The sequence below is a fragment of the Nyctereutes procyonoides genome, unplaced genomic scaffold (assembly GCF_905146905.1).
Source record: "Nyctereutes procyonoides isolate TBG_1078 unplaced genomic scaffold, NYPRO_anot_genome, whole genome shotgun sequence".
NCBI classification, from domain to species: Eukaryota; Metazoa; Chordata; class Mammalia; order Carnivora; family Canidae; genus Nyctereutes; species Nyctereutes procyonoides.
In genome coordinates this window covers 4908959-5025135 of record NW_026575051.1, presented here as the reverse complement: position 1 = coordinate 5025135, position 116177 = coordinate 4908959, and the positions used below count along the sequence as shown (strand labels likewise).

At 39.6% G+C, this 116177-nt stretch overlaps 1 protein-coding gene and 2 pseudogenes across 1 annotated transcript; 1 reads left to right on the top strand and 2 right to left on the bottom strand.

Annotated features, from left to right (window-relative positions):
* Positions 1-7627: 7627 nt before the first annotated feature.
* Positions 7628-21724, bottom strand: LOC129512523 (peptidyl-prolyl cis-trans isomerase A-like; annotated as a pseudogene).
* On the top strand, positions 21093-108354 carry SRPK1 (SRSF protein kinase 1). Its single transcript, XM_055329815.1, is given in 18 exon segments — positions 21093-21249; positions 21252-21553; positions 21555-21642; positions 21645-21768; positions 70213-70331; positions 72578-72686; positions 73977-74064; positions 75549-75636; positions 81009-81115; positions 81954-82119; positions 84071-84096; positions 84522-84735; positions 85110-85529; positions 85913-86013; positions 94885-94992; positions 99595-99664; positions 103463-103555; positions 105023-108354. Coding segments are annotated over 18 exon segments (2484 nt in total). The 5' UTR covers positions 21093-21173; the 3' UTR covers positions 105208-108354.
* On the bottom strand, positions 44791-44924 carry LOC129513217 (U2 spliceosomal RNA; annotated as a pseudogene).
* Positions 108355-116177: the final 7823 nt, after the last annotated feature.

Here is a 116177-nt window from a genome sequence, read left to right as displayed (position 1 = left end):
TGCTGAACCACCTAGGTGTCCCATGTTCAGTTTTTTTTAATTTAATACTTTCTAATAGCTAGTATTTCTCACTGTGTGTGTTTTTAATTTGCCTTTCTCTAATGACCAATAATGTTGAAAATTCTTTCATATGCTTATTTTATATTCATGTATCTTTTAGTTTTATTGATTTGCTCTCTATGGTTTTTCTGTTTTTTATTTCATTGATTTCTACTCCTATCTTTTTTTTTTTTTTTTGCTTTGCTTATTGTGGGTTTCATTTGCCCTTTTTTAAAAAAGATTTTATTTATTTGTTCATGAGAAACACACACACACAGAGAGAGAGAGAGAGAGAGAGGCAGGCAGAGACACAGGCAGAGGGAGAAGCAGGTTCCCTGCAGGGATGCTGACGTGGGACTCCATCCAGGTTCTCCAGGATCACACCCTGGGCTGACAGCAGCGCTGAGCCATCCGGGCTGCCCTCATTTGCCCTTTTTTATTAGATTCTTAATGTGGAAGCAGAGGTTATTGACCTGAGATCTTTCTTCTCTTTAATACTGGTGTTATAATGCTATAAATTTTTATCTACTGCTTTAGCAACATTCCACAAATTTTAATATGTTGTTTTTTTATTCAATTCAAAATACTTTATGATTTCACTCTTGATTTCTCCTTTGATCCCCGGATTATTTAGAAGTGTGTTAGTTTCCAGATATCTTAACCTTTGTTATGTGTTCTTGATGAATGGACCCATTCATTCCTTATTCAACATCACTCTTTGTGCCTGGTGATATTTTTGCTCTGAGTTTTACTTTGTCTAATATTATTATTGCCATTATAGCTTTCTTTAGAATAGTGTTACCATGGTAAATCTTTTCTCTGTGCTTTCATTTTTAACATACTTGTATCTTTAAATTTAAAGTGGGTTTCTTGTAGGTGGTATGTAATTTGGTCTTTTTTTTTTTCTTTCTGAAAATCTCATCTGTATTTGGGATTTAGACTATTTGCATTTTTTTAGATTATTTATTTATTTATTTATTTATTTATTTATTTATTTATTCATGAGAAACACAGAAAGAGAGAGGCAGAGACACAGGCAGAGGGAGAAGCAGGCTCCATGCCCGAAATGGACTCGATCCCCAGTCTCCAGGATCAGGCCCTGGGCTGAAGGTGGCACTAAACCGCTGAGCCACTGGGGCTGCCCCACTATTTGCATTTAATGTGAATATTGATATAATTAGGTTTGAGCCTATCATCAAGCTATTTGTTTTTATTTGTATAATTTGTTCTTTGTTCCACTTTTCCCTTTTTCTGCTTTCTTCTGGATTAGGTGAATATTTTCAGTGATTCACTTTTATCCTTTTTGTTGGGTTGTTAGCTACAACTCTTTGTTGGGTTGATTTAGAAGTTGCTGTAGGGTTTATAGTATACATATTTAACTTATCATAGTCTACCTTCAAGTAATATTGTGTGACTTCATCCATAAGAACCTTACAACCGTATACTTCCACGTCTTCCCTTCCAGCCTTCATACTATTGTTGTCATACATTTTACTCCCATGTATGTTAGAAGCCCCCAAACATATTGCTATTATTTTTACTTTAAATAATTACTTATCTTTAAGAAGATTTAAATAAGAAGAAAAATTTTTTGCTATTTACCCATATTACATTTCTATTGCTTTTCATTCCTAGGTGTAGATTCATATTTCCACCTGGAATTGTTCTCCTTTTGCCTGAAGGATTTCCTTGAACATTTCTTGAAGTGTCGGTCTTTCAGATTTTTTTTTTCAGATTTTTTTATATCTGAAAAAGTCTATATTTCATCTTTGTTTTTCAAGATTTTTATAAGATTTTATTTATTTGAGAAAGAGAGAGAATGAGCAAGAGAGAGAGAGGGAGCAAGGGGAGGGACAGAGGGAGAGGGAGAAGCAGACTCTCCACTAAGCAAGGAGCCTGATTGGGGCTCCATCCCAGGACCCCGTCTTGGGGCTCCATCCCAGGACCCCAGCATCATGACCTGAGCTGAAGGCAGATGCTTAACTGACTGAGCACCCTCATCTTTGTTTTTTGTTTTGCTTTTTGAAGATTTTATTTATTCATGAGAGACACAGAGAGAGAGGCAGAGACATAGGCAGAGAGAGAAGCAGGCTTCTGCCAGGGAGCCCAACACAGGACTCAGTCCTGGGACTCTGGGATCACGCCCCTAGCTGAAGCCAGATGCTTAACCACTGAGCCACCCAGGTGTCCCCTCATCTTTGTTTTTGAAAGATATTTTCACTAAGTAGAATCTAGGCTTAACAGTTTAAGTATTCTAAAGAGTCTATTCCACTCTCTTCTGGCTTGCATCGTTTTTCTAAAGAGAAATCCTCTATCATCTTTTTCCTGTTCCCCTATATGTAATGTGTCTTTTATCTCCCATTTCTTTTAAGATTTGTTCGTTCATTTGTTTGTTTTTAAGAAGTACCAGAACTGGGCAGCCCAGGTGGCTCCGCGGTTTAGCACCGTCTTCAGCCCAGGGCCTGATCCTGGAGACCCTGGATTGAGTCCCGTGTCGGGCTTCCTGCATGGAGCCTGCTTCTCCCTCTGCCTGTGTCTCTGCCTCTCATTCGCTCTCTCTGAATAAATAAATAAATAAATCTTAAAAAAAAAAAAAAAAGAATTTGTTCCTTATTGCTGGTTTTAAGCAATTTGTTATAATGTGCTTTGGAATAGTTCTCTTTTTCTAAATTTTATTTTTAAGTAAGTCTTCATGTTACTTCTGCTTGTGGTTCATTGAGCTTCAGGAATCCTTTGGGTTCTAGTTTTCATCAAATTTATAAAAATTTTGGCCATTCTTCTTCAAATATTTACTATCTCTTTACCTTCCTCTTCAGGAACTCCTCTAACATATGTTATTAGTCCACTTGAAGTCATCCTGTAGCAAACTGATACACTGGGGTTTTGGTTTTCCCCTTTTCTATTTATTTTCTTTTAAAGATTTTATTTATTCACTAGAGACACACACAGAGAGAGGCAGAGACACAGGCAGAGAGAGAAGCAGGCTCCATGCAGGGAACCCATCATGCGACTCGACTCCAGGTCTCCAGGATCACACCCTGGGCTGAAGGCAGTGCTAAACCGCTGAGCCACCGGGGCTGCCCTCTATTTATTTTCTTTATGCTTTCCCTCTGTGTTTCATTTTTTTTTTCCTGTGTTTCATTTTGGATGGCTTCTGTAGTTATATCTTCAGATTCATAGATTTTTTTTCTTCTGTAATGTCTACTCAGCTGGTAATCCCATACAGTAGATTTTTCCATCTCAGACATTGTTGTTTTCATTTCTAGAAGTTCAGTGTTGGTCTTTTTATATCTTCTACATCTCAACATATTATTATTTCTTCTAGTGTCTTAAACATACAGAATATAAAAAAACATACAGAATATAGTAATAGTTTTTGTGTTCTTTTCTATTTTTTTTTTTTGTGTGTGTGTGTGTGTGTGTTCTTTTCTATTGATTCTATCAAGGTACTTTTTAGGTCAGTTTCAACTGGCTGATTTTCCTTCTCATTAAGGGTCATATTTTTCTGACTCTTTGTATATACATTAAATTTTATTAGATAGTAGACCAATTATGTTAGATATTGTAAATTTTATCTTTTGGGGCCTGAAATATAATTATATTCCTATAAATATTCTTGACCTTTGTTCTGGGATGTGGTTAAACGACTTGGAAACATTTTGATCACTTTAAGTATGACTTATTTATGCTTTATTAGGTGAGACCAGAGCAGCATTTAGTCTAGGGCTAATTTCCCCCCCAAACAGAGAAAAAGTCTTTCTAAATATACCCAATGCTCTGAATATTAGATTTAACATAGTCAAAGGAGCCTTATGCTTTAATTTGTGTTATTTTATAAATTTGCAGATGGAGACTTTTTTGAGCTCATGATACAGATTTGTTAGTAAAGTTTTTCATTATAAGAATAATACTTGCTGGGGATCCCTGAATGGCTCAGCGGTTTAGCACCTGCCTTCAGCCCAGGGCCTGATCCTGGAGTCCTGGGATCGAGTCCCGCGTCGGGCTTCCTGCATGGGGCCTGCTTCTCCCTCTGCCTGTGTCTCTGCCTCTCTCTCTGTGTCTCTCATGAATTAAAAAAAAAAAAAAAGAATAATACTTGCTTTTATTTTTTTTAATTATCTGAATTTTTTTTAATTTTTTATTTATTTATGATAGTCACACACAGAGAGAAAGAGAGGCAGAGACATAGGCAGAGGGAGAAGCAGGCTCCATGCACTGGGAGCCTGACGTGGGATTGGATCCAGGGTCTCCAGGATCGCACCCTGGGCCAAAGGCAGGCGCTAAACCGCTGCACCACCCAGGGATCCCTAACACTTGCTTTTAAATGAAGATTGAGGGGCAGCCCCGGTGGCTCAGCTACCGCCGCCTTCAGTCCAGGGCGGGATCCTGCAGACCTGGGATCGAATCCCACCTCAGGCTCCCTACATGGAGCCTGCTTCTCCCTCTGCCTGTGTCTCTGTCTCTCTGTCTCTCTGTCTCTCTCTCTGTGTCTCTTATGAATAAAAAAATAAAATAAAGTAAAAAGATTTTTAAAAAATAAATAAATCTTTAAAAAAAATGAAGATTGACTGGGTACCTCAGAGGTTGAGCCTCTGCCTTTGACTCAGGTCATGATCCTGAAGTCCTGGGATCAAGTCCTACATCAGACTCCCCATGTGAGCCTGCCTCTCCCTCTGCCTACGTCTCTGCCTCGCTCTGTGTTTCTCATGAATAAATAAACAAAATCTTAAAAAATAATAAATAAATGAAGATTGACAAAATAGGGGCACTCGGGTGACTCAGTCTGCCTTCAGCTCAGGTCATTAATCCAGAGTCCTGGAATCAAGTCCTGCATCAAGCTTGCTGCTCAGTGAGGAGTCTGCTTCTCCCTCTCTTTTTACCCCTCCAAGCAGCTTGTGAGCACTTTTTCTCAAATAAATAAATAAAATCTTTTTTTAAAAAAAGAAAGAAAACCTTTATTTATTTAATTTTAGAAAAAAAAATTATTTATATATTCATGAGAGACACAGAGAGAGAAAGACACAGACACAAACAGAGGGAGAAGCAGGCTCCATGCAGGGAGCCTGACATAGGACTCCATCCTGGGTCTCCAGGATCATGCCCTGGGCTGAAGGTGGCGCTAAACCGCTGAGCCACCCAGGCTGCCCTAGAAAACCTTCTTTTAAAAAAAAAATCTACAGGGGATCCCTAGGTGGCTCAGCAATTGAGCATCTGTCTTCAGCTCAGGGCAAGATCCTGGAGTCCGGGGATCAAGTCCTACATCAGACTCCCCATGTGAGCCTGCTTCTCCCTCTGCCTGTGTCTCTGCCTCTCTGTGTGTGTCTCTCAAGAATAAATAAATAAAATCTTTAAAAATTAAATTAAATTTTAAAAATCTACAAAATGTAGAAACACAGGAAAAAAAATCCCTTGTACTTCCACTCTGTTAACATTCCAAAAGGCTTCCTTTGCTTTACTAGAAAGCATGGGCTTTCCCCTAGTAATGCAAGGATTCTCCCCTCCACAGTTACAGAACTTTTTGAAACTTCAACAAATTAGGGAGAGTATTTTGATTAAATCTAGAAGAAAATAACCCATGCTAATATGCATTTCTTGACCTCAGGTTGATTGATAAAGAACCTGGGAAGTACTGCTGGCTGCCCACATCTGGCCCCAGCCCTCCAGGGACCTCCCAGGCCTACAAGTTTGTTTCTAGAGTTCTTTCTTCAGATTTAATAAACTCAAGGAACTACCAGGCAGTAGACAGAAGCTGTGACCATTCTCTGACACTCTTTTTTAGGAAGTCTTGGGTCATGGCTGCTCCTCCAGGTTCAGGGCAAGTTGTCCTGGGCCAACCTGTGATGTGAGCAATTTGTCTCCAGATTTTTTTCACTTAGGGAACATTTGTGTGCTTGCCAATTGCTGAGCCTTATCTTGTCTGGGCTTTTAAAAAAACGCCTCTCTGCTCTGGAGGAAATTATAGGCAGGAGGAGGAGACAGCATATAACCCAAGGACTGTAATGCTAAATACACCAAACCCCTGTTGGAAAATGCTGCAGGGCTTTGAGGGCAAAGCATGAGGCAGGATTCTGCATTGCCCTCTGCTGGGAGCAACAGGAAAGAATTTTAGTTTTGGTTGGTTGGATGGTTTCTGTTTTTTACAAGAAGACCACCAAACATACTTTATTAGCAAAAAAAAAAAAAAAAAAAAAAAAAAAAAAAAAAAAAATCCAGCTGTTATGAGTCCCATTAAGTAGGAACATACATTAGCAATCAATGGGTTAGTGTTATATACAAATATATATTTTCTCTTTTGTAGCTTTGGCACTAGCCATAGGGATATAAAAGAACATTTTGTAGCAGCAGGTTAGAAAACTGAGGGGCACTCACCAGTAGTTTTGAGCACATTAACAAAAACACACAAGAATGGATTTGACCACTTTAGTGAAAAATGTCTAGCACAGAACTGTAAATTCAGCTTAATACCAAGAAGCAAATACTAGAATTTGATATTTCTTCCAAAATAGCTCACTCAAGAAGTATTGCACACTATTCTAAGTGACAAAAGGGTGCTGCGTAAACTCATTTACACAGACAATGGCTGTACAGTACCTTTTTAAAAAGATTTTATTTATTTATTCATGAGAGAGACAGAGAGAGAGGCAGAGACACAGGCAGAGGGAGAAGCAGGCTCCCCATGGGGAGCCCGATGTGGAACTCAATCCCAGGATCATGACTTGAGCCAAAGGCAGACGCTCAACCAATGAGCCACCCAGGCATCCCCATACAGTACCTTTTAAATCTGTAATTTAGGTTCCAGATTTTCTATTAAAAATTAACTGCACTGAAATATTATAAATTGTACTTAAGTAACTGGGCTATGAGAGTTTATAGCGAAGAGAAATACTGGTATCCAAACTATTAATTATAGTTTAACAATAAACTCAACATCAGCAGCCACTGCACTTATTATTATCTGACTTGTTCAGGCATCCTCTAGTCTCACTTCTTTCATGGTCCACAAACTCATCATAGGAATAGGAGCTCAGTATGGGAATCAATGATTAGACTACATTTGTCAACTTATAAGTCATGTACGGGGGTGCCTGGGTGGTGCAGTCAGTTGAATGTCTTACTCTTGATTTATGGCTCAGGTCATGATCTCAAAGTCCTGAGATGGAGCCCTGAGGAGCCCTGAGGAGCTCCATGCTCAATGCAGCGTCTGCTTGTCCCTTTCCCTCTGCCCCCTGCCGCCCTGCTCCTTTGTCTCTCTCTCTCTCATAAATAAATAAAATCTTAAAATCAAAAGTCACACACAGGATTACATTGCAGCAGCTATCCCAAATGTCTGGGATTTTTGTGTGTTTTGTGATTGTCGTTTAGTTTAGTTTTTTTTTTTTTTTGTCATTTAGTTTTTATTTCACAATCATAAACTTAACTCTGCAATCCAGCTAGACTTGGAGGGGAGTAAGGAAAATATGGAATCCATAAAACTGCATTGAAAGCACAAAGATTATAGGATATTTCAAGTAGATGAGAGTGAAAGGGTGCTCTCTTAAGCCACAGAAGGAATGGTCTGGCAGCTTAGATAAAGCACAAGTCAAATTTATTAGATTTGTCCACAGTCAGCAATGGTGATCTTCTTGCTGGTCTTGCCATTCCTGGACCCAAAGTGCTCCCTGACTTCGATGATATTCCTGCCCTCTTTTGTCTTGCCAAAGATCACATGCTAGCCATCCAACCCAGTTGGTATTGGTAGTGCAGATGAAAAACTGGAAAGCCTTTGTGCTGGGTCCAGCATTTGGCATGGACAAGATGCCAGGACCTGTGTGCTTCAGGATGAAATTCTCATCATCAAATTTCTCCCTATAGATGGACTTGCTGCCAGTGCCATTATGGTGTGTGATATCACCACTCTGGCATAGAAATCCTAGAATAATCCTGTGAAAGCAGGAAACTATAATGAAACTCTTTCTCCCCAGTGCTCAGGGCATGAAAGTTCTCTGCTGTTTTTGGAACTTTGTCTGCAAACAGCTCAAAGGAGACAGGACCCAAGGGCTCACCCTCACCAGCAATGTCAAAGAACACCATGGATTCTTGGGGTTGATCAAGGTTGATTGGTGTGGATGGCTCCAAGGCAGCAGTGTCTACAAGGCTCCAAATGTCTGTTTTAAATTAAAGCACACATTAAACTATTAATACCTAACCTATAAATACAATTTTATTACCAACTTTATAAATCTGAAGTTTAGAACTATTATTTTTAAGACCTGGCTTATAAACAGTATCTTTTGCAGAAGAGACAAAGAAACTGAATATAAACTATATCAACATGTAAGTGAATTCTACTATGCCCTTGTGGCCAGAAAATTGCATTTTTTTCTAAAAGGAAGATAGTTATTATTTTTTGGACTTCCTAAGATTAATTTACAGAACTACAAGCATTTCTGCTTTGAGAAATTTATAGAAAAATTCTTTTTTTTGGGATCCCTGGGTGGCGCAGCGGTTGGTGCCTGCCTTTGGCCCAGGGCGCGATCCTGGAGACCCGGGATCGAATCCCACGTCGAGCTCCCGGCGCATGGAGCCTGCTTCTCCCTCTGCCTATGTCTCTGCCTCTCTCTCTCTCTCTCTCTCTGTGACTATCATAAATAAATAAAAATTTAAAAAATATATTTAAAAAAAGAATTTTTTTTTTTTTATTCATGATAGTCACACACACACAGAGAGAGAGAGAGAGGCAGAGACATAGGCAGAGGCAGAAGCAGGCTCCATGCACCGGGAGCCCGATGTGGGATTCGATCCTGGGTCTCCAGGATCATGCCCTGGGCCAAAGGCAGGCGCTAAACCGCTGCGCCACCCAGGGATCCCTATAGAAAAATTCTTTAAAAAAAAACCCTAAACATTAGACATACTGGTGAAATACTCATCTAATATTAATAATTCACTCTTCAGTAAGAAGTAGAATTCCTCATAGCAAATGCCCCAGAGTTGCCTCACTCAATTACCACAGACATTAAAAACCAAACTGTTAGCTAAATCAGCAAAATATTTTTGTAACCTTACTGACAGCCTGTACCTGTAGCTTTATCCTCTGCTGTCTCAATAGGCACCACATTTATCTAAGTAACAACAGATCACATCTGACAGATACTAACACTAAGCTTGTATACTGTCCTGAAAAAGCCTAAAGGTGACATGTGTGCTTGCTGTAGGTATACTGTCCGATGCACATAAAAGCAGATCTAGTTAATGCCCTTTGAGAGCAGGAGAGTTCTCTCTTAACTCTTTGTTAAGTGGCACACTCAACTTTTTGTTTATAATGATATTTAAAAAGAAAAAAGATTTATTTATTTATTTGAGAGACAGTATAAGCAGGGGTGGGGCCAAGGGAGAGGGAGAGAGACTCCCCAGCAGACTCTGTGCTCAGTGCAGAGCCTGATACAGGGTTCAATCCCAGGGCCCTGACTGAGATCGGGATGTGAGCTGAAACCAAGAGTCTGACACCCGGCCGACTGGGTACCCCAGGTACCCTTATAATTACCCTCTTTTTTTTTTTTTTAAGATTTTTAATTTATTTATTCATAGAGACACAGAGAGAGAGAGAGAGAAAGGCAGAGACACAGGCAGAGGGAGAAGCAGGCTCCATGCAGGGAGCCTGATGTGGGACTCGATCCCGGGTCTCCAGCATCACACCCCGGGCTGCGGGTGGCGCTAAACCTCTGTGCCACCGGGGCTGCCCTAATTACACTCTTTTTAAAAATTCTGCACCATTGATGGTAAAGGAAGCCCATCAATTCCATTATATGCAGTGCATCTGCAGATTATTGAATGGCGGATATATTGCAGACTAAAAGGGAAAGTCGTCTAGTGATATAGTAAGCAATGGTTCAAAATATATGCAAGAACTGGAATCTTTTTAATGTTCCAAAAGCCCTGTTACAGCAGAGGAGTGAAATACACACAGGTCATGGACATCAGAACTAAAGTTTGTGGTTCTACTGTTCAATTTGGGCACGAAAGGATCTGCAGTGGCAAAGGAAGCTCACAGAGAAGAGATAGTCCTCTTGGGCAGAGTCCCTGAGCAAAAATGTGCCTGCAGCTCTCCCTTCAAGAAAGGCTTCTGTTTTCTTGATTACCTGGAATCAGAAGCAAATCAGACATGAGGCAGTGTATGTAATCAGTCTGTGGATAGACTTCCCAAGCTCCCAGTCAGTCCGCTATCGTGGGCATAGTTGTCTCCAGATACCTGATGTTGCTTCTGCCTACGTGACTGCAAACACAGGGTGGTTGTGTCCTCTTCTGAGTCACAATTAGTTTATGAAATGGCAAAATTATCCCTGCTTATTTCAGGCAATCCATGAGCTAACTCTGGTCCTAGTTAATACAAGTTAACCTGTGCAGTGGCTTCAATGTATGTACATTGCAATGCATGTGCAATGGGAGGGGTGTCAACCCCATCTCCAATACTAGGTCATCTTCTCCCTCTAAGCTTATCTTCTTTATCTTCTGCAGAAGCCAAATATGGATCAAGTGTATCAAAAAATGTTGAATGTGGTTTCGCAGGGCCTTTATACTATGTAATCAAATGCCATTTTGGAACTAAATCTGAGCCAGCAGGAAAAGGGCGTTTTGCAAGGATTAATTCAGACAGGTGTATTTTTCTTTCATTAAAAAAAAGGGGGGGGGAGAAAAGGGCTTTAACTGCTTGTAAATTCTCATGGAAAAACACAAGCTCCTGCAACCTTTGTCCCAGACACTGACTTCCCTTCAGGGGTTCAAACAAAGGGACATAATGAAATACTGATGTCTGAATTAGAAAGTAAATAACTTTAATGACCAGGTAACACATCTCTTTGCAATTCAGATTGTTTCCCATTATTTGATTTTGACAAAATTGAATAAACACCTCCAGGAATTGTCAGGTGATGAGTGATTAAAACAAGCTTTGGTGATGATTACTGTAGGGTTTTGGCAAATTATTTGGAAGGAGTTCCAAAAGAACACCAAGAACTATATTACTGTAGCAAAACCCTTTTGGTTCCCATCCACCTGTTTTATATGGGCCAGTTTTCTTGGCCATTACTAAAAAGAAAGAAAGAAAAAGAAGAAAGAAAGAAAGAAAGAAAGAAAGAAAGAAAGAAAGAAAGAAAGAAAGAAAGAAAGGAAGGAAGGAAGGAAGGAAGGAAGAAAGAAAGAAAGAAAGAAAGAAAGAAAGAAAGAAAGAAAGAAAGAAAGAAAGAAAGAAATGGAATGGAATGATGCAGGACTCTTCGAGAAAAATCACCTACCATTCTAATGAGATGCATTTGCAATAAAATTCCATGTATCAAAAAATGATGCTATACATTATTTTGATTAATCCTGCAATAAGAATATTTGTAACAATAGGTAAGAAAGTGTTTGTTTGTTTGTTTTTTGGTAAGAAAGTTTTTAAAAGATTTTAAAAGATTATTTGTTTATTTATTTATTTTTAAAGATTTTATTTATTTATTCATGAGAGACACAGAGAGAGAGGCAGGCAGAGTCATAGGCAGAGGGAGAAGCAGGCTCCATGCAGGGAGCCCGATGTGGGACTAGATCCTGGGTCTCCAGGATCACACCCTGGGCCGAAGGCTGATGCTCAACTGCTGAGCCACCCAGGCGTCCCTAAAAGATTTTTTTTTTTTTAATTTACTGCCTTTTTTTTTTAATAAATTTTTATTTATTTATGATAGTCACACACAGAGAGAGAGAGAGAGAGGCAGAGACACAGGCAGAGGGAGAAGCAGGCTCCATGCACCGGGAGCCCGATGTGGGATTCGATCCCGGGACTCCAGGATCGCGCCCTGGGTCAAAGGCAGGCGCCAAACCGCTGCGCCACCCAGGGATCCCCCTAAAAGATTTTTTAAAGGAAAGTTTTTAAAAGATTATGATCTCAGGATGTTTAGTTCCAAAATGTTTTTAAAAATTAAATTTCTCTCTCTTTTTTTTAAAGGTTTTATTTATTTACGAGAGAGAGAGAGAGAGAGAGAGAGAGAGAAGCAGAGACACAGAGGGAGAAGCAGGCTCCATGCAAGGAGCCCGATGTGGGACTCGATCCAGGGACTCCAGGATCACGCCCCAGGCCAAAGGCAGGTACTAAACCTCTGAGCCACCCAGGGATCCCAAAAATTAAATTTCAATGTAAATGCACATTTATGTGGTAGAGAAGTATGACAGGATGATCAATAAAGACTTTTTTTTTTCATCATAAGTCAACTGGACTTTATTTCCAACTCCAATACTTTGCAGTTATTTTCTTGCCCAGGTGAGATTTTATTCCTGTCTCATACCTTCTTTTTTAATTTAAATTCATTTCATTAACATATAATGTATTATTGGTTTAAGAAGGTCAGTGATTGGGATCCTTGGGTGGCGCAGCGGTTTGGCGCCTGCCTTTGGCCCAGGGCGCGATCCTGGAGACCCGGGATCGAATCCCACGTCGGGCTCCCGGTGCATGGAGCCTGCTTCTCCCTCTGCCTGTCTCTGCCTCTTTCTCTCTCTCTCTCTCTGTGACTATCATAAATAAATAAATAAATAAAAATTAAAAAAAAAAAAGGAAGGTCAGTGATTCATTAGTTGCATACAATACCCATTGCTCATTACATCACAGGCCCTCCTTAAAGCCTGTCACCAAGTTATCCCATCTCCCCACCCCTTTCCCCTCCAGCAAGACTCAGTTAAGAGTCTCCTATAGGGGGGTGCCTGGGTGACTCAGTGGCTGAGCATCTACCTTGTAGATGGTAGTGATCTGGGGTCAGGTGATTGAGTCCCACATTGGACTCCCGCAGGGAGCCTGCTTCTCCCTGTGTCTAGGTCTCTGCCTCTCTCTCTCTCTCTCTCTCTCTCTCATGAATAAATAAAATCTTTAAAAAAAAAAAAGTGTCTTATGGTTTGTCTCCCTCTCTCATTTGCTCTGGTTTTATTTTTCCCTCCCTTCTCCCATGATCCTCTGTTTTGTTTCTTAAATTCTACGAGTGAGATCTTATAATAGTTGTCTTTTTCTAATTGATTTATTTCACTTAGGATAATATCCTCTAATTCCATCCAAGTCATTGCAAATGGCAAGATCTCATTCTTTCTGATGGCTGAGTAGTATTCCAGTGTGTGTGCGTGTGTCTATGTATGTTTGTGTGTGTGTAGACATATATATCTTTATCTATTGATCTGTTGATGGCCATCTGGGGTCTCCATATAGCTATTGTGGATATTACTGCTATAAACATTGGGGTGCAGGTACCCCTTTGGATCACTACATTTGTATCTTTGGGGTAAATACCTAGTAGTGGAATTGCTGTATCGTAGGGGTGCTCTATTCTCAACTTTCAATAAAGACTTTAAAGTATAAAATTATATGACTTTAGGATAAGCTTCTGTGACAGTAAAATGGAATAGAATTACAAGTTCAAGGAGAAAAAAAGTAATGTAAAATTTCTTGTAGTTAAAGTAATTTTACTTTTTTGCTTATATTAATGGATAGATGCAGGTATCAAATTGGCATTCAAAGCTGATGTAACACTTGTATTTCGAAGTGTCAACTTCCTTTCCAATTTGTATGCTTTTATTTAATTTTCTTGCCTAGTGATCCTGGCTGGAACCTCCAGTACAACACTGAAATAGAAGTGGTGTGAGTGGACATCCTTGTCTTATACCTGATCTTAGGGTGAAGACATTTAATCTCTTACCATTAGATATGATGTTAGCTGTGGGGTTTTCACAGATGCTCTTTATCAGATTGAGGAGGCACCCTTCTGTTTCCAGTTTGTTGAATGTTTTGCATGGTGGTAGTTTAAAAGTTATTTCAGTGAGTAAGGGTGCAAAATGTTTGGAAGTTCAATTTGAAGCTCCTTTGATGCTCTAGCCCTGCTATATCCACAGCAACAAGAATAGTCCTGTGCATAGAAGAGGCCCAGCAAACAATTGAAGAGCAAACTTCCCTATCGCTCCCCTGGCATTTTATTCTCCAGTGATTCTATGGTGTCTCTGCTCCCCCTCGCCCCACCCTCCAATACCATGCTGTCTTATCTGGCTGGAGTTTTCTTTCTCCTCTTTCTATTCCCAGCTGACATCTATTCATGCTCTCCACTGCCGTCCAGGTGTCATCTCATTCAAGAGATGCCTCTCTCCTCATCCTTCCTAGGACCCTGAGCTGAGTGGGCCTCTTTTTTGTGCTCCCATGGTACATTAAGCACTGTGTGAATTATTTATTTATATGTCCATCCCCCACTAAACTAGGTGATATGGTGTGTAGCCAAGAGTGTGGATTCCAGAACCCAACGGCCTATATTCAAAACCCTGCCTCTTCCTTGCTTGCGTGAACTTGGTTGTGCCTCAGTCTCCTCATCTGCCAGAGAGGATGATAATAACACCTATTTTTGGTAGAGTTGTTTTGACAGCCGAGGGACAAATAGTAATTATTATATGAGTTAGCTATTAAGTCCTAGAGGGCAAGGTGTTGGCTTTTTTCCTTCTCTGCTTCTCACGGCCCTGGCCTGCAGTGGATGCTCAATGAATGTTCATCACGAGGGTGATGCAGTGAGAAGTATCTGAAAGAAAGAAAAGCAAAATGGATTCAACATTGCATCGCAGGTAGAAATCAGAATTCAAGTGCATAAGTCATATTTCTATGTTTTTCCTATACTGCCTTTGCTCTGAACCTGAGATTGCCAAGCTGGAGAAATTAAATCGCTCTCATTACGTACTTCCTCTCCCTGGGGTCCCCTTAGAGAGTCTGGGAGGTTTATGCCTTGCTCAGAAAATAGGGAAAATACTTTTGATCTTCAGTCCGTTGTTTTTATTGTGCAAGTCTGCACGGCTCCATGAACATATTTAGTATAGTGGAGCATCTTTGCCTGGCCTGGCAGCCTCAGAGGGGCACTCTACCTCATGTTGTTTGCAATCTTCCTTAAAATATTTTGACATTCACCATTGGAATCAAGGAAAGAGAAGCATAGTCTAGGTGAGGATGTATTTCCGGTACTTACAGAAACTTAGAATTCAATGTATCCCTGTTTTGGCAACTCACCTAGAAGGGATGTGTTGTATAACTTTTTTAATCCATTCCCCTAGGGATGGACTCTTTCTTTCTTTCTTTTTTTAATTGGCATTTTTATTTATTTTTTTTTTAATTGGCATTTTTAAAGAAATGAATCCACCTTTTCAAAATAAAATACTTGGGCGTATGAAAACTTTTGACAAAGACCGGATAACATTTGTAGATGCTAGTTACTTATAGTTACACCCAGGTGCGGTTTATAGTCTAATCTGCAATTCCCAGGCCAGGAGTAGTTTGCGAACATTCTAATCAGAAGGTGGCTTCAACAAAGGGGTTCAGAGTCATCGATTACATAAATTCTGCCAACAGCAGCTTTAAAAAAAAGTAACATCCATTACGCAAATTAATAGGCAACTCATCTCACAAGTGGAAACCTGCTTCTAAAAAAAAAAAAAAAAAAAAAAGGAAACCTGCTTCTGCTGACACCTCTGGTGTTGATCAGGATTGGAATAGCATAATGAATTATACAAAAGACCCTCTCTCTGGTTCCCTGATGCCTACTCTGCAGGTGACAGAGTCCTGCCTCTGTGATAATTACCCCATGGGGAGTGGGGGGAGCAGTAAAGCTTTCACACAGTGGCCAGAGCATCCAAAAGGACAGAGACCTCAAAGAATGTACATAGTCACAGGATCTGTTTTTGTGCCTGCTTGCAAACAAATGTTTGACAAATGTGTGTGTGTGGCAGATTTTAGTCTGCAACTTTTCATATGCGGGAGTGAGGATGTGAGGCAGACAATTCCTCATCCCTTCAAACTTCGCTGGAAGGTATTGTTAGTAACAAAAAAGAATGCAGAGTTGGATGTGATCAGCTCAGGCCAGCTTGCAACACCTGGCTCTCTCCCCAGAGCACCTCCAGGAAGCAGAGCAAGGGCTCTACCTGCCTCTGGAACCACCGATCTCTGTAACCTCCTCATTGCTAGATCATCTCCTCTCTCCTCCAACTTTGCTGCTGTGGACAGAGCATCCAAGAGAACAGAGCACTGAGACTGCAAAGAACTCATTTAGTTCCCCACTCCACCAAATCAAAGTTTTTATTCTTTTATCTCTCCTACCTCGTCTCCCCGACCCTTTGCTCCAGCACAGTTTCCTTGTGAAGCTTAAGCTTTTATGGGGGAAAAAAAAAAAAAAAAAAAAAAGCCAGAAAGGGGATTATCTCCAAGCAGCTTTGGTTCTCAAGCCTTTTCAGGGACCAGGGAGCCCAAAAGGCTGGCTTACTTTGCTTGGAAAGTGCTAGCCACTTTGGGTGTATCATGTAGACTGCCCAGACAGGCTGTGCTGGATATTCTCTGTTTGCCCCTCCAGATGAACCCTCCACCCTTCTCCACCCTCCCTGTGCCCTGGGAGGCTGGCTTGCCCGGACTGCATCACCCAGGCACCCTTGCCTTCTAACTTCCAGGTGGGTTCAGTCAATGGGAGGCACTAGTCTGAGAAGATAAGAGGAGAAAGAAATTGGGCATTTCATTTCCTGCTAGGCAGTGGTTATGTCCTTTTATCTTTTATTTATTCATGAGAGACACAGAGAGAGAGGCAGACATAGGCAGAGGGAGAAGCAGGTTCCCCACGGGGAGCCTGATGTGGGACTCGATCCCAGGTCCCCAGGATCAGGCCCTGGGCTGAAGGCTGGGCTAAATCGCTGAGCCACCCGGGGGCTGCCCCGCCTCACTACAATTCTGATATGAGTTGAATTGTGTCCCCTCCCCAACAACAACAGAAAAGATATGTTGGAGTCTTAACCCCTCCCCTCAGTACCTCAGAAATTGACCTTATTCTGAGATAGGGCCTTTACAGAAGTAACCAAGTTAAAGGAGATCCTTAGAATGAGTCCTAATCCAGTATGACCGATGATCTTATGAAAGGAGAAATTTGGACACAGTTTGAGACATACATAAAAGAAACTAAAAAGAGACACAGAGTCCTCTAGAAGCCAAGGAAAGAGGACAGATCCATCCCTCGTGGTCCCCAAAAGGACCCAGTCCTACTGACACCTGGATTTCTAGCCTCCAGAACTGTGAGACCATAAATTTTTGTTGTTTAAGCCACCTAATTTGTGGTACTTTGTTTTGGCAACCCTAAGTTGACCAACATAGGTATTATTGGGTTCTGGTTAACACCTCCACCCCTTGTCCCTTCAAGCCTAGGAATGTCAGTCCCTGGATGCCTCATCATCCCTTCTTCATTTCTCTTAACCTTACCCACATCTCAATCCTTTTTTTTTTTTTCACATCTCAATCCTTTCATTCAATTCTCTTCGTTTGTTGAACATGCCATGTGTTTCCTGAAACTCAAGCCTAGAATATAATTGTTTTCCCAATATAGTTCACAAAACTGTGTAAGATTCTGTTGGGGTTCTCCAATTATGCAGACATCTACTAGGAATCTGCAAAATAAAGCATCTGATACAGTTCCACTTTCTTCTGTTGTCTGTTTCATCTCACAAATACTTTGGTTTTAATTCAGATCAAAACTTTGGACAAAGAATACAAATTTGTGGTAACCAAAGCAGGGAATGTTGGGTTTAATGAAATATATGTCCTAAACCTTAGGTGATCACATTTCAAAAACTTCAAAGACGCATTAGGGAAGATCCAAGGGAGTCTTCATAAATAAGCTCGTGGGGAATGGGATCTTTTCAGAAATTAAATTCTGGCACTGCTTCATTCTCCAAATAATTCTACTTTTGAAAGAACTTGAGCAGGGGCACCTGGGTGGCTCAGTCAGTTAAATGTCTGCCTTCGGCTCAGGTCATGATCTCAGGGTCCTGGGATCTAGCCCTGCATCAGGGTCCAGGCTCAGTGGGGAGAGTGGGGAGCCTATTTCTCCCCCTGCTGCTTATGCATTCTTTCTCTCTGCCCAATAAATAAATAGAATCTTTAAAAATAAATAAATAAATAAATAAATAAATAAATAACTAAATAAATAAACTTGAGAAAAACAGTTGTGCAAGAGGGATATGCATGTAAGAAGGGCCACCACTTGAGGAGGAAGGGTGAAGTCCAGAGTGGCACAAGCCCAGTGAAACTGGGGATGAGAGGGTGGGGAGTGATTTTTAAAGTTACATTTAAAGCAAGAAGCACAAAAAAAGGCACAGGCTTTTTTTTTTTTTTTTCAAGTTTCTATTTAAATTCCAGTTAATTAACATACAGTGTAACATCAGTTTCCTGCGTAGAATTCGGTGATCCAGGGATCCCTGGGTGGTGCAGTGGTTTGGCGCCTGCCTTTGGCCCAGAGCGCGATCCTGGGGACCCGGGATCGAATCCCACGTCGGGCTCCCGGTGCATGGAACCTGTTTCACCCTCTGCCTATGTCTCTGCCTCTCTCTCTCACTGTGTGCCTATCATAAATAAATAAAAATTAAAAAAAAATTCGGTGATCCATCACTTGCATGCAACACCCAGTGCTGGGTGCAACACCATCACAAATGCCCTCCTTTTTTAAAAATTTTAAAATTTTTTTTATTTTTATTTTTTTACAAATGCCCTCCTTAATACCCATTTCCCATTAACACCCCCCCCACCTCCCCTTCAGTGACCTTGTTTGTTCTCTAGTTAAGAGTCTGTTTCCGGGTTTGCCTACCCCCCACCCCATGGACATCTGTTTTGTTTCTTAAAGGCATAGGCTTTAGAAAGGGGGGGTACAAACTAGCTCATATGAACAACTACACAGAGTTTAGAAAAAGTGTGGAGAATGAAGTACGCTGAAAGAATGGGGAAAAAAACAAATGAAAAAAGGGCGAAATGGTCAATTCAGGGAACTTAATCCAGTGAACATGACACCGACTTTGGAAAAATTCTCAAATGGGTTGTTAAATAGTAAGCTCTTACAGAAAGAAGCAATGATTACTCCGAGCCAGAATAGGTATGATGAATTCATGCCAAGTTAAACGAATTTCCCTTCCGATGAATCTGCAGTAACCTACTTGGGTACTAGCACAGCTTCATGTTGTCCCTCTCATTGTTTTCTCGCTCTCGTCCAGAACTTTCTCATAAACTGCACATCACTTATTCTTTGATTAGACAGATATTTAAGCCCCTTAAGAGCTGGATACTATGCGAGGCACTGAGGATCAAGGAAAATCCAGGAAAGGAATCAAGGAAAATTCAAAACAGTGTCCCTACCCTCTTAGGTACTTTACTTTCTGGTGGAGAATACTTTGCCAATCTGGGACTTTTTCTCAGCCACCGCAGCTTTCCTGTCTTTTCTAAATCACACGAGGTTTTCCCAAGCTAGTGGAATCCTCAGGTTCCAGGGGTTCACTGTCTGCCCCAGCTCTCCTTTTGTTCTCAAGTAGGGTGGAGAGGAAACTGGGATGCAGTTTTCCTTGGCCAACAGGTGCTGTCCTCTTTGGCAATATGTCCAGAAATGTTATCATTCAGGTTCCATGCAACAGATATTAATTATCTAAATTTTGAATTTGGCAAACCTGCATTTCTGGCCTCACATGCCACTTGATCCACTTCAGTCGTTACCAGCCCCCGCCCCCGCCTTAGGTTTCTAAACCTGTGCCTTTTTGCTCAATTGATTTTCTCATTCAGAAATGCCTAACATCTCCTTCTCCATCTATGGAAACCCTTACACATTTCCCAAGACCCACTTCAAAAGCTGCCTCCTCCGTGGTTGGATTTAATTATTTACTTTGCTCAATAAAATCCCGCCCAAGTCCCCATGCTTCACTTGCGCAGTACTATTATACTTTCATCTTCCCTTCTTAGTCAATTAATTACTTGTCCGTCTTCCCCATAGAGTCTAACTTCTTTCAGGGCAAAGGTCTTCAGAGCTGCCACCCTGTCCAGCTTTAGTGCTTTACAACAGGGGTTGGCCTAAGCCAAGAGGGATTGAAATAGTTGAAAAGGACCAACAGAAGAATAGTATTTCATGACACGTGAAAATTACACGAAATGCAAATGTCAGGGACCATAAATAAAGCTTTATTGGAACACAGCCCCTATTTTCTATTTTCCTTTTGAGCTCCAGGGGCAGAACTGAGTAGCTGAGAAAGAGATCCTATGGCCCACAAGCCATAATGTACTATATGGCCCTTTACAGAAAAACTTTGCTAACCTTGTTTTATGATACGGGTTTGATGATTGAATCTTTGCATCGGGACATCAAGATTGAGTACACATCCCCTTCAATTTTTAGTTTCTTTGTATGGTGGAGGCAATATTTTGCTTTTAGGTTGTCATAAATATCAAATGAGGTAATGCGCTTACAAAAGTATAAAGACATCCTAGGAGATAACTATATTTCTCACATACTGAAAAGATTAAGTGTTAAAATGAGAAAACGCTGTTTTTATTCTCCCCCTTCCTTCCCTTACAGCCTTCGTATAAACTCGAAATTTCAAAAGAAAAACACACTTTTAAAGTTTCCACTTTTAGAGTGAGGAGGGAGGGTCACAGGCTCCCTCTTTCCAGTCTTCTGCGTTGCTCCAACTTTTCCTTCTTCCTCATTTACAATCCCCCCACCTTCTTTCTTTTCTCTTTTCTTTCTTTCTTTCTTTCTTTCTTTCTTTCTTTCTTTCTTTTTCTTTCTTTCTTTCTTCTTTCTTTCTTTCTCTTTCTTTCTTTCTTTCCTTTCTTCTTTTCTTTCTTTCTTTCTCTCTCTCTTTCTGTCTAGTGTCTCAACAGACCCTCGCGAGAGCTCAGCGAAGAAACTGGGGCAGGCCTGACCAAATCCATTTTACAGACCAGGAAACTGAGGCGGACTCCGGGGTGGCTGCGGAGCACTGACTCAGCACACAGGGAACCCTCAAAGCCACGCGGTCCTCCTCTCCTCAGCGGCAGCCGCCCCGCCGGCGGAACGAACCTGACCCCGCCAGGCTTCCAAGCCGGTTCTCCGCACCTGTGCGGCATTCACAGCGGCGTTCTTCCCTCCTCCCCGCCCCCGGTCCCTTACAGCCCCCCCTCTCCTGGCGAGCAGGTGGTAGGCTCCGCGCTCACCGCGCAGGCGCGCGCCGTCGTGGGGCCGGGGCGGGGCGGGGCCTGGAGGGCGGGGTGTGCGCCGGCTGGGTTTCGGGCCGCGGCGGGAGCGGGAGTCACCGCCACTCGAGTGCGCAGGCGCCTGGCGGTTACCGGTCTCGCCATGGAGCGGAAAGGTGAGCGGTGGAGCGGCCTCTGCCATGAGGGGCGACGGCCGGCGGGGCGAGGTCCGGGTCAGCGCTGGAGCCCCTCCTAACCGCCGCGGTCCAGTCCCCGGGCGTGCGGCGCCCCCCCGCTGAGGTGGCGCCGCCCCTCACCCCCCGCCTCTGGGCTGCGGGTCCGCGCCCCTCAGCCCCGGCGTCCTCCCGCGCCGGCAGCCCTCGCCCCTTGTTCCCCGCCAGGCCGGCCTGCGTCCTGGGGCCGCTGCGGGGCCTGACGCTCGGCGACCCGGGCAGACCCTGGCCCGCCGGCCCCCTGACCCGGCCCGGGCCCCCGCCGGCGCCCCCAGCCTGGGCGCTGCTGTGCACCCGGGGGGGGGGGGGCCGCCCGCCGCCCGGCCGAAGCCGCGGCGCTCGCCCCGGAGCCGCCCTTCAGGCAGGCCCCGCACCCGGGCCTCGCGCCCCTGCTGGGTCTCCCCCTCACCTTGGTCGCCTCCTTTCCTCCACGGTCGCCCTTCATCCATCCCTCTCTCCTGCAGTGCTTGCGCTCCAGGCCCGAAAGAAAAGGACCAAGGCCAAGAAGGACAAAGCCCAAAGGAAGTGAGTCTCGTACCTTCTTTGGATTTCCTCCCGCACCTCCTGCCCTCTGGTTTCACCTCTTGGACGTGCGCCGGGTTGGGGCGCCCCGCGGCCGCATGGCCTCCGAGTGGCCCCGGAGGGTCGCGCCTCGTGAACCGTGTGGAACGGAGCTGGTGTTGCTGAGGGCCGGGCCTGGGTCTCAGCGGCGCCGGGCCTGCTGGACAGGGCTGTCGGAGGAGGACCGGAGTCCGTCCGGTGCCTTAGCTCCCCAGCTCCCCCCGAGTTTGGGCCTGCCGGCGGGGCTGGTCGATCCTGATCAGTGTGTGGACTGTGGTCTCTTCCCTACCTGCTTCCCGGTGTCCTAACTGGACCCCTAAGTCAGCACGGTAGGCCGTTGGGAAGTTCTTTAGTGGATTCTCAGCATTGGGGTCTGCCCGCCGCACGCCGTCTTTTGTAGACGAGGGCATGGAGCTCTCCCCCTGGGTTAGTGGACTTCCTGAGCCTGCCCGGCGCATCGCCTCCCTGCGGCGTGCGGGCGGACCACTGAGCACACAGCCGGCGTCTGGTGCTGCTGCTCTTCTCTCCAAACCCTAAGTCCTCGCGCTCGGTGCGGATCCCTGCTGGAGTGGGCCTCACAGTAGTGACGGGAGAGTCCTTTAGCCACACCGCTGGTGAATCTGGTTTGGGGTGTTCAGTGCCTCAAGTCCGGTTTTATCAGCAGGATGCGTAACCGTGGTTTAGCGCTACTGTGGGAAACACTAAAGTTGGTCACATCTGAGAAACGCCCGGTAGAGGGCTCCTGCCAGCGAGGCTTAGTCTAAAGAACTTTAGCTCAAACTAGCGCTTGCTTGCCGAGTGTCCTGAAAGTTGTCTTTTAGACAATTTGGATTGAAGGGGGGAAATGCTTTATTTTCTTGACCCTTTACCATTTACTTGTTGAATACAACTTCATTCTTGAGCTGGTAAAAGGAGCAGTTTCTGAGGTTTTCCTAGGTTACCTTTCTGAATATTACCACATGCGGGGTGGGGTGTGTGTGTAAGTGTGGGTCTTGGTGGCTACCTAATGTTTGAGATGAGCACGTAATGACTTTTATCAATGTAGCTAATGTGGTAGGTGACCTCACCGCTTGCTCCATTTCTGTCAACTGTCTTACGAAATTTTTTATTTTGTAAGGTGCTTGGTAGGTAACCTATGCATTTAAATGTGAGTTTATCTACATGTGTTTGTGTGTGTTTGCCTCTTGATTATCCACATATGGATTATTCCAAAACTAGTTTTTAATCCCAGATTGGTTTAATGGAAATAGCTGAGGAGCTAACCTGGTTCTTGTCTCCAGTGGGAATGTAAATGTTACATTTTTTTTGTATGTGCCTTAGTTTTGTTATTCCCTCTGGAGCTGATATGAATGTTATAAAACGTTTTATTTTCTGAGGTAGGGAGATGGTAATTTTATTATTTTCTGTATTGTTTAGGAATGATGTGTCCTGGTCACTCCACATGGAAATTAATTTTCTATTAACCTGAATAACCTGTCATTTGGGAGGAAAATATATCTAGGTGATATTCATTCATTCATTCAACGTGGGGCTTGAACTTACCACCCTGAGATGAAGAGTCGCATGCTTTACCAACTGAGCCAGCCAAGCACCCTGATAATATTATTTTTAGCACCAGATATTCATTACTTTTGGATTATCTATTTAGACGTATGCTTTATTTCTAAAGCCAAATATATGTGTTTTGGATTATCTGTTCCTCCTTCCTTCACTGCTGGATAATTTGTGTTCATTATTTACATTCACAAAAGCAAGTGAATAGCACAGATAATCTAGCAGTTTTACTGTATATTTCATCTTGTACAGGTTCTATGTATATGAAACTTTATGTAAATGAATCACCCTTGTTTACTTGTAGTTTCAGAGGTGCTTTATTTTTGTCTTCAGTTAATAGTTTTTCTTGACAATTTTACCTTTCTTATTTTTTAAGTAGCTGAAATGTCTAATTAACTTGGTTAGAATACTGTCAGAAGTTCAAGCCCCACCTAACTCAAGTAACTTTTTTTTTTTTAATTTATTTATGATAGTCAGAGAGAGAGAGAGAGAGAGAGGCAGGCAGAGACACAGGCAGAGGGAGAAGCAGGCCCCATGCACCGGGAGCCCGATGTGGGATTCGATCCTGGGTCTCCAGGATCACGCCCTGGGCCAAAGGCAGGCGCTAAACCGCTGCGCCACCCAGGGATCCCTCTAACTCAAGTAACTTGACTTTGCTCCCTGACTTCTGACTGCATTCCGGATTTCCAGTCATTTTGCAAAGGCAAACTAAGATTAGTATCTAATCTAGTTGGTTACTAGATTAGTCAGGGAGAAGGTCTGAGGAAGAAGTATGCCATAAATTTGGTCTTCATAGTGAGTCAGATCTGGTTTGAATTATGTTTTTGCCACTTTTAGCAATCTGACCTTGGAAAATTTAGTTAAGGAAATGGTCTTCTATGTTGTTATGACTGGCAGTTTAGTCATGGCAAAAACTGATTAAAAAGTTACAGAAGTTAAGCGTTTATTTATTTGTGTTTTTTTAATATTTTATTTATTCATTCATGAGAGATACAGAGAGAGGGAGAGGCAGAGACACACAGGCAGAGGGAGAAGCAGGCTCCATGGAGGAAGCCCGACTTGGGACTCCATCCCGCGTCTCCAGGATCCCGCCCTGGGCTGAAGGTGGCGCTAAACCGCTGAGCCCCCCGGGCTGCCCAAGTTAAGCATTTAAATGAAGAATTTTAGAAAACTTAGGAGTACAACTGTAACCACATCTTAGTAATTTAGTCAGTCATGTTGTGGTACCAGTGGAAAGGATTTCAGTCTACTAATTTCGTAGATCTTAAAACTAGAACCTACATACATGAAATAATATGTCCATGGAGCTGGAGCTGTTTGTAGTTGGATCAGAACTGGGATCCAGGGCTTCTACCTTCCAGGTCAGTGCTCTCTAGTATTTATTTCCTTTGGGTTCTTTCACTGTGCTGAAAGATTGGACTTTGGGGATTTCTAGTCTATTTTGAAGAATTTTGTCTCCATTTTACTTTTTCAGACACTGTACTCTTCTTTACCAACATATATCTGGGTCTGATATATCTATCCTAAAAGCCTCCAAGTGACATTGCTGTCTCCAAGTGACAGTTCCTTTTGATACGTCTGGGAGGACAAACAAGGTAGAAACTGAGCAAACTGGGTCTTCTTAATAAAGTACCTCAGGATGCCTGGGGTAAAGTTTTAAGTACCCTTTCATGGCCTACTGGCTAAAAGGGCACAATTCTCTGTTGTCTTTTGGTCATTTGGTTTTCAGTATATATACACTAATAGGTGTGTGCTTTTATCTGCCATAAGCTTTTATAATTTAACACATTTTATGTTTGCTTTTGGCATTTCTATGGAACATAATTCCAGAATGGATTTCTTTTTTTTTTTTTTTTAAGGTTTTTTATTTATTTATTTACGATAGTCACAGAGAGAGAGAGAGAGGCAGAGACACAGGCAGAGGGAGAAGCAGGCTCCATGCACCGGGAGCCCGATGTGGGATTCGATCCCGGGTCTCCAGGATCCCGCCCTGGGCCAAAGGCAGGCGCCAAACCGCTGCGCCACCCAGGGATCCCTAGAATGGATTTCTTATCTAATAATTGTATTACTTAGCTTAGGACGTTTGGACAGTAATTTTTAATTTCTTTGCAGTTAAAGAACTTCATGGGTTTAGTATAAATTTGGTAGTAAAATTATTTGAGCTGGAGAAGTGATTTTGCTCATATTTGATCTATGGAGTCAAAGGAGAGATGGCTTTATTTCCTAATTTTCCAAAAAAATGAAAAAAATATTTTAAACTAATTGTTACATTGAAAATTAAGAAGAAAAGATGGGGACACCTGGGTGGCTCAAGTGGTTGGGCGTCGTCTGCCTTTGGCTCCGGGCTTGATCCCGGGATCTGGGATCCAGTCTTGCATCGGGCTCTCTACAGGGAGCCTGCTTCTCTCTCTGCCTGTATCTCTGCCTTTCTCTCTCTCTCTCTGTCTTTCATGAATAAATAAATCTTAAAAAAAAAAAAAAGAAAAGAAAAGATGGTTGAAAATGTCTAACATTTTTATCCAGTTAGTAGAGTACATAAACTTGAAACATTTTTTTTTTAATTAAATGGTTTTGGATGCTTTTTACACTTAACAAAGTACCTTGGATCAGTTCTTTATAGTATAGCCTTACTATTCTTTTTTAAAGTGTGCCTCTTTCATGAGGCTTAGAAATGATTGTGTATGGGGCACCTGGGTGGCTCAGCTGGTTAAGCAAGCCTCCGATTCTTGATCTCAGCTCAGGGCTTACAGGTCTTGATTCCTTTTATTTTTTTAAGATTTTATTTGTTTATTCATGAGAGACACACAGAGAGAAGCAGAGACACAGGCAGAGAGAGAAGCAGGCTCCATCTAGGGAGCCTGATGTTCGACTCAATCCTGGGATTCCGGGATCACGCCCTGAGCCTAAGGCAGGCACTAAACTGCTGAGCTACCCAGGGATCCCCACAGGTCTTGATTTCAAAGTCGTGAGTTCAAGCCCTGCGTTGGGTTCCAGGCTGGGCATGGAGCCTGCTTAAAAAAAATTTTAAAAAGAAGAATAAATGATTCTGTGTCATGATACAGTGAGTAGCTTCATGTAGTATTCCATCATTCTGTTAATTGGATATATCATTATTTATATTAGCGCCTATTAATAAACAGTTTTTTAAAGATTTGTTATTTATTCATGAGAGACACAGAGAGAGAGGGAGAGGCAGTGTCAGTGACACAGTGGCTATGTCAGGGAGAAGCAGGCTCCACGAAGGGACCCCGATGTGGGACTCGATCCCAGGACTCCAGGATCATGCCCTGGGCTGAAGGCAGGCACTAAACGGCTGAGCCACCCAGGGATCCCAAACATATATTATTCATATATTCAAGACAAAAGTGGAATCATTGGGTATACTTTTTTCCCCAGCTACCATGGCATTAAATATTCCACATCCTTTTCAGTGTTCTAGTATACGTTGTTTCTAGTTCTTCACAATTCACAGTGAAGATAAATAAGCTTTTGGATAGCCATTGCTCATGTCAGTGATTATTTACTTAGGATAAATTCTTAGAAATGATATTACTGGTATATACATTTTAAAGGTTTTTAAATTTGGAGCGCCTGGGTGGCTTAGTTAAGTATCTGCCTTCGGCTCAGGACCAAACCCCGAGTCGGGGTGTCTTCGAGGTGTCTGTTTCTTCCTCTCTCTCTAACTCTCCCTATTTTTCGTGCTCTTTCTCACAAATGAATAAATAATAAAGGTTTTTAAATTTATGTCATCAACAAAGTTTTCTCCAGAGACATTAACTACTTAGGAATTAACTAGTTGAATTTTCCTAGTCATTAAATAATTTTTGAACATCTCCCATATCCCATGCAGTTTTCCATCCCTGTAATATGTCAGTGAAGGAAGAGCATCTTTGTCCTTGGAAACTTTATTTTCATGGAGGTGGGGGCAGAGAATAAATAATGTACATAACAAGTAAATTACGTGGCATGTAAGGCAATAAGTTGGAAAAATAGAGGAAGATAAGGCAAATTGAGAAGTGGAGAGGAGGTTGCAGTTTAAAATAGGGTAATTGAAGCCATACAGAGAAGATAACACCACGTAGGGAATGAAGGAAGACTGTTCCAAGCAAAGGGTTGGAAGTGGGAATATTCTTGCACATCCTGCTTGGCCAGTAGAACTGGGCAGTGTTACTTAAAACGTTTCCCAAATTTGGTAATTGATAAGGTATCTTGTTATAATTTCTGTTACAATAAGGTGGGCCATTTCTGTGATGTATTTATTGGCCTGCTCCTATCTTTTACCCATTTTTATATTGGATTGTTGATCATTTTCTTGATCTTAAGAGCTGTTTGTTAAGAATATACCTTTTGTCATGTGGCAGATTTATATTTCTCAGAATGTTGATAGCCTTTCTGATTTCATTTATAGTGTGTTTTTTACATACATTGATTTTTTTTTAAATGTGGCAAATCTGTCTTTTTTTTTTTTTAATTTTATGTATTTATTCATTCATGAGAGACACACAGAGAGGCAGAGACATGGGCAGAGGGAGAAGCAGGCTGCATGCAGGGAGCCCGACTTGAGACTCTATCCCAGGCCGCCAGGATCGCGCCCTGGGCTGAAGGCGGTGCTAAACCTCTGAGCCACCTGGGTTGCCCCAAATCTGTTTTTTCCTTTGCTTTTCATCTGAAAATTTCAGTGTCAATTATCATTAAATAAAGTTTTATATTTGTGATTCTATTGAAATATGTGGTTGCAAAATTGGATTTCTAGAATTGCAGTTGTCAGAAATCGTTTCTTGTTCTCTTTTCTTCCTTAGTAAGTTTATATAATGTTGGTAAATTTTGTTTACATTAGTCTTTCTGGTATAATGGAGAGTCCATTAATAGCAGAGGCTTGCCAAAATACTATGTTTCTTTAGAATATTTGAAACTGGCAATTTATGGAAGTGTCGAAGTGGTGGGTACTTAGAAACTCCTTTATTAAAAATGAAGAAAAGACAGGCTAGTCAACTGGACTCCGTTTTTACTATCTTTTTTTTGACATGGTGAGATAACTGTGGCAATGTTTTTTTCTCCTCCATCTTAGGGAGACTTCTTGCTCTATGTTCATCTGATCTTCTCTATCACTAATGGGAGATTAAGGACTCCTATATTGGCTAAAGTATTATTTTAATGTTTCTCTGACTGTAACTGAATTAATTCCAAACAAGTAAAAAAATTCGGATAGCCAAGAGGTTATTTTTGAACTCTTCATTTCCAATACAATGCAAATAATGATTTAGCTAAGGTGAGAAGATAACTAGATGTATTTGTAATCTTGGAGGGCTTTTTTTTCCCCATTGAATTTGAGATGCAGTTTTTTATTTATTTACTTATTTTTATTTTTTTAAGATTTTATTTATTTATTCATGAGAGACACAGAGAGAGAGGCAGAGACACAGGCAGAGGGAGAAGCAGGCTTCATGCAGGGAGCCTGATGTGGGACTCCATCCCGGATCTCCAGGATCACACCCCAGGCTGAAGATGGCGCTAAACCGCTGAGCCACCAGGGCTGCCCTATTTTTTTTTTTTTTTTTAAAGATTTTATTTATCCATTCATGAGAGACACAGAGAAAAAGAGAGAGAGAGAGACAGAGACACAGGCAGAGGGAGAAGCAGGCTCCATGCAGGGAGCCTGATGCGGGACCTGATCGCGGGTCTCCAGGATCACACCCTGGGCCAAAGGCAGCGCTGATCCACTGAGCCACCTGGGCTGCCCAGTTTTATTTTTTTAAAAAAAGATTTTATTTATTTATTCATGATAGTCACACAGAGAGAGACAGAGAGTCAGAGACACAGGCAGAGGGAGAAGCAGGCTCCATGCTGGGAGCCCGACGTGGGATTCCATCCCGGGTCTCCAGGATCGCGCCCTGGGTCAAAGGCAGGCGCCAAACCGCTGCGCCACCCAGGGATCCCGCCCAGTTTTAAATTACACCATTTTATATACCACGTAGGAATAAAACTACCACTTAAACTGATCATTCACTGTAAGATGCATCTTGATTTCAGACATATGGGTATGGTTGGGAGACCTATTTGTGTTTGAATTTGTGAAATGCAATACTTCCAATGAAGGGCTTGGCAGCATTTTGTCTTTTTAAAAGCTTTATTGTGGAAATTTTTAAATGTATGCAAACAAGAAAATGGCAAAAAAAAAAAAAACCCTTGTGTAACCATCTCAACTTTAACAGTTACCAACAATGGCTACTGTTTGATCCTTATTCCTTTCTACTCCCCCTCTTTATTTTATTTTATTTTATTATTTTATTTTTTAGTTAATTAATTAATGATTATTTATTTATTCATGAGAGACACAGAGAGAGAGAGGCACAGACACAGGCAGAGGGAGAAGCAGGCTCCATGCAGGGAGCCCGACATGGAACTTGATCCCGGGTCTCCAGGATCAGGCCTTGGGCTGAAGGCAGCTCTAAACCGCTGAGCCACCCAGGCTGCCCCCCTATTTTTTAATTTAATTTAATTTAATTTTATTTTATTTTATTTATTTTATTTTATTATTTCATTTTATTTTTTATTTTATTTTTTATTATTGTATTTTATTTATTTTTTTCCTCTATTTTAAAGCAAACCCCAGACATCATATCATTATGTAAGATACAGACTCTTAATTTTATTCTTTTTTTTTTTTTTTTTTTATTTGACAGAGAAAGAGCACAAGCAAGAGGAGTGGCAGGGAGAGGGAGAAGCAGGCTCTCAGCTGAGCAGAGAGCCTGATGGGGGCTCAATCTCAGGACCCTGGGATCGTGACCTGAGCCCACGGCAGTTGCTTAACTGACTGAGGCACCTAGGAACCCCAACTCTTTAATTTTCTAAACATAGCTACAGTATTATTTTCACACTTAAAAATTTTGAACCACGGTCTTCCCCCCCCCCCCCAAAGATTTTATTTATTTATTCATGAGAGAAGGCAGAGACATAGGCAGAGGGAGAAGCAGGCTCCTGGTAGGGAGCCCGTTGTGGGACTTGATCCCAGAACTCCGAGATCATGCCCTGAGTCGAAGGCAGATACTCAACCGCTGAGCCACCAAAGTATTAATATCAAATATCCAGTCAGGGTTCAAATTTTAATTTTGTTTGAATCAGGATTCATAAGGTCATTCATTATATTGCTATTTGAAAAGTCTCGGTCTTTTTTTGTTTGTTTTTTTAAGATTTTATTTATTCATGAGAGAGACAGAGAGAGAGAGAGAGAGAGAGGCAGAGACACAGGCAGAGGGAGAAGCAGGCTCCATGCAGGGAGCCTGACATGGGACTCGATCCTGGCTCTCCAGGATCATGCCCTGGGCAGAATGCGGCGCTAAACCGCTAAACCGCTGAGCCACCTGGGCTGCCCTCTCTTGGTCTTTTTATCTATAGGTTCTTCATGTTTTTTTTTTCCCCTGCCATCTTGTTTTTGCTAGACTGCTTCATAGATGATGATGTATATACTTCTACTAGGAAACACCTGCTGTCTTGTTAACTTTTTGTGATGTTAGCGACCACTGGTTATTGCCTAGATCCATTTTATTTAGGGTTGTAAAGTGTTAATATTCTGTTCTTTAATTTATTAATTGTATTGTTCTGTAAAGAGAAACTTTATCTCCTCTCTTTGGTTACCCAGAGAGACACTTCATATATGTAAGATGCAGGGTATATATTTGATAATTTCTGGTTTTCATATAATTAGAGTCCTAGCATCCTCCATAGTGATCAATAAAGATTTATTTTTTATTTTTTTAAAATATTTTATTTATTTATTCATGGGGGGGGGCAGGCCCCACGCAGGGAGCCCAATGTGGGATTCGATCCTGGGTCTCCAGGATCACGCCCTGGGCTGAAGGCGGCGCCAAACCACTGAGCCACCGGGGCTGCCCTATTTTATTTTTTTAAAGATTTTATTTATTCATGAGAGGCACAGAGAGAGAGAGAGAGAGAGAGAGAGAGAGAGAGAGGGGCAGAGACACAGGCGGAGGGAGAAGCAGGCTTTATGCAGGGAGCCGGACCTGGGACTCCATCCCAGGTGTCCAGGATCACACCCTGGGCTGAAGGGGGCGCTATACCGCTGAGCCACCCGGGCTGCCCTAAAGATTTATTTTATTTTTTTTATTTTTTTTTTATTTTTTATTTTTTTATTTTTTTTTAAAGATTTATTTTAATATAAACTCAACAGATTTAAACATTTGTGGTTCATTCCATTGTAGTTGGTTTTTTTTTCCTGGTACAACTTTATGGAGGTACAATTTACATACCATGAAATTCACCTGTTTTACATGTATAATTTAGTGGTTTTTAGTTTGGTTAGAGTTGTGTAACTATCACCATGATCTAATAAATTTGAAACATTTAAATCACCCCAAAAAGAAACCTGTACCCATTAGCAGTCACTCCTCATTACCCCCTAACAGTATTCTACCTCCAACCCTAGGCACTGACTAATCCACTTTGTGTCCCTAAATTTGCCTAGTCTGGACAGTTCATATATATGGAATCATACTAGTAAGTGGTCTTTTATTTATTCATGACAGAGAGAGAGAGAGAGGCAGAGACACAGACAGAGGGAGAAGCAGGCCCCATGCAGAGAGCTTGATCTGGGACTAGATTCTGGGTCCCCAGGATCACACCTTGGGCTGAAGGCGATGCTAAACCTCTGAGTCACCCGGGTTGCCCAGTATTCATGTATTTTGTAGCATGTATAGTTATTTTTAGTGATTGTCCCTTCTTTGGCCAGTTGGAGTCCCTTTGCAATGGCCTAGCCCCAAAGTCCATTTGACTCAGTCTAAGGCATCTTTGATAACTTTTTTTGCTATCTGGTATGACAATTTGTTCATATTTACCTTGTGGTACATTTTCTGCCTGGAGACCAGGAAATAGCCCTTTCTCTGAGAAGCTTTTTAGTGGGAAATGGCTTTTCAATATCACAATCTAGGCACTTCATGACTAACTCAGTAGGAAGAAGCACTTTGTTTCTAGGCTTTATTTGTGATTGGAGCTAGAAAATAAGTTGTGTTTTTTTCTTTTTTTAAAAAAAATCATGAGTTCATGTTATACTTAAAAATCAAAATAAATGACCCAGGGACTCTTTCCTTAATCTTCTTTGATTTTACATCTCCAGTCTTATTTTTTTTTAAACAATTTTTAAAATTTTTATTTATTTATGATAGACATACAGAGAGAGAGACAGGCAGAGACACAGGCAGAGGGAGAAGCAGGCTCCATGCACCGGGAGCCCGACGTGGGACTCGATCCCGGGTCCCCAGGATCGCGCCCTGGGCCAAAGGCAGGCGCCAAACCGCTGCGCCACCCAGGGATCCCACATCTCCAGTCTTTAACAATGAAAACCCCTAGTTTTCAACAGTATCAACATGATTAACTTGTTTTTCTTTTCCCATAGTATAAATACAAAATAGTCTCAGAATGACAATGCCAAATCTACCACCAGCAATATGATTATTGAGGAAAGCTAATGGTTTGTTGTTGTTTTATTGTTTTAAACCTTAGGGTATATTTCCCTAAGGGTATAGTCAAATGGCTGAGTTTTTTTTTTTTTTTTAAGATTTTATTTATTTATTAATGAGAGACACACAGAGAGAGAGAGGCAGAGACAGAGGCAAAGAGAAGCAGGCTCCTTGCAGGGAGACCTCAATCCCGGGTCTCCAGGATCGTGCCCTGGGCCGAAGTCAGGCACCAAAACCGCTGAACCAATCAGGCGTCCCAAATTAACTGAGTTTTAAAGTTACTTGGGCCAGTTCCTTCCTGTGTAATTATTATCTGGTTAACACAGATTTATTTGTCATTTTACATCATCTTCGGCATTTTTTTTTTTTTTTTAAGATTCCAAGTCTTACAGAATTTGGGTCACCTGTGTTCTTAATTTAAAATGAATATTGTGGGCAGCCCGGGTGGCCAAGTGGTTTAGCGCCGCCTTCAGCCCAGGGACTCTGATCCTGGAGACTCAGGATCGAGTCCTACGTTGGGCTCCCTGCATGGAACCTGCTTCTCCCTCTGCCTGTGTCTCTGCCTTTCTCTCGGTGTCTCTCATGAATAAACAAAATCTTTAAAAAATAATGATAAAAACAAAATTAATATTGTATGTAATTTGTAATTGTGTTGATTTATTTTTAGAATGTGGCTTAGAAGCATACTCTGAGTAAGCCAAAAGAGGATAGTGATTATTAGAATGTGTGGAGTAGGCCTCCTCCTTTATATCTGAAGAAGAAAAGACTTCTTAGCACTCACTTGTCCTGTGAGATGAGCCAAGTGTAACCAGATCTTCAGATTTTGTTTTTTCTTTTTTAAATATTTTATTTATTTATGAGAGACACAGAGAGGCAGAGACATAGGCAGAGGGAGAAGCAGACTCCCTGTGGGCAGCCCAATGTGGGACTCAATCCTGGGACTCCTGGATCAATGTGGGACTCAGGATACCCTCAGCCGAAGGCAGAAGCTCAGCCACTAAGCCACCCAGATGTCCCATCTTCAGATTTTTCAAGAGACTCTGGAAACCTTTGTTTTCATGTGATTCTCCAGATTATTTGTTTATAGCTATTTTGATTATTTTTTTCTTTTTCAATCATTGTAAACAAAAGTTCAGGGGCAGAATTTGGCTTCTAGTCTGGAGTTTGTAATCTCTGCCATAGATTCTGAACAGGGTGAGGGTTAGGCCTTAATAGGCCTAATTAATAGGCTTAATGCTATCTCAAGTACCCTTTCCTAAAGTTAGAGTAGACACAATTGTGGAAGAGCCCTGTGGTTCTGTGTACTCTTGCTGGAGAATTAACTTTGGGAATTTGAAAAAACCCCATGGTACCAGCTGTGTAGACTGGAGTATCTAGTTTTTCAATTCCTTTGACAAAATGATTTCAGAAAGTTATCAGAAGCCACAAAATAAGTTAAATATACTTTGTTCCTTTTCAGAGAAAATTCGTAGCACTGGACACAAAAGTCGGTTGGCAGGAGCTAGCTAAATAAAAATCATGTTCGGGGGATCCCTGGGTGGCTCAGTGGTTTGGCTCCTGCCTTTGGCCCAGGGCGAGATTCTGGAGTCCCGCGATCAAGACCCGCATCAGGTTCCCTGCATGGAGCCTGCTCTCTCTGCCTGTGTCTGCCTCTCTCTCTCTCTCTCTGTCTCTCATAAATAAATAAATCTTTAAAAAAAGAAAAAAAATAAAAATCATGTTCATTTGTCATGTGCTTTCAGTTGTATAGATGAAGATTAAAGTCAGGTGTAATGTGTTGCTCTTGGATAATATGTTTATTGGTGGCTTAAATACTTTGGACAATATGGATGGGTATTTTAGGACAGTTTGTAAAGAAGTTTGAGAATGTTTAATACAAAGGGTTTTTTGAAGATTTTTTTATTTTAAGTAATCTCTATGCCCAATGTGGGGCTTGAATTTAGAACCCCGAGATCAGTAGTTGCATGCCCCACCAACTGAGCCAGCCAGACGCTCCTTACTACATATTTTTACTACTATATATAGAAATTGTAACCAGTAGTGATGTACAAACATCAATGCCATTAAGTTTGGTGTTGGTAGGTACCATGAGCCACGTTGATGATCTTTGTGTATTTAATTTACTCAAATTCTAAAGTTTTTGTTCTGAGTGGCTAGACATTTTTTGAAAGGCTGCCAGAACTTTGGAGGTGATTTTGTGAACTTTTGTTTCCTGAAATACCAAGGTAGTCTTATTTTGTAACTGATTATAAATGTAATTTATGGCAACTGTATCTTCTCACTTTGCCTTTAATTGTGGTGCTGTTCCAGTTTGTGAATGTTCTTGAAAGTGTTTTTAACCAAGGAGTTTGATCAAAGATGTCAGGTTCTTTTTACAATGTGAGCTTGATGGCGAGGTCCCTTGATACTCCTTTTTCCTTCGACACCTACCTGTGCCTTTGAGAATAGGATTAACAGAAGTTGTATTTTGCATTTTTTCTTTGCTAATATTATTAATAATACAATGTGATTAAATTAGGTGACTTGTGCTCATGTTTCTAAGTGGAAGGTTAGTATAGGTACACGTTCTCTTTACCAAAAAGAGCTTGTCCATTTAAATCACACAGTCCTAGGTTTCAGCTTTCCTTCTACGCCATTGCTGGGTGAACTTGGACAATGTCATTTGACTTCCCCTGAGTCTAACTTGGCTTATCTGTAAATGCTGAGATTCTGAGGGTGAAGTTGTATATGAGTGCCTAGCCTAGCACTAACTAGAGTAAAGTGTTCTGGTGGTTACTCCCTTCCCTCCTCATGCTTTCTTCCTGACCTTAGGTGATTTTACCTTTTGACTTTTATGTGACATTTCTTACTATTATTATTCGTTATCAAACAAATGGTTTTAACTTCTCTGTTGGTGTTTCCTGTATATGAATCTCTAAATATAAAGTCTAATTTGGGGTATAATTGCCTAAAGATCAGGGTTCATTTATATTTAATTAATACTTGATAAACTTAGGCACTCAAACTTTTATTTTGATGGTGCCAAACCCTAGCTCCAGTTTAGGATTCCTGAGTTGAGATTACTACTTGAGTATGTCTCAGAAGTTAAGTTCAGCTTGTCAGTTTGCAAAAGAAAGAAATAGCTGTCAGGAAAAATATGTATGGAAAAGTAGTGGGAGAATTTGAGTTCTTATTGAGCTCTACTGTGTTTAGGTGCTGTAACTTAAAATAGTATCTTATTAAATTTTTGCATCAGATCAGGTACTTCAGAAGAAATACAAAGATGATTTCAAGTAGGGTCAGCTCTTCTCCTCAAGGGGAAATGAGCATACAGACAGGATTTTCTCTTTGTATTAGTTTCCTAGAGTTACTGTAACAATGTACCACAAACTGGGTGTCTTAACCCAAAGAAATTTATTGTCTCACAGTTCTGGGGGCTACAAGTCAGAAATCAAGGAATCAGCAACGTTGGATCTGTTTTAGGCTTCCGTCCTTGTCTTGAAGATGGCCATCTTCTCCCTCTGTATCATCTTCCCTCTGTGTCTTGATTTGTATCCAAATTTTCCCTTCTTTTTTTTTTCTTTTAAAATTTTTTTATTATTTATTTATGATAGTCATACAGAGAGAGAGAGAGAGAGAGAGAGAGAGAGGCAAAGACACAGGCAGAGGGAGAAGCAGGCTCCATGCACCGGGAGCCCCACGTGGGATTCGATCCTGGGTCTCCAGGATCGCGCCCTGGGCCAAAGGCAGGCGCCAAACTGCTGCGCCACCCAGGGATCCCCCAAATTTTCCCTTCTTAATAAAGACATTGGTTGTATTGGATTAGGGTTCATCCCAAGGACTTCATTTTAACTTGTTCACCTCTATAAAGATACTATCTCCAAATAAAGTCACATTCTGAGATATTGGAGGCTAGGACTCGGCGGGGGAGATACAATGCAACCCATAACACAGTCTCTAGAAGACAGTTCTCTATATAAGATGATCCTACAATTCTTCATTCCCCATAAGTCAAAAGAAATGAAGACTAAAGTTTACAAGTAAGTAAACTAGAGTTGCTAGGGTGCTTTCTCTGGTCAGCTTTTTAGTTTGTCTTTTGAAGCCAGAACTAAATCATTTCTAAGACCAAAAACCCAGTATCTTCAAATCAGTTCTTCCTCCTGGATTTCAGTTTTATTTTGATCAATTCCAGATTAAACTCCAGCATCTCTCAACTCTTCACTCAAATGTCACAATCCAATTTGAAATAATGACAATCTACTCTGTCCCCTTGCCTTAATTTTTCTTCATAGCCCTTGTTGTAGTCTGGCATTCTAGAACATGTATCTCCTTGAGATACATTGAGATAGGACTTTGCTGGGACTTTGCTGACCCAACTTTAGCTATTCATGGCAGAAACTCAAGAACCAGATAGATTCAGATATTGAGGGCTATTTTTTGTTACCCCATGCTCAAATGTAAACATGATGAAGACCGTGGATTACTACTTCTTTTTTTTTGCTCATGGCTGCATTTCCAGTGCCTAGAAAAGTGCCTGACACAAATACTTAGTAAAAATTAGTTGGCTAACGAACAGATGATTGCTTATTTGTTTTCCTTTATTCCTACACGCAATGCTAAAATTTATGTATCAGTCCCCTGTACTAAGCATAGGATAAGCATAAAGTCTATGTTCTCTATAACGTAGATTTTTTTCCCCTGTCCTCTCTTTATCCACTGGGCTGAAGAACAAAGCTTCCTGAATTTGCGGTTTATCCAAAGTCCTGGAGCTCTGGTAAACTAAAGAGCCAGGATCAAACCTAAGTCTCTTGGCATCAGAGGCCTTGCTTATAACAACTACATTTCCAGTGTCTCCTGTATCTTTGGTTTCTACTTCTGTTACCTTTTACCACCTTCTTGACAAAAGAATTTTTCTAAAGCGCTGTTTTTATAAGGTCCCTTTTGCTGCTTACCTGTTTTGATTACTTCCACATAAAATAAGTCAGTGCTGGGACATTTAAGGCTCTTTGCAGTCTCCTTCCATTAAGGGACTGGTTTGGGGTGTAATGGACAAACGAAGGGTGGTAATACCTAGGGATGAAAGAGAAGATAGATACATGCCTTATGTGTATCCCTTTTCTAGGCATTTGGGATGCAGACATTGAGCAAAATAAAGTCTGTCCTCATGAGACTTATATTCTGGGATCGTGGGAAGACAAGAAAATGTCAAGTGCTGAAGAAAAATAGAGCAGGGTAAGTGGGTGGAGGGGAGAGCATGCAACCACCTGCTATTTTAAATAGGAGTGTTGAGAAAGTTCTCTGAAAAGGCAACTAAAGAGATATGGTCAGAGATGGGTTTGGGGGCAATGAAAAATTGGATCATGAAAGGCTGTTGTGAAAGCATCTGTTTTGAATGTAGTAGTTGCCTGGTATTGGTGCTTTTTTACAGATCATTTGTGTTTTTGTTTTCTAAATATAATGAAGTCTAAAATGCTGTCTACGGAAAACCAGGCTGCTGGGATTGGGAGATCACTGAGTGCCATCTAGTGGCTGTTTATCATAGACGTGGGTGAGCCTTCCAGACAACAAGGCTCTACAGTAGTTTTGCTAGCTCAGTCATGTAAATGGAAAATGTGCATGCCTGAAGAAAACTTTTGTTTTTGAACTATTTAAGAGTGAGTTACATACATTGACCCCCATACCCCTAAATACTTCATGTATTGCCTTAGAACAAGAATGTTCCCTTATATAACCAGAATAAGAAATAAAACATTGATACAGTATTATTACTTAATTTGGATCTTTTTCAAATTTTGCCAACTGTCCCAACGTCTTTATAGAAATAAAGGTTTTTTTTTTTTCCTGGCCTAGTATCTAACCCAGGAACATGCATTGCATTTTGTTTTTAAGTCTCTTAAAACTAGAATAGTTCCATAGCCTGCCTTTGTCTTTCCTAACATTGATATTTTTAAAGAATATAGGGTATTTTCTAAAAAAAAAAAAAAAAAAAAAAAAGAATATAGGGTATTTTCTAGAATGTCCTTCAGTTTGGGTTTGTCTGTTTCTTCATGATTCAGGTTATGCATGTTGGTACCACCTAAGTAAATTGTATCTTCCTTGGTGCATCACATCAACAGACACATTATATCTGTCCCAGTATGGGTAGTGTTACCTTTGATTGCTTGGTTAGGTAGTGACTACCAAGTTTCTTCAGCATAATGTTTTTCTCCTTTGCAAATCATAAATTCTTTGTGGAGAGATACTTTGACCTGTGTAAATAACTTTTTCCTCATTGAAAATTCACTGTTTTAGTATCCTTGTTGATTCTTGCCTAAATCAGTTATTATGACAGTTTTTTTTTTTAAATTTTATTTATTTATGATAGTCACAGAGAGAGAGAGAGAGAGGCAGAGACACAGGCAGAGGGAGAAGCAGGCTCCATGCACCGGGAGCCCGATGTGGGATTTGATCCCGGGTCTCCAGGACCGCGCCCTGGGCCAAAGGCAGGCGCCAAACCGCTGCGCCACCCAGGGATCCCCTATTATGACAGTTGTAAATGGTGATTACCAAATGATTCTCCCATTTCCTTCTATAGTTACTGGTCAGCATTCTGTTACTACAAAAAACTTTCCCCCTTCCTTATTCAACATTGGTATGATCTTAGGGAGTCTGTTTTATTCAGTCAATTTTAATCCAGTACCATCATTATTTGATGCTCATACTCTTTCATATTTGGTCAGTGGGAGCCTCTTCAAGCTGGCACCTTGTCTTTCAACAAGTCTCCTGCATTCTTTGAACACTTACATACTCTAGCACAAAGTGTTCCAAGTTCATCTTGTACTTTGTTGCAACCCTGGGATCAGTCCTTTCTCTAAGGAGCCCTGGTTCCTTTTAGTAAAGATTGGTATTTAGAAACCAATATTAGGGTATGATTTTAAGGTCCTCAAAATTTTATGTTGGACAGTATGTTGGCATACTAGTAGGTTTCTGTGACATCACAGTCAGTCCTTTATTTCCAATGAAAATCTCAGGTGGCAGAACCTGTGATGATCTCACACCTTTGGCATTACTCTACATTGAGTAGGCTACTGAAGCGATGGTAATTAATGTCGTAGTGAAGCTCCATATTTCTATTCTTGAAATAGTACATTGTAGAATTTGTTATTAATAAGTCCTCTAAAATATTGAATACATGAAGATTCATTTAAATAATAATTAGTTCTCCCTAAATTAATACATAAATGTCCTATCTAGTAACATATTCTGTGAAGAACTAAAGCGGATTTTAAGCTTCATGGAAAAATACGAATGTAAGAATAATAAAAATTGTGAAAAGTGTAATAGTAAGGGGTGCCTGGGTGGCTAGGTCAGTTAAGAGTCTGCCTTAGGCTCAGGTCATGATCCCAGCCCCACATTTGGTTCCCTGCTCAGCAGGGAGCCTGCTTCTCCCTCTGCTCTTCTCTCTGTGCTCTCTTTCTGTGTCAAGTAGATAAAACTTGAAAAAGTGTAATAATAAGAATGTGGTGGGAACTGCCCAGGTATTTTAAATGCTATGAAGTTATAATAATTAAAATTGCTTGATACTTATCCTTGAATAAACAAGATGGTGGAACAGAACAGAGAATCCAAAAAGGCAGTAAATGCATGGGAATTTAACACCATAAAAGTTGTATTTCAAATGAATTCAGAAAAAATGGATTCCAACTGCTATTGGAATAACTAGGGTTAAAAAAAAATTATTCTTGCCCTTAACACAATTAGTTAGAGGTGGGGACCACCTGGGTGGTGCCCAGAGCTTGAGCGTCTGCCTTCGACTTAGGGCGGGATCCTGGAGTTCCAGGATCGAGTCCCACATCGGGCTCCCTGCATGGAGGCTGCTTCTCCCTCTGCCTGTGTCTCTGCATCTCTCTCTCTCTCTCTCTCTCTCTCTCTCTCTCTCTCTGTCTTTCATGAATAAATAAATAAAACCTTTTAAAAAAAGAATTACTTAGAGGTGGATCAAAGATTTAAACATTAAAAAAGAAACCATGAACACATAAGAAAAAATGTGAAAGTTAAAAGCGAAATCATCTTAGAAGCTGGCAGGCCCCCTACGCATGACCAAAAGCTGTATATATAAAGATTGAAATATTTTATCTCATAAGAATAAAAAGTGTATGCATGACAAAAAGAAAAAAGTCAGGAGAATCAAAACCAAAAAATACCAGGGAAAAAATACTTTTCAACCTGTGCTCAAAGTACGATGTTCATTTGACATGCAACAAGGTTTATTTGTTAGTGTTTGTGTTTCATTTTGAGTTCTCTTTGCATTCTGGTTGGTTTTATTTTTTTATTTTGGGAGCCAGACAACACACTACGTGTGGTTCTGAAGATCCAGAGCTATACAAAGAGTTCTATTCAGAAGTGCACTTCCTTCCCATCCCAGATCCCCCAGATCCCTCTTTTTCCACCTCTTTCCATTGCCCATTGTTGTTTTAGTTCTCTCTTATTCCTGTGCTTTATTTTGCACAGGTGAGGAGGTATGTGTATTTGTTTTAATACCCTTTTCTTTCTTCCCTGGAGGTAGTGTACTATAGATACTCCTTTGCACTCTCCTTTTTTCATTTGGCTGTATGTCTTGGTTATCTATTACCTTATATCAGTTCATAAAGAACGTCATCCTTTTTTTTTTCTTTTGCAGCTGCATAGTGCAGAGTCCCCCATTGGGCTCCCTGTACAATGTCCCTCAATTGTGTGCATATAATGCACTGTATTCAGCCACTCCCATGTATGGGCATTTAGGATGTTTTCAATATTTTATGATTACAAACAAGACTGCAGTGAATAGCCTTTTGTAAATGTATTTCCAATTTGTTGAAGGTGTATCTTTCAGGACAGATTCCTAGAATTGGATTGCTGGGTTGGAACCCAAGTAGATTTATCATTTAAGTATTACCAGTTTCCTTTCAGCAAGATTGTACTATGCACATTCTCACTAGTATAAGAGTGCTCATTTTCCAACTGCTTCACCAACAGAATGTGTTGTAATTTTTTGGCAGTCTGATAGATGAGACATGTTACCTCAGTAATGAATTTACATTTCTCTTTCAGGGTGTTTGACCTTTTTAAAAAATATGTGTGGAGTGTCATTTTTATCTTTTTGTGAGTTCTCCATTCAACTTTTTTTGAAAAAAATTTTAAACCTGTAGTAAAGTTGAAAAAAAAATGGTATGATAACCTAGAATTCTTCTCCTGTTACTGTTACTTGCTGCTGACATTTTGCCATGTTTTCTTCCATCTTTCTATAACAAAGTACACAATTTGATGATTTGGCAGCTAGCTGTATGCATCCATGAAACCACCACCAAAGTACACAAAATTTCATTGTGTCCAGAAGTTTCCTTATGCTCCCATCCCTTCCTATACTGTTGCCCCCAGGCAATGACTGCTCTGTTCTCTGACATTATACATCAGTTTACCTTTTCTAGAGTTTTATATAAATGTAAATACACAGCATGTATTCTTTTTTAAAAATATTGCTTATTTATTTATTCATAGAGACACACACAGAGAGAGAGAGAGAGAGAGAGAGAGGCAGAGACCCAGAGACCCAGGCAGTGGGAGAAGCAGACACCATGGGGAGAGCCTGACATGGGACTCCATCCAGGGTCTCTAGGACCCTGGGCTGCAGGCAGCGCTAAACCACTGGGCCACCGGGGCTGCCCAGCATGTATTCTTTTGTATTTGGCGTCTTTTATTCAGCATAATGATTTTGAGATGCATCCATGCTTTATGTGTATCGGTAGTTTATTTCTTTTTATTACTGCACAGTATTCCAGTTTATGGATATACCACAGTTTGTTTATCCATTCACTTTTTGTTTTTTTTTTAATTTTTTTTAAAATTTATTTATGATAGTCACAAACAGAGAGAGAGAGAGGCAGAGACACAGGCAGAGGGAGAAGCAGGCTCCATGCACCGGGAGCCCGACATGGGATTCGATCCCGGGTCTCCAGGATTGCACCCTGAGCCAAAGGCAGGCGCCAAACCGCTGCGCCACCCAGGGATCCCTGTCCATTCACTTTTTGATAATCATCTAGGTTGTTTCCCGTTTTTGGCCTTTATGAAATAAAGCTGTCGACATGGTAAATTTGATGCTGAAACATTTGGAAGTTGCAGATCTCATGACACATCATCTGTATATACTTCAAGATACTCTCCTAAGAATCACATTTTCCTTTAATAAAAGCAATAATGTTATTATACTGATAATGATCACACTTAAGAAAGTGAATATTAATTCAATATCATCTAACACTCTGACCATATTTTGATTTTCCTATTATCTCAAATATGTCTTTTTTTAAAAATTTTTTATTTATTTACTTGTTTATGAGAGAGAGAGAGAGAGAGAGAGGCAGGCAGGCAGAGACACAGGAGGAGGGAGAAGCAGGCTCCTTGCTGGGAGCCCGACATGGGACTCGATCCCGGGACTCCAGGATCGCCCCCTGGGCCAAAGGCAGGCACTAAACCACTGAGCCACCCAGGGATCCCCTCAAATATGTCTTTTAACCTTTTTTTTGGATCTAGGATTTAGTCAAGAGTTTAAGCATTATATTTAGTTACGTCTCTTCAACTTTAGTTATGTCTTATTCTGCATAAGGAGATATTCCAGATTCTTTATGCTTTCTCTGCCCAAGACTGGAATCACCTATTGCTCCAAAGAACCCCTTTGTGCTTTTTAGTGAGGAATTATGTATGGAAATGAGGGTCTAGGTGCTGGTCCTGCTCATTGCTATTAGGATTCTGTTGTTTCTAGGCTTTTTCAGCAGGCATAGAGGGTAAAGGTAGGAAATATATTTAAATATATATATGTGTGTGTGTGTGTGTGTGTATATATATATATATATATGCATGCAGAGAGAGAAGCAGGCTCTCTGCAGGGAGCCTGACATGGGACTCAATCCTGGGTCTCCAGGATCAGGCCCTGGGCTCAAGAGGGCGCCAAACTGCTGAGCCACCCGAGCTGCCCAAGAATAAAGTTTCTATGAATTTGTGTATAAATCTTTGAACATATCTTTTCATTTCACTAGGATTGGACCTGGGAGAAACCTCAAAATGTTTTCTTAACAAGAAAGCATTCCTTTTCATGGAAATCGGTAGATAATATAAAAACTTCTGTAAAATTGAAAGATGATTATGATTTATTAATAGGTGTCAAAGAAATAAGTCTTTTCAATTCAGTAAACTTTTGAATGCCTATGAAATTAGGTCATATGCAAAACAAAAATCGATAAGACACAGTCCCTGTCCTTGTGAAAATTACAGCTTAGTTTCAGATTGGTGAGGGCAAAGAAAAATTAATATTATTACACAGATATTCTAACTGCTGAGTAACCCTGGTTTGCCAGGTGTCAGAAAAACACTTTTTATTGGGGTGCTTAGATGGCTCAGTCCTTTAAGTGTCGGACTCTTGATTTTGGCTCAGGTCATGAGATCAAGCGCCCCGAATTGGACTCACACTGAATGTAGAGCCTGCTTGAGATTCTCCTGCCCACCCAACCACCTTGCCCACTCTAGTACATGTGCGTGCACACACATGCGTGCATTCTCTGTCTCTAAAAAAAACACACAAAACACACTTTTCATTATTGAATACACCTATACTAGGTTTCTATAAGCCACAAGAAAATCATTTATTAATTTATAGTTAACACCATGTCAAGAAAGTGCTCATTTAATGCTTTCCTGTGTATCCCACTTTTTTATGTTTGAGGTTGTTAATCACAGAAACTTAAATTTTCGGAAAATTAGAAATAACAATGCATCTGTGTGGAATATTAATGTTTTTAAGTATAATAATGGCTATAAAATGTTTAATAAAATATATATAAAACATAAGACAGTTTGATTCTATCCTAATCCTTTATCTCAGTGATGAGAAATTTCAAAAATCTAGAAAAGTTGGAAGATAGCATAATAAATACTTTGTATATTTGGCTATTTAGGTATATTACTTAGGTATATATGTATCTATTATATTGATATGTACATGTAGACATATACATATAAATTATTTTTGGCTGAATTATTTGAAAGTAAGCTGCAGAAACCATGATACCACACTTGATCTTAGCCAAAAGGCCAAGAAGCGATGCAACCATGATAACATATCCCTAAATACTTCAGCTTGTTCCTCAGAAGAATAAGGATGTTCTTTTACATATTTTTGTCAGCTGCAGTAATGGTATTATGGTTAGCAGTAATTCCTCAGTATCATCTTACAGCCAGTTAATAGTCATATCTCCCCAGTTGCCTAATAAATGTCTGCTGTTTAAATCTTGATTAAAACAAGGTTCTCGGGATCCCTGGGTGGCGCAGCGGTTTGGCGCCTGCCTTTGGCCCAGGGTGCGATCCTGGAGACCCGGGATCGAATCCCATATCGGGCTCCCGGTGCATGGAACCTGCTTCTCCCTCTGCCTGTGTCTCTGCCTGCGTGTCTCTCTCTCTCTCTCTCTCTCTCTCTCTCTCTCATAAAAAAAATAAAAAAAATTTAAAAAAAATAAAACAAACAAAAAAAAAATAAAACAAGGTTCTCCTATTTTAGAGGTGTATGTTTATCTCTTCATCTAAAACCATCTCCCTCCCCTCCACTACCCCAATAACTGAATTTCTTTTTTTTTTTTCATATTTTCTTGGAAAATATCCCACATTCTGGATTTAACTTGTTCTCTCTCCATTGTATTTTCTTAAAACTGGAAGTTCAGACTAAAAGATTGATTAGGTTTTAGTTAAATATTTTGTTGAGAGTAATCAAGATGCTGTATACTGCATATTATTGTATCATTTGTTTTTTTTTTTAATTTTTTTTTATTATTTATTTATGATAGTCATACAGAGAGAGAGAGAGGCAGAGACACAGGCAGAGGGAGAAGCAGGCTCCATGCACCGGGAGCCCGACGTGGGATTCGATCCCGGGTCTCCAGGATCGCGCCCTGGGCCAAAGGCAGGCGCCAAACCGCTGTGCCACCCAGGGATCCCTGTATCATTATTTGTTTTTTTTTTTTTTTTCCTGTATCATTATTTGTAATGGGAAGTTTGACCATATGGTTATTGGAATCTAGTTTTTAAATAATTTTTAAGGTAAAACCGTGTTACAATGTACATCCCCTTTGATTACACTAGAAAACATTAATATTTGTGAATGTATTGAACCTGATGGCTTTCTCTGTCCCTCAAACAGGAGAGTGAGTTTTTATTTTCTCGCATACTTTCTCCTGGACTGCTATTTTCAGTAGTGCTTAAAGAACTAGACAGGAAGTATAATGGCTTTATTTCTGGATCAGCAATGCAATTTTCTTTTTTGGGTGTTTTTGCAATTTTGTTCTATATTCACATGTACTTTGGTAAAATATTCAAAATAACTTTTCTTCCATTATGTACATACCCATTACGTAAAGTAATGGTAGAGTTTGTTTGTTTGTTTGTTTGTTTGTTTATATAATGGTAGAGTTTAATATCCTTGTGTTTTAATTAGACTGAAACAAGGAGGCTTGGTCTTTTTGGTATTACTAATTTGAAAAGTAGGGGTGTATGAACTTTTTTAAGGTTGATATTTTTGTTGTTTAAGACCTATTGCTTTGGGAGTCCTGGGTAGCTCATGGTAGAGCGTCTGCCTTTGGCTCAGGGCATGATTCTGGAATCCCAGGATTGAGTCCCACAGCTGGCTTCCTGAATGGAGCCTGCTTCTCCCTCTACCTGTGTCTCTGCCTCCTGCTTTTCTCTCTGCCTGTGTATCTGCCTCTCTCTCTGTGTGTATTAGAGACATACTCATGAATACTCTCTCTCTCATGAATAAATAAAATCTTTAAAGAAAAAAAAACCTATTCTTTTAAATCTGATCCCTCTTTGGAGAGGGAAGATTGTAACGTGGCTTATGGGTTGAAACTTCTAAACTATATTCTTTTGGAGTGCAGAAACTGTCTTAGATTGGAGCTGTCACTTGCCTTTTCTAGGTAACATATAATAATTTGAAGTCAAGAGATATTTTAAGGTTATTGTTACCAGCAAATTGTTGCATAGTTGTGAATGAGTTGACTATCTCCCAATAGAATAAAGAGGAGGAAAATCACATAATAAGACTTTTTTTTCTTCCAGTCCTTTTTCTACTTTTGATGAACAATTACCCTCCCTTGAGAGAAGCAACAAAATTGTTTGCTGGCATGTCAGTGTTTGATAAGCATTAAGCACAGATGAGCACAGCTAAGCAACTTCATAATTATAAGAAAAACCCCCCATTTCTCTTTCTGTATCAGAGTGCTTTTCGTGTACATGATCACACAAGAAGCTTTACTGAACTAATTATAAATATAAATATATATTTTTAACTGTCAAGCAACAAAAGAAGATCCCTTATTTATTGACAGGGATAGCCTATAGAAACCGTGCATCCATGGCTTTAAGTATCCTAGTAAGTGATGATTCAGTGCCAAGGCCCATCACTTTGGCACTCTAAAAAGAAAAGAAAAAAAAATTTTTTTAAGTCCAGAGAGTTTTTTTTTTTAAAAGATTTTATTTATTCATGAGAGATACACAGAGGCAGAGACATAGGCAGAGGGAGACGCAGGCTCTCCATGCTGGGAGCCCAATATGGGACTTGATCCCAGGACCACGGGATCACTCTCAGAGCCAAAGGCAGACTGCGCTCAACCACTTAGCTACCCAGGCGTCCCTCCAGAGAGTATTTTTCTCTCAAATAGTATCCTGTCTTAAAATTAATTTTATTTGGGTTATATGCATGTACCTTTCTCCCAGAACTTTAAAGTTGCATTCCTCAGAGTCACTGCCAATATTTGTTAATATCAAACTGTCACAGAGAGGAGCTCCAGCCAAAGAGACTATCCAAATTTCTCTATTTGAAATAATAGTATCTGTTGCCAGACAACTATCCTAAGCCTTTTATAAGTACTGCTAACTCATTTCATGCTCATAGCAACCTCATAAACTTAGTGCTTTTATTTTTATGACTTTATAGGTAAGGAAACAGATTAAGTTACTTGCCTAAGATCAGATGGAATAAAAGCAAAGCCAAGATTTGATGACAAACATGTTATGCTGCAGTCCATGCTTTTACACTCTGTATTATAATGTCTCATAAGATGTGATAGTTGGCATTGAGGTTCTGGAAGAGTGGAGACAACAGGGCACATATGTGTCTATAGAATCAAAGGTCTTACGGTCAATTCATATAGAGGAGAATCTTCTTTCTTTTTCTTTTCTTTTTTTTTTCTTTTTAAAAAATATTTATTTGAGACAAAGCACAGGCAGGCAGAGGGAGAGGGAGAAACAGACTCCCCACTGAGCAGGGAGGGCAATGTGGGGCTTGATCCCAGGACTCCAGGATCCTGACCAGAGCCAAAGGCAGGTGCTTAACCGACTGAGCCACCCCAGTGCTCCTGTTTTCTTTTTCTACATAATCTGAATTGCCATGAATTCCCTTATGTTGTCCTTTAGTCTTATTGGGACTATGAAGATGCAGAAATAATGCTAATAACTCCTTTTTCTTTCCCTGCATGTGTTAATATACAATGTTTTTGTTGTCATTTTTTTTGTTTTTGTTTTGTTTTGGAAAATCTGAACTGGAGCCAGAGGTCAAAAGGTGCTAAGAGGGAGGTCTTAGGGAAAACACGTAGACAAGAAGGTAGGTATGGGACACTGGAAAAATGTGATAGTATGATAAACTGGCTATTTAAAAAAAGATAGTAATATATACTTTAGAAGTTCATTGCACAGAAACATTTTAAGGAATAGTAAATATTTAAAATGGAAGGTATTGGGACACCTGGGTGGTTCAGTGGTTTAGCACCTGCCTTTGGCCTGGGGCATGATCCTGGAGTCCTGGGATCGAGTCCCACGCCAGGCTCCTTGTGTGGAGCCTGCTTCTTCCTCTGCTTGGGTCTCTGCCTCCCCCCCCCCCCCGCCCCGTCTCTCATGAATAAATAAATAAAATATTTTTAAAAAATAAAATGGAAGGTATTGATTAAAGGGTACAAATAGATAATCCTTTCAGAAATTGCAATCTTTACATTAAAAGAACAAATTAGCAGTCAAAGTTTACATAAATGGTGATTTAAAACAGTCAATAAATTTACTTAGCCCTTTCTTGCTGGGTGTTTAGGCTTTTTGTTTGTTCCATAAGGAATTATGTCTCTTGGTATTAAAAAAATGGAATGGAAACTTTTTTTTAAATATTTATTTGAGATAGTAAGCGCATGAGCAGGGGGGAGAGGGAGAAGCAGGCTCTCCCCCCTGAGCAGGGAACCTATGTGAGGCCCAATCCTGGACCCTGAAATCATGACCTGAGCCGAAGGCAGACACTCAACTAACTGAGCCACCGAGGCACCCCAGAATGGAAACCTTTTATTTTTTTTATAGTTTTATTTTTTATTTTTTAAATTTTTATTTATTTATGATAGTCACACACACAGAGAGAGAGAGAGGCAGAGACACAGGCAGAGGGAGAAGCAGGCTCCATGCACCAGGAGCCCGACGTGGGACTCGATCCCGGGTCTCCAAGATCGTGCCCTGGGCCAAAGGCAGGCGCCAAACCGCTGTGCCACCCAGGGATCCCAGAATGGAAACCTTTTAGTAAAAGGTATATATATATATATATACTGTGCTACCCTTTCCTGAGTCCTGAGCCTACTTTCTTAAAGCAACTATTTTTGACCTGTGTCTGTGTAGTTGATGGTTTCATTTTATTGAGATATAATTGACATGTAACATTATGTTCATTTCATATTTTTAAAAATATTTATTTATTTATTTATTTATTTATTTATTTATTTATTTATTTATTTATTTATTTATTTATTTATGAGAGAGAGAGAGGCAGAGGCAGAGGAGGAGGGAGATGCAGGAGCCTGATGTGGGACTGGATACCAGGTCCCCAGGATCACACCCTGGGCTGCAGGCGGCGCTAAACCGCTGCACCACCGGGGCTGCCCCAGATTTTATTTATTTACTCATGAAAGACAGAAAGATAGAGATAGGCAGAGGGAGAAGCAAGCTTCATGCAGGAAGCCCAGTGTGGGACTCGATCCTGGGACTCCTGGGATCACATCCTGAGCCAAAGTCACGCTCAACTGCTGAGCCACCTAGGCGTCCTTCGTTTCATATTCTTTTGTTTAATGTATAGCTCCATCATGCTTATTGCTATTTGTTGATTGATCGGCTTTATTTTTTTTTTTCTTTCTTTTTTTTTTTTTTTTTAATTTTTATTTACTTATGATAGTCACAGAGAGAGAGAGAGGCAGAGACACAGGCAGAGGGAGAAGCAGGCTCCATGCACCGGGAGCCCGATGTGGGACTCGATCCCGGGTCTCCAGGATCGCGCCCTGGGCCAAAGGCAGGCGCCAAACCGCTGCGCCACCCAGGGATCCCGATTGATCGGCTTTAGCTATTACCATCAACTTGTGCTATGATTAAAGAAGATTTAATTCATTTATCCTACTTCCACTCTCCTTTCTGACATCAGAGTTGTACAGTCTTAACCACAGTCTAAATTTAGAACATTTTCACTGCCCCTGCACCCTCCTCCCACCAAAAATAAAACAAACTCACTGCAGTCACTCACCATTATACCCTTTTCTCAGATTCTGGCAACTAATCTACTTTCTGTCCCTGGGAATTTGCCTATTCTGGACATTTCATATAAGGGGAATAATATAATATGTGGTCTTTTGTGGCTGACTTCTTCCACTTAGTATAATGTTTTGAAGGTTCATTCATGTTGCAGGATATGTCAGTACTTCATTTCTTTTTATGGCTGAATAATATTTCGTCACATGGATATACTACCTTTTATATATCCACTCATCAGTTGATGGACATTTGAGTTGTTCCACTTCTGGACTATTATAGTTAATGCTGTTGTGAACAGTTGTAGTTTTTTTTGTGTGTGGGTATATTTTCATTTCTCTTGGATATATACCTAGAAGTAGAATTATTGGGTCAAATGGTAATGCTCATATTTAACATTTTGAGAAACTGACAAACTGTTTTCCAAAGTATTTGCATTATTTCACATTTCCACCAGCAGTCTGTGAGTGTTCCAGTTTCCCCCCATGCTCACCAACATTTGTTATTTTTTGTCTGATAATAGCCTTTCAAACAGGTGTGAGGTGCTATCTCATTACGGTTTTGATTTCCATTTCCCTGATGTTTAGGAGTACCTTTTGGCCATCTGTATGTCTTCTTTGGGAAAATGTCTCTTCAGATCTTCTGCCCATTTTTTTCCCTTTTTTTTCTGCCCATTTTTTAATTGAAGTTTGTTTTTCCCCTGTTGAGTTGTATGAATTCTTCAATATTTTGGATATTAGCCCCTTATCAGATACATGATTTCAAATGTTTCCTCCCATTCAGTAGCTTACCTTTGATTTTATTGATGGTTTCCTTTACTCTGCAGAAGCTTTTTTTTAGTATGATGTCACACTTATTTTTAAAAACTTTTGTTGTATTTGCTTTTGGTGTCAAATTCGGAAAATCAAGACTTTTGTCAATGAGTTAACAACCTATGTTTTCTTTTAGGAGTTTCATTGTTTCCGGTCTTATGTTTAAGTGTTTAATCTATTTGTGTATGATGTAAGACAGTGGTCCAGTTTCATTCTTAATGCCTATGGCTGTCCAGTTTTCCCAGCACCATTTATTGAAGAGACTATCCTTTCGCCATTGCATATTCATAGCTCCTTTGTCATAAGCTACTTGACTATATATGAGTGGATTTATTTCTTTTTTTAAGATTTTATTTACTTATTCATTAGAGACACAGAGAGGGAGAGAGAGGCAGAGGCACAGGCAGAGGGAAAAGCAGGCTCTATTCAGGGAGCCTGATGTGGGACTTGATCCTGAGACTCCAGGATCATGCCCTGAGCCGAAGGCAGACACACTCAACCCCTGAGCCACCCAAGCATCCCAGTGTGGATTTGTTTCTAAGTTCTCTATTCTGTTCCACTGATCTATATGTCTATTTTTATGCTAGTACCATACTGGTTTTTTGTTTGTTTTTGTTTTTAAGATTTTATTTATTTATTCATGAGAGAGAGAGAGAGACAGAGACACAGGCAGAGGGAGAAGCACGCTCCATGCAGGGAGCCCGACATGGGACTTGATCCTGGGTCTCCAGGATCACACCCTGGGCTGAAGGCAGGTGCTAAACCGCTGAGCCCCCGGGCTGCCCTGTTTGTTTTTGTTTTGAGAGAGACAGCACATGCAAGGGCTGAGGGAGGAGAGGAAGAAGGAGAAAGAATCTTAAGCAGGCTCCACACTCAGCGTGGAGCCCAAGTCAGGCCTCAGTTTCACAACCTTGATATCAGTACCTGAGCCGAAATCAAGAGTTAGACTCTTAACCACTGAATCACCCAGGCATCCCTAGTACTATTACTGTTTGATTACCATTGTTTTGTTTGTTTGGTTTTTTGATTACCATTGTTTTATAAATTTTTTTAATTTTTTTTTAAATTTATTTATGATAGTCACATACACAGAGAGAGAGAGAGGCAGAGACACAGGCAGAGGGAGAAGCAGGCTCCATGCACCGGGAGCCCGACGTGGGACTTGATCCCGGGTCTCCAGGATCGCACCCTGTGCCAAAGGCAGGCGCCAAACCACTGTGCCATCCAGGGATCCCCTGTTTTATAATATAATTTGAAATCAGAGACCATGATACTTCCAGCTTTGTACATTTTTCTCAAGATTGTTTGGTTATTGAGGTTCTTTTTATGGTTCCATACAAATCGTAAGATTTAAAAAAATTGTAATATTATTCCATTTTTTTGAAAAAATGCTATTCGAATTTTCATGGTAATTAAATTGAATGTGCAGATTGCGGCAGGTAGTATGGATATTTTAACAGCATTGATTCTTTCAATCCAAGCTTGGACTGTCCATTTATTTGTATCTTTTTAATTTTCTTTCATTAAGGTTTTATAGTTTTCAATATACAGGTGTTTCCCCTCGTTTTATTCCTAGGTATTTTGTTATTTTTGATACAATTGTAAATGACATTATTTTCTTAATTTTCTGATAGTTCATTATGAGTATATAGAAACACAACCAATTTTTGTGTATTGATTTTGTATTCCATAACTCAACTGAATTTATTACTTCTAACAGTTTTTTGGTGGAGTCTTTAGATTTTTCTGTATATAATATCATGTCTGCAAATAGTGACAGTTTTATTTATTCCTTTCCAGTTTGGGTGCCTTTTATTTCTTTTTCTTGCCTAATTGCTCTGGTTAGGACTTTAGTACTCTGTTGACTGGAAGCAGTGAGATGAGCATCCTTGTCTTATTCCTGATCTTAGAAAAGGCTTTCTCGTTGAATACAATATCAGCTGTGGCCTGTATTTATATAAGGCCTTTATTGTGTTAAGGTTTGTTCTCTGTTTACCTACTTTGTTGAGAGTTTGTATGATGAATGGGTGTTGAATTTTGTTAAATCTTTCTCTTTATCAAGATGATCATATTTTATTTATTTATTTTTTAAGATTTTATTTTTTTATTCTTGAGAAACACAGAGAGAGGGAGGCAGAGACACAGGCAGAGAGAGAAGCAGGCTCCATTCATGGAGCCTGACGTGGGAGTCAGTCCTGGATCTCTAGGATCACACCCCGGGCTGAAGGTGGCACTAAACCGCTGGGCCACCAGGGCTGCCCTATCATATCTGTTGAATTTGATTTGCTAATATCTTGTTGAAGGTTTTTTGCATCTATGTTTATTGAGGATATTAACCTGTAATTGTTAGGGTAAGTCTGGCCTCATAAAATGAATTCAGAAGAGTTCCCTCCTTTTCTTTTTTTTGGAAGAGTTTGAGAAGAATTGGCATTGTTCATTGACTTTTTGGTAGAATTTACCAGTGAACCCATTTGGTTTTTGCTTGTTGGGTGAATTCAGTCTCCTTACTAGTTAATGGTCTTTTCAGACTTGTTGTTTCTTCCTGGTTCCTTATTGGTATAGGTTGTACATTTCTAGCAGTTTATCAGTTTCTTCTAGGTTGTCCAGTTTATTAGCATATGATTGTTCATAGTGGTCTCTTAGGATCTTATGTATATTTGTAGCACAGTTATAACGTCTCTTTCATTTCTGATTTTGAGTTATCTTTTCTTAGTATAGTTAAAGGCTTGTCGGTTTTGTTTCTTTTCAAAAAATCAACCCTTAGTTTCGTTGATCTTCTCTATTGTCTTTTTAGTCTCTGTTTTATATATTTCAGCTCTAGTTTTTGTTATTTCCTTCCTTGTACTAACTTTGGGCTTTGTTTTTCTTTTTCTAGTTCCTTGAAGTGTAAAGTTACGTTGTTTGAGACTTTTCTTGTTTCTTAAGGTAGGCATTTATCACTATGACTTTCCCTCTTAGAAGTCCTTTTGTTGCATCCCATAAATTTTGGTACATTTCAATTTTCATTTGTCTCCAGGTATTTTTTATTTTCCTTTGATTTCTTTAATTCGTTGGTTGTACAGTAGCATGTTACTTAATCTCTATTTTCTAGTTTTCTTGTAGTTTATTTCTAGTTTCATACCATTGTGCTCAGAAAATATATGCTTGATATATTTCAGTCTTTTTAAGTTTATTGTTTTGTGAGTATGTGGTCTATCTCGGAGAATGTTGCATGTATTTGAGAAGAATGTGTATTTTGCCTTTGGGTGGGATATTCTGTATGTATCTGTTAAGTCCATTTGGTCTAATGAGTCATTTAAGGCCATAGTTATCTTACTAATTTTCTGTCTGGATGATATATTGATGTAAGTAGGGCATTAAGATTTTTATTATTATTGCCTTGTATCATTTTCTCCCTTGAGGTCTGTTAATATATTTAGGTACTCCTATGTTAGGTACAATAATATTTACAAATGTTAAGTCATCTTGTTGGATTGACCCCTTTATCATTTTGTAATGCCATCTTTGTCTCTTATTACAGTCTTTGTTTTATTTATTTTTATTTTTTCTTTATTTATTTTTTAAATTTTTATTTATCTACGATAGTCACACACATAGAGAGAGAGAGAGAGAGAGGCAGAGACACAGGCAGTGGGAGAAGCAGGCTCCATGCACCGGGAGCCCAACATGGGATTCAATCCCCGGTCTCCAGGATCGTGCCCCGGGCCAAAGGCAGGCGCCAAACCGCTGCGCCACCCAGGGATCCCACAGTCTTTGCTTTAAAATCTATTTTTTTCTGATAAAAGTATAGCTATTTCAGCTTTCTTTTGTTTCCATTTGCATAGAATGCATTTCCATACTTTTACTTCAGTCTGTGTGTGCCCTTACCTCAGAAGTGAGTCTCTTCTAGGCCACATATATATGAGTCTTGTCTTTTTATCCTTTCAGCCATTCTGTGTCTTTTAATTGGAGCATTTACTCCATTTACATTTTTAAGTAATTATTGACAGGTATATACTTATTGTTAATTGATTACTGTCTGTTTTTGTAGACCCTTTCTGTTTCTTCTTTTCTTGCTTTCTTTGATTTGATGGCTTTCTTTAGTGGTATAATTATATATTCCCTTCTTTTTACCCTTTGTGTATAGATTTTTGCTTTGTGGTTACCATGAGGCTTATATATAACATCTTATATCTAATAATCTATTTTATAAAGTTACTGACAGCTTACACTTGAGGCCATTCTAAAGCTTAACATTTTTATTCTCCCACCCCTGTGGTTTATGTTTTTTATGTCACATTTTGTTGTGTATCCTTAACTAATTATTGTAATCATAATTATTTTTATTGCTTTTATCTTTTAACTTCCATCTAGCTTTATAAATGATGAATCTGTTTTCTTTACATTTACTTTTCCAGTGAGATTTCTTTCATATGTTTTCTTGTTGCCAATTAGTGCCTTTTCAGCTTAAGTTCCTTTTGGGGATCCCTGGGTGGCGCAGCGGTTTGGCCCCTGCCTTTGGCCCAGGGGGTGATCCTGGAGACCTGGGATCGAGTCCCACGTCGGGCTCCCGGTGCATGGAGCCTGCTTCTCCCTCTGCCTGTGTCTCCGCCTCTCTCTCTCTCTCTCTCTCTCTCTCTCTCCCTGTGACTATCATTAAAAAAAAAATTCCTTTTGCTTTTGTTTGCAAAACTCTCATCTCTTCCTCAACATTGAATAATAACTGCTGGATAGGGTACTCATAGCTGGAACTTTTTTTTTTTTATTTAAGTACTCTGAGTGTATTGTGTTACTCCTTTCTGGCTTGCAGTTTCTACTCAACAGTCTGCTCATATTTTCATGAGGGTTCCTTGCACATAATGAGTTATTTTTCTCCTGCTGTTTTTAATTTTCTGCTTGCCATTAACTTTTGAGATCTTTTTAAAAGATTTTTTCTAGTTTTTTTTTTTTTAAGATTTTATTTATTTGAGAGAGAACAAGAAAGCACAAGAGTGGGGTGAAGGGCAGAGGGAGAAGCAGACTCCACTGAACAGGGAGCCTGATGCAGGGCTCGATCCTAAGACCCTGGGATCATGACCTGAGCCAAAGAAAGATGCTTAACTGACTGAGCCACCCAGGCTCCCTAATTTTTGAGATTTTAGTTATGTGTGTCTTGTGGTAGCTGTCCTTGGATTCATCTTGTTTGGAACTCTGTTGGCTTCCTAGATCTTTTCCCAAGTTAGGGAAGTTTTCATCCATTATTTTTTCAAAAGAGATTTCTGCATCTTTCTTCACCTTCTGGGACCCCTATAATGCAAATAAATGTTAGTCCATTTGATCTTGTCCCATAAGCCCCTTAGGCTATATCCATGCTTTTTTTTTTCTTGCTTTGATTGAGTTTCACTGTCTTGTCTTTGAGTTGACTGATCCCTTCTTCTACTTCATCTAGTTTGCTGTTGTATCTAAGTGTATTTTTCAGTTCAGTTATTGTATTCAGCTATGTATGTGACTTCTATTTGGTACTTTCTAGTATTTACTACTTCTCTCTTGAAGTTTTCACTGTGTCCATCCCTTCTTCTTCGAAGATTGGTGAGTGTATTTATGGCCATTGATTCAAATTTATCTCTGTTTCATTAAGGTTTATTTTTTGAGGTTTTATTTTGTTCATTCATTTGGAACACATTCCTCTGTTTCATCATTTTGCTTGACTCTGTTGATTTATTGGAAACAACCACCTGTCGGCGTCTTGAAAGAGTAGCCTTATGTAGACAAACCTTTTTTTTTTTTTAAGATTTATTTATTTATTCATTCAGAGAGAGCGAAGAGAGAGGCAGAGACACAGGCAGAGGGAGAAGTAGGCTCCATGCAGGAAGCCCGATGTGGGACTCGATCCTGGATCTCCAGAATCACACCCCAGGCTGCAGGCAGCGCTAAACCGCTGCGCCACCGGGGCTGCCCCGAATCTTGTTGTTTAACCCTGCCCCAACTCTCTTGTTTTTCAAACCTTTGTGGTTTTCCAAGCAGCCTGTTATATTTTTAATAGATTCCCAGTAGTTGAGGATATGCCAAACATTTTAATAGCTCCTAGTAGTTCAGAATGACCCTAAGGGGAGGATTTAATTACCTAGAATCAGGTTCTTTGGAAGCCAGACCCTCAGGCAGCAGTTTTTAAATGTGTGCAGATATATACATTCCTGTGGGACCAGAAGCATAAGCCTCTCTGGCCAGGCAATCTGGCAGTGTCCTCTGGGGAGCAGTTGCAAAAATCAGGCCTCCAGATGAGTGTATAATTTCTTTCTGGGAGATACTGGCGAGCTGGAGTATGATAGAGCAAGAGTGCCAAGAGTTGTCCACAGCAGTTCCCTAGTCTACTAGATGTGTGCCACAGATCTCAAGTATACTTGAGACATTAGAGATACATGATAAAAGCTCCAGGACAAGCCAGGAGGCCTTCACAGAAAGACCAGGGGTTGTGCCTTGACATGCAGTCTGTACAGTACTCTGGAGGTAGCTTCCTGGCTGGGAACTATCTCCTTGATTGCCAGAGACCCATGGTACCCAGGAATGCAAGCCCTACCAGGCACCAGAACCAGGTGATGATGGGGCATCCTCTTAGTGGCAGCTGCAAAATACCAGGGCATAGAACATAAAAACCAGAGCACCAACTATAAGTAAAATTCCCCTCCAGGAGTCAGTGGTGCTCCAGAGCATGACAGGAGAGTGCAGAGATAGTGCCTACCCTCTGAAGTCTCTGGAAATGACTACAGTCAGCCCTTAGATGCATGTTTAATTATATTGATTTTCAAAGTAGAAATTTAGTAATCTATCAATAACTAATGTTACTTTAACTATTATGCCTGTAATTATATACCCTTTTTCATTTGGCTTTTGGTTGTTTTCTGGAATTTTTCTTATTTTTCCCTTGTGTCATCTCCTTTTATCATGTATCTCCAATGTCTCAAGTATACTTTTCTTGTCTGTGTGTTTTCCCTGAGACCTCCCTCTTAGAGCCCTCCAGTCTCCGACTGTAGATTAATCTTAGATTAAATGCATTTCAGGATTTGTTTTTGATTCCAGTATAGTTAACATACACAGTGTCATATTAGTTTCAGGTGTACAGTATCATGATTCAGCAATTCCATACATGACCCATTGTCCATCACAAGTGTACCCCTTAGTCCTCATAGATTTTCTTTACAATTATTCTCTTGGAACTTTTTTTTTTCTGTCATCTGTTTGGATTCACTGTTTACCTGGATCTCATGTCTTCTATCTATAATCTTTTGTTTGCTGTTCTCAAGTGACTTCTTCAGAAAAGGTGAATGACAGATAACTTCTTTAAAAAAAAAAAGATTTATTTACTCACTAGAGAGAGAGAGAGAGAGGCAGAGATACAGGAGGAGGGAGAAGCAGGCTCCATGCTGGGAGCCCAACGTGGGCCTCGACCCTGGGACTCCAGGATCATGCCCTGGGCCAAAGGCAGGCACTAAACCGCTGAGCCACCCAGGGATCCCCTAATGATAGATAATTTCTATATCCCTCTATATTTAAAAGACTGCCCTCAAATGCTATTCAGAGTTAGATTGGGTAAAAGAAATTATTTTTCTCAGAAATTAGAGGAGTCATTGCCTCATGGTCTTTCTTTATATTGGGTTTCTTTTCTTTTCTTTTCTTTAAGATTTTAATTCATTTATTCATGAGAGACACACACAGAGAGAGGCAGAGACACAGGCAGAGGAAGAAGCAGACTCCATGCAGAGAGCCCAACGTGGGACTCGATTCTCAGTCTCCAGGATCCAGGCCCTGGGCTGAAGGTGGTGCCAAACTGCTGAGCCGCCCCCCCCCCCCCCCCGGCTGCCCTGTATCTTGGGTTTCTAATGAGACATTTGGTACCAGTGCAATTATTATTGCCCTTATAAACCTTTTTTTGCCCCTAAAAGTCATTAGGATCTTAATACTGGATTCTGGATTCTGAAATTTCCCTAGTCATCTATCTATATATAGATGAAAGTAATACTATTTTAGAACCAGGAGGGCTGTTTTAAATGGAGATTCCATTTAATCTCCAGACAGTTCTTGTACTCCGTTAATAATATCCCCCCCCCTCCAAATGTAAGTTTCTTGTTCTGCAACTCCCATGCAGATGATGGACGTTCTAAATGGATTGTCTTGGTCTCTTACCTCTTTTGGTGCGTTTATCATTTCCATAGGTGATTCCCCCCCCCCCACACACACATTTAGAAGACTGTGTATATTAACAAAGCTTCTTTCTTTCTTTTTTTTTAATTTATTTATTTATGATAGTCACAGAGAGAGAGAGAGAGAGAGAGGCAGAGGCAGAGACACAGGCAGAGGGAGAAGCAGGCTCCAAGCACCAGGAGCCCGACCTGGGGGGGACGTGGGACTCGATCCTGGATAGTGCCCTGGGCCAAAGGCAGGCGCCAAACCACTGCGCCACCCAGGGATCCCCAAAAAAGCTTCTTTCTCATGTAAATTACTTCTCTTTTAGAGTACCTCTTTCCATTTGGAAGTCAATATCATTTAAGATCTCTTCATTCACATAAATTATAGTTGACCCTGGAACAACAAAGGGGGTGGGATGCCAAACTCCCAACACAGTAAAAAATCCACATATGTTTTGAATCCCCCAAAACTCAACTTCCAAAAGCTTACTGAAGCCTTGCCTTGCCAATAACATAGTTGATTAACAGGTATTTTGTATGTTGTATGTATTATATACCATAATCTTTTAATAAAGTAAGCTAGAAAGAGGAAAACGTTACTATGAAAATCATAAGGAAGAGAAAATACATTTTATAAGACTATACTGTATTTATAATCAAGAAAAATTTGCATATAAGTAATACTGTGTAGTTCAAACCTATGTTGTTCAAGGGTCACCTGTAGTTTTAAAAATTGTGTTCTTCATGAGGCACCTGGGTGGCTCATTCAGTTGGGTATCTGACACTTGGTTTCAGTTCAGGTCATGATCTCAGGGTCCTGAGATCAAACTCCATGACTCTCCGTTCACTAAAGTCTACTTCCCGTCTCTCTCCTGTGTTTCCCATGCCCCACTTATGCTTGCTTCCTCTCTCTCAAAATGAATGAATGAAAATCTTTTATTTTAAATGTGTAAAAAAAATAATCTTTTTTTAAAAAATGCATTTCTCTTAGATCCGTTTTCCAGTTATTTATCTTATACTCTATCTTTGGGGATTCCTCAAATGTTTACTAATACTTGGTCGGCTTTTTGTATTTATGAAATGAGCCATTAGAGAACTGATTGAAAACTTTGTGTTCCTAGCAAAGTTTTTGCTTTAAGTGAATAAGGAGAGAGTTGTCCACGATCCTGGGCACCAGAATCTGGAGAATTTACTCTGGAGTACCAGCATCCAATCCACACTGATAGCCTTTGTTATTCCATTTCTGTTGATTTTCTTTAGACAATAGCCCTACAAGGATAAATGCTAGGCTGTCTACTGTGTTGTGTTATGGTGTCAATAGTATTTTACAAACTTCCAGTTGATCTCTTTCTTTATCCCTCATTTCATACCTGCATTCCAACATACCCATGTATCCATAGTTTAATCAGGTATCACAGGTTGGTGGTCTTCCTCCACCACTGTATGTAGTTCACCCTACCTTTGTTTTTCTGGGTTGCCAGGGCATTGCTCTTTTTGCCTCCACATTGTTTTAGATTTATAACCTTATTCCTTTATTTTACTTTTGTTGGCTTTGAGCAGGAAGATGATATAAATATAGTTGTACAATCCATTATCTTAAAGTTTTTGTTTCTAGTTTTTTGTTATAATAAGTGCTGTGACAACCATCATTATTATTATGCCCAAATCTTTGTACATATTTTAATTTTTCCACAAATTTTTAAAGCTTTTTAAATTTTAACAATAATTGCAGATTTACAGGAAGTTGCAGAAATAGTCTAGGGAGTTTCCAGTTTCCCCCAGTAGTTTATGCTTATGTAACTATATCAAAACTAGGAATTTAACATTGATATAAAGTGTATGTTTATATGTATATTTATCTTATTATAGAATACATATTTAGAAGTGAAATAATTTTAAATTGTGATTATTGCCTAATTATGTCTATGTATGTCTTATTTAGAATGCTTCTTGTTAGAAGTACTCATTGAAACTCATAGCCTATATCCAGAGAGACTAATAGGTAGGGAGCTGTCTATGAATCCTGGAGGTACATTCAGTGCCAATTTTCCTCCACCCCTAGTCAGTAAATGACTTAGTTTTCTTTATTTTGGCTTCATTCGCAGGCATTCTGTCCCTCCTTGGCAGCAGTAATCATATAGGACAACTCCTTGGTCATTATTGCTTAAGATTTCAGAAATAGAGTTCCCAGCATCCATCATTTCTGCCTCAAAAGGATTCTAGATCTTGCTGGATCATGTGTCCACCCCCGTAGGGACTTAGGATGGATAGGGCCATGTGATTGGCAGCCTTGGCAAGTTGTAGAGGGTCATTTCCTGAAAGGAAATAATGCTGGTCAGAAGATGAATCAGAGTATGAAAGTAGCATACTCTTACCAACCTAACACTGAATTGCATCTTTTTAAATTTTATCTATTTTTTAAGTGATGTGAATATTTCATGAGTAACAGCTTTTGTTTTATAATTGGTATATTCATGGTTACAAATGTTTCTCAAGTGAAACTCATAGATTTTATTTTTAAAAAATATTTTATTTATTCGTAGAGATGCAGAGAGAGAGAGGCAGAGACACAGGCAGAGGGAGAAGCAGGCTCCATGCAGAGAGCTTGACGTGGGACTCGATCCAGGGTCTCCAGGATCACGCCCTAGGCTGAAGGCAGCACTAAACTGCTGAGCCACCTGGGCTGCCCACATTGAAATTTTAAATTTCATTCTCTTTAAATCAGCATCTAAGATATTTTTATTGTATTTTATATATGCCTAATTGGGATCTTTTTTTGGATGTTTGGGAAAACTAGATATAAAGTATACATACAAGTATCGACTTATATTATTAAGTTATCATATAGTTGATGCCCATGTGTACTCCTCCTTGAAATATCCCTATATTGTAGCTCCACTATAGAATTTATAGTTACTCTAAATTTGTTGTGTATTTTCTTTTTTGTTATTTAAAATTTTTTTAAAATTTAAATTCACTTAATGTATATTATTAGTTTCAGAGGTAGAGGTCAGTGATTCATCATTCTTAAAATACCCTGTGCTCAGTACATCATATGCTCTCCTTAATGTCCATCACCCAGTTATACCATCTCCCCACCTCCCTTCCAGCCAGCAACCCTCCATTTGTTTCCTCTAGTTGAGTCTCTTATGGTTTGTCTTTCTCAGATTTCGTCTTATTTTTTTCCTCTGTTCCTCTGTGATCCTGTTTTGTTTCTTAAATTCCACATATGAGGGTGATCATATGATAATTGTCTTTCTATGACTTATTTTGTTTAGCATAATACCCTCTCGTTCTATCCATTATCATTGCAAATGGCAAGATTTTTCTTTTCTTTTTTTTTGGTGCCTGGGTAGTCTATATATTTGTGTGTGCGTGTGTATATATATGTATATACATATATACATACACACACCACGTCTTTATCGATTATCTATCAATGGACATCTGGGTTTTTCCCAAACTGGTTATTGTGAACATTGCTGCTATAAACAGTGGGGTGCAGGTGCCCCTTCGGAGCACTACCATTATATCTTTGGGGTAAACCCCTAGTAGTGTAATTGCTGGGTGGTAGGGTAGCTCTATTCTCAATTTTTTGAGGAACTTCCATACTGTCTTCCAGAGTGGCTGCACAAGCTTGCATTCCCACCAACAGTGTATGAGGATTCCCCTTGCTCTGCATCCTTGCCAACATCTGTCGTTTCCTGACTTGTTAATTTTAGCCATTCTGCCTGGTATCTCATTGTGGTTTTGATTTGTATTTCCTCAGGGCTGAGTGATGTTGAGCATTTTTTCCCCTGATACCGAGAGATTTTGAGCATTTTTTCCGTGTGACTCTTGGCCATTTATAGGTCTTCTGCCAATTTTTTGATTGGATTATTTGTTCTTTAGATACTAGTTTGATAAGTTGTTTATAGATTTTGGATACTAGTCCTTTATCTGATAAGGCATTTGCAAATACCCTCTCATTCTGTCAGTTGCCTTTTGGATTTGTCAACTGTTTCCTTTGCTGTGCAAAAAGCTTTTTATCTTGATGAAGTCCCAGTAGTTCATTTTTGCCTTTGTTTCCCTTGCCTTTGGAGCAAGAAGTTCCTGCGGCTGAGGTCATAGAAGTTACTGCCTGGGTTCTTCTCTAGGATTTTGATGGATTCCTGTCTCATGTCTAAGTCTTCCATCCATTTTGAGTCTGTTTTTGTGTTTGGTGTAAGAGAATGGTCCAGTTTCATTCTTCTGCATGTGGCTGTCCAATTTTTCTAACACCATTTGTTGAAGAGACTTTTTCCACTGGATATTATTTCCTGCTTTGTCAAAGATTGGTTGACCATAGAGTTGATGGTCCATTTCTGGGTTCTCAATTCTGTTGCATTGTTCTATGTGTCTTTTTGTGCCAGTACCATACTGTCTTGATTACAGCTTTGTAATAGAGCTTGAAGTCTGGGATTGTGGTGCCACCAGTTTTTTTTTTTTTTTTTTCAACATTCTTTTGGCTATTTGGGGCCTTTTCTGGCTCCATAGAAATTTTAGGATTATTTGTTTGAATTTTGTGAAATAAGTTGATGGTATTTTGATAGGGATTTCATTGAATATATAGATTGCCCTAGCTGGGATAAACATTTTTTTTGGGGGGGGGATAAACATTTTAACAATATCTTCCAGTCCATGAGCATAGAACATTTTTCCATTTCTTTGTGTCTTCCTCAATTTCTTTCATGGGTGTTCTTTGGTTTTCTAGTACAGATCTTTTGCCTCTTCGGTTAGGTTTATTCCTAGGTATCTTACGGTTTGGGGCACAATGCGATTATAAATGGGATTGATTCCTTAATTTCTCTTTTTTTCTGTCTCACTTTTTTTTTTTTAAGATTTTGTTTATTTATTCATGAGAGACAGAGAGAGAGAAAGGCAGAGACATAGGCAGAGGGAGGAGCAGGCTCCAGGCAGGGAGCCTGATGTGGGACTTGATCCTGGGACCCCAGGATCATGCCCTGGGCCAAAGGCAGGCACTAAACCACTGAGCCACCCAGGCGTCCCTGTCTCACTGTTAATGTATAGAAATGCACCGGATTTTGCTGAATTCCTGTGTGAGTTCTAGCAATCTCGGGTGGAATCTTTTGGGTTTTTCCACCCAGAGTATTATGTCATCTGTGAAGAGTGAGTGATATTTTTTTTTAAATTTTTTTAATTTTTTTTTAATTTATTTATGATAGTCACAGAGAGAGAGAGAGAGAGAGAGAGAGAGAGAGAGAGAGAGGCAGAGACACAGGCAGAGGGAGAAGCAGGCTCCATGCACCGGGAGCCCGATGTGGGACTTGATCCCGGGTCTCCAGGATCGCGCCCTGGGCCAAAGGCAGGCGCCAAACCGCTGCGCCACCCAGGGATCCCGAGTGAGTGATATTTGTTGTGGGCTTTTCATATATGGCTTTTATGATAATGAAGAATGTTTCCTCTATCCCTACACTGTGAAGAGTTTTTTTTTTTTCCCACTGTGAAGAGTTTTAACCAAAAAAAGGATGTTATAGTTTGTCATGTGCTTTTTCTGCATCTATTGAGAGGATCATGATTCTTGTCCCTTTTTTTACTAATATAGTTTATCACATTGATTTGTGGATATTGAACCACCCTTGCAGGCCAGATATAAATCACACTTGGTCGTTGTGAATAATCCTTTTAATATATTCTTGTACTGCTATATACTTCCCTCTTAGGACTGTCTTTGCTGCATCTCAAAGGTTTTGAACAGTTGTGTTTTTTTTCATTTGTTTCCATGAGTTTTTAAAATTTTTCTTTAGTTTCCTGGTTCACTCATTCATTCTTTAGTAGGATGCTCTTTAGCCTCCATATATTTGAGTTCTTTCCAAATTTTCTCTTGTGAATTCCATCCTGGAACTCCAGGATCATGCCCTGAGCAGACGCTCAATGCTGAGCCACCCGGGCTTCCCTAAAGGATTTCTTTTAATATTTCTTGCAGGGCTGGTTTAGTGATCACAAATTCTTTTATTTTCTCAGTTTCTTTATTCTCCATCATTTTGTCTTCTTCACTTTTTTTTTTTTAACATTTATTTATTCATGAGAGAGACAGGAAGAGAGAGAGAGAGAGAGGCAGAGAAGCAGGCTCCACGCATCGAGCCTGATGTGGGGCTCGATCCTGGGACTTCAGGATCAGACCCTGGGCTGAAGGCAGTGCTAAACCACTGAGCCACCTGGGCTGCCCTATCTTGCTTCTTAAATTACTTTTTTCCTCAGCTTTATTTGAGATATAATTGACATATATATTGAATAAGTGGGTTCTTTAAAGATTTTATGTATGTGTATTCATGAGAGACACAAAGAGGCAGAGGGAGAAGCAGGCTCTGTGCAGGGAGCCTGATGCAGGACTAGATCCCAGGACCCCAGAATCATGACCTGGGTTAGTAATAGATGTTTTAAAGGGGTGGGGGGAGGTGTCAGAGTGGGGAGCTCATGTAGCTAATGTTAATATATAAATTCATGAAATGTGTAAGTGAAAACTCATAAGTATCCTATTCTTTATGGCAGTTAGGACTATATATATAGTATTTGCTCACAAAAGACAGTAAGTTTTTGTTTGGCACTTTGGTTTTACTATTTATTTGGGTGATGAGAGATTGGAGTGAAGGATGGTTAGGAATGAGGATTTTTTTAAAATTTATTTTTATTTAGTTATGATAGACATAGAGAGTGAGAGAGAGAGAGAGAGAGAGAGAGAGGCACAGGCACAGGCAGAGGGAGAAGCAGGCTCCATGCTGGGAGCCCGACTCGGGACTCCATCCCGGGACTCCAGGATTGCGCCCTGGGTCAAAGGCAGGCCCGAAACCGCTGAGCCACCCAGGGATCCCCCCACTCCCCTTTTAAATTTATTTTTATTTATTTATGATAGAGAGAGAGAGGCAGAGACACAGGCAGAGGGAGAAGCAAGGAATGAGGATTATATCACAAATGGAATCTGAATTGAAAGGATACTTAGAGGGACAGCCTGGGTGGCTCTGCTCAGTGGTTTAGCACCGCCTTCACCCTAGGGGGTGATCTTGGAGATCTGGGATTGAGTCCTACGTCAGGCTCCCTGAATGGAGCCTGCTTCTCCATCTACCTGTGTTGTGTCTCTGCCTCTCTCTCTCTCTCTCTGTGTGTCTCATGAATAAATGGATAAAATCTTTTTAAAAAGGGGGGGGATCCTTAGAAATAAGGGGGAACACACCTTGACTAATTTGACTTTTATCATCTGGTTTTCTTTACTCCTTCTCTGTCAAGACTAGCTTGGAAATAAAGGAGCAAAACTGTCAAACTTTCCCACTGCTTTCTGCCTTCCTCACAGATTTTTGCCTTGGCCTCATTCTGTACCCTAGCCAAGTATATTACTATTTCTAATAGTACTGCTGTTTTGATCAGGTTATCTCTTTTGAAATAATACTACTACTAAAATTTGATCCTTTGTCCATTTCAATTTGTATGAAATTTTATAGATGTTAATGGTTTAAATTTTACATGCTTTGAGACTTTTATTTTTTTATTTTTATTTTTTAAAGATTTTATTTATTTATTTATTCATGAAAGACAGACAGACACACACACACACACACAGGCAGAGGGAGAAGTAGGCTCCATGCAGGGAGCCCAGTGTGGGACTCGATCCCGGGACTCCAGGATCAAGCCCAGGGCCAAAGGCAGGCGCTAAACCGCTGAGCCACCCAGGGATCCCCTGCTTTGAGATCTTTAAAGTGCTGACATATTTTTTTTTTCTTCAGAACACAAATAGCAAAATTTGAGGCTTGAGGTGTAGGTATGAAAAGTTCAAAAGCACAGACTGAAACTATTTTAGAACCTCTTTTTTGTTCTAGGAAGAATGGGTTTTAGCTCCTAATATTAAGTTGAAATTTTTTTCTGTAGCATTTCTTTCAGTTTTTTTATTCTTAAAACTCCTCATCAGTGAAAGTTAACACTAATTCTGAATTATTTAATCCTGTCACCATATTATCTTCATTATCTAATAGTAACTGTCTCCTCAGAATTTATTTTTGTTTTTATCTTTTTATGACAGACTTTTTCAGTTGCCTGATACTCCTTGAGGGACATTGTTTATAAAAGCATGGCATTAGTTAAACATGGGCAGTTTGAGAAAACCAGGATGATAGACAGGATCAGAAGGAAACTTAAAGCCATAACTAGTATCCTTAAGGTTAAAGAAAGCCGTGCATCGAGATCCATGGGTGGCTTAGCGGTCTAGCGCCTGCCTTCTGCCCAGGGCATGATGCTGGAGTCCCGGGATCAAGTCCCACATCAGGCTCCCTGCATGGAGCCTGCTTCTCCCTCTGCCTGTGTCTCTGCCTCTCTCCCTCTCTCTCTGTCTATAATGAATAAATAAATAAAATCTTTAAGAAAAAAAAAAAGGCAGTGCATCATTAAACTCCTCTGCAGGAGTCTGTAAAAAAAGAGCAAAAATGGAGTGCAGGGGTGGGGGTGTGGGGGGGAATGGAGTGCAGCCTAGTCAGAAGAGCATACAAGTCTTGATCTCAGGGTTGTGAGTTCAAGCCCTGCATTGGGCATAGAGTTTACCTAAAGTAGGAAATTTAAAATATGGTAGAAGTGTAACAGCACAAGTTAGGAAAATCTAGAAAGTAGAAGAACAATAAAATCTAAGGAGATAGAAAATATAAGAAAACTAATAATTTAGTGAGTCAGAGTCCAGTGTCTGAAAAAAACATGTTCCAGAGAGAATAGACATAATGAAAAGGATTAAATTTACATTGAAATACAGGAAATTGGGACGCCTAGGTGGCTCAGCAGTTGAGCATCTGAGGGCCTGATCCCCGGGTCCAGGATGGAATCCCACATTGCGCTCCCTGATGGAGCCTGCTTCTCCCTCTGACTGTGTCTCTGCGAGTCTGTCTGTCTGTCTCTCTCTCTCTCTCTCTCATAAATCAATCTTTAAAATTCAAACAGGGATTAAAAAAAAAAGAATGTCCAGATCTTTAAAAAATAATTTTTAATGTTACGAATCCCATGATATTTGTAGAATTCTAATATTTTGGCATTTAAAAAAAAGATTGTATTTATTTATTCATGAGACACAGAGAGAGAGAGGCAGAGACATAAGTAGAGGAAAAAGCAGGCTCCCAGCTTATTGTGCTTAAAGTTTTATAAACCAGGGAGCTAATAGGTGTTAACCTGAATGTAAACCCAAGTCTTTTTGCCTTTGAATGTCTCAGTGTACAAAATATGTTACAATTAATTGATGGCATGTAGAGAAAGGAATTACTAAAATTAACTCATTATAAAATGGGAAACCATTTTTACCTATGAAGTAAGCTAAATTTTCCAAACCTGTTAATATTCGAGTACCAGAAGCTCAGATATGGCAGGAGATATAACTCAGTTACAACTCCTTTAGAAAAGTCATACTTATATAATAACCCTAAAAGCCATTCATGGCCACAGGCTGGAAAGAAATAGTTTAAAATATTAATTTTTTTCAGAGGAGAAGTGTCTTAAAATATTTTCCAAATTTTCTATATATACCATGTTATCTTTATAAATAGGGAGAATGTTTCTGTCTTTTTTGTTTTTAAGATTCCATCCATTTATTCATGAGGGATACAGAGAGAGGCAGAGACATAGGCAGAGGGAGAAGCAGGCTCCCTGTGGGGAGCCCCATGCAGGACTTGATCTCAGGACCTGAGATCACAACCCAGGCCGGAGGCAAACACTCAACCACTGAGCCACCCAGGTGCCCCAAATGTTTCTATCTTTACCTGATACCAATATCCAACTGAGCAGCATGTGCCAAAGTGAGTGGTGATATGTGTAGGGGAAATATGTGAGATTTAAGAGATTGCATAGGAATGGGAGAAAACTTAAAACAGGAAAAGCAGGATACAAATTTGTTTATGTAGTTTGTGATTAGAGATCTATATTTCCATAAAAGTCTAGGAAAATACTGAAAAAATTAGCTTTATCAGCAATTTTGTTTGGATTGATTGATTGATTTATTTATTTATTTATTTATTTATTTATTGATAGTCACACACACACACAGAGAGAGGCAGAGACATAGGCAGAGGGAGAAGCAGGCTCCATGCACTGAGAGCCCGATGTGGGATTCGATCCCAGGTCTCCAGGATGGCGCCCTGGGTCAAAGGGAGGCGCTAAACCACTGCGCCACCCAGGGATCCCTGGATATTTTTTTTTCAGTAATTTTTTTCCTTTTGTACTTCTATGTGTTTCCCAGATTTTATTTAATCATGTATTAACTTTTTTTAAAGTATTGCTTTCCTGGGGCATCTGGGTGGCACAGTCAGTTAAGTGTCCCAACTCTTGGTTTCAGCTTAGGTTGTGATCTTAGGGTCAGGAGATCAAGTTCCATCCATGTTGGGCTCAGCACAAGTCCGCTTGAGATTCTCTCTCCCTACCCCTCAGCCCCTCCCACTCATGCACACTCTCTCCCTCTCTCTCAAATAAATCCTTTTTTTTTCCTTTATTATTTTCCTAACAAGATAAAGTGGTAGCTGTAGCTAATACTTTCTTAGGATGCCACTAGATAATATTCTGTTTATATTATCTGTTGAGTGGGGAGACATTTTGATAATGACGTTTTTTTTTTTTTTTAATTTTTATTTATGATAGTCACAGAGAGAAAGAGGCAGAGACACAGGCAGAGGGAGAAGCAGGCTCCATGCACCGGGAGCCCGATGTGGGATTCGATCCCAGGTCTCCAGGATCGCGCCCTGGGCCAAAGGCAGGCGCCAAACCGCTGCGCCACCCAGGGATCCCCATAATGACGTTTTCTTAATGTCCCATTTTATTCTGTGCTTATGGAATGAACATGTTTGTATTATTTCTTAGATCTGAAACTCAGCACCGAGGCTCTGCTCCCCACTCTGAAAGTGATCTACCAGAGCAGGAAGAGGAGATTCTCGGATCTGATGATGATGAACAGGAAGATCCCAATGACTATTGTAAAGGTAAGCCTTTTGATGAGGAGATACCAAGTAAGACCTGATTCATGTAATGCCCTATCTCACTTGACTGTTTGGTCTATAAACATAAGCTGTTTTGATGTTTTCTGCTTCTTGCATCCTTTTCTTGAAGTATAAAAAATAGTATTTCCTATCAGTTCAATTTAGTTTATTAAAGCTTGGTTTTATATTAAATCTGTTTTTACCTTTTTTTCTCCTTAAAAATGCTAGTGCACTTTCTCCTTAGAAAATTTCAGAATATATTAAAAAATAAAAGTCCTCTGTAATATGTATCACCCAGAAATAACCACAGATGAGATTTGGTATATAGACTTTTCAAAAAACCATTTCATTACTTTTTTTTCATAGTGTTGATTGCTAAGCTAAGTTAAACTGAAATTAGAGATACTTCAACTGTTAAAGTTACCTGGGACCTTTTTTGTTTCTTTGTGAGACTTTCTAGGATTCTGGGTAGCAAGTAATGACAGAATGTATCTTACCATCTAGGAGAACCTGGTTTGTGTTATTCTGAGCAAGCAGAGAGAGATGTAAAAATATCTTGATTCCTGCCACTGTTGGCAGCCTTTTTAGGCCTTCCTGTGTTGTGTTGTGTTGTGTTGTATTTTATGGAAAGAATCTCTGTCTCTGTCTCTCTTTTTTAAAGATTTTATTTATTTATTCATGAGAGAGAGAGAGAGAGAGGCAAAGACACAGGCAGAGGGAGAAGCAGGCTCCATGCAGGAAGAAGCCCAATGTGGGAGTCGATCCCGGGACCTCGGGACCACCCCGGGCGCTAAACTGCTGAGCCACTCAGGCACCCCACCCCACCCTCTCTTTTTAGTTAAATGGAATTAATTAATCTCATAAAAATACATCCTAAGACTACAAGTATAAATAGATTTTATTTATAAACATGTATATTTAGATAAGTAATCAATTATTGAGGGGTGAGAATATTGTCGTACATAGCCTTTTTTTTTTAAGATTTTATTTATTCATAGAGATACACAGAGAGAGAGAGACAGAGACAGAGACAGGCAGAGGGAGAAACAGGCCCAATGCAACCTGACGTGGGACTGGATCCCGGGTCTCCGGGATCACGCCCTGGACTGAAGGTGGCGCTAAACTGCTGAGCCACCTGGGCTGCCCCCATAGCCTTATTTTTGTTTGAGAATGACTTTTTTTTTTAAGGTTTTATTTATTTATTCATGAGAGACACGGAGAGAGAGGTAGAGACACAGGCAGAGGGAGAGGCAGGCTCCACGCAGGGAGCCCGATATGGGACTCGATCCCAGGACCCTGGGATCACGCCCTGAGCCAAAGGCAGACGCTCAACCACTGAGCCACTCAGGCATCCCAAGAATGACTTATTTTTTTTAAGTAACTTGGTTGTTCAACAAAAGATTATTTTTCTTACTCTAAATCATTAATCTTGGGCAGCCTCGGTGGCTCAGCAGCTTAGTGCCACCTTTAGCCCAGGGCCTGATCCTGGAGACCCGGGATTGAGTCCCATGTCAGGCTCCCTGCATGGAGCCTGCTTCTTCCTCTCCCTGTGTCTCTGCTCGCTCTCTCTCTCTCTCTCTCTCTCTCTCTCTCTCTCTCTCTCTCTCTGTGTGTCTCTCATGAATAGATAAATAAAAGCTTTAAATAATAATAAATAAATCATTAATCTTTCTAAGGCTTCTTTTTAAAGATTTATTTATTAAAAATTTTTTTTAATTGTTTATTCCTGAGAGACACAGAGGGGGTGGGGCAAGACACACGCAGAGAGAGAAGCAGGCTCCATGCAGGGAACCCAATGTGAGACTGGATCATGGGACTCCAGGATCACGCCTTGGGCCAAAGGCAGATACCCAACCGCTGAGCCACCCAGGCGTCCCTAAAATTTATTGATTTATCTAGAGAGCACATCAGAGAGTGGGCAGGGGCAGAGAGAGAGAGAATCTCTAGCAGACTCCCTCTTGAGCATAGAGCTCAGTGCAGGACTCTATCTCATGACCCTCGAGAATCATGACTAAGTTGAAATCAAGAGTTGGATGCTTAACCACCTGAGCTACCCAGACATCCCTAAGATTTTTTTCTTAATGAGTTCAGTAATACTGTGTAGCTGACTTAAATTTTTGTCTATTCAACTGATTATATAGAAGAAGCCACTTTTACTTGATAAACGGTGTATAGATGTTAAAAAATGAAATGAGAGGTATTTTTTGTTACTACTCAAGTGATTGTTTCCTTCCTCTTGTTTTTTCCAGGAGGTTATCATCTTGTGAAAATTGGAGATTTATTCAATGGGAGATATCACGTGATCCGAAAGTTGGGCTGGGGACACTTTTCAACAGTGTGGTTATCATGGGATATTCAGTAAGTTGTAGTGGTCCTGCAAAAGAATTAGTTAGGTAATGCCTTAGTTTTTTCATATGATTTTCCAGAGATAATCCTGCCTTCACTCTAGCTCTAGACTGATTTCTTGATCAGAATTTTGTTGTTGATAATCTTTATGTTCTTTTTTTTTTTTATAAGGATGGCGGTGGAGGTTATACCACACACAACCTTCCTTTTTTTATTTTTAAGATTTTATTTATTCATGAGAGACACAGAGAGAGAGAGGGAGAAGCACGCTCCATGCAGGGAGCCCAATGTGGGACTCGATCCCGGGTCTCCAGGATTGCGCCCTGGGCCAAAGGCAGGCGCCAAACCGGTGTGCCACCCAGGGATCCCTGTTTTTGTCTGTTTTGTTTTGTCTTAATTGGGAGTAGTTCTATTTTTAGATGATATCCTGTATCAGCCTATGTGAAATTATTCTGTTGTATTTTGCTTTGGTAAGAGACTTGCTCACCCCCCCTCCCCCACTTTTAAAAAGATTTTATTTATTTATTCATGAGAGACACACAGAGAGAGGCAGAGACACAGAGACACAGGCAGAGGGAGAACCAGGCTCCACGCAGGGAGCCTGATGTGGGACTCAATCCCAGGTCTCTAGAATCCTGCCCTGGGCCAAAGGTGCTAAACTGCTGGGCCACCGGGGCTTCCCCAGATTTGCTCAACCTCTAAAATTTTTCCTACATAAAAGTATAGGTAATTAACATTGGATGTTTACCTACAAATATAGATAATCTTTGATGAGACAGTAATTGAGATCTAAACACTTTGTTTTTTATCAGTTTGATTTCACCCCAAGTATTTCTTCTGGCTTCTTATAGGGAAGGGTTATAGGTGGGGTTTTTTGGTTTTGTTTTTTTGTTTGTTTGTTTGTTTGTTGGTGTTTTTGGTTATAGTTTTTAAGCTTTTAGCTTTCAACATGTAAATAGATATACAGGATACTTCTGGTCTGATGTGGTTTTCCCCCTTGCTTACTCCCATTTTGTGGTTTTACTTTGATTCAAAGAAACATTCAGAAGATAGACTTTAACTTGGAGAAAATATGTGTGGCTGACATTACCTGAGAACAGGTTTTCTTCCTCTGTAAACGAAATCTGGTCAGTTAGTCCCATTAACACTTACATGTGATTGCATAGAAATAACCCATGTTTAAAAGTACAAGGAACATGGATCATTATTTGTGCTTTGTCACTGCCTCCCGATTATGGCTAAATCTTACCTTCCTAAAGTAAGGATAGAGCATTAGTCTAAACTGCTTGTGTTTGTTCTCAGGGGGAAGAAGTTTGTGGCAATGAAAGTAGTTAAAAGTGCTGAACATTATACTGAAACAGCACTAGATGAAATCCGGTTGCTGAAATCAGTGAGTATTAGATCATATGTGTGAAAAAGCATCGTAAGCAGAATTTTACTGAATTAAGATATACCAAATGTAGACTTTTTAGCATGACTAATTTTTATTGTAAAGTTCCAGTATCCTTTAAAGATGTAGAGGCAGATAACAATATTTATACATTCTGTGCATGTGATGGGGGAAGTGGTGGATTTCCATCATAAACACTGAAAAAAACTTTCAAATAAATGGAAATGTTTATTGAGCATGTTTTATATACCAGATAGCACAAAATATGTTTTACTTTCCTACTGTGGTTAAAAGTAAAGTGTGACAATAACCAAAATAAGAGCCCAGATGTCCATCACAGATGAATGGATAAAGAAGATGTGTGTGTATATACAATGGAATATTACTTAGCCATCAAAAAAATGAATCCTTGCCATTTGTTATGATGTGGATGGAATGAGAGGGTATTATGCTAAGTGAAATAAGTCAGAGAAAAACAAGTATGTTCTAAGTCATGTGGAAGTTTTTTTTTATACGTGGAATTTAAGAAACAAAATAGATGAACATAGAGGAAGGAAAAGTAAAATAAGGCAAAATTAGAGGGAGACAAACCTTAGGAGACTCCTAACTATAGGAAACAAATAGGGTTGCTAAAGGGGAGGTTGGGGGAATGAGGTAACTGGGTGATGGGCATTACGGAGGGCACGGGATGTAATGAACACTGGGTGTCATATACAATAGCTGAATCAGTAAACCATACCTCTGAAATTAATTTTAAAAAAAGTAAAGTGTGAATAAGTATATCACTTCTATTTTATGCCTTAAAGTATTACAAAAATCTATAAAACAAACACTGCTTATTCCTTTTATATTTGAAAACTGGGCAAATTTTATAAAAACTTAGTTTTGTCATAAATTAGGAAGCTATGGTAGAATGAGCTTAAATTCAGAGTTATAAAACCTGGGCTTTAACACCAGCCCTAGTCCAGTATTCTCCTCCAGCTCATCACTACATTTCTTCTGAGCCTTAGAGTTTTCATTTGTAAAGTGAAGATGTTAGACCAGGAGAGCTCTAAAAGTAATTTTCAAAGTGCCAGTCTGACAAGCCTGTGTCCGAAAATTAAATCAGTACTGCTTGCTCCCTTCATTGAGAAGGTTTTCCTATGTGGGGGAAAGGTCAGCTTGAGTAAACAGTGTGATGAATGTTGGTTCAATGGTTGGTTTGCATCCTGTAAAACTCCTTAATTCCTTATGGCTTGGTAACCAGTAGTTAATTTGGGAGTCACACTTTTAGTAGAAAAATGGTTGAATTAGAGCAATAGTCTTTGTCAGTTGTATTTCCTTTTGTGCACCATTTATTTCTTTGCATATTTGAGTTACTAAAATTTTAATGTTTTTCTTTGTCATTAATCTTTTGTTACATATGTTGCAGGTGTTCCCTCCCCACCATTTGGCTTATTTCAGTGATTTCCTTTACACTAAATACTGTCTCTTTCCCACCATAGGTTCGTAATTCAGACCCTAATGATCCAAATAGAGAAATGGTTGTTCAACTACTAGATGACTTTAAAATATCAGGAGTTAATGGAACACGTATCCTTTTAAGAACCTGTTTGAAAATAAATCACGAAATAACCTTATCTCCAAGAAAGGAACCAGATTTATAGCATTCATCCCTTTTCTCAAGGCAAATTATAATCAAACTACTTTGTGTTACTGTAAACTTCTGAACACAGATGTAAATCATGTTTATCTTTATATGTTGTAACTTACAGTGTTGTAAAGCAATGTCAAGGTATTGCTTTACATTTTTCCCCCTTCCCAAGCAAATCAAACCAAGTCAAAAGAAAAACGTAAAGAAAAAAAAATAGTAGTAGTATAGGTTCTGAGATTTTTATCAATTAGTACAGAAACTTTAATGGAAGTAATTTTTCATGAGAAACACTGGGTGAAGAAAAATGTAACACATTTTACTATCTTCCAGCCTTAAGCATTGAGACTGTGCATATAGGTTATGCTTAGAATTTAAACAGGTATGATTGCATTTTAGCATAATGAAAAAACTGACTTGTTTTATGTTTTTATCTGCATTTTTAGAATTTCTAGTGTTGGAAGGAACCTTACCTGATATTTTTTGTAAGTTACTATCAAAGTGACAAGTAGTGAGCTGATTGATTGTTGTGACAGCCATACTTATGAAGGCCTGTCAGACTTTTCAAAATAAAAGATGAAGTAGAATCTCACTTGGTTTGGAGAGTCTAAAACTGCCTGTTCATAAACTACTGAAAAATGTAAAAGGAAAGACATTTAATTTCTCATTCTACTATTCTTAAATATTTAGCTTCTTAAGAGAAGCTAAATTAACACATACTGTTAATTGCCAATTATGATCTTTTTTTAAGGAGATGGGCTTCATCTGGTTCTTGCATCATGTGGACTATGGTAAGAGATTTGAATGGAAAAATGAGAGAAAACAGGTGATAATGTGTATTATACCTGCCATTCTGAATTTAGTTGTGAGTTACTTCCTTGGAAAAGTACAAATCACAGGGATGCCTGGGTGGCTCTGTGGTTAAGATTCTGCCTTTGGCTTGGGGCCTGATCCTGGGGTCCTGGGATCAAGTCCCACATCCAGCTCCCTGCATGGAGCCTGCTTCTCCCTCTGCCTCTCTGCCTCTTCTCTATCTCTCTCGAATAAATGAATAAAAAAATCTTTAAATAAATAAATAAAATAGAATCTTGTGACTATTGTGGTCACTTTGTAGATGGCTTACTCTCTGTGCATATAATAAGGCTAATAACCAAGATCTAAAATCATACATTAGGATGTCATGATGGCCATTAGGTTCTGTTTCCCTATTATTTGATCTTTTAATGTCATGGCAACTCTCTCTGCTCATTTGGGAAAGTTAAAAGTAAAATTAGAAATATTCTAAATAGTCTCCTCAGTAATGCTGAGTACCTTTGGAGTCTAATGAAGAAAGGTTTTGTTTTTGATTTTGCTTTTAACTATTGAAATCTTAGTGGATTTGAATTTAAAATTCCAAGGGATTTCCCAAGTATTAACAGGTGGTTTCTCTGTAGTTTTATCCACTGAGTCCTTTGTCCTGAGCCCGGTTCTCTTTGCCCTTCCTTCTGCTTCTCTCCCAACTATCTTGGCTACTGCATTTTTTGCTGCTAATAGAGATTGAAAAGGATAAAACTCAAGAGTACTGAGTTAAGGGTTAATGGATTATGCTATTCTCTTCTCACAACATAAGCATGTCTGCATGGAGATATATATCTGTATTTTTCTTTGCATCTGAGCATTTCCAGAGCACTGTCCTTTCCCATACTGAAATATAAGGGGCCTTGAACTAGAAAGTCAGTTATGTAGACTTCAGTATACATCGTTCATTCTACTTCTGTAGGTGGTAAGGGGCAAGAAGTGATGAAAGAGGGACAACTGTTCTATATATACTATTGACATTAACTGGTGAGTGTCCTTTTTTGGTCATCTGTATGGCCTACTATGTCTTTAGGAGACTTCTTTTTTTTAATATGTATTTTGCCTCTTCCTAGCTCCTCTTACTCATAATGTGCTCTAAATGTGACTCGTCAGTGTTTAGTACTTTGTAAGTTTTTTCTTTACATCACCTCCCCAAGAGAAAATTTTCATATATCCTTCTATCCAGTTCTTTCTGTTTCTTAAGCTACTAAACGTTTGGTCATTTTTATATCACTGCTTACAAATTAAAATACCATTGTCAAATTGTAAGCTTCTCTCAACAAATTAAAGATTGAAACTAGGAATATAAGAGAATAACTTAAATTTCTTAAATTTTTTTTGTTTTTTGCGGGGGGGGGTGTTTTTTTTTTTTTAAGGAACCTGCATTTTCAAAAAATCCTGTTTTGGTATATTTCATGTATACAAAAGTAGAATAGTCTAATGAATCCCCACAAGACCCATTACCCATTTTAGATCTTGTGTAATCTTGTTTTGTCTCTATCTCCTGCTAATTTTGTGGCCAACCTTAGATCTATTATTTTACTCACAGTTATCTTAGAATGTATCTCCAGGGACGCCTGGGTGGCTCAGCAATTGGGCATCTGCCTTTGGCTCAGGGCATGATCCTGAGGTCCTGGGATCAAGTTCCACATCAGGCTTCCTGCATGGAACCTGCTTCTCACTTATTATTATTAACTCTTTTTGATAATGGTCATTCTGACAGTTGTGAGGTGCTATTTTGTTGTGGTTTTGATTTGCATTTCTGTGATGATTTAGTGATGTTGAGCACCTTTTCATTTACCTGTTGGCCATCTTAATGTCTTTTTGGAAAAATGTCTAGTTATATCCTCTGCTCATTTTTAAAAAAATATTTATTTGACAGAGAGCAGAAGCAGAGAAAGGGTGGAGGGAGAGGGAGAAGCAGTCTCCCGATTGAGCTTGGAACCCAACTCAGGACTCAATTGCAGGACTCTGAGATCATGACCTGAGCCAAAGACAGATGCTTAATGGATTGAGCCAACCAGGCACACCTCATTTTTTATTTTTTTATTTTATTTTTATTTTTTTTTAAAGATTTTATTTATTTATTCATGATAGACATAGAGAGAGAGAGAGGCAGAGACACAGGCAGAGGGAAAAGCAGGCTCCATGCAGGGAGCCTGACGTGGGACTCAACCCTGGGTCTCCAGGATTGCGCCTCAGGGCCAAAGGCAGGCCCTAAACCACTGAGCCACTCAGGGATCCCCACACCTCATTTTTTAATAAGATTTTTTTCAATTGAGTTGTGCAAGTTCCTTTTATATTAACCCCTTATCAGATACATAGTTTGCAGATATTTTCTCCTATTCAGTACATTGCCTTCTCATTTTGTTAATGGTTTCTTTTGGTGTGCAGAAGAGTCTTATTTATTTATTTTTTAAAGATTTTATTTATTTATTCATGACAGACACAGAGAAAGAGAGAGAGAGGCAGAGACACAGGCAGAGGGAGAAGCAGGCTCCATGCAGGGAGCCTGATGTGGGACTGGATCCTGGTTCTCCAGGATCAGGCCCTGGGCTGAAGGTGACGCTAAGGCATTGAGCCACTCAGGCTGCCCAGAGTTTTAGCTTGATTTAGTCCTCTGTTCATTTCTACTTTTGTCGCCTTTGCTTTCTTTTGGTGTCAGATCCAAAAAAATAATTGCCAAGACCAGTGTCAAGGTGCTTACTTCCTATGTTTTTGTCTAGGAGTTTTATAGTTTCAGGTCTTAATGTTCAGGTCTCTATTTTGAGTTAATTTTTTGTATGTAGTGTAAGATAGTGTTCAAGTTGCTTTATTTTGCATGTTGCTAATTTTCCCAACACCATTTATTGAAGAGACTTGTTCTTTCCCCAGTGTATATTTACAACTCCTTGTCATAAATGAATTGACTATATAGATGAGTTTATTTCTGGCCCATGACTATGACCATGAATTTGTCTAGCCTTTTTGATGAGAACAGACATTGTTGGAGTCCTCTGGAAACACTGGCCACTGTTCCCTCTAATCCCTTCAGATACTTTCCCCCTGCCTCCAGTAATTTCCTTGTATACCTCTGCTGATTAGTCTATGCTAAATACTTGAGGACATCCCTCTGCAGATCTCCGGGATTCTCTTTCTGCAGCTGTGCCACCGGGGCTGCCCCTAGTTGACTTTTTCTATAAAGAATTATTTATAGGAGCATCAGACTGGCTTAGTCTTGCAGTCATGATTCCAAGCCTCGTGTTGGCTATAGAGATAACTTAAAATCTTTAAAAAGTTAAAAATAATAAAAAATTAAAACTAAAAAAGATAATTCCTTATTCACAACACATACCTTTTTTTTAGTATCTGTTTGGACTCATTCAATTTTTACTTTTGAGTTAAGTCATAACTTCATTATTTTAAATGTTTTCACCTTGGCTGGTATCCTCTCCAAGCTGGTTCCTGTTCCTTTTTGATATGTTCCATTACTGTTCACACAGCAAGGTTTCCAGGTTCGCCTGAGATTTAGCCATTTCTTAAGGATCCTAGGTTTTCCTTTAGTGGAGAATCTTATTTAATGGAAAAATATGGGTACTAGGTCATTATTACATATGTATATCTTGACTTTGCCATTTCTGGAGGTACAAGGTAGCAACATACCACTGAAATCCCAGCAGTCCCCTGCACGCCAGTAGGTTGGTAGAGTTATTCCTGCTTCTGTTGATTGGGATGTTCATACATAAAGAGAACACACGGTGGCAGTAGAATCAAGATTAGTTTTGTAAACTACAGAGAATAAGGCAAGTCAGTTTCCTATTTTTAGAAAATGTCGGCCTTCACTTTTTTTTTTTTTTAGGTTAAGTTTTGGTACATTATCTCCTGTCGTTAAAACAAGTTATTTTTTCCTGCTTTGAGACTGTGAGAGTAGGAATTGTTACTCTGAACATTAATTTTGCATCAGGGAAAAGTAACAACTTAAGCCTAGTGCTTCCACTAATTGAATGTGGTTTCCCTGTTATTTTACTACTGAGTATTTTAATTTAATTTTTTTAAAGATTTTATTTATTTATTTATGAGAGACACACACAGAGAGAGGCAGAGACCCAGGCAGAGGGAGAAGCAGGCTCTATGCAGGGGAGCCCGACATGGGACTCCATCCTGGGTCTCCAGGATCACGCCCTGGGCTGAAGGTGGCGCTAAACTGCTGAGCCACCCAGGCTGCCCACTACTGAGTATTTTAATGTGCACAGTTTTATTGATAAACCAGTCCCGTCCCACCCCCTGAAATTTTCTATTTCTTGGCTGTTTTCAGTTACTAAAGCATTCATGAATCTTTGGAATTCAGAATATTGACAGGCAGATATCTTTTTAGTCATACTCTAACTTTGTATACTGAAGGAATAAAACAGTAATAATTTCATTGGGGTGGAACACATTTTATTTTGCCTCTTTTCTTCTCTTGTGCCTTCCCCTTCCTTCCTTAACAAACTCCTAGATATCTGCATGGTGTTTGAAGTCTTGGGGCATCATCTGCTCAAGTGGATCATCAAGTCTAATTATCAGGGGCTTCCACTGCCTTGTGTTAAAAAAATTATCCAGCAAGTATGTATCTTAGTATTTTCTATGTGCTGATTGTTTTAGATTCTTAAAAGTGGCAAGAGTTTCCTATATCCAATAGAATTTTTATTTTAAAAACTAGAGAATTTTTTTATTTGCTAAAATTAAGTGGTTTAGCCCCTAGTGTTTATTGTCATTAAGTGTCTTAGCAATAACCATTTTTCCAGATTCATCTCCTGTAATAATCATTAGAGGGGAAGGTGTGTTCAGTGACTAATGTTGGAAATTTGGAGCCCGTATCCAGGAGTTTTGTTGCAAATATTGATTATATGGTAACAGAGAATTGCTATGTCAAATTATTAATATCTCATTATAGAATATTATTCAAGGGCATTTTCTAATATTTTAAATAGCTTTCAATATACAGTAAAGAGTTTATTCTCAGGAAAATATTAGTATTTGAAAGGGCAAATAATTTGTTTGGGTAATGTGTTTTGGTTGAAAGAGCTCCAAACTAGGAATCAAGAGATCTCAGTTCTATATCAGCAAGGAAATTTGAATTAAGGACATAATCCAAATCTCTTTCATCACATATCTGTCAACATTTAAAGAGCATAATGACCTTTTTTCTGAGTCTTTGTGTACTTCATTAAATATCTCCAAATACAATTAGCTTTTTAAAACTTTATTATAAACTCTTACCTTTGCTCATAGTTATCTTTCTGGGGAGTTTCTTTCTGCCTTATTAAAAATGCTTTATTCTCTGTTGAAAACTACCATATTGTTTTTATATTTTTATTTTTTTAAATGTGTTGTGATTTCTTTCTTCTCCAGAAAGACTTGTATTCTGTGTTTGCAAGTCTGTTGCTCTATTCCCATCCAGGTGTTACAGGGTCTTGATTATTTACACACCAAGTGCCGTATCATTCACACTGACATTAAACCAGAAAACATCTTGTTGTCAGTGAATGAGCAGTACATCCGAAGACTGGCTGCAGAAGCAACAGAGTGGCAGCGATCTGGAGCTCCTCCGCCTTCTGGATCTGCGGGTATGTTTTCTTTGAGGACTTTGGTCTCATTAGAAGTTAAGAGAAGTTCTGGGGCACCTGGGTTGGTTAGTTGGTTAAATATCCAACTCTTGATTTCAGCTCAGGTCATGATTTCAGGGTCCTTGGATCAACCCCCATGTCGGGCTCCCCACTGAGCAGGGAATCTGCTTGCTCCCTTCTCCTTCTACCCTACCTCCTGCTCACCCACTCTGTCTCTGTCTCTTTCAAATATGTAAATAAATCTATAAAAAAAAAGTTAAGTTCTTATTTTAATTCTGTTACCAGGCAGTTAAGTAAAGTATCACTCATTCATTTGTATGCTATAAAAGCTGATTCATGTTCTTGTTTGTTTTTTTTTTTTAAAGGTTTTATTTATTCATGAGAGACACACAGGGAGAGCGAGAGAATCAGAGACACAGGCAGAGGGAGAAGCTGGTTCCATGCAGGGAGTCGGACGTGGGACTCGATCCTGGGTCTCCAGGATCAGGCCCTAGGCTGAAGGCAGGCACTAAACCGCCGAGCCACCCGGGCTGCCCTCATGTTCTTGTTTTAAAATATTTTCTCTTGTGATTCAGTGGCCATTTTTGGTGTGTTTACCTCTTACCATGAGCATAACATGTATGCTTGCTTATAGATCAGTGTGATCTGTGTGGGAGCAAAATAACTTTGCTATTAAGAACTTGAATTTAAGCACTGGAGTGGACAGACCTGGTTTGAATCCTGGCTTCATCACTGGCTGGGTGTTCTTGAGCAAGTTCTTGACTTGCTTTGACTTCCTTTTCTTTCATGCAGGAGTTCTTGAGATTTAGTTCCATGTTAAAACAGTTAATAGGTCGCCACACAGTGTTGTGCTAAATAAATGATGGCTGATTATGATGGTTTTTTTGCCATTTGGAATATATATTTTTTAATTTTAATAGTTTTATTATATTTGAGGGGTTTTTTGAGGAACTTTTCTTGATCCTCAAGGCAAAATGAAGCCTAGGGATGTCTAGGTGGCTCAGCGGTTGAGCGTCTGCCTTTGGCTCGGAGTGGGATCAAGTCCCACATCAGGCTCCTGCCTCTGCCTATGTCTCTGCCTCTGTCTCCCATGAATAAATAAATAAAATCTTTAAAAATAATAATAATGAAGCCTAAAGAATGGGAAATGAGAAGGTGTTTGATAGTCATAGAGTTTGATTTTTTCCAAAATGAAAACATTCTAGAAATATTACACAAAAGTGCGAGTATAATTAGCACTATTGAACTGTATGCTTAAGAATGGTTCAGAGGGAAATTTTACTTAGTGTGGATTTTCCTACAAATTTTTTTTTAATCTTTATTTATTTATGATAGTCACACACAGAGAGAGAGAGGCAGAGACACAGGCAGAGGGAGAAGCAGGCTCCATGCACCGGGAGCCCGACGTGGGATTTGATCCCGGGTCTCCAGGATCGCGCCTTGAGCCAAAGGCAGGCGCCAAACCGCTGCGCCACCCAGGGATCCCGATTTTCCTACAATTTAAAAAAATTTTCTTGCGGAAGATTCTACCTCCTGCCTAAGCTAAACTAACATCTATAACCTGATGTGTAATAAATTACTATATAGTTCTTGATGCCATGCTCCATTTAAAACTGACCACTGCCAAGGGGAAGAAGTAAGAGACGGGGTTCTGGGTGGTAACGATGGGGTTATTGTCTGTCATTTTCTATTTTAAGCATATATAGGAGTGAGATTTTTGCAGCATTAGTAGTAGAAACAAAATATGGGGACTTGGCTCTTTGAAATTACAGGTTTTATCTGGGAAAGAATTTATTTAAACTTAATTAATTTTGCCAAGTTGTATATGCATTATTTTTTTTTTAATGGCACTTCTATCGAAGTTGCTTAAAAACAGTAGTTTTCTCTGTAACGTAACTCTGCATTGCTTGCTGAATGCCAGGATTCTTACTTGGTTTTCTTTTCTTTTCAGTCAGTACTGCGCCCCAGCCTAAACCAGTAAGTATAAGGTGTTTCTATATTTAATTCTGATCTCTGGGCAGTGGGCAGGGTTTCTTGTTTTAGGGATCACTGTATAGAATATGAAAACCAAAGAAAAAAAATATTCCTGCGCTTCTATATTTTCTCCAATAAATTCTCATGCATTTTTAACAAGTTTGTACTGGTGAGGCTTCTGTAAACTTGAGTGTATCTGAGAGTACACCAGCCCCACACACAGCTCAGAGGACCAAAATTTATTGTTAAATTTGTTTTTATTTGGTTTCATAAGGGTATCCACATTGTTTAAGTTAATGAGAAACTTCAGTGCTATGTTAGGGAAAGATTGAAATGTAATTAGGAAATATTAAAGTTAACAGTTATCTCCAACTGGGGGTAATGGATTAGCCACCTGAAGGCTTTATCTGTTTGTAATCTCCGCCCAGGCTGACAAAATGTCAAAGAATAAGAAGAAGAAATTGAAGAAGAAGCAGAAGCGCCAGGCAGAATTACTAGAGAAGCGAATGCAGGAAATTGAGGAAATGGAGAAAGAGTCGGGCCCTGGGCAAAAAAGACCAAACAAGCAAGAAGAATCAGAGAGTCCTGTTGAAAGACCCTTGAAAGAGAACCCACCTAATAAAATGACCCAAGAAAAACTTGGTATTAATAGAGCATACACAAAAATTTACTTTAACATTAATTTATCATTGTTCTATAATATACTGGTTTCATGCATACAGCACATCTCTGGGGGTGTCCTTATACAGTAAGAGTACAGAACCTTCATAAATGTCAGGCAGGTAATATTCAAATGTAATTTCTGAATTTTCTATGGAAATGCAACATAGACTTCATTTTGCAATTGAATAAGGATAAGATCTTTGTCCTTCCATAAATAGGTGGTAGATGTTCAGTCATGTTTTTATGTCACCCTGTATAAGTTCTAGAAAACGTTTTAATCTTGTGGAGAAAATTTTTTTGTTCTTTCACTCATACACATAACACATACATCCTTTTTGTCTGTTTGTTCTTAGAAGAGTCAAGTACCATTGACCAGGATCAAACACTTATGGAACGTGGTGTAGAGGGTGGTGCACCAGAAATTAATTGCAATGGAGTAACTGAAATCGTTAATTATACTGAAAACAGTAATAAAGAAACATTGAGGCTTAAGGAGGATCTACATAATGCTAATGACTGTGATGTCCAAAATTTGAAGCAGGAACCTAGTTTCCTAGGCTCCCAAAATGGAGACAGCAGCACATCTCAAGAAACAGACTCTTGTACACCTATAACCTCTGTGGTATCAGATACCATGATGTGCCAGGCTTCACCAAATGTAGAGCAGTCATTCAATGAACAGGACATCAGCCAACTTCAGGAAAGCATCCGGGCAGAGATACCCTGTGAAGATGAGCAAGAGCAAGAACAAAATGGACCATTGGACAACAAAGGTACCTAGATAGACATACTGCCCCAATACTCCTTCCCTGAATAGTATATTCATGAATTTCTAGACCGAAGCTACCATTCATTGTTTTTATAAATAAAGCTCTACAGCAAGTACCCAAGTTACCTTCCACCGTGTACATTTCTAGCTAATTTTGAGTTGTATTAGTCATGTAGTATGCGCACAGCATTTCACTTTTTTGCTCCAAAGGCAGAGGTAGGTTTTAATTGTGTAAACTGAAGGTGTCGCTATACTCTTTTTATCTTATAAAAATTAGTAAATTTTGCCAGTCAAGGGCCTAGGTATATTGCTTCAGAGAGTTTTATTAATTTTGGGGTATTTGTGTGTTCACTAAACAGTCTTACTAATGGTATCCTTTGTCTATAGGAAAATCCACTGCTGGAAATTTTCTTGTTAATCCCCTTGAGCCAAAAAATGCAGAAAAGCTCCAAGTGAAGATTGCTGATCTTGGAAATGCCTGTTGGGTGGTAAGTTAAACTTATTTTATCTTAGTGCTGTGTTTTGAAGTGACTAGGAATAAATGAGAACTTGAACTTTAATTGTGCTAAGGAAGAAAAAACATCTGCAGATCTATATCCAGGTTGCCAGTTAACATTTTAGTGAACATTTTTTTCACTGTTTTCTTATTAGCCTTCTGTTATTGGAAAGTTCAAATATATTTCCAGAAGTAGAGAGAGTGGTATAATAAAATAGCCCTCGCTCCCACTCCAGGTACCTATCACCCAGATGCAGTAATGTTAACTCCTTGCCAGTCTTGTTTTATCTGTATCCTCATTCACTTTCATATGCACAGTGCTTATATTTGTACTTCCCTTTTTCAAAATTGGCATCTAACTTAACTCATTGTAACCTTTTAAGTCCCTTAACATATTTTGGACACCTTTCTTTGTCACCCAGAAATTTACATCAAATTATGTTTATTATGTAATATTTCCTAAGGTATTGTACGTTTTACACGTTTTTGATAGCTCATTGTGATGAGTATCTTTGCTCATGATCCTTGTGTGGTTGTCCTTAGGACATACCCTAGACATAGAATTCCAAAGTCAGAAGTTGGGTGCTTTTTTAAAAAGGGGTTTTTGATGTATAGTGTCATATTAATACTGTTGTTTACCTAGTTAAGAATTAAGAGGGGGACACATTATTATTTTTTTTTTGGGACACATTATTTTTGATGAACATCTCAAAAATCTACAGTAGAATGATTTGCACATAAATGACAGTACTTGGAATCATATACTTTCTAACAGGAATGTTGACGATTGCTGAAGCAAAAACTATGCATTGTTGAGAATCCACTTTAATAGCTTTTACACTTATTTTATACTTCAAATTTTTTATTCCATGTGACATTCTGTACCTCACTTCTAGGATATTGTGATAACTTTTTAGAAAAAAAAATGAAGTCAGAGCTTAGCACTGACTGGTAGGAATGGGGAAAAACTCTTCAAGTAATTAGAATTACTCCACCATTAATTTATCATAAATCAAATTACCATAAGTTATGATAAGTTATTAAAATTATTATGATAAATCACTCTGGTCTAGGCCAGCCGGGGTTCACCTGGATTACTGCAGTAGCCTACTCACTCTCTCCCTTCAGCTGCCTGTGCCCCCTACGGAGTTGACAACACAGCTATCAGTGATCCTTTTAAATGTGAGTTGCAGTGACTTCCCTCAAGATGAATGCCACAGTCTTTACCATGTCCCACACACCACCAAGCAAATGATGTCTTCCTTCTGCCTGGAATTCTCTTCCCAAGATAATGTATACAACTCCCTCATTTTCTTCAAGTTCCTATTCAGCTGTCGTCTTACCAGGGAGCTCCTTCCCTGAACACCTAACATATTTAGCAAAGCACTATTCTCCAAACCCGTACACCTGTATTATATTCATTCATGTATTTTCTCTTTCTTCCTCTCTCCCCTCAATTTTTTTTCCCCATAGCACTTATCACACACAGTCTGATACTATATAATTGTCTGCTTACCATCCCTCTCCCTAAATGTACATCCCATCATGACAGATTTTTTTTGTTCACAGCTGTATAATAGCACTTACAGCAGAACCTGGTACCTAAGAGGTTCTCAATAAATATGCAAGTAGGGCAGCCCCGGTTGTGCAGCGGTTTGGCGCTGCCTGCAGCCTGGGGTGTGATCCTGGAGACCCCGGATCGAGTCCCACGACAGGCTCCCTGCATGGAGCCTGCTTTTCCCTCTGCCTGTGTCTCTGCCTCTCTCTCTGTGTCTATGAATAAATAAATAAAATCTTTAAAAAAAAAATACGCAAGTAAATGAATTGTAAGAAACACATTGGCTCTGTCCCAGACACCATGTTGTACAAGCATCAGATGCTTCAAGCTTCTGTGCCTTTGTGTATAGGACACCTTCCTCCATTATTGTTTAATTTTTTTTTCCATTATTGTTTTAAATATTTTATTTATTTATTCATGAGAGACACACGGAGAGGCAGAGACCTAGGCAGAGAGAGAAGCAGACTCCCTGCAAGGAGCTGGATTCAGGACTCGATCCCAGATCCCGGGATCAGGACCTGAGCCAAAGGCAGACACTCTACTACTGAGCCATCCAGGCATCCTTCCTCCATTATTTTCTAACACATTTGACACACCTTTATTCTGCTACAATTTTTCCTGTCACTTTTACAGGTACTCTCTTTTTTAATCTGCATGTCTCTTCTCTTTTTAAATGTGTCTCTGTGCTATAAAAGACTTTGCCTTCTTTTCATTAATTCACTCCTTCAGCAAACATTGGCACATGCTCTGACCTGCTAGTAGGACACAGTGTGAACTAGACAACGGTATCTTATCCTGCTGGATCCTGGTCAAATTTCACATCTTACTAATCTCTGCAGCAGAGCAGCATCTAGCATTCAGTAATGGGATTGTATATGATATTCAAATTGCTTGATTTTTAAAAAATACTATATTCTTACTAGTTTTGCATGTATATAGTTTGGATGTTGTTTCAAAAATCTGCCCCTTGGGCAGCCCCGGTGGCACAGCGGTTTATCGCCACCTGCAGTCCAGGGCATGATCCTGGAGACCCGGGATCAAGCCCCACATCAGGCTCGCTGCATGGTGCTTGTGTCTCTGCCCCTCTCTCTCCTCTTCTCTCTCTCTCTCTCCTCTTCTTCTTCTTCTTCTTCCTCTCTCTCTCTCTCTCTCTCTATGAATAAATAAAATCTTAAAAAAAAATCTGCCCTTTCCCTTTGCCAATTTGTTACTCCCCACACGACAGTATTTACCTTCATGTCACTAATAAATATCTAAGCTATACTGCTCCCAATTTCTTTCTTTCAATATTAAGCATTATTTCTTCCTGGAAAACAGGATTTACATACTATCACTAAACCACCCCCCATGTTCCCAATTTAATATATGATTTTGGCTGGTAATTTATTCCATGTTTGCATTATTGGGACCCAGTGCTGTTTTGAGCATAAATTGTACAGATTCCTTTTCCTTTTCTGCCTAACACTGTGTTTCATTTGCTTAGTTGTCTTTGTACTATTTATTACTTTAATTCAACCCCGTACTTTCACCAAGTGGTATAAATACATACACTCTAATACATACAGATACCTTGGGTACTCTTTCAACTTCTTCCTGAAGAGCTCTGTGTGGAACCTGAGTCTTCTACCCTGAGTTCACTGTTGGATTGCCTCATACGCCTATGGCATTACTGCCATTCAGATTTCCTTTCCCCATCATTCCTGGAGATTATGTTTACTCTATCTTTATATCCTCTACTTTCTGTCCCTCTTATTTTCTTTTTTTCTTTTTTAAAGATTTTATTTATTTATTCATGAGAGATGCAGAGAGAGAGAGAGGGGGGCAGAGACACGGGCAGAGGGAGAAGCTGGCTCCATGCAGGGAGCCTGACGTGGGACTCAATCCCGGGACCCCAAGTCACGCCCTGGGCTGAAGGCAGCACTAAACCACTGAGCCACCCGGGCTGCCCTCTGATTTTCTTTCTTGGTTTTCTCCATCATTTTTGTTTGTTTGTTCTTTGTTTGTGGTTTTTGTTTTGTTTTGTTTTTTGGAGTATGTATAACTTGTCGTAGCTTCCTAAGAAAATATGTGAGACTGGGAGGGGCGTCTTGCATGTTTGCTAATGTCCTACTTTCACACTCAGTTGGCTGCAATGCAGTTTTTGGTTGAAAATTATTTTCTCGGGCAGCCTGGGTGGCTCAGTGGTTTAGCGTCACCTTCAGCCCAGGGCATGATCCTGGAGACCCAGGGTGGAGTCCTGTGTTGGGCTTCTTGCACGGAGCCTGCTTCTCCCTCTGCCTGTGTCTCTGCCTCTCTGTCTCTCATGAATGAATGGATGGATGGATGGATGGATGGATGGATGGATAGATAGATAGATAGATAGATATAATTTTCTCTCAGAATGTTTGTCATTGCTCCATTATCTTCTAATTCCCTGACTTGTTGCTGCTAAAGACCAATGCTATTCTGATTCTTGATCCAAAACCTTTTCCCCTGTGAAAGTCTTATAAGATCGTTATTTCATGGTGCTATGCCTCACTTGGATCTGTTTTTATCCGTTATACTCTGGACTTGATGTGCACTTACTTCTTTTAAGTTTATTTAAGCAGTTTGTACACCCAGTGTAGGGCTTCAACATCAAGAGTCACATGCTCTTCCAACTGAGCCAGCCAGGCACCCCTGGTGTGTGTACACTTAATATTGAAATTCTGGTTCTTTCGTTTTGACTTTGTTTGTCCGTTTGGTTTTTTGTTTTCTTTCTTTTCTTTCCTTGGTCTCTATTCTCTAGCTCTGAAATATTATCCAAATGTTAGACCTTTTATGCAGATCTTATCTTACCTTTCTCTCCTATTTTCTGTCATTTTCTTTTTGCTTTATTTTCTGGGAGATTTCTCAACTAGCTTTATTTTTTCTCATTTCTCCTATTGCATTTTACTTTTCAAGAGTTCTTTGGTTTTCTTTCTTTTTTGGGGGGCGGGGGGTTTACTTATTCGTTTATTTCCTCCAAGTTCTTTGGTTTTCTAATTACCTCTCAGAGATACTCTCCCCTCAATTGTGTGGAGCATCCTTCAGAGATCCTGTTTTACCCACTTGGGAGAAAACCTCCAAATGATCTGTCTGGCCAAGAAAGGGGCTGTTAGAGTGCATGATGCCCTCTGTTCTGGAGCCCTGTTTCTTTAAAAGATGTTTTTGTTGTTGTTATTTTATTTTTATTTAAAGAGTGAGAGGTGTGGGGTAGAGGGGAGGAGCAAAGGAGGTGGGACAAGCGGACTCCCTGCTGAGCATGGAGCCCAACACAGGGCTTGATATCATGACCCTGAGATCATGATCTAAGCTGAAACCAAGAGTTAGATACCTAACTGACTAAGCCACTCAGGTGCCCCATCTTTAAAAGATGTTTTTATAAAGCAACATTTCTGATTAAATCCCACCCTCAGCCCTATTTTCTTGTGATAACCTGATACTGCCAAACCCTGAGCCTTGAGGCAAGGGGTACTGTGGTATACATCAAGGTTCTTCTCAGCTTTCACCAGTGGTTTATTCAGTTTTCTTGGATCCATTAAGATATTTACCAGTGATCTGTTTTTCATCTTGTAAATTTTATTACTCTAACTTCTTTGCCATTATCTTTGTTAGTTTATCCTTTAAAAATTAACACTATGGGGCAGCCCTGGTGGCTCAGCGGTTTAGCGCTGCCTTCAGCCCAGGGCCTTATCCTGGAGGCCCGGGATTGAGTCCCATGTCGGGCTCCCTGCATGGGGCCTGCTTCTCCCTCTGCCTGTGTCTCTGCCCCTCTCTCTCTGTGTCTCTCATAAATAAATAAATAAATAAATAAATAAATAAATAAATAAATAAATAAATAAATAAATAAATTCTTTAAGAAATAAATAAATAAAAATTAACACTGAATTCTTACTAAGGTAGAGTTTGTAGAGTTTTAGGAGTGAGTAAATGCATGTATGTGATCCACCTTCTTTACTTTTGCTGATTCTGGACCTTATTTATCATTACAGCGTCTTTAAAAAAAAAAAAGATTCCATTTATCTATTCATGAGAGACACAGAAAAAGAGAGGCAGAGGCAGAGGGAGAAGCAGGCTCCATGCAGGGAGCCTGATGTGGGACTTGATCCCCGGATCGTTGGATCACAACCTCATCCAAAGGCAGATGCTCAACTGCTGAGCCACCTAGGCATCTCTACAGCGTCTTTTTAAAGGCAGTAGTGAGACAGAAGGAGTAAAGGTAACTCCCTTGAACAGCGTGTCCATTTTTCTAAGTATATCACTGAAAAGGATGCCTGGACCCAATGCTAAAGTGTATGTGTATGTGAAGGCTCTCTAACACCAAGCAATTCTTGGGCACTAGTCTGAGAATTCAGTTCAATTCTGACATTATCTACCTGGAGATAATGAGATTCCACAGGTTAAGGGGTCAGTCCCACAAGACTTTCCTCCACTTTAGATGCCAGTGGCAAGCCCACGTTACCTTTGCTTCTGACCAACTGGCTATAAATGGGAGTCTCCAACAACCCCCTCCAACTCAAGATACCAATCACAGGTCCAGGTTGTTCCCTGTACTTCTGACTCAACTGGCTGTAAAGCAGAGATTCCCACAGCCCTTTCCTTGGGCTTGATTGATTTGCTAGAATGGCTAACAAAGCCTAGAAAAATCCCTTTACTCACTACATTACTGATTTATTGCAAAGGATGTTATCAATAGCCAGAGGAAGGGATATATAGGGTGAGGTCTCAAAGGCACTTCTGTCCTTACAGAGCTGGGGGCCTGCCCCAGTGCCATGTGCTGGAAGCATTTTGGTTCCCCCATCTGGAAGCTTCCCAGACCCCCTCCTTTTGTGTTTTTATGGAGGCTTTATTACATAGGCATGATTGATTAACTAACCAGCAGTGACTATTCAGTCCCTTACCCCTCTCCCCACACCCAGAAATCAGAGATATGTCCTGAAAATTCCCACCCTCTAGTCATAGTTAGTTCCTCTAGCAACCAGTCCCCATTCTTAGGTGGGTTCTAAAAGTTGATTCATGAACATAGATTCAGTTGTGGTAGAAAAGGGCTTCTTAGATTAATAAGACACCCATTTTATCTTTACAATTCTGGATTGTTTTCAGGAACTGAGGACAGGCTACAATTTGTATCAAATATGTTCCCATTACTCTTAGTGCTCCAGAAATTCCAGGGATTTAGGAGTTGTGAGCCAAGAACAGTGGATAAAGACCAAATATATATGAGAAATACATTTTGAATGATGCATACATATGAATGATCTCACACACAGACACACAATCACCTGCAGTACATTTCCACTTGAAACTCAATATCTGAACCCATTGTTTTCCTGTAAAACCACTTCCCTAAGTCTCTTCTTCCGGTTTTTCAACAGACGGCTAATCCGTTAGACCTCTGCCACTGAGTTCTTTTTGGCTCTTCCTCCTTATCTCCCCACATAGAGCCATCAAAATTTTAAATTCTGCTTATTCTTTCTTTGACTGTCCTTATGTTTAGTCCTCCCTCTCCTATCTCCACAACCAGTGTTCAGATTTTCATTACTAAACCTAAATCTGGCCACCAACCAGAAAATCACTGGAATGATGTCCTCAGATGTCTTGTCAGTCTTCTTGTAGCACTCTGTCCTGTGCATTAACATGCAGTGATGCCAGATGAAATCCAAACTGTTTAACCTAGCGGTTAACTGTATTTGGCTTTAACAGATGTCTTTCTGTCCCTTAATTGGTGATGTTGTCTCTACCAGAAGTACAAAAGTTGCTCTTTTTGGTCAGTCTTTGTCCCTTAGGAGCTCTGGTCAATACTGGTTTTCTCCCTGAAGCTTTCTCTTCCTAATAATCTCCTTTTCACAAATGTTCTTTCTTGGAGTTTCTGGCTAGCTCAGTCAGAGGAGCATGCAACTCTTGATCTTAGGGTTGTGAGTTCAAGCCCTACGTTGAGTATAAAGATTACTTTAAATAAATAAAACTTAAATGAATGAATGGGGCAAAAAAGCAATTGATCTTGTTTATGAGTTCCAGGAAAATTAAAGAATCGTCTTCTACACATTCTTGTTAAATGTTTTTTAATATTATCTGTATTGTGTTCTGTATGTATGACTCATTCTAAACTTTTTTCTGCAATATTTTTTATTATGGCCAACTTCAAGCCTGTACTAAAATAGAGAGAATATAACAGTGATGAAGGGATCCCTGGGTGGCGCAGCAGTTTAGCGCCTGCCTTTGGCCCAGGGCGCGATCCTGGAGACCCGGGATTGAATCCCATGTCGGGCTCCCGGTGCATGGAGCCTGCTTCTCCCTCTGCCTGTGTCTCTGCCTCTCTCTCTCTCTGTGTGACGATCATAAATTTAAAAAAAAAGAAGAAGAAGAAGAACAGTGATGAAATCCTGTGCCATTAGAGTGTCACCCAGCAATTATCAACTGATTGCCAGTTTGTTTGCCTCTATTTCCCCAGTCTGCCACCCATTCCAAATTATTTTGAACTATATCCCAGGTATCTTATTTTTATTCCTAAATATGGCTTTCTAAAAGACGATTCTTGCAGGTAACCATGACACAGTTGTTACCTAAAAAGTTGGCAATTCACCAATAACAAGTATTCAGTCAGTTTTTACCTTGTAAACATTCTTTCAATTTTGTTTATTTGAAATGGGATCCAAATAAAATCTATAAATACAAAAGTTAGGTACTATGTCTCTTGAATTGCTTTTACTATAGTTTTTTCCCTTTTCTTCCCATACAGTTTATGTGTTAAAGAAATTCCAGTTGTTTTGCTGATTGCATTCCCATGGTACTTAACATGGTCTCTGTTTCCCCCAGAATCATGTTTGAATTTTTTAGAGTGAAGGGGATGGAGGAGAATGAGGCCAAGAGTTCTTTATAGGTGGTTACACGATTCTTGAAACTTGAAACCAAATCTTTTATTTCTTCATAATGAGCACATAAGAAGGAAAGTTTCATTTGAATCTAAATTGGTGTCATATATTTGTTGAAGTGCTTATTAACTGTAGACAAATGACCAACTTAATTTTTGTTTGGGGTAATCAGTTTTCCATTTCTTAAAAAGCATTTTTAAAGAATGTATATCTATATTAAGGTTAGACACATGTGTTTATAAAAATAATTTGGAGTAGAAAGTGTGTTAAAGTACTCTTTGAAGCTATAGTATCAAAATGATACTTAAACTAAATGAAAACTGGTTTGAGGAAAACTTAAGAGAATTTATTTTAATCTCCATTTTTCTTCATGATTTGTTTCTTTTTAGAGTAAATAAATTTTAAAATACTGTTTCCTTCTCTATTTACTCAGCATAAACATTTCACTGAAGATATTCAAACAAGGCAATATCGTTCCTTGGAAGTTCTGATAGGATCTGGCTATAATACCCCTGCTGACATTTGGAGCACAGCATGTATGGTAATGTTTTTTCCCCTTGATCTTCACTTGTTGTGTGGTATTTTTACACCTTGCCCTGTTTGTTAATTTTAGTAGACCTGCAAATTTACAAACAGGAAAATTTTTTGTGATGTACTTCATGTGATGCACTTTAAATCTTAGTCTAGAGAGGTGGGAATTCAAAAGCCAGTTAAAAACATCTGGCATTCCATGGCACCTGAGTGGCTTAAGTGGTTAGCAGTTAGTCGGTTAAGCATCCAGCTCTTGATTTCAGCTCAGGTCATGATCTCAGGGTCATGAGATTGGGCTCTATTCTGGGCGTGGAGCCTGCTTGAGATTGTCTCTCTGCCTCTCCCCCTAACCCCAAGCCCCCCAAACCCATCCGTGCATATGTGCGTGCTCACTCTTACCCTCTCTGTCAAAAAAATCCAGCATTCTGTTTTGTTCTGCCAAATTGCTGTTGGTTAAAAGCATCAGACTTTCTTATTGTGGGCCTCCGCAAAGGAGATTAAAAACAACTGCTCTGAAGTAGTAAACCACTTTTGATTAGGAGGTTATCAGTCCCTTTTTTTTTCTTTCTTTCTAATTTATCAGAGAGAGCAAGAGCAAGGGGAATGGCAGAGAGAGGGAGAATGGCAGAGAGAGGGAGAAGCAGGCTCCCTGTGGAGCAGGGAACCCAGTGCAGAACTCTCAGGACCCTGGAATCACAACCCAAGCCAAAGACAGAAGCTTAACTGACCGAACTACCCAGGCCCCTGGTTACCAGTACCTTTGTCCTTTCAGCTCTGATCTGTTTTCAGATTCGGGAAACCCTTGGAAACTACTTCATTCTGTATAGTTTGACAGTTCCTCAAACATCTTTGCACCTCAAAAGATGTGAAAGCCCAGTCATCCTAAATTTCCTAAACTGCTGCTTTGTCTCTGCCCAAACAAGTACTCAAGTACTTGATATTGAATGGTTTCCCACAAATAGCCTTATGTTGGAATGTGTTCTATGGAGTGCACTCTTCAGTTTGTAATTGTGTGTTTCTTTACTTGTTTCTCTTTTACTAGGTTTAAGTGTCATGCTGACAGGAACCATGTCTGTTATATATAGCTTAGTGGCTGGTTCAGGGCCTGGCACATTTCCAGTAGGTGCTAATAGTGCAATTCTGGTGCTAACTACCCAGAGTTATGGCAGACTTCACGGGTTAAGGGCATAATTTCCTACAAGCCCACTCCCTTCAGACACTGCCTGCAAGCTCTGGAGTCCACAGGCCACCTGCATTTCTGACCACTGGCTACAGGTTGGGAGGATCCATTATCCTTTCAGATTCGGTATCTTATTGGAATGACTCACAGAACTTGGGAAAGTGTTCAACTGCTATTACAGTTTTGTCATAAAGGCTACAAATTAGAACCAGTCAAATGAAAACACACATAGAGTGAGGCCTAAGAGAGTAGCAAAGGTGAAGCTTCTTAAAAACTTCGTAGGAGCCCACCATGAGTCACTGTGAGTCACCTCGAATAATGATTAGGGGGTAGAAGGGGTACCATGAATGACAAAGGGCACTCATCACGTGGAAATACCAAGCTTTTAGAGGCTTCCTTTTAGGAAACAGGGACAAAGACCAAACAAATTATTATATAATAGTACTTAATGAATGTTGATGGACCATCGAATGAGTAAACTAAACCAGAAACCTATTAAACTGTCATTTCAATTAACATTATTCAAAGTCAGCTTTGGGGGAAAACTTGAGAAGCTACAAACTAGAGGCCCCAACCTATTTTAGGTCATAGATTTCTTGATATCCACATTCTTAAAAAACTTTGTCTTCCAAAGGTAATAGAATTAAAACCGTATTGTTTATATGGCATGACCTTGTAAATGTTTGTGTTATGGCACACCAGTAGTCTGTTCAGATGGTAGACTGTGAAATTCAAGTTTATACTGTGTGCACAAGATCAAAGAATATTAAAAGAAAATCTAGCTTCTTTCTTGCCATACTTTAAAGCTTTGTATTTTGAGGAATTTGATTTGTGAGACAAAATAAGTGATAGAGATGCCACTAAGTACAAAACACTTTATAGATCACCTCTGATTTATTATGATGTGGTTCTTAGTCATGGGTTGTTTGGGGACAGTAAGTCCTGCTTACTATTTAGTATATTAATACTAAGGCAATAAGACAAAAAGGGAATTAACCTTGCCCCCTGTTTGGAGCAGCTCATATGCAGGAATTTCTTGACCAAGGGAGGGAAAGCACTTACCTGACATGAAACCGTGTCATGGAAACTTGAGCCCCTTTATTCCTGAAGTTTCTCTCCTTTTGCTAACAGACATAGGAATGTTGCTTTCCATTTAGCCATAACCAGGAAGTAAAGATAAATCCCAGAATATCTGAAATGCCTGGAAAGGTAGGTCATCCTGCATCCAGGGTAATTAATGGAAAGATAGGAGTCTTTGCTAGAGATAAAAGAAATTGCCTGCCACCTTAGTGATTGAGACTACCCAGTGAGAGGGCAGTTATAACAATGGAGTGTTCTGTGAAGGCCATTTTAGAGTTGACAAAGAATAGATGTTTTTAAATCCTTCATTCTATAGATTTTGACAAATGTATGATGACATGTATCTACCACTGTAGTATCCTACAATGTAGTTTAACTGCCCTAAAATTCCTCCGTGCTCTGCCTGTTTATCCCTGCTCCATCTCCTCCATTGATCTGGCCACCACTGATTTTTTTTTTTTTTAAGATTTTTTATTTATTCATGAGAGAGAAAGAGAGGCAGCGACACAGGCACAGGGAGAAGCAGACTCCATGCCGGGAGCCCAACGTGGAACTCGATCCCAAGTCTCCAGGATCACGCCCTGGCTGAAGGCGGCGCTAAACCGCTGAGCCACGCTGGCTGCCCCACCACTGATCTTTTTATCGTCTTCACAGTTTTGCCTTTTTCAAAATGTCATGTAGTTGGAATCATAAAGTATGTAGATGTTTCAGATTGGCTTCTTTCACTTCGTGATACTCATTTAAGGTTCTTCTATGGTTTTTCATGTCTTGATAGCTTTTTCTTTTTTTGCACTAAATAGTACTGCATTGTCTAGATACACCAGCACGCTGGATTTCATAACTGATGTTGCCTCTGTTTGTCAGCATGACTGTCACAGAATAGGCTCTTTGGTTAGTGTGAGACAAGCAGAGAAGTGGGAATCAGGAAACCTGGATTCTAGGCTGGGCTTTTTTGCCTTTTTTTGCCTTTCAGTTATAGCCAGTTTTCTCATCTATAAAGGGAGAGGACTAAAGTGTTTTGTAACCTAGAGCTTCTGCTAGTTTCAGTTCTGACATTGTAATTATTTGGTTTAGTTGTGCATTTTCTTTATTTCTTTGAATTTTAATTAAAGTATTTTTACTGAAGTCACACTACAAGGCTTTGAAAAAATACTAGTTTCTGAAGAGATTAACAAATTTTGATAAATTAGAATCACGGTTCGTTTCTGTTCTGCTTTGGGACTCTAAGCCTCAGGACAGTTAGAGAGGAGGGTAGAGCCAGTATCACCTTCAGTATAAAACCACCTATACCTGGGCAGTAGTACAGTTCAGGTAATAATAGTTTTTGAGAAAAGCTCTTCTCTCATGAAACTGCAGAAGCTGACTCTGGCAAGCCACTGAGACCTAAAACCTAGGACCAAATTAGAGAATGTACTCCAGAATCCACCCTACAGTTCCTGAAATTGTCCAGACCATTGACTTAATCAAAATTGACCTGCAACTGGCACTTAAACTATACTTTTATACCAGTATAGTCCTTTTAGTCAATGAAAGATTAATATAGCTCTATCACTCAGGTGCTGTTTTTCCATACTGCTCGGCACGTATTCTAAAAGAAATCACTTTTTCCTAGTTCTTGAACACTGTTTACAAAAGGTTTTCATGTAGAAGACACGTACCTGTCTCTTCCTGGTGGGTGACTGCCAAACCTGCTAGTCACATAAAACACGAATGACTCTTCACTGCATTTACACGTAATACTTTTCTGATTTTTCTGTAAATTTGGGAATTGGGGCTTCTGCTCAACAGTTTAGGGAGTGCTTCCCAAAGGAAAACTTAAAAATGTACTTTTATAATTAAGAGTCATAAGAGAGATGTCCGAGTTTTTTGGTTTTGATTTTGTGTACAGAATCTTAATTTCTAGCCATGTGAAATTACAACATAAGAAAATAAGACCTGCTCTTCTCACGAATAATTTAATTAACTTAGAATCACCTTAATGTCCACATATGGCCCTCTCTGGGCAAAAAGAGAAATTGAAGAGAGCTGAATTACTGATACGGGGGTGTTATCAACATCCATATGTTGATGTTAACAGTTTTTGCTCTTTTCCTGCTGTATTTTACTAAAATACAGGTGTGGAAGGAAAGCTCTTTAGAAATAATATCAGACTTTTTTTTTTAATATCAGACTTTTTGAATGATCATTGCGGCTTTTTCAAAGAAGAAAATGTTACCTCCTATTGAGCTAAAGAGCAAGCAATAAGCTTCCCAGAGGCTGCCTCTTTGTTTTTTTTTTTTTTGTTTGTTTGTTTGTTTGTTTTTTCTCTTTGTTTTGTTTTAATGCTTTCATATGCTGTCCTCTTTTTCTTAGGCCTTTGAACTGGCCACAGGCGACTATTTGTTTGAACCTCATTCCGGGGAAGAGTACACTCGAGATGAAGGTAAGTCTCCTTAACTGAGGATGTCTATGCATGGCAGTTACACTTCTCACATGTGGCTAACATGGTTTGTTAGTACTGAAGCACTTGGTCTTTTTAGTGTGCCAAGGATATATAAATTCCAGAAAAGATAGAAATATATAGGATTTATATATATTAAGTATTAGGTAACTAGATATTTTATAATGGCTATTTAAAAACTCTGAGGACGAGAGGAAAGGGCACAATTCATTACACTACAACCTGTGTTTGCCAGATGATTTCTTCTAAAACATCGTTATTTTTCTTTATATATAAATCAGTGATTCATTCTTTACCCACTTTGAATTGCATGCTCATCAACTTATTGCTGAGTTATGCCTGTAACTTTATTTGGAAGTCAGTCATTTTATATACAGACACACTACTTAAGTGGTATTTGTGAATGCAAAGACTATATTCTGTTTGTCTATATAAATTCTCTAAAATTTAGCAATCTTTTTACCCTTTGTAAAAATTAAAATTAAAGCCATACTTTTTGTGTGTGTGTAAATGATACTAACATTTAGAATTCTATTTTAAAATAGTGTTGTTAGGGTACCTGAGTGGCTCAGTCAATTAAGCAGCTGACTGTTGGTTTTGGCTTAGGTCATGATCCCTGGGTCCTGGTTTCAAGTCCCTCTGCAGGGAATCTGCATCTTCCTCTCCCTTTGTCCCTCCCCATGCTTGTGTGTGTGCTCTCTTGCTTTCTCGAATAAGTAAAAAATCTTTAATAAAATAAAAGTGTTACTGATTTAACATTTTGTGATAGCTGATGGGAAAGGCCCAAGCTGTCAGTTGCTCCATCTGATGGGTTGTAAAAAGCACACAACTGAGTATGTGATTTTTTTTTTTTTAAATCATGGTGGTGTCCAAATAACTTAGATAATAACGTGAGTCAAAGAACTGTTAGAGAAATGTTTTGCCTTCTTTATTATACAGTTTCAGCAGATTTTATTTTTAGGATTAATGAGAATTAACTTTGAGAGAACACTAGCAATGTACCCTCCCTCCCAGTGTGGAAAACACGTCCTTTATTTTCTGCACTTTCCTCAGTTCTTAGGAAAATCAGGTTTTGTTCTCTAAAACCAAGAATGCTCTCCATTTCTTAAACCATGGTCCCTTGGGATATTAATACACAATGTTAGTAAGGCCTGCTGATACTCTTAACACATGTTGTTTGGGAAAAGTTACACTAATTTCGTTAACCAAATACTTTTTAGTGGGTACAGTGTTTTCTATATATGAGTCCTTGTAAGAATATACTGTAATTACTATCTGTGTACACAATTTTCCCTAATCTCTGCATCTTTTTTTTTTTTTTTTTTTTTTGCCAATTTTAAGTTTGGGGCTATAAACTTTTAGAAATGCCCTACTTTATCTGTTTAAGAGAGTAATTGAGTTTTTTTTTTTTTTCTCATTACTTTCCTAGACTCCCTGTAAATAGTATGTGTTACAGAATACACAGATAGCAGCTGGAATTATATTCTGTAGGATCTTAAACTACCAAACCTGAAAATTGAAATGTATATAAAAAGTCCAAAGTAAGCAGCAAGGGAGAACTGTCTATTCTAGGTATTTAAATCCAGATTTATTTCCTCAAAAAAAAAAAAAAAAAAAAAGAAAAATTATTTCCTCCCATACCAGTCAGTACTAATAGTCCTTAGGTGAAACTTCAGACTATTGCAATTTGGCACACAAGAGCAGAAACAAAGCAAACTCTTAACCCCTAGCTAGTGTATGCATAGTTTATTGCAAATCAGGATAGGACTGGGGCCTACCTAGGAAGCATATTTTCTGATGTCTTGGTGTTCTACAGCCCTGACTCTTGGAATAATACTTGACAATTTTGCCTACCAGGTATATCAGCCCTATGATTAACTGATATGCCAGAGATAGACTGCTGGAATTAAATGTAAAATAACACATTCAAGGGAAAAATAATTCCTTGGTCTAGGAAAATATTAAAAGAACCAGTACTTCACTTGGAAGTTTACAGTAAGATAAACTGTAGTCTCACTTATAATTAGTTATACAAAGACCTTTATTTGCAGGTTTTGCCTAAAATAGGCAGAAATTTCTTGGCAGCCAATGTTCTTGTCAGCAAACTAAGTTCAGTCAAAACTGACAAAAGGTTGTAGTGAATTGATGAATGTAAAGCCCTTTTAAAATGACAGCACTGAGTCCTTTACATGAGAAATAAATAGGACCTGAAACTTTTACAAATTCTCAGATAGATTAATGTCTCTGGCATATTATTATTTCCCTGTAAGATAATATTAGTGGAAGTTTTATACTCATTCCTTTTGACCTTAAGGAATCTATAACTACAGGATTAAAGTCATTTACAAAAATGACTAACAACCATCACTTTTTAAAATTTCTTCATATTCTCAGTTGCTTTCATCTGCAGAGCAAAAAAGTAGTAGAGTTACCTGTACATGTGGATGCCGCCTGGTCCCAGGCTCACTGCTTGGTGACATGCATACTCCCTAGCATGCTCACAGTCCATATTCATGCTGTGACATAACAAGGCACTACTATGATATGGACACCTTTTAGTATCCTACAGAAGTCAAGTAGATGTTTGTGCTAATTTCTACTTTAAAATGTGATTTATTTTAAAACCAACACACAGCTCCAAACTAAACATAAGATGTGAGTTCATTTTGAGTTCTAGTTCCTGTTATCCCTGTACCTTCAAGTAAGCCATTTATTCTGAGGTTCTCTTTTCTCATCATTAAAATGGGGGTATTTATTAATTTTGACCTGTTTTACAGAGTGATTATAAAAATTGAGATAATCATGTGAGTGTTTTGTCACGAACTTCATTAAATAAGGTGATATTACTACTTGGAATCTCGAGCAGTATCATAAATAAATAAGGGTTCTAGAATGTCTAAAGCAGGGATACCTGGGTGGCGCAGCAGTTTGGCGCCTGCCTTTGGCCCAGGGCGCAATCCTGGAGACCTGGGATCGAGTCCCACGTCGGGCTTCCGGTGCATGGAGCCTGCTTCTGCCTCTGCCTGTGTCTCTGCCTCCCTCTCTCTATATGTGACTATCATGAATAAATAAAAATTAAAAAAAAAATGTCTAAAGCATATTGGTAGTTTTTTACTTTAACCCACTTAAATGTAGATGTGTAGACAAAATAGAAATAAAGATGTAGATAAACCTTCAGACTCTATAGAGTGGGACTTGCCAGCTGCTATCAGGTGATTAACCACCTGAAATAATTCTTGACCTTCCCAGTCTGCCCTGGAGTATCCTTGGTTATATTTGTAGTTACTTTTAAACAGTCCTGAGAAATCTATTCAGTTTTTTAAAAAACTCTTTTACAGCTTGTCCTTGATCCTGTTCTTCTTACCCTTCTATTTTAGACCACATTGTGCACATTATAGAGCTGATAGGCAGAATTCCACGACGCTTTGCCCTCAGTGGGAAATATTCACAGGACTTCTTCAATCGCAGAGGTAGTATTATTAACATGAGTTTTCATCTAGGCCCCAGGGATACAACTTCAGGAAGCAAAGCATTCACACCAAGATTGTTTTTAGTTACCACTCAAGTCCCACTGGAGTGGATACCTGATTTTTTATGGTTTTCTGGATTCTCCATTAGATGGATAGAGTCCTCTTCCTATTTAGGACAGAAAGCAAGGCTGAAATGCTTTACAAAGAGGTGTGCATGCTACTCTTTCTGCCATTGTCTAGAACTGCATTTGTTACCCCTGTTATGTATGTGTTTTTTTTCCCCCTCTCCTGAAACATTTGAAACATACAGATCACATTGCATTGATCATAGAACTTCTGGGGAAGGTGCCTCGCAAGCTCATTGTGGCAGGAAAATATTCCAAGGAATTTTTCACCAAAAAAGGTAAAATAAATGTGTTTGTTCCAGACATTAAGGGGGCAAAGTGTTTAAAAATGGAAAGGTAAGTACAGCTGGGTACCTATTCCCAGCACCTACAGAAGAATGATCCTGCTTTGAATGCTGAGCTGTAACAGCAGAAAGGTGAATTAGTGTGGTCAAGAGCAGAAACGAGCCGCACTATCTGGGTTCATATTCCAGCTGCTTGTACACGACCTTGATCTGCTGATTTCTAAATGGGGATTTTAAGTGTTTACTTTCACACTAAGTTAATGTGTGTGTAATACCTGGCACACAATTGGTTGATTACTCCTACTACACCACTTCTGAAAAATGGGCAGATTTCTGGTAGCATTTGATCTAAGAACTGCCTCTTCTCAAAGGGCAAGTAGTTTAGTTTAAGCTTTGGGCAGAACTACATCTCACTCATCTTATAGTCCAATGATACCTAACACAGTCACTGAAGCACATTAGTCCCACAAATTAACTTTACCCTCCAGTTTTATAAGTTGTTATTACTGATTAGTGGAGGAAAACAAAGATAATACTCTCACCTCAAATTTTTGACTTGATAATATATCTTGGCATAGTTATGTATTTCTTATGCATCCAAATAAAATTTAAAAGCTCATATTTGAAAATGTGACTTAGAAAGGACTAGAAAACTGGCCTTCTTTCCCCTGTTTGCTGTGGTTCCCTTTTTCCTCACAACCTCTATACACTTGACAGCAAGTATCCTCAGAAACATTTCTTAATGTTTCTTTTTTGGCAGGAAAATTGTGAAGTGCTTCATAAGAGTTCCTCCTTGTGCAAAGACCAATTAATGGCATGTGTGTACCTAGTGGGTGATTAATTAGACAGTTGCTGCTAACAGAAAAGGCTTCAATTAAGTGTTGTATAAGTAAAGATGGTCAATGTCAAGCAAGAATTAGAATGACATTTCAGAATAGTACAAAGTGTTGATGTAGCTATATCTGAAAGCTGTATGGGGTTTGTTCTTTTAGTCTTGTTGCTTTTTTACAGGTCTGACATGGTGTTGGCTCTTTAGTTTTAAATTACTGCCTTATTTGGAAGCAACATTTACTAGACTATTCAGCCAAAAAAACTAATTGTTCTTGTTATGTGATGATAAACTGTCTTTGAACACCATATGAGACCATGTTGCACATATAAGCATTTAATACTTACTTTAATGAATGCCTAGTTCCTGCTAGGCCTATCCAATTTGACCAGGACAAAATATCCTAAAATGGTAGAGCAAACAAATTATTCTTAAGTTTTTAGGCCCTCACTGAAAATGGAGACACTTCCAAGGAATGTGATAAGGAAGAGCTTTGTGAATAGAAAAGGATTAGATTCTGGTGGCAAAATTCGGCTTTTTATAGAGTACCTGGATTAGTTCCTGGATTTCCATGAAAGGATCTTTTCACTTGTCCATGTCAGTCATTTTCTTTTGTATTGTCTTTACTGTAGGTGACCTGAAACACATCACGAAACTGAAACCCTGGGGCCTTTTTGAGGTTCTAGTGGAGAAGTATGAGTGGTCTCAGGAAGAGGCAGCTGGCTTCACGGATTTCTTACTGCCCATGCTGGAGCTGATACCCGAGAAGAGAGCCACTGCCGCCGATTGTCTCCGGCACCCTTGGCTCAACTCCTAAGCCCTAGCCCAGCACCGCAGCAGAGATCACATGCTGACCCTCGCCCCTCCCTGCCAGGCATTTCCCTCTTCCCTTTTTAGGGTGAAGCTCTTCCTTCAAGGGTTTCCTGGGTTTTTTGGGTTTTGTTTTTTTTTAAATCAACATGTCCATTTGGGTTTGCTTACTTGACCCTGTGGAGACCCCACACACCACCACCCCCCCCACAGCAATTGGGCATCCTAAGTGAATTTGGCCTTGATTGTGCTCTGCCAAAGACTAAAATGTGAAACAGCTTCTTACCCTGTACCCTTGTCTTTCCATTAGAACACCCTTTAAATTACAAGCATCCTTTTTAAAAAGAGCTATGAAGATGATGAGCTCATCCTTTTATTCACTGACTCTAAGAGTCAAATTTTCTAGTGCATCTCCTATTGCCATCATAAGGATGAGAAGGGGAAAGGGTGTTACTTCTGTGTACAGCAGAGACATTAAACTTGCTGTATCCAGGCTGCATCATCATCCTGGATTGTTTCTGTTGTTCTCATGTTCACATTTTGTCCTGCGACTTTGAAGCTACTATCTTTTTTTTAAGTGTGCTATATAAACACCAAATTTGGGTACCATTTTATCACTGTTCAAAGCACTATGAAATTCCTTTCATCCTCCCGTGACTCTGAGACTCTTGAATCTTTGGTCTGATTTTTGGTGGACACAGATAAAACCATTGACATTTCTTCAGAACCACAGATGTTCTACAAAACTTCCTTTTCTGTGTGTCTTCTGTCACCCTAACTGCGGAGTTACTTTGATTGGTTGTTTTGGCTTTTGTTTTAATATCTGGCTGGCACTTTACTCATTGCACTTGAGTTTACTGCCCCATAACTAAAGAATTCAGGATGACTTTAGAAAGGAGATCTGGGTTTGAGATTTCCCATCTAAGAAGAAAATGTCCTAGAATTCCTGGTTCTTTTCCAGTCAGTCCCCTACTTCTATTTACAGCATTTTCTTTACCTTGTCCAAAATTTAACCATGAAGCAGTTTTCCTCTGTGGCTTTGCCATTCTCATTTTCTCAGAGGCTTCAGGTCTTGAATGAAATCCCAACATAAAAGAACCAAGGCCAAGTAGGAGGGGGGGATGGCACTTTTTGGGGTTTGGGGGTTGGGTTTTTTTGTTTATTGGGGTTTTTGTTTGTTTTTTGGTTTAAGATTAGCCACTCTGCTGCTATTTCTTTGTATAATGTAAGTTTTTAACTGCAATTTTGAGATAATTAAGATGTACTTGAGGCTTTTTTTTTTTTTAAACGAGAAAAGGCTTTGCGAATCTTATTTTAGGATGGGCCTCTTCTAGACTTGCCCTAGACATTACCTATTCCTCGGGTCATATTGAAAAGCAAGAGAAGGGCAGGTTTGGGGTCCCAGCCACTTGTTCAGCATGGACCAGGTGGGCCTTGGGGATTGCAGCATTCTGCGGAGGCAGCTCCAGGACTGATTTACCGAAAGCCAAGGAGGTGCAAGTTGAGGCTCTACTAGCAGAGCTGCCTATGAGACTTTCAGGTAGCTGACTCTCTACATGGGAGATTGGAGGCCAGATTCTGCCATTTTCCCCACCAACAGCAGCAAAGGAAAAAGTGATGCAATTATGCAATCCATTTAACTCATAAACATAGAACCCTAAGTAACTATGGCCAGCCATTCATCAGATCCTTGATTGGGTAAACCTGAAATCAGACATGTTCCTGTAGAAAGAATTTTAAGTGAAGCTGTCTATGCACCTATCAAGAATAAAGAAAAACTATTGTATCCAACAACGGCAGGGAAAATCCTTCGGCAATTCTAATCCACTTTGGCTTTTCAGCGATATATACATCTAAAGCAATAGCAGACTAGAACTGAATTCTTGTCTATACTGTAAAATAACAATTGTGCAATTACAGGAATTCTGATGATGATATTAAAAGTGAAATAACAAAACACACAGAAGGCCCAGTTTTATCAACTGGTGTGAGAAGAAATTTTAATAAGAGAGAACCTATAACATCCTTCTGGAAATGTTTTCCCACCAAATAAGGGCTTTCCCCCTATTATTTAAGGAGCCAGATGAATTAGAAGCCGTAGAAAGAGGCAGCTATAGAATTTGATCTTCCGAGTACCCCATTTACCTTTATTGAACTTAATCATAATACTGTCAAATTGCCATGATCTCACTAAAGGATTTCTATTGCTGTCAGTTACAACCCCAAATGCATTTTTATTCTTTCTACTGGGTGCATTGTCTGTTTTCTTTATAAATGCAGTACAATAAACAAATTATTTAATAACCTACATGTTTCCAGAGCATTTCTGTTCCTTTGTTGCCCAAATTGGTCTCATCCATGCTTCAAAATGCAGGAAAGGATTGGTTGAGTATGCTTTTTGAACTTAAATATGCAGTGAAACTGTACAGCTGGAACATACTCATTTTATGATGTTAGCTTTCCTTTTTAAATATTTAAGATAGAAAGCATGAGCAGAGAGAGGAAGAAGCAGACTCCCTGCTGGGCAGGGAGCCCAATATGAGTGATCCCAGGCCCTGAGATCATGACCTGAGCCAGACAGTTAACTGAGCCACCAAGGTGCACTTTCTTCTAGCTTGAAATTGGGGGGTAGGTGACATTAACAGAGTACGTCTTGGAAAATGTTAGGACAGTTGTTATTCCTTATATCCAATGGTATTTTCCCAGAATATTTGTAGCGTGTCCTTACCACTCCACCCTCAGATTACAATCACAGTATATGCAAATGCCAAAGGTTTATGAACTCAGCCTAAGGACTGGCATGACAAACCCTATTGTACACAGGCTTTCGTACCCTTCTCTAATTCATTCCTTAGGATAAATTCTTAAAAATGGGATGGCTGGGCTAGAGAATAAGCACATTTTTATGGTTTGTAATGTTCCCTAACTTACGTGAAGAACAGTGAAGACTTGTGCTATGAACAGCAGTATGTGAATGGGCCTGTTATGATCACACTCGTTTTATTCCCAATAGCCAGTTTGCCAGAAAAACAAGAGAATCTTGTTTCAAATTGCATAGTGGATGACTAGTGAAGTCAAACTTTTTGATGGGTTTTATTGGCCATTTGTATTTTTGGGTTATGTGCTACATTGCCCAGCTTTTTTCTCTGGTGTGCTTCCTTTTTTGATAAAGATGTATTCTGTATAAAAAATCATGCATTTTAGTCATTTTTCCATCAGCTACTTCTCCAGTTTTTAACTTGCCTTTCATTTTTATTTGTGGTGTTTTTTAAGTGTTGTTCATAGAAAGTTCTTCCCCAGCCCTGAGCTATATAAAATCTTCTAGTTAATTGCGTCATACTTAAGACATACATAGTTGTGTTCATATTGTAGTTGACCAGAAGAGAATGTAACTTTTTTTTGAGAATGTAACATTTAAAAAGCAACCTAAACAATTAAACTAGAATTTATCAAGCCAGTGTGCTTCCCCAGACTGACCAATGTAGGCAGTCTCTCTAAGCCTTGTGTTAAATGTATGGCCTGGAACTCCAAGGGTTTGGGGAAACTGCTATCCTAGGAGAGCTTGTAGGTATCTCAAGAACCAGCAAACCAGGGTTCAGGTGTCCACAGGAGAACCATTTAGCTGCTCCAGAGCCAGCCCAGGTTGCAAGTGAACTTTATTACTGCCCATTCTTCTATTTTTGAAGCCTGTAGAGTCTTCCAGTTTGTCCCTACGAGGAAAGGGATTTGCTGTTAAATTACTGTATACTGGTGAGTTATTGATAATAAAATTAGAGATTTGTTTGAAAAATAAGGCCTGATGACACCAGAGAAACTTGAATAGTCCTTTGTGTTTTGCCCACCAATTTGGTCCCTTTGGAGTTAGCAGGGCATTGGTAATTAAAATGTCTTGAACAGTCTGCAGTATATGAAGATTAAATATGTAAACATACATATAATCTATGAACCTTGAGACTTCCTGAGAAGGAAGTTTGTTTTTATGTCTAGTCTTGTTTTTAAAAGTTGGAATTTAAAAATTACATGTCCGATACACATTTGTCTTTGCACTTTAAGTCTTTGCACAGATATTCATACCAACTCTTTGTGATATCCTATAACCCAGTTAAAAAGCCAGAAAATTTGAGATCATAATGTTTAGAAGTTATTTAAAATCAAGCAAATTTACATTAGGTATGTAGTGTTGGTGGCTGTACCATTTCTTATAAGCGAGGAGGCTTTATCATCATAATCTTTGTCCTTAATTCAGATCTACTTTTTGCCCATTTTAGTGACTAGCCTTGCCCTCCCATTTGCCAAAACTGGACTTTGTATAAGTGCATTGGCTGTCTACAATTTGAACTATGTTCCTAGAAGTTGTGCCCTTAGGACAATGCATTTGTTGCTCTGGATTTCTTTTTTTTTTTTTTTTTTTTTTTTTTACGATTTTATTTATGTATTCATGATAGTCACACAGAGAGAGAGAGAGGCAGAGACACAGGCAGAGGGAGAAGCAGGCTCCTTGCAGGGAGCCCGACATGGGATTCGATCCCGGGTCTCCAGGACCGTGCCCCGGGCCAAAGGCAGGCACCAAACCGCTGTGCCACCCAGGGATCTCTGCTCTGGATTTCATAAGTAAATAAGGTACTATTGGTGTTGGAAATTAGTGGACCCTACTATCAGTCTTGAGATAACAAAAGGGGTGAGTTTTGAGGGTTTGAGCCCTCATTTGATCTTCAATGTAATTCATTACAAAACACACATGTAGCCATCAGCAAGTAAGATTATTATAATCTAGCCTTCGTTTCAATAAAAGCATTCTGGTAAGTGCCCATTTCGGCAGAAAATCATGAATAACTTGAAAAACAACTTTTAAAAAGACCCCAGTGATTCCCACCTGATACTAATGCACTTGTATAATCCCCTCACCTTGACTTCAGGTTGACTTTGTGACAGATTAAGGCAAACATGACAGGTGTTATTACTGAGATTGGGTTACAAAGGGCTGTGGCTGCTGTTCTTTGTGCCTCTCCCTTGCTCTGTCCTGGAACTCTTCTGGGGAAGCAAGCTGCCATGTGAGAACCTTCTGGGGAGGCCCTCAGTCCAGCTGCTTGTGAAAAACTGCCTCCCGCGGACAACCACTGAGTTCAGGATGATTAGACAACTTGCAGCCTTGTGAGAAACCTTGAGACAGGGACACCTAACTGTTGCCAGATCCCTAACCCACAAAAATTAAAACGTTTCAAGTCACTGAGTTCCGTGGTAACATGTTAGGTATACAGTAACAGATAACTAATACAAGGATGTAAGACAAAGCATTTACAGTATCCTTCCAGTTCACATCTCCGATACAAATGACTAATCCTCTCCACCACATCTACTCAGGCCTAGTCACTGTTGGTAACACTTGGGCCTCACAACCATCCCAACAGCCCAGCCCAACAAAGGCAAGCCTGAAGTGAGGAATACTTGGTTAGAGGAGTGCTGACTTTACTGATTCTCTAATGCTTTCAGAGATGAGATTCCTGCCTTTAAGAATTTAAAAGGAGGGGCCCGGGTGGCTCAGTGGGCCACCATCAGCCCAGGACGTGATCCTGGAGACCTGGGATTGAGTCCCAGGTGGGGCTCCCTGCATGGAGCCAGGTTCTCCCTCTGCCTGTGTCTTTGCCTCTGTGTGTGTGTGTGTGTGTGTGTGTGTGTGTGTGTGTGTGTGTCTCATGAAAAAATAAATAAAATCTTAAAAAAGAATTTAAAAGGAAAGCCACTTGAGCTGATAAACAGTTACTTAGATATCAACCAAAATCAATACTGTGATTTGAGAGGTTGAATTCTGAGTTTTTTTGAACATAAAGCAAAAGGTCATCTGGGTCATCTGACTTAAATCTGCAGATCCTTCCCAGCACTGGTTATTGGTAAACTGACTCTTGAGTGCTTTGGTGAAACGTGCTGTTCCTGCCAAGAGCAAGGTGCAGGCTGTTGGCAAGTGCACCCTAAGTGCCCCAGAAGCTTCTGTGGACCGCCGCAGTTACTATTTTAGCAAGAGATTTTTAGAAGGTAGACTTTTAGAAAAGTTATATAAAACGTAAAATTATGAGAAGTAAACGAATATAACTTGAAAAGGCACTAAGCTATGGAATTTGTTGGAGTCTGTCATTCATGAGGTCTGCATAAAATGCCTAACAATTTTGTCAACACACGAAAATATAAACGTCATCACCCTTGAGTCCCATTCTACTAGTTCCCATTACCAACAACAGGACAATGTTGGGGTACTCATTCCTTTTTTTTGGGGGGGTACTCATTCCTAATCCATCTGAACTGTACAAGAAACCACACTGACTGGGTGGGTTGTTGATGCATTGGTTAAAAAGCGTGCCCTATGGGGCACCTGGCTGGCTCATTCAGTAGACCATGGGACCCTCGCCTAGGTTATAAGTTGGGGGTAGCGTGTAAGGAAAAAGAAAACATGCCTTGCAGCCCAGGAATGAGAAACCTATGGTTTACTGTGTTAGTGACAGCTCCGTGGTCAAGTAACAAGATCCATTACAGTTCATCATTTACCTCCTCTCCTCTCCACCAGCAGCCACATCTTCTCTTAGTGAATGCACACGACCAGGAAAAAAACACCTGTTCCTCAGGTTTATCCACTGTGAATGATCAACAAAACCCTGTTTCTATGTACCATCCCCTAGGCAGGGAGTAGTCTAAAGTCCTAAATTTTTAGATTTTGTGTTCACCCAGTCTTAATAGGACTTCCTGATGGATTCAGGTTCAGTGGCCCCTCCATTCCTTACCCACCCCTGATCATCAATAAGAAAACAAAATGTGGGCAGCCTAGGTGGCTCAGCAGTTTAGCACCGCCTTAGGCTCAGGTCGTGATCCTGGGGTCCCAGGATCGAGTCCCATGTTCGGCTCCCTGCATGGAGCCTGCTTCTCCCTCTGCCTGTGTCTCTGCCTCTTTGTCTCTCATGAATAAATAAAGAACATCTTTAAAAAAAAAAATGTGAGAAGAAGCAAAGGACCCCCAATACCTCAACCTGAAATGGTCTAGCAGGCTTACAATCACCTCTTTCTCAGCTGCCCTTTTAGAGCTGAGTGGCAGTTTCCAATGTGCGTTCAATGCAGTCTGAGAATCTGACCTGGGAGGCCCCAATACATGGATTCATTTAGCCCTCTCATTTTACAGAGAAGCCTCTAGATGGTAAAGTGATCGCTGGTGTAAAGGGGATAAGAAGAGAGCTGGGGCTTGGGGAGAGTACCACCCATTGTCTCTCTGAATATCTTTGATGCGGGTCACTGTAGTTCTGCTTCACTTGTAAGTTTTCTGTCTTGTCTCAGGAGAATGTCAGGTTCTAATCCTATCATGAAAGGCTTCAGAACAAGAACATCAGGCCTATAGTAGCCAAGGACAGGGAAGCATGGAAGGAAAATGTTCTTATCTCTGAAGAATTTGATTCCTTAATTTTCCATTGTCAGGGAAATAGATGACCTGTGGTATTAAAAAAAAAAAGGCAAGAGTATAAAATTTGACATTTTTTAAAAAGCAAATCAAAACAACAAAAAAAAACTTCTCCATGTATGTTCACATTTTGATTTAGTTCTACCCAGACATGCACATTCCCTTAATGTATAAGATAGTATTCAATGTGCCTCAGGTAATAACTTATGTCTCATAAAATGTAAATAAAATGTTGTAAAAAAAGAAAAGCCAAAGCAATCTGGGAAGGAACAAAGCTAGAGGCATCACATCATGGCTCCCTGATTTCAAACTATATAACAAAGCTTAAAAGAGTATGATATTGGCATAAAAACAGACACATCAATCAGTGGAAGAGAGTAGAAAGCCCAGAAATAAACCCCTGCATATTTGGTCAATTTATGACAAAGGAGCCATGAATATACAATGAGGAAAGGACATTCTCTTCAATAAATGGTGCTGGGGAAACTGGACAACCCCATGCTAAAGAATGAAACTGGACCACTATCCTAAACTATACACAAAAGTTAAATTGGACTAAAGACTTAAATATAAGACCTGAAACCATAAAACTCCTAGAAGAAAACATAGGCAGTTAGCTCCTTGATGTAGGTCTTGGCAGTGCTTTTTGAATCAGACACCAAAAAAAAAAAAAAAAAAGAATCTGACACCAAAAGCAGAAAAACCATGCAGGACTACACAAAAAGCTCTGCACAGTGAAGGAAACCACCAACAAAATGAAAAGGCAACCTACTGAATAGAAGACATTAGCAAGTCATATATCTGATAAGGGGTTAATATCCAAAATATATAAAGAGCTCATTTAAGTTAGTAGCAAGAAAACAATCTAATTTAAAAATGGGCAAAGGAGGGCAGCCCCAGTGGCGCAGCGGTTTAGCACCGCCTGCAGCCCAGGGCGTGATCCTGGAGACCCTGGATCGAGTCCCACGTCAGGCTCTTTGCATGGTGCCTGCTTCTCTCTGTGTGTGTCTCTGCCTCTCTCTCTCTCTCTCTCTCTGAATAAATAAAGTCTTAAAAAAATAAACCTATGATCCATTAGAAAAAAAATGGGCAAAGAATATGAATAAACATTTTCCCAAAGAAGACATATGTCTTCTTCATGGCCAACAGGCACATGAAAACATGTTCAACTATTAGGGAAATGCAAATCAAAACCACAGTGAGAGGGCACCTCACACATGTTAGAATGGCTGTTATCAGACAAGAAATAAGTGTTGGTGAGGTTGTGGAGAAAAGAGAACCTTTGTGCAGTGTTAGTGGGAATATAAATTGGTGCAGCCACCATGAAAAATAATATGGAGGTTCCTCAACAGATTAAAAATATAGATACCATATTGTCCAGCAATTCTACTTTAGGGTATCTATCCAAAGAAAAAAACACTAACTCAAAAAGATACACACAGGGATCCCTGGGTGGCGCAGCGGTTTGGCGCCTGCCTTTGGCCCAGGGCGCGATCCTGGAGACCCGGGATCGAATCCCACATCGGGCTCCCGGTGCATGGAGCCTGCTTCTCCCTCTGCCTGTGTCTCTGCCTCTCTCTCTCTCTCACTGTGTGCCTATCATGAATAAAAAAAAAAAAAAAAAAAAGATACACACACTATCATGTTCATCACAGCATTATTTATAACCTAAGTGTCAACAGATGAATAGATTTTAAAATTGTGCTATATATACACAATAGAATATTACTCAGCCAAAGACAAATACTACATATACTCTCATATGTGGAATCCTGAAAGGTACACACACAACAACAATAACAAACATATGGACAGTGGGGTGTTAGAAATGGGTGAACTGTTTTTCTAAAATACATTGTTCAGGGGCACCTGGGTGGCTCAGTCGGTTAAGCATTCACCTTCAGCTCAGGTCCCGGGATCAAGCCTCTCATTGGGCTCCCTGCTCAGCGGGGCCTCTGCTTCTCCCTCTACCTCTCTCTCTACCCCTCCCCCTGCTCATGCTCACTCTCTCTCCTCTTTCTCAAATAAAATCTTTAAATACATTGTTCAGATTTTTTTCCTGAAGATTGTATTTATTTATCCATGAGAGACACAGAGAGAGAGAGAGCCAGAGACACAGGCTGAGGGAGAAACAGGCTCCCTGAAGGGAGCCCAATGCGGGACTCGATCGATCGCAGTCGCCAACTGAGGATCACGACCTGAGCCTAAGGCAGATGCTCAATTGCTGAACCATCCAGGCATCCCCATTATTCAGATTTTTTGAAAGAGTGCAAAAAGAAAAAAGTGTGGTTACCTTTGATTCAGTCATTCCAATCCAAGATTTATCAGCAGAAGCAAAAAGTTATTATCTGTAAGAACAATCCTAAATGGGTAATAACCAAGGTCTAGTTTAGCAATTAAATGGTACACCAGTGCTGTGGAGTTGGTGGCTTTTAAAAACTTTAATAACGGGAGTACCTGGCTGGCTCTGTTGATTGAGCATGCAACTTTTTATTTTGGGGTTGTGAGCTCAAGCCCCATGTTGGGCATAGAAATTACTTAAAAATAAAATCTTTGGGTCGCCTGGGTGGCTCAGGGGTTGAGCGTCTGCCACCGGCTCAGGTCGTCTGCCATTGGCTCAGGTCGTGATCCAGGATCCTGGGATCAAGTCCCGCATTAGGCTCCCCACAGGGAGCCTGCTTCTCCCTCTGCCTGTGTCTCTGCCTCTCTTTATGTGTCTCTCAAGAATAAATAATATCTTTAAATAAATAAAATCTTAAAAAAATACTTAGTAATGAACATTGATAAGAGATGTGAAAATGTTCATGCTCTAATAGTCTAATAGTTTGCTACTCAAAGTGTAACCATTATGAGAAGCAGGTTAGAAACACAGTGTCTGTGGCCCCACTTCAACTGAATCAGAAGCTGCATTTTAACAAGACCCCTGGTGGCTTGTATGCATATTAGAGTTTGAGAATCATCTAATAAATATGCAGGAGGAGAGCAATACTAATTTACATTTATTCAGAAAAGTATATGTGGTCAAGGATTGGAAGGTACTTTGCAAAAATTAAAATAACTGAAATGCAGATAATCCCTCCTCCCCAAAGTGCCTGGCCTGCTGGAGGTCCTCATTAAGTGGCAGCATCTGGAAGGTGATACTATGATGAGCTTTTTTTTTTTTAATGTGTTCCTTAATATTCCATATTTTGGAAACTTAAAAGACAATAAGGAAATTGATATGTTGTGCTTCCTTTTCAACCAGACATTAAAACTGGTTACATCATATTTTCTTTTTGCCTCAGCTATCAAGAAGCATAAAGCTAAATTTAATACTCAACACACTATTTCTATTAGCCTAGCTTTCGGGAATATTTGTTTTTCTCTGTGACTTTTATTTTTTATTTTACTAAGTTTTCTATTACGTTTCTTACAAACCACTGAAAATCTTCCTGAAAATAAAGGCCCAAATTAGAATAATGACTTCTAAACAGTCTGTTCTTTTTTGCCAGGCTCCAGAGAAAGATGAGTTTATGAAACTACCTGCCTGTTTTAAATTATTT